This window comes from Oryx dammah, unplaced genomic scaffold, assembly GCF_014754425.2.
Source record: "Oryx dammah isolate SB20612 unplaced genomic scaffold, SCBI_Odam_1.1 HiC_scaffold_29, whole genome shotgun sequence".
Lineage (NCBI taxonomy): Eukaryota > Metazoa > Chordata > Mammalia > Artiodactyla > Bovidae > Oryx > Oryx dammah.
Window position 1 is genome coordinate 63,061,339 of NW_024070213.1, and position 144,179 is coordinate 63,205,517.

A 144,179-nucleotide genomic window follows, 5' to 3' on the forward strand; every position below is an offset into this window, starting at 1 on the left:
TTCCTTCCCCTTGACATGGATTTTACATGGTCAGCTATTCCTCCCTTTTGGAGGGGTGGGGTGGCTTGGCCTCCAAAACCACCGTCTTTGTCTCTTTTCCTCCTGCTTAACTATTAGTTTCTTCTTAATTGGCATATATGGATTCTTCTTATCTCTCAGATTGCATTATTGGAGAAATCCAGAGCTCAGCCTTGGACCTCCTCTCTGTCTATGCTTACTCCTTAGGTGAACTGATTTGGTCCAACACCTTTAAATGCTATCTTTATGCTAATGACTTCTGAATTTGTAAATTCGTCCAAGACTCATTTTCAACTACCAACCTGACATTTCCACTTAGTCCCTCAGAGTTCATGGATCTACACAAGCCCCAGCTAATAATCTCTAACCTGATCTTCCCACAGTCTTCCCCATCTGAGAAAAGAAAACTCCATCCCTCAGTTGTTTTGACCGAAGTCCTTATGGTCACCTTTGTTTCCCCCTTTTCCTCTCACATGTCACATCCAACCCATCAGCAATTCTGTTGACTCCAAATTCACAGTATATAAACAATATTATCCTTACTCCCTTCACACTACAACTTTAGCCCAAAGGACTATCACATCTTGTCTGGATTAATAAAACGGTCACATCATTAGTCTCTTTACTTCCAACATGCCCTCTTTAGGCAATTATCAACACAGCCATGAGAGCAATCTGTTAACATAGAGGTCTTTCCTCTGATCAAAGCTCTCTGAGGTCTTTGCCTGCTCCACTGAGAAAAGACCAGAGTCCTTGATGGCCCTGCGAGCTGAGCCATGTGTTACCTCTCCAGCACCATCTCCTACTCTTTTCTCCCTTCCCCTCTATCCCTACTCGTCGCCCCAGTCAAAGTCTCCTACCTCAACACCTTTGTACTTTCAGTCTTTCTACTGAGTGGTCTGCTCTGACCCAAGATATCAGCATGGTTGGATCCCTCACTTTTTAAGACAACCCAAATGATAGTGAATTTTCTTTGGCCACCCAATATAAGGGCTTCCCAGGTGGTGCTAGTGGTAAAGAAACTGTCTGCCAATGCAGGGAAGGTAAGATATGAGGATTAGATCCCTGGATTGGGAAGATCCCCTGGAGGAGGCTATGGCAATCCACTCAAATATTCTTGCCTGGAAAATACCATGGACAGAGGAGCCTTGCTGGCTACAGTCTATCAGTTCAGTTCAGTTCAGTTCAGTTCAGTCAGTCGGTCATGTCCGACTCTTTGCCACCCCATGAATTGCAGCATGCCAGACCTCCCTGTCCATCACCAACTCCTGGAGTTCACTCAGATTCATGTCCATTGAGTCAGTGATGCCATCCAGCCATCTCATCCTCTGTCATCCCCTTCTCCTCCTGCCCCCAATCCTTCCCAGTATCAAAGTCTTTTCCAATGAGTCAACTCTTCGCATGAAGTGGCCAAAGTACTGGAGTTTCAGCTTTAGCATCATTCCTTCCAAAGAAATCCCAGGGTTGATCTCCTTCAGAATGGACTGGTTGGATCTCCTTGCAGTCCAAGGGACTCTCAAGAGTCTTCTCCAACACCACAGTTCAAAAGCATTAATTCTTTGGCGCTCAGCCTTCTTCACAGTCCAACTCTCACATCCATACATGAGTACTGGAAAAACCATAGCCTTGGGTTGCAAAAAGTTGGACATGACCGAAATAACTTCTCATGCTCACCCCATGACAAATATTAGCCCCCATCCCTGATTCTGCTAAATACATTTGCTTCATTTTTCTTTTTAGTATTTTTACTATGTAACATACTGTATATTTAACTTATTTTGCTTATTGTCTGTCCTTCACATTAAGTTCAATGAGGGCAGTGACTTTCATTTATTTTGTTTCTCCTCAGATTCCCTGTAAGTAGAATAATGCTTGACATACAAAAAGTAGTCAATACATGTTTGTTAAATAAATGAATGAATATAGGCAATTAATGTATTTTAGGTCTCCTCTTTCTCCTTTATTTTTCTTTCATCTTTTTGAAAACTCTTCCCAGGCCTCATCGCTAATTCCACTTCATTGATTTGTTCCCTATAATTTTGGCTGTCTTATCTACTTACTCTACTAGTTTTCTTGGTCTAATCACCTCTCAGGGCTGAGACTAACTCATGTGATAATGATTTACACTTCTAAATTAGGAGCATTTTTCAGATTGATCATATTCTTTGCAGCCAAAGATGGAGAAGCTCTATACAGTCAGCACAAACAAGACCAGGAGCTGACTGTGGCTCAGATCATGAACTCCTTATTGCCAAATTCAGACTTACATGGAAGAAAGTAGGGAAAATCATTAACCATTCAGGTATGACCTAAATCAAAACCCTTATGATTATACAGTGGAAGTGACAAATAGATTCAAAGGATTGGATCTGGTAGACAGAGTGCCTGAAGAACTATGGATGGAGGTTCATGACATGGTACAGGAGACAGGAATCAAGATGATCCCCAAGAAAAAGAAATGCAAAAAAGCAAAATGGTTTTCTGAGGAGGCCTTACAAATAGCTGAAAAAGGAAGAGAAGTGAAAAGCAAAGGAGAAAATGAAAGATATACCCATTTGAATGCAGAGTCTAAAGAATAGCAAGGAGAAGTAAGGAAGTCTTCCTCAGTGATCAGGGCAAAGAAATAGAGGAAAAGAACAGAATGGGAAAGACTAGAGATCTCTTCAAGAAAATCAGAGATACCAAGGGAAAATTTCATGCAAAGATGGGCACAATAAAGGACAGAAATGGTATGGCCTTAACAAGCAGAAGATATTAAGAAGAGGTGGCAAGAATACACAGAAGAATTACACAAAAAAGATCTTCATGGCTCAGATAACCACGATGGTATGACCACTCACCTAGAGCCAGACATCCTGGAATGTGAAGTCAAGTGGGCCTTAGGAAGCATCGCTATGAACAAAGCTAGGGGAGGTGATGGAATTCCAATTGAGCTATTTCAAATCCTAACAGATGATGCCTTGAAAGAGCTGCACTCAATATGCCAGAAAGTTTGGAAAACTTAGCAGTGGCTACAGGAGTAGAAAATGTGTTTTCATCCCAATCCCAAAGAAAGGCAATGCCAAAGAATGCTCAAACTTCTGCACAATTGCACTCATCTCACATGCTAGTAAAGTAATGCTCAAAATTCTCCAAGCCAGGCTTCAGCAATACGTGAACCGTGAACTCCCTGATGTTCAAGCTGGTTTAGCAAAGGCAGAGGAAGCAGAGATCAAATTGCCAACATCGGCTGGATCATGAAAAAGCAAGAGAGTTCCAGAAAGACATCTACTTCTGTTTTGTTGACCATGCCAAAGCCTTTGACTGTATGGATCACAACAAACTGGAGAATTCTGAAAGAGATGGGAATACCAGACCATCTGACCTGCCTCTTGAGAAACCTATATGCAGGTCAGGAAGCAACAGTTAGAACTGGACATGGAACAATAGACTGTTTCCAAATTGGGAAAGAAGTACGTCAAGACTGTATATTGTCACCCTGCTTATTTAACGTCTATGCAAAGTACATAATGAGAAACGCTGGGTGAGATGAAGCACAAGCTGGAATCAAGATTGCTGGGAGAAATATCAATAACGTCAGATATGCAGATGACACCACTCTTATGGAAGAAAGCAAAGAGAAACTAAAAAGCTTCTTGATGAAAGTGAAAGAGGAGAGTGAAAAAATTGGCTCAAAACTCAACATTCAGAAAACTAATATCATGGCATCTGGTCCCATCACTTCATGTGAAATAGATGGGGAAACAGTGGAAACACTGACAGACTATTTCTGGGGGCGCCAAAATCACTGCAGATGGTGACTGCAGCCATGAAATTAAAAGATGCTTGCTCCTTGGAAAAAACGTTATGATCAACCTAGACAGTATATTAAAAACCAGAGACATTACTTTGCCAACAAAGGTCCTTGTAGTCAAAGCTATAGTTTTTCCAGCAGTCATGTATGGATGTGAGAGTTGGACTATAAAGAGAGCTAAGCACCAAAGAATTGATGCTTTTGAACTGTGGTGTTTGAGGAGACTCTTGAGAGTCCCTTGGATTGCAAGGAGATCCAACCAGTCCATCCTAAAGGAAATCAGTCTGAATATTCATTGGAAGGACTGATGCTGAAGCTGAAACTCCAATAGTTTGGCCACTTGATGTGAAGAACTGACTCATTGGAAAAGCCCCTGATACGGGGAAAGATTGAGGGCAGGAGGAGAAGGGGACGACAGAGGATAAGATGGTTGGATGGCATCACTGGATCAATGGACATGAGTTTGAGTAAACTCTGGGAGTTGGTGATGTACTGGGAAGCCAAGCAGGCTGCAGTCCATGGGGTCGCAAAGAGTTGAACATGACTGAGCAACTGAACCAAAGTGAACTGAACTTCACTCTCCTGAGCTATATGCTTTTTTGAACAGCCTCCTGAAATTTTCACTTGTTTTTCTGGTTAAGTTCCACCAAATAGTGTAAAATAAAACTCATTACCTTCTCTCTCCAAACCTACTACAGTCTATATCTTGGTTAACCGTGCTTTGCTGTTGTGTTCAGTTGCTTAGTTGTGTCTGCCTCTTTGTGAACCCATGAACTGCAGCACACCAGGCTTCCCTGTCCTTCACTATCTCCCAAGGTTTGCTCAATTCATATCCACTGAGTTGGTGATGCTATCTATCTCATCCTCTGCTTTTGCCTTCAAATGGACAAGATACACCAAGCAAATAAAAAATGTAATTGGTGTAGACTAGACAGATTGACATTAGGTCCTCCAATCAGGTTAAGCCCTGAGTAGCAATTTTTTTTCCTTAAAAAAAAAAAAAACACTTTAAATTTTATACTGGAGTATATCCAATTGACATTGTTGTGATAGTTTTAGGTGGACAGCAAGGGACTCATCCACACATACAAATTTCCTTTTAAACAGGAGCCTTTCTTTTTTATCTTGAATCTCCGAGACACTTAGGCCATGCAGTACAATGTTCCGTGAAGAGTGACGAGGAGAGAGTAAGACGCTCAACATCACTTATTATTAGAGAAATGCAAATCAAAAATAGAGTGAGGTGTCACCTTGCACTGGTTATAATGGCTATCATCACAAAATCTACACACAATAAATTCTGGAGCGGGTGTGGAGAAAAGGGAACCCTCTTGCACTGTTGGCGGGTATGTCTACTGGTACAGCTACTATGGAAAACAATATGGAGATTTCTTAAAAAAAAAACTAGGAATAAAACTACCATATAGCCCAGCACTGATTTTTAAGGAGTGGGTCAAGAGAGAAGATTCAGTGAAAGAGACCAAGAAAAACTGATCAGCAAAACACATGTAGAACTAGAAGAATGTAGTGATTCAGAAAGGAAGAAGCATACAACGGTGTATTGGTCTCGTCAATAAGGGCTGTAAAGAAGTTATCAAATTTGGAAATTAGGGTATTGGTGATCTCTTTCGGTGATCTCGCCAAAGGCAAATTCAACTAAAGATAAGCAAATTCCTATCTCCCAAGTCAAACAGGAATTCTGATTTTGAGAAGTTTGAGGGAAAATAGGAGAGAGGACTACCTAGAGGTGAGGTTAAGAAAGATGAATATTGTTTTATAATAGGACTCATGTAACTATAGGTTGAGAATGAAGAGATCAAGATGGAGGGGTGGCAACTTCTCTTTTCAGTGACATCTCATTAGCCCCCCACATAAATCACATTCTCTTTAACAGGAAGCCTCTCACGAAGAGAGGCAAAAAGCAAAGGAGAAAAGGAAAGATATAAGCATCTGAATGCAGAGTTCCAAAGAATAGCAAGAAGAGATAAGAAAGCCTTCCTCAGTGGTCAATGCAAAGAAATAGAGGAAAAGAACAGAATGGGAAAGACTAGAGATCTCTTCAAGAAAATTAGAGATACCAAGGGAACATTTCATGCAAAGATGGGCTCGATAAAGGACAGAAATGGTATGGACCTAACAGAAGCAGAAGATATTAAGAAGAGGTGGCAAGAATACACAGAAGAACTGTACAAAAAAGATCTTCATGACCCAGATAATCATGATGATGTGATCACTAATCTAGAGCCAGACATCTTGGAAAGTGAAGTCAAGAGGGCCTTAGAAAGCATCACTATGAACAAAGCTAGTGGAGGTGATGGAATTCCAGTTCAGCTATTTCAAATCCTGAAAGATGATGCTGTGAAAGTGCTGCATTCAATATGCCAGCAAATTTGGAAAACTCAGCAGTGGCCACAGGACTGGAAAAGGTCAGTTTTCATTCCAATCCCAGAGAAAGGCAATGCCAAAGAATGCTCAAACTACTGCACAATTGCACTCATCTCACATGCTAGTAAAGTAATGCTCAAAATTCTCCAAGCCAGGCTTCAGCAATACGTGAACCGTGAACTCCCTGATGTTCAAGCTGGTTTTAGAAAAGGCAGAGGAACCAGAGATCAAATTGCCAACATCTGCTGGATCATGGAAAAAGCAAGAGAGTTCCAGAAAAACATCTATTTCTGCTTTATTGACTATGCCAAAGCCTTTGACTGTGTGGATCACAATCAACTGTGGACAATTCTGAAAGAGATGGGAATACCAGATCACCTGACCTGCCTCTTGAGAAATCTGTATGCAGGTCAGGAAGCAACAGTTAGAACTGGACATGGAACAAGAGACTGGTTCCAAATAGGAAAAGGAGTACGTCAAGGCTGTATATTGTCACCCTGCTTATTAAACTTCTATGCAGAGTACATCATGAGAAACACTGGGCTGGAGGAAGCACAAGGTGGAATCAAGATTGCCGGGAGAAATATCAATCACCTCAGATATGCAGATGACACCACCCTTATGGCAGAAAGTGAAGAGGAGCTAAAAAGCCTCTTGATGAAAGTGAAAGAGGAGAGCGAAAAAGTTGGCTTAAAGCTCAACATTCAGAAAACGAAGATCATGGCATCTGGTCCCGTCACTTCAGGGGAAATAGATGGGGAAACAGTGGAAACAGTGTCAGACTTTATTTTTTGGGGCTCCAAAATCACTGCAGATGGTGATTGCAGCCATGAAATTAAAAGATGCTTACTCCTTGTAAGAAAAGTTATGACCAACCTAGATAGCATATTCAAAAGCAGAGACATTACTTTGCCGACTAATGTCCGTCTAGTCAAGGCTATGGTTTTTCCAGTGGTCATGTATGGATGTGAGAGTTGGACTGTGAAGAAGGCTGAGCGCCAAAGAATTGATGCTTTTGAACTGTGATGTTGGAGAAGACTCTTGAGAGTCCCTTGGACTGCAAGGAGATCCAACCAGTCCATTCTGAAGGAGATCAACCCTGGGATTTCTTTGGAAGGAATGATGCTAAAGCTGAAACTCCAATACTTTGGCCACCTCATGCGAAGAGTTGACTCATTGGAAAAGACTCTGATGCTGGGAGGCATTGGGGGCAGGAGGAGAAAGGGATGACTGTGGATGAGATGGCTGGATGGCATCACTGACTCGATGGACATGAGTCTGAGTGAACTCCGGGAGATGGTGATGAACAGGGAGGCCTGGCGTGCTGCGATTCATGGGGTCACAAAGAGTCGGACACGACTGAGCTACTGAACTGAACTGAACTCACTGGTCCCTGAATAACCTTATACCTTCACCTCTTTTGATATTGGTTAGTTTCCAGAGCCTTGAATTTCCTCCCCTCTTTTGCCAGTTCTAATCTACTCCATTTATTCTTGCCTGGAAAATTCCATGTTCAGAGGAGCATAGTGGGCTAAAGTCCACAGGATTCCAGGGATCTGGACATGACTGAACACACACACACACCTAGCCCTCTTGACTCAGCTCAAATATGCCCTCCTCTGGTAAACGTCTGCCCTCTCATAGGTGGAAAAACCCTGCTTCTATTGTATCCATTACCATTAAGTTGGTAAAAAGGGTCCACTTTTCTATAGCAATGTAAGATATTGTTTATAGATGGGATAGGAAACATCCTATCTATTATTTTTATGTGTCATTTCTAGATATGCTTCAAGCCATGGATTTCCCACCTTATAATGAGTCATATTTTCCTGCTTCTTTGTATGCCTGGTAAGATTTTATTGTATATCAAATAGCATTAATTTGACCATGTTCAGTGCTGGATATATTTCTGAATTCCTGTAAATATTCTTGATCTTTGTTTTAAAAGACACAAAAGTTCCTTGGAAATAGGTTGATCCTTTCAAGGCTTGCTCTTGAAGCATTTTTAGGTTGAACAAGGACAGTCTTCAGCCTAGGGTTAATTGTGTCCCACTCCTGATGCAATGTCCTTAGTACTCAACCTGCTGCCCATTGAACCATATTTTCCACTCTGGCCAGTGGGAACAACTACTGCCCCTGTGGGAGCTTCACTAACTGTTCCTTCTAATCCTTTCAGATGGTTCTTCTTTCCCTGGCCATAGATAGTTGTCTCACATACAGATTCTCACTGGTATTCAACCACATACTCAAGGCGGACCTGCCGCAGATCTCTGGGACTCCCTATCTGTGCAGTTCTCTCTTTTGTCGTGCCCTAGTGGCCCTGGCCTTCTCAGACTCCCAGCTTGGCCTCCTTGACTCAAGATAGCTTTTTCCTCTTCCCTGTGCTACAACCTAACACAAGGGGTTCACCTGGTATCAAGGGCTCATCTCATTTGTTTCCCTTTTCTTGGGTATCACTGCCCTGTGATGCCTGATGTATAAAATCTGAAAACAATTGTTTCAACTATTGTTTCAATAATTACATTTTAATGAGGAAAATCAGTGGAGGTCTAGGAGTTATTTGTTTTCAGATAATAAAAAATGTCAATTATAAAGTTGTAAAGTTATAAATATTTAAGCTATAAAATTCAAATATTATGGAGAAAATTCTAACTTTTGATCACAAGGAGATTTTGCAGATTAATGGTTTTTCTTTTTCTACACTGCTTTATTACAATCAGAGTCGAGTTTCTTAGATATTCAGTTCATTTCAGTTCAGTTCAGTTCAGTCTCTCAGTCATGTCTTACTCTTTGTGATCCCATGAATCGCAGCACGCCAGGCCTCCCTGTCCATCACCATCTCCCGGAGTTCACTCAGACTCACATCCATCGAGTCAGTGATGCCATCCAGCCATCTCATCCTCTGTCATCCCCTTCTCCTCCTGCCCCCAATCCCTCCCAGCATCAGAGTCTTTTCCAAAGAGTCAACTCTTCGCATGAGGTGGCCAAAGTACTGGAGTTTCAGCTCCAGCATCATTCCTTCCAAAGAAATCCCAGGGTTGATCTCCTTCAGAATGGACTGGTTGGATCTCCTTGCAGTGCAAGGGACTCTCAAGAGTCTTCTGCAACACCACAGTTCAAAAGCATCAATTCTTCGGCGCTCAGCCTTCTTCACAGTCCAACTCTCACATCCATACATGACCAATGGAAAAACCATAGCCTTGAGTAGACAGACCTTTGTTACTAGCATCCATGAAATACATGTGAATTATAAGGCTACTTAAAGGAACTATGCTGTGTGGGCAACAGCACTTTTAATTTTTATTGTTTTTTGGGTAGTGATCAGTTGTGTCATAAGAAAGGCAAATCATAAACTTGTTTAGTTGCTAAGTGGCGTCAGACTCTGCAACATCCACTAATAAACTGATTATATTAGTATGTTTATTATATTAATATCTTGCTCTAATACTTTGGTCACCTGATGTGAAGATCTGACTCACTGGAAAAGACCCTGATGCTAGGAACGCTTGAAGGCAAAAGGAGAAGAGGGTGACAGAGGATGAGATGGTTGGATGGCATCACTGACTCAATGGACGTGAGTTTGAGCAAATTCCAGGAGATAATGAAGGACAGGGAAGCCTGATGTACTGCAGTCCATGGGATCGCAAAGAGTAGCACATGACTTAGTGACTGAACAACAACATCATCTTTTATTGTGAAAACACAGCTGTTCAGTAGACCTTTAGTAGACTGAATGTAAATTGATTTTCCTGCTGAGTGACAGACCAAAATACCTGGTGATTTTTCTGAAAAATATCCACTGATCTTTCATTTCTTCCTAGAAAATGTCCTATTGACAGACAAGTTAGCTGTTCTTAGTATTTCCCATACAATGACATCACAGCTGGCTCTGTAATTAACAGCTTCCCTGTGGTTTTTCTCAGGATGGTTCATAGAACGTCCTAAGGGAATAAGTTGCTATGCTTGGGATAAAAGAAAATGCTTGGTTTGGGAAAGGAGCTGGATTCTGCCAGATAAGAGAAAAAACATTTCAAGGTGGTAACTTTGCTGTCTGTCTAGGAGCTTCTTGGGAGAAGAGTTTGTTTTAATGATGTTACATACAGCTCAAGCATCTAACACAGAGCCTAGTGTAGTAGCCACTTAAAATTGCTGAACCAAAGATAAAATATGCACAAGGACAACTGATAATTGTCTAAATTGTATTGTTACCAAATTCCAAATCTGAGCTGTACAGATGTCAAAATAAAGCCACAGAGGGGCATGGGGGCTAGTCACAGGTACGTACTGTACAAAAATTGGGGGTGGGGAGGAGTCATGGTCTGAAAGGTGGGCTAGGATCAATGTGTAAAAGGTCTTATATATTGTGACTAGGATTGAAAGTTTAGCCATCAGAGGTTTATAAACAGGAAAATGACACTTTCAGATCTATTTTAGAAAAATACTTCTGATAGTGCAACAATGACTTGGCTGAGAGAGAGAGACAAGGGACAAGAGGACACTGCTGCAAGAGACAGGTAAGGGTCTGAACTTGGCTGTGGCAATGGGATAAGAGGGAAGATATAAACAGCCTTGAGAAAATTCAGGTGCGAGACAACAGGAGTGATGACTGATGATTAAACAAGAAAAAAAAGAGTATGGGATCTGCAGTTCTGGGATGCAGGTGGAAAAACCCGGTAATCAGCTTGTTCTGTGCCGTGCTGAGAGACTGCATGTAACGTGCTGCAGTAGCTCAGTTAGGATTAAACACAGTCAGTGCCTGTGCCAGCTGTCCTGCTAACCCACAGCATTCAGTAGCATTTAACACATTGAATTTTAAGAATGTATTTATGAATCTGCTTCCTGTCCCCCTGGCAATTAGGACGAGGATCATTTTTATCGTTTTACGTTACCTGTGCAAAATATACAGCTAAATATGTTTTAAAAAAGTTTTACAGTTAATACTGCACTGTTACCAAATTTCAACTCTTTTGAATTGTAGTTAGGTCCAAATAAAGCTATATGCAGGGGTCAGGAGGAATAAATTAGGAATTTGGGATTAACATATACACACTACTATAGATAACCAACAAGGAACTATGATATAGCACAGGGAACTATACTCAATATTTTGTAATAATGGGAAAAGAATATATGGGAAAATAATATGAAATAAACATGTATATGTATTAATAAATCACTTGCTACACACTTGAAATTAACACAACGTTGTAAATTAACTATGCTGCTGCTAAGTCGCTTCAGTCGTGTCCAGCTCTGTGCGACCCCATAGCTGGCCTCCCACCAGGCTCCCCCGTCCCTGGGATTCTCCAGGCAAGAACACTGGAGTGGGTTGTCATTTCCTTCTCCAATAAAAAATTAACTATACTTCAATTAAAAACATTTTTTAAGAAGATGGAACTGTACATGATACAGTAGAAAATATGGATACATAAATCTATTATATGTTGTTTTACTCTGTACTATTATTTATAGAAAAATACAGATAGAAGATATAATGAATGGGAGAAAAGCCATATACAGAGATACTATAAAACAACCACCAAATCAATGACAATACTCTCATGAAAGCAGTAGGTGTTATATTCAAACATGCTTTAAGAGAAAAGCTAAACTTACTTTTTAAAAGCCAGAATCAACCATGAAGCCCAATAAAGACAAGAGAAAAATCATTGGAGACAAAATCCAGTAATGAAATTGTGTACATTTGTGCCTTGCTTAGACTCATGCCTTGAAACGTCATCTCAAAATTCTTTAATTAAAAAAATAATTCTAATAAAAAGCTACATATGAATATCAGTTGTAATTTCTGTGTTCACAGGTATCCATTATTGCATGGAAAGGTATGAAATTCAGGATATAGAATTCAGATCCTAGATACTAAATAGAACAGAAATGGGAAACAGAATTTGCAATTTTTGCAATAGTAAGAATGTATTTGATAAGATGGATACATTTCAAATGGAAAAGGCGACGGCACCCCACTCCAGTACTCTTGCCTGGAAAATCCCATGGACCGAGGAGCCTGGTAGGCTGCATTCCATGGGGTCGTGAAGAGTCAGACACGACTGAGCGACTTCCTTTTCACTTTCACTTTCATGCATTGGAGAAGGAAATGGCAACCCACTCCAGTGTTCTTGCCTGGAGAATCCCAGGGCCAGGGGAGCCTGGTGGGCTGCCGTCTCTGGGGTCACACACAGTCGGACACGACTGAAGAGACAGCAGGGCAGGGATACATTTCAAACAATTTAAAACATTCAAAAAAACTAAGCTCATGGCATCTGGCTCCATCACTTCATGGCAAGGGGAAGGGAAAAAAGTGGAAACAGTGAGATTTCATTTTCTTGGGCTCCCCAAATCACTGCGGACAGTGACTGCAGCCATGAAACTAAGACGCTTGCTCCTTGGAAGGAAAGCTATGACAAACTTGGTGGTGGTTTAGTCGCTAAGTCAAGTCCAACTCTTGTGAGCCCATGGACTGTAGCCCGCCAGGCTCCTCTTTCCATAGCATTTTCCAGGCAAGATACTAGGAGTGGGTTGTCATTTTCTTCTCCAGGGGATCTTCCTGACCCAGGGATTGAAACCAGGTCTCCTGCATTGCAGGCAAATTCTTTACAGACTAAGCTACCAGGGAAAGTCTAGTGACAAACTTAGACGGTGTTATTAAGAAGCAGAGACATCACTTGGCTGCTGTGTTTTTCCAGTAATCATGTATGGATGTGAGTTGGACCATAAAGAAGGCTGAGCACCGAAGAATTGATTCTTTTTTTTTTTTTTAACTCATTCATGATTATTGTTTTTTTTTAATTTTTTAAATTTATTTTTTATTTTACAATTCTGTATTGGTTTTGCCATACATTGACATGAATCCACCACGGGTGTACATGCATTCCCAAACATGAACCCCCCTCCCACCCCCCTCCCCACAACATCTCTCTGGGTCATCCCCGTGTACCAGCCCCAAGCGTGCCATATTAATTGTGGTGCTGGAGAAGACTCTTCTGAGTCCCTTGCACTGCAAGATCAAACCAGTCCAACCTAAAGGAAATTAACCCTGACTATCCATTGGAAAGACAGATGCTGAAGCTGAAGCTCCAACACTTTGACCACCTTATGTGAAAAGACGACTCATTGGAAAAGACCCTGATGCTGGGAAAAACTGAAGGCAAAGGAGAAGGGGGTGGCAGAGGATGATGGTTAGATAGCATCACCGACTCAATGGACATGAATTTGAGCAAACTGTGGGAGATACGGTAGGACAGGGAAGCCTGGGATGCTTCACCCACTGCATATTCCAAGAGCAGGAAACAGAGCAGGCATTTTGCAATGACATTTTGTTCTCATTCTCTTTGAAAAATACCAGGATAATTCATCTATTATTGTATTGTAATGTTGGTTATAAACTACTTCCTATCACATTAAATCAAAAGGAGTAGAACCCCTCAAGTGTGTACAAATACCAAGTCACTCTTTTTTTCTATCAAGTTTTTCAAAGGGTACCTACCATTGGCTTTATTCTGAGAAGTAACTTTTGGTTTCTTTCTGTAGGAAAACTGTGACAATAGATGGTGATGCTCCACAGTTTAGTATTTATAAAATGTTGCCTACTACAATTAAGGAATATATACAGAGTGAAGTAAGCCAGAAAGAAAAACACCAATACAGTATACTAACACATATATATGGAATTTAGAAAGATGGTAACCGTAACCCTGTATGCGAGACAGCAAAAGAGACACAGATGTACAGAACAGTCTTTTGGAGTCTGTGGGAGAGGGCGAGGGTAGGATGGTTTGGGAGAATGGCATTGAAACATGTATAATATCATATATGAAACGAATCGCCAGTCCAGGTTCGATGCAGGATACAGGATGCTTGGGGCTGGTGCACTGAAATGACTCAGAGGGATGGTAAGGGGAGGGAGGAGGGAGGGGGTTCAGGATGGGGAACACGTGTATACCTGTGGCAGATTCATATTCATGTATGGTAAAACCAATACAATATTGTAAAGTAATTAACCTCCAATTAAAATAAATATATTTTTTAAAAAAGGAATATATATCCCTCAATATCTTAAAAAAACAGGTAAGATTATACCCCGTTAACTGTCCTTTCATTTTGTGTCAAAGGTGGAATTGAAGTAAAATATACTAAAGTTGTGAGAGTATCTATAAAGATGTGTTATAAAAGAATTAGTCTTATATTAGAAAGCAGGGAAAGATTAATCTGAAAATTTTAAGCATTCTCTTTCATAAATAAGTGATTTGATATTTACATACATCCTCTAATGAAGTCTGTGTTTTCTTAGGATATCTTAATACCTACTAGATTCACTTTGTTAACTCAATCTGGAGTCTCAAAATTTTATATATATATATATATTTGCAAATGTCAAAGAGAAATTAAGCTTCTACTGTTTCTCCAGACCACTAAAATTATATGTAATCCCTAAGTCAGCAGCATGCAAGAAGAGTTAAAAAAAAAATTATGTGAATGGAGAGTGAATCTAATTGTTGAATTTCAAGTGTGAATGAGTTAACCTTTGTATTTAAGTCCAGAAAAATTAAATCCTTTAAAAGAAGTTCATAATCCTTGAGGAGACCCCTTATCACTGCTTGGATTACATCTGGTAATAATGAAGACAAATTAACAAGATTTTGAAAATTTGGCCATATGATAAAGCCAAAGCATACGAAATCACTTTTCTGCCCTTAGTCGCTGGTTGTCCCAGGAAGGATCAACTTCCTGTCTTGGACTCTGGTGTCTAAATTAAAGGAGGGAAGATATTATTGCAGTCTGGGTTCCAGGCTTCCGGCTCACAAAAACACACAAAACTCACTAAAGAGAGAAACTTCACCCCCAACATATCCTGTGAGATGAATCTGCTTTTCTAATACGTGTTTTTAAATTTAGTTCAAAGAACTGACAATGAGAAAGTCACACCTTCAACGGGTTAGTAGAGTTTAAAGTTTAAAGTTTAAAGTACTATATTAACTTCTTCAATGCCAATCTTAAGATTTGCTAAGGGGAAAAACAGTTTGATCTAAACTATTAAACTTAATGCTTGTTTCAATTCCTTCAAACTACATTATTTCATTTTGGAAATGTGTAATTTTCTGTATGTGTATGTATGTATACCAGTCACATAACAACATTTTCACCTAAACACTGCTTAAAATAAGTACTTAAAATAATTGTTCACGTTTAAGTAACAGATTCTATAGTGAGTTTTTAACAAGTACAGCCATGATGACCAAATTAGAAAAGTACTGTAATTCTTAAACAGTGTTGCCGGATAGCTGAAGAGTGCCTTTTCTGTAAGAACTGCTTATCCAGCGGAAAATCAATAAGAACAGGAAAGAATTCCACCAGCATCCCATTACAACCTGGAACAGACGATGAAACCCCACATCTGCTACAGACATTTTCACTATAGAAATGGGCAATAAACCACTGTCTTATTATAATTAAAGGGACGGGGTATGTGAAACTATCTGGAAATGCACAAAGCATTAGACCACATAAAGTATTATGATAATTAAGGAAACATGGCTTGAACAGTGATTTAAGCAACGGTGGTTGTACTATATAACACTGGACTGCAACAACACATCTTTTTGTTTGTAGAGTTAAGAAATAAATGAATGTACCTCAAACCTTTGTAGCTCCCTCATTCTACAATGGGCTTTCACATACACTAATTTGAGTCTATATTACAACAACCCTGTGAGGTATACAGAATGATCATTTGCTCATATTTTAATGTGCTGAATGTAATTTCCACCAATGTGAGACATGATAATATGAACTAATTATGCCTAAAATGTGCTGAAAACAATGAAGATTGTTATTGGATAGATGGGGTTTGGGATCAAAATGAGACACTTTATTAAGAAGAACGTGCAAAATAAAATGGAGTGACCTCTATTCAAAAAACATACAAGACAGTTATTGTTTAAAATGCTTTAGTACTCATTTTTGATAAAAAGGAATCTGGCATTATAAAAATACATAAAATAGTCATGGATTTATACCATTAATTTACATTAAGATATTTTCTGCATAAAGCAAAGTTATAAAATAGTAAAGGTATTCCTATATGAAAGATACTCCCAGTATAAAATTTTTATGTCTTTTTGTAATTTTTGTCTATCTGTATAAATAAGACATTTTATCCTTTTAAAATTCATAGTTCCATTTAAAAACATAGGCTTCTCTCTCTCTTTTAAATAAAAGTCCACTTGAGGTAGTATGTTAGAACTTGTCCTTAGTCTCATTAGTTTATGTGTCCAAGTCATAAGACTGAAAATTTGAAGTCCTGTGGCTTTCTAAGGTCTGTTTATAGGTACGTGTGTGATTTTCTTGCTGAAAATCTGTCCTTTCTTTCCCATCTTCCTCTGACTCATAGTCCAAGTTCGGAGAAGAACGAGCTTTCAAGTGAAAGGCTCTTGGCTGACAATCCGATGACTGCCCAGAGCTTGAAAAGGCATCCAGGTGAGGTCTCCTCAGAGGCTTTCCAAATGTTCCTGAAAAAAAGAAACCCCTTGAGCATAGGGGGCCTTTTGGAGCAATCAACAGCATGCATTTCAAATGAAGGGGCATCTTTCCCCGTAAATACGGGGAGAACTTTCAAGTCCATGATATGGGGTTCAGGTAGATGACTATTCTTATGCTACGGAGAGAGACCTTATAGAGTGGGGCTAAAGGCACGTGCACCCCTCTGACACACACATCCACTGAATACAAGCAGCCCTTCTTCTCTGCTTTCAGGACCTACAGTAATATTATCAGCAGCAAGTTCCCTGACAGAAGTTCTTCCAAATCCTGTATTCACTAAAAGCCCACCATTCTCCACAAAGTGCATTTGGATAGTCATGTACAAGTAAACTGTGCCTCGGTATAGAAAGCTTCTCTCAAAATAACCCATATGTCTTGCCCTTTCTTCCTCAGTAGCAAATAATAATTCTATTGACTCAAATTCTCTCCTAGGCCCTATAAAAATTATTATTCATTTTTTTAAAAAGGGATATAAATAATCATACCATGAGAAAACATGACATTTCTTAAAGTTGGGTAAAATACTTAAAGATTCTATTTTTTTAGAAGTTGTGGTTCATTTTTCCATATTTCCATGCAGCAGAAAGATGATCTCAGTTCTTCCACTCAATCGTCCTCATGCACTAGACTAGAAACTTCAGAAATGAATCTCGGTGTCAGCCAGTGTCCACGGCCACCCCTGTGGGCTTTAGGATTCCAACAGCCTCCTCTGTAGGAGGCAGCCCAGCCTGGCTGACGAGAGGCTGTTGCCAGGTAGGACGCCGTCTGCACTCTGACTGTGGGTTTAGTTATAAGCCAGCAGACATCCCAAACCGCAGTCATGCCGTGCACACAACTCCACCCCAGAGGCTGCTGTAGCCCAAAACCACGTTTTCCACATGACTGACAAACTGCGATCCTCAGTCACTTCCAGAACTCTTGTCTTCAAGACGATGCCACACACAGAGTTGCCCAGAAAGTTCCTAAGGCTTAGTGTTGGATTAAATACCTAATCAAGTAAAATCCCCATGTCTGCCTCTGCTTTTAGAAACAAGGATACTAATTAATAGGATGTCACAACAGCACAAAAAAGATACATATACACACCAGAAACTATTCTTCACCAGTCTGGTGTTCAAAACTCTCATGGCTCTCCCCCATGCAACTTGCAATGTGGGTCTGGAGTCAAGGTACCTAATAATTTAATAAACTTACCCATGAAAGAATTACTCAAAGTAACTGATGCTGGCTCTGGACTTGGACTAAAATCTGCAGAAGACTTGTTCAGACATAAGTTGTTCATTCCGGGTCCGTCGTGTTGAGAATAAGAAGAGCTGAGTAACTTCTTTGCATGAGAAGGCCATCCTGTATCATTGACGCTCTGCTCGCAGGATTCCTCTGAAGGATGAGGACATGGGTAGCACTCCTTCTTCTTTATGTAACTGGGCTCGTAGTGGTCCATTAAAGCTGATCTCAGGTCAGGACCACAACCTTTTAAAAATGGGGACAATATCAGGAGACAGAATTAATGCTTCTAGGGGTCTCTCCAGGAAACAGAATTCAGAAATGAAAACCACATACCTGTATGACAGACTTCAAATGGATCTGAGCCATACATGCTCCCCTTCAAATACACAGGGCCTGAGGGTCCCAAAAAGGGACAAAGGAACGGGTCTGTGGCAGCTTCCACATCGGCTTCACTGCTGTTGTCAACGTGGCATGTCCCTTTAAAACACATGTCTTAATCACTGAACCATAAGTTCAATTACCATTCAGCCATCTCTTCACTTTTGACAGTTTCCATATTTATAGATGAAAAGTTCAGACAGAATATTATATAAAGGAAATATTGCAGAAATTTACAGAAAGGTTTTTTCAGAATTTAATGATGCCTATAGATTAGTGATTAAATAAGTTTATGGTATCTTACTAAAAGAGAAGTTGATGAACCATTGAACTGGATATGTCAGCCTTACTGCTGACCCCACCCCCTGGTTTCCAAGAGAAACTGATCTGTGCATGGACACTGTGGCTGAAGCAGCGATGGTTTGAACCACACGATGCTACCAGCACTGCCTGCCTCCTCCAGAAAGTCACTGATGACCAGATGAGGTACTGGCACTTAACCAATGACCTCTTAATGCCCAGCTCAAAGATGAAGTTGGCCAAAAAGAAAAAAAACAAACAGAAACCCATCATGAGTTATCTGTGCTAAGCAATCCAGAAATGATATTCTGGTTAGCAGCGGACCTAGCAGCTGAAGGACAAGAGACATCAGGAAGGTGAGAGGTGCCACAATGGACCATGTGCCTGGGCAGCCGGAACTGGGCAGTCCTTGTGGGGGCTGGTCTCAGCGAGAAGCAAATGTGTAGAATGTGATTCGTTACCACTGGCGATCTCTAGGGCTAGTCTGAGAGAGGCCTGATCTTCAGCCCCAGCACCCAGCAGATATGGCACTATTAGGCTCCAGTTCTGTCCCTTTACTTCTTAAAACGCCTTTTCAGTAAACCTGGCTCTATTCAAGTGAGCCTGGGCTTCTGCTCTTTGCAAGCAAATGAGTCTAATCAGAACAACTGCTTTTATGCTCAAATCTTCTCTCCTATCTCTATGCTCTCTATCACTGCCTTGTCAAGCTCTTTGCAATTATTTGCTGAATTTTTTGTCTCACTGCTGACTAAACAGTAAAACTGGAAACGTTCTTCCCTCCAAACTATGGAGTCCACCACAGAGTATATACTCAATCAACATTTGTGAGAAAAGATGGTAAAATGTCAATAGCTTCTACTTACTAAGCACTTAATATGTGCCAAGCCCCATATACTATCATTTTCTCTAATGTTCACAACAACCTAATAGGGAAGAATTATAATTGCCCAAGCATACACAGGGAGTGTCAGAAGTGGGTCTTGAACCAAGCTGATGCTCTTATATTATGCAGCCTCCATTATAATTCTTTATACAGTTCTTAAAGTGAGAGTCAGAATTATAAGTCTCCAACAGAATGATTTTAAATCATTTGACTCTTGAGACCATGCATGAAACCAGTCAGTGTCACTGAAGTAAGAAGAACATTCAGGGCCAAAGGACATTTACGACAGAAAGGAAATACTACATCGTGCGGAGAATTAAATCTTACCTAAGCTACGTGTCTTATTGCTAGAAACAAAGATTTTTCTAGTATTTAAGAGATAGGCTTAGAACTATTTAATATCAGCTTTGCTAGTGATTTTGGGCCAGGTCCTAAATATATGAGTGTATCAATTCCCTGTGGAAATTAACATCGTAATTTGAACTTTCTAAAGGGTTATTTCAAAATGCCAATAGCCCACGTTCCGTTTTAAACACGTACCATTACTATCGTGCTGTGGTAAGAAAAATCCGCCTCCCGAAGAAGTGACGAACTGGTGGTGGCTTCCGTTTTCTGAGGAGACGTACCCGTCCTGTCTGTCCGCTAATGTCCCCTGAGATGACAAATAACTCGGGATATCAGCTGGCAAGTTGGTCTCATCTGTAATCAACAACAGTGTTCTATGAACCAAGAATGGTCACAACTGCCACACAGCCTTCCCTGATGAATGGCATATACCCTTTTGTTTTGTTTTCTGTTTAAATCTAATCAATCTACCCTTGCAAAACCATCCTGATGGACAGCACACCAGGGTTCTGCTGCTCTGGGGCACCTCAGCTGATTTTCTGCTTTGTGGCCTGTGGGATACTCCTCTCAAATTTCTTTACTTCTATTTTTATTTTTTTAAATTTTTGTCTGCACTGGGTTTTCGCTGCAGTGCACAGGCTCTTCGGCACATTGCCCAAGCTTCCCTAGTTGTGGCACATGGGCTTAGTGGCCCTGTGCTATGTGGGGATCTCAGTTCCTCGACCAGGAATCGAACCTGAGTCCCCTGCATTGGAAGATGGATTCTTAACCTCTGGACCACCAGGGAAGTCCCACTCCTCTCAACTTTCAAAGACAACAAATGCTTACAAAGATAAAGATAATTTTCATGAGACAGTATTTCAGATACCATCTAAGCTTGATTTCTGCCATATTCCTGAGTTTGTATTATTCACTGATACAGGAGTTTGCCTATACAATCAAAGCCCCTTTCTCCTAGATGGCTGCATACACACATATGCACACATGCTCACAAGGGACAAGACAATGGCCAAGTGTAAGCCTCATGACTGAAGGCTGTTTCTGGCCCTCCACCACCATCTGAGGCTGTGTGCTACCTGAAGCTCTGCATGGTCTTTCACAGCCAACATGCCGTTCTGATGAGGTTCTGACAAAAAGCACTCATCTTTAACCATCCGCTTTAATCTGGGCTGGGGCGTTATTTTTAGCTAACCATAGTTGCCCAGCTTGAAACAAATGAGTCACTCTTGTGACATGGCCTCAGATTGCGACAGACACACTCAGAAGTGAATCTCGGCAGGACCACAAGCACACACACGACTCCTGCGCCCCATGCCAGGCTTTCGTGGACACACCTGTGTTGGTGATGCTGCAGTCTTCGTTCCTCCGCCGTGTGTGGTAGATGATGACCACCCACACGAGTGATGTGCCCACCACGCAGCAAACCACCGCGATGATCACAATGCCCACGGTGGCCCAGCCGTCGTCGTCCAGGGACGAGGCCGTCATCTGAGGGGAGTCGCAGGTTGGGGTGGGGATCACGCTGAGGCGCACGTGGCCTCTCTCGGTGCCCAGGGTGTTAGACATTTCACACGTGTACTTCCCGGCATCGCTGATGTCAGAGTCCACAATGATTAGTAGCTGGTTGCCTGCTGCGAAAAAGTGTCTTTCGGTGACCACCAAGGGGCTGTCATCCTTGGTCCAGTTCAGTCTGGGGGGAGGGCTCCCCCCTGCAATGCACTGCAGGACGGCCGTTTCCCCCTTGGTTACAGTTCGATCTAACAGGGGCCGCAAGAACGACGGTGTCTCTGAAACGACAAGTTATGCTTTTAATCTCTGACACGAAGTTAGGGTTTACACAGCATAAGACCTTGTGCTTCGATTTATTCAAAGGGGAGCTGAAACTGGATTCTCCCACAGCTTCACGCCCATGCCTCTTTAAAACCTTGAACATGGATATGACATCTGGGCTTTCATTTCATCACTTGGCTGTCATCTCCTTATAACACCATTTAAGGATAATATTTACTGTTTTTCTCAGTCTCCCTCATTCTTGGCAAGGTTGGAGAATGATGGAAGTCGGGCAAAGCAAAACATTTTAGACATATTTTAGAAATAGAAAATGCATAAAAATAATATTAAGCACAAGGGTGTGTTGATGGATGAAAAAAATCAGAATGTTTAAATTTTTAAAGAGAAACTTCCTAGTGCTAGATGTCCCCATCTGTATTAAAATTCTGAAAATAATTTACTTTTATTATTTGGTGATCATAAGGTTACCCTGATTTACTCTTTCAAAGATATACATATAGGATTAACATGCTCACATTTTTAGAAGGCATCTGTTTAGGTAAATGATCCTGATGCTGGGAAAGATTGAGAGCATGAAGAGATGGGGAAGACAGAAGATGAGACGGTTGGATGGCATCATCAACTCAATGGACATGAGTTTGAGCAAACTCCAGGAGATGGGGAAGGACAAGGAAGACTGACATGCTGCAGCCCATGGGTTGCAAAGAGCTGGACACAACTAAGTGACTGAATAACAACAAAGTAAATGATAAAGGGTGAACTCATTTCCAGAGTGGTATGGGAGGCTGAGAAAAAGAAGTCCCTCTGAATTTATTCAGATACTTATTTTTTTATATTCTTTATACTGTTAAGACTTTAAGTACAGATTGTATAATGGAAAGAGTAGAGAAAGTTAATTCTAGCAAAGAGAGCATCAAAGCATTACTCTTCCCCCTCATCTTAAGAGAGGGGGCAGATTCATCTCACTGCCCACAGGTCTGAAGGTGTGATGTATTCCCCGATCTGAAAGCTTCTGAGAAGCCACTGTCGTTTCCAGGAAAGGGCACTGTCCTACAGATCAGCCCTCACCCTCTCGAGTTCTGACACTTCTTAGGGCCTTTGGGTGAGCTGGTATCCTAAAGACTAACATGTATCACAGAATCTGAAAGCATCCACTCACCAAGGACAGTTAGAGTTGCATTTGCAGAAATGCTGCCGGCACTGTTTTGAGCGGTGCAGCTGTACACCCCGATGTCCTCTATCTTCACATCCACAATGAAGAACACATCATCCTCAGGCATCACGTGCATGCGTCTCTCCCTCGCAGCCGGGAAGTCCGTGCCCCCGTCTTTCTGCCAGGCTATCTGCGGGGCTGGGTGTCCCAGAGCAGCGCACTCCAAGCGTGCCATGGCCCCGGCACGGATGGTGAGGTCCATGGGGGTTTTGGTGAATGAAGGAAGCACTGAAATAAGAAACACAACATGGGGGCATTAGCATTCTGGAGTTAGGAGGTTAATTTTCATCCCCCCCACGCCCCTGCTTTTTTGGGATACTTACAAATGTCCCTGACATAGTAAGGCAGGGGTTGTTTCCAACTGCAAGAGTTGGAGTGATCAAAAAGCTCCTCAAGGTTACACAGGTATGGAAATGACGGAGTCAGGATGAAACAGGTCACCTGAGCTTCACACTGATGGTCTTTCTGCTATTTTCCAGTCACTTTTTAGTTTCCTTAATAATTATCTATGAGACCTTAGGCAAATCAGTTCATCTGTTTGTACCCTGGCCATTCTTTTTTTTTTAAAGTTCCTTCTGGCTCTAACATTCTATGACTTTAGACATGCTTTTTGCCCTACAATTTTCTGTTCTATGTGTCAGGCCTCAGCAGTTATTTGTGGAATGAACACATTAATGAGCCATATCTTCTACCATGGACAATAAAAACAATGAAATGATAAACTGCAAAACTGTCTACTTGCCACACAAAGCACAGGATGAGACACTTGCATCAGCAGCAGCTAATGCTTATTGTATCTACTGAGCACTTACTCTATTCCAGGCATTCTGCTGAGTCCTTTACACAAATTATTTTATTTCACAGTAAAGGTAGGTATTATTATTCCTACTTGAAAGATGTAGAAATGGAGATACAGAGAGGTTAAGCAACTTCCTGAGAGTCCCACAGCTGATAGCAGGAGAGGCAGGACTCAAACCGAGATCTCTAAACTAAAGGTGGTGTGCTTTCTGTTGATGGGAATATAAACCAGTGCAGCCACTACAGAAAACAGCATGGAGGTTTCTTAAAAAACTAAAAAAAACACAGTGACCTTATGACCCAGAAATTCCACTCCTGGGCACATGTCTAGAAAAGATGAAAATTCAAATTCTAAAAGATACATGTACTCCAATGTTCACAGCAGCACTATTTACAATAACAAAGACACAGAAACAAGCCAAGTATCCTTTAGCAGATGATTTAAGAAGATGTGGTATATACATACAATGGAATATGAGTTATAAAAAAGAATGAAATAATGTCATTTGCAGCAATATGGGTGGGGACCTAGAGAGTCTCACACTAGTGAAGTAAGTCAGACAGACAAAGACTATATCACATATATCTGGAATCTAAACAAATAATACAAATTAATCTATGTATATAAAACAGACTCACAAACACAGATAACAAACTTATGGTTACCAAAGGGGAAAGGGGCTGAGAGAATGGGATTAACAGATACCAACAGCATAAAACAGACAAGCATCTAGGATTTCCCATAAAACACAGGGAACAATATTCAATATCGTGTAGTAACCTCTAATGGAAAATAATTTGAAAAAATATACATATAACTGAATCACTTTACTGCATACCTGAAACTAACACAATGCTATAAATTAACTATATCTGAATTTTTTAAAAAAGTGATATCCTTTAACTGTTCTTCATGGTCTTCCTCATCAGACCAAGCACACCACGAACTCTCAAAGAACAAAAGGTGTCTGGTTTACTGGGTTACCCACCGTGCTAAGCATGGGGTCTTCAATACAATAACAGCTAGCTCAGGTACACATAACCAAGAATATCAATAATGTGGAGTGAGAGGCAGGGAAAGGCAGGGTTTAGGTGGAGAACTCTGAGGGCAGAGAACAGGGCTGGCAATAAGAGAAAGAGAAGAAACCAGGTACTTTCATAAAAACATATCTTTAAATGCAAGAGGAAAGGTCAGGTCACATACTATTTACTGTGAGCTTGGCTTTGACAGAGTAGGATGAACCGAAGTGATTGGAGATGACACACTGGTATTTCCCTTCACTGGTAAATTCCACGTTACGGAGTCGAAGAATGGTGGTGTACTCCATCACCTCGCCACCTTGGGCCCGGAGGTGTGCATAATTTTCCATTTCAGCATCGTGCAGTAGTTCATTGTCTTTTTTCCAAGCGAAAGTCATTGGGGAATCACTGCTGCTGGCAGCCGAGCAGATAAAACTCAAATTGGAACCTTTTATTGCTGACTGCGTTTCTGGCTGAACCGTGATCTGGGGTTTAGGAAAATCATCTGTTCAAAATGGAGAGGAGGAAACAAAACAGCTTTAAAGCTTGAGAGTCCAAATGCTACTCAGATTGGAACACCAAGAAACTCAAAACAAACAGTGGCTTAGGTTTTACATTTTGTGTATGTTTCACAGATGGACTACCAGTCCCAGTGTTGAAACAACAGACTGGGAGAGAGTGTATAAAGTCAGTCATTCATTCCAAATAGAGCCTGAGACCTATTTACACATCACTAACTGGGAGGAGACTGATATTTTGGAATACAGTTTACTCCAGACCTGTGCTTTTTTTTTTCTTGCAGAAATACAAGAAGAAATTGGTTAAGACACGTTCAGGCTCCTGGATCACCTTTAAGTGCTACTATCAGGAACTGCATTTTTCCCCATGGTCTCCACAAATAAGAAGCAGAAAAATAAGAAATCTAATGTCAATAATGATAATCAGTATCACTAAAGACAGCAATAAACATTCCATTTACCAAAACTAGAACTCTTATTGTTAGTCACTCAGTAGTGTCCAACTCTTTGAGACCCCATGGACTGTAACCCGTCAGGCTCCTCTGTTCATAGAATTCTCCAGGAAAGAATACTGAAGTGGGCAGCCAGTCCTTTCTCCAGGGGATCTTCCTGAGCCAGGGATTGAACCTGGGTCTCCTGCATTGCTGGCAAATTCTTTACCATCTGAGCCACCAGGAAACCCAAAGAGCAATCATTTTTAGGTAGGGCAGGAGAAAACAAACCTGCAGTGAAAGACAAAGCATCCCTCAAGGTCTCTATGGGACCCTGGTTCCAGCCTGGAGTTTAGGGTGGACAGTCTACCAGGCTGCTGCGCTGCACTGTCAGAGCTACATTATAATTACAGATAAGCAGCTCTGTCATTCCAAACAGTTATATTCAGTTCTGTTACTTTTTGGAAAAGTTACCTTTCTGAACTTCAATTTCTCAGAGATGGTCTATACCCAGAAGGAAGCATCTTAAATCAACCAAAATATATTATTTGGGTGCACTGAAAAAATGATGCATGTATGCGTGCATGTGTGTGTGTGTGTGTGTGTGTGAAAAAATGCATGCGTGTGTGCGTGCATGCGTGTCTGTGTGTGTGTGAGTGAACAGGGTATGGAGGACCCTTTGACAACTCCAATGCAGCTAATTTCCAATGGCACACCTGCATGTTGTAACCAGGATGGTTTCTTTTTCTGTAGGACTATTCTAGAATTCTCATCTGGTAAATCAAGGTTCAGATTCACAGTGGAGGGAGTGAAAAATCCATGGATGTGACACAGACAGACACACACCTACACCTATGTATTTCTCAAAGTAATAGAGAGTTGTATCTTAAGACTAGAGAACTGAGAAATAAAGACCACGGAAAAGAAATAGCTCAGGCCTTACAAATGAATGCCAAACGCTTATTTAGATCCAAAAGCTACATCAGATATTTTATTTGTACAAACTGTTGGCACCACTTAATACAGCAATGTAAAAAAATATATATGTTTTTCTTGTACTTAACTAAACAATTGTAGGCAAAGTAGTTTTAAATAAAATTTAAAGGCAAAAGTAGAATTGGGCTCTGTAATATCTTAACACACATACTAAAATTCAAGTGAATTTTGATTTCATGTTCTATATGCAAATTTAGTTTCACACAGGTCTCCATGACATCAGATAGTAAACAGCAGAGTAATGCAGTAGACCAGCTGGGAGAAATATCAATTGCCAGGAGAAATGTCAATTGCTGGGAAAAATACCAATAACCTCAGATACGCAGATGAGACCACCCTTATGACAGAAAGCAAAGAAGAACTAAAGAGCCTCTTGATGAAAGTGAAAGAGGGGAATGAAAAAGCTGGCTTAAAACTCAACATTCAGAAAACTAAGATCATGGCATCCGGTCCCATCACTTCATGGCAAATAGATGGAAAAACAACAGAAAAAGTGTCAGACTTCATTTAGGGGGGCTCTAAAATCACTGCAGATGGTGACTGCAGACATGTAATTAAAAGATGCTTCCTCCTTAGAAGAAAAGTGATGACCAACCTAGACAGCATATTAAAAAGCAGAGACATTACTTTACCAACAAAGGTCTGTCTAGTCATAGCTATGGTTTTTCCAGCAGTCATGTATGGATGGGAGAGTTGGACTATAAAGAACCAGAGTGCTGAAGAATTGATGCTTTTGAACTGTGGTGTTGGAGAAGACTCTTGAGGGTCCCTTGGACTGCAAGGAGATCCAACCAGTCCATCCTAAAGGAAATCAGTCCTGAATATTCATTAGAAGGACTGATGCTGAAGCTGAAACTCCAATACTTTGGCCAACTGATGTGAAGAACTGACTCACTGGAAAAGACCCTGATGCTGGGAAAGACTGAAGGCAGGAGAACGGGACAACAGAGAATGAGATGGTTAGATGGCATCACTGACTCAATGGACGTGAGTCTGAGCAAGCTCTGGGAGTTGGTGATGGACAGGGAAGCCTGGCATGCTGCAGTCCATGGGGTCACAGAGAGTCAGACATGACTGAGTGACTGAACTGAACTGAATGCAGTACACAGAGGACTTCACCAGAGAGATGGAAACCTGGGCGTCTGAGTTAGATCTGCTAACTAGCTCTCTGAATTTGGGTAAGCAGACATCTATGCCGAGAGGCTTAGATGTATAATAAACAATGGCCCTTAAATTTATTTACAATAAACTCAAACTTTCTGTTACTTGTAATGTTTTACTCACCAACAGTAAAATATTAGATAGCAACACTGACTCAATGGACATGAGTCTGAGCAATCTCTGGGAGACAGGTGAGGACAGAGGAGCCTGATATACTACAGTCCATGGGGTTGCAAAGAGTTGGACTCGACTTAGTGACTGAACAATGACAATAAAATTTTTAGTAGTCTATCAATCACTAGCTAATAATTGTCTCTTTCTAGTCCCTGTAAACAGCATCTGCAAAAGATTCAAGTCAGTCTCTTCACTGAACTCAAGAGAACCTCTCAACAACCCCTGGATCTGGGGAGGACATACAGCAGTATTCCCATTTCACAGATTAGAAGACCGAGTTTTAGGACTTGCAATTAAATAGCAGGGCTGCTACTATCCTCCAATTCTCTCAAGATAACGTCACTCTCTTTCCACTAGACCACCCTGATGCCAACACAAAGAGGAAGAAATTATAGAAAAAAAAATGTTTTCATCAGTAAAAACTGCAATCATCAGCAAACTACAGATCCATTCTCATCTACCTCAGCAGAAATAAGAGCTTCATGTAGGGTATATAAATTTATGCAAATCCATTCTTTGGACAAATGGGAGGAAAAAAAAGAAAAATGAATAAAAGGCAAAGACCACAGTTCCACTCACCACACACAAAGCCATCTGGACTAACAGCAAAAATACTTCTTCCCTTCAACAGCTGAGGATGGGCACAACTGGCATTTACGAAGCTCTGAAAGTTGTTTTCCGCCACCCACTGTGGGAGCCATTTCAGTTGGCAATCGCACAAAAGGCTTGATGTATTTAAGTGCCTGAGGAGAGTAATTACATTCAATCTGTTTTGTATGAAATGCAGATTTCTACAAGTAAACTAAATTCAAGTAAATATTAACAAAGCATTGAATGGAGAAACCAAATACACACATCCCATGGAATAAATATTCTATAGTGCATCTTAAAATGCAAGATGGTGAACTAGCACCATTTTGTTGTTGTTGTTCTTATTGATGGGAGAGACAGAAGTACAGCAACGCTGAAAATATCTCAGTACTGAAAACTGGTTACGATGATGAGGCATTGCGCTATACTGGGTCTCACAAATTTAAACCATATATCTAAGAAAAAGAAACTCCTCTTTGCAACAAATGGAACAAAAACCCCACTCCTCCTGCTTTCTGGTAATAAAAGTTAAGTAATATGATGAACGTGCCACACACTTTCTACAGATGCATAATCCAGGATGCCCCATCCCTTGACAGTTGGCCCCTCAATGCTTTAAGTGAAACTCTTGGAAAGAAAAGAAATGCTTACAGTTGTTGAAGCTTCTTCATTTGTGAAAAAGCATTGCCTTGTAATGACATGATTGCGTTGTCACTCAGGTCTCTGAAAAAACCACCAAATCAAATACATTAGAGGAAATTACAGTCACTGTGTGCCTGCAGGCACAGGTTGGGCCCATGATGCCTACCCCCAACTCACCCCCAAAATATTCTATGTGCTGAAATGCACAGATAGGGTGATCCGAGAACTCATCAGGAGGCTTGTGTTCAAGAACAAGGATATCTGATTCAGAGGCAGATTCTGTTACGGTGAGAGAGATTTTATATCACCACACACAGATTTTTTGACTCTTAAGGGCCTAACCCGTTCTGCCGTGTTATTTTCTTGTATTTCTCATTATTCAAATTAGTAAACTTTAGAAACTTAAATACACATTTAAAATTCCTTATAATTATGCTTTTAAAAAACCATCACGTATAGAACATCTTCTGTGAAATGCAACCATGTTAAGTGATTTTTGTTTACACATTATTATATTTTACTCCTCACTGTAATACAAAAAAGAAGATGGTATAACCACCTTGGCTCAGCATGAATGGGGCAGATAAGATTTGAACTCAATTATTTTCAATTTCAAAACCGATGTTCTTAGTCATTAGCCTCTCCTGATACATACAACTTACTAATGGGGAGACAGGTAGGTGTTCAGACAGGAGGACTAAAACAAACCAACCAACAACCAGCCACTTCAGGCAGGATGTTCATAAAATGAGAGAATATTCTGGGCTGATTTTTTTTTTTTTCCACTGGTGCTAACAAGCAGTCTGAATTAAAGTCCTCCCCGCCTGTACTACTGTTTTCCTTTAGAGGGTTCAGAGTGGACAAAGGGGATTCTGAATGAGATGAGGGGCAAGAGAAGACAGAATTAAGGTCCCAAACGTGGGCAAAGACAGACGCTGGGAGAGTTAGGAAGATTTAGGAAACTAAAGGAAACGTCAATGCTCCACGGATCCACTAATTCCATTTTCCCAGAAGTGGAAGGCTCAGATGACAAACCCTTTTGGCTAGTTTCCCTTTGAAAATAACTTATTTCAGGAAGCCTGACAATACTGGCCCACCCTCTGCACAGTCACCCCACTGTAACCCGGACTGCGGCACTGCAACCATGGCTGGCCGTCCAGAGCTCTCTGCAACCCAGGGCTCAGCGGGAAGATGACAAGAGAGTGGTGCAGATAATCACTATGCACACAGCACCAGTGACGGTACAAACCAACTGTGCATTTTAAATGATTAACTTCTACTGTCCAACTTTACTATATTCATTAATTAGCTCTAGTAATTTTCTGGTAGAGTCTTTAGTGTTTTCTATGTAGAGGATCATGTCATCTGCAAACAGTGAGAGTTTTACTTCTTCTTTTCCAATTTGGATTCCTTTTATTTCTTTTTCTGCTCTGATTGCTGTGGCTAAAACTTCCAGAACTATGTTGAATAGTAGTGGTGAAAGTGGGCACCCTTGTCTTGTTCCTGACTTTAGGGGAAATGCTTTCAATTTTTCACCATTGAGGATAATGTTTGCTGTGGGTTTGTCATATATAGCTTTTATTATGTTGAGGTATGTTCCTTCTATTCCTGCTTTCTGGAGAGTTTTTATCATAAATGGATGTTGAATTTTGTCAAAGGCCTTCTCTGCATCTATTGAGATAATCATATGGTTTTTATTTTTCAATTTGTTAATGTGGTGAATTACATTGATTGATTTGCGGATGTTGAAGAATCCTTGCATCCCTGGGATAAAGCCCACTTGGTCATGGTGTATGATCTTTTTAATGTGTTGTTGGATTCTGATTGCTAGAATTTTGTTGAGGATTTTTGCATCTATGTTCATCAGTGATATTGGCCTGTAGTTTTCCTTTTTTGTAGTATCTTTGTCAGGTTTTGGTATTAGGGTGATGGTGGCCTCATAGAATGAGTTTGGAAGTTTCCCTTCCTCTGCAATTTTCTGGAAGAGTTTGAGTAGGATAGGTGTTAACTCTTCTCGAAATTTTTGGTAGAATTCAGCTGTGAAGCCGTCTGGACCTGGGCTTTTGTTTGCTGGAAGATTTCTGATTACAGTTTCAATTTCCGTGCTTGTGATGGGTCTGTTAAGATTGTCTATTTCTTCCTGGTTTAGTTTTGGAAAATTGTATTTTTCTAAGAATTTGTCCATTTCTTCCAGGTTGTCCATTTTATTGGCATATAATTGCTGATAGTAGTCTCTTATGATCCTTTGTATTTCTGTGTTGTCTGTTGTGATCTCTCCATTTTCATTTCTAATTTTATTGATTTGATTTTTCTCTCTTTGCTTCTTGATGAGTCTGGCTAATGGTCTGTCAATTTTATTTATCCTTTCAAAGAACCAGCTTTTGGCTTTGTTGATTTTTGCTATGGTCTCTTTTGTTTCTTTTGCATTTATTTCTGCCCTAATTTTTAAGATTTCTTTCCTTCTGCTAACTCTGGGGTTCTCTAATTCTTCCTTTTCTAGTTGCTTTAGGTGTAGAGTTAGGTTATTTATTTGACTTTTTTCTTGTTTCTTGAGGTATGCCTGTATTGCTATGAACTTTCCTCTTAGCACTGCTTTTATAGTGTCCCACAGGTTTTGGGTTGTTGTGTTTTCATTTTCATTAGTTTCTATGCATATTTTGATTTCTTTTTTGATTTCTTCTGTGATTTGTTGGTTATTCAGAAGCGTGTTGTTCAGCCTCCATATGTTGGAATTTTTAATAGGTTTCCTCCTGTAATTGAGATCTAATCTTAGTGCATTATGGTCAGAAAAGATGCTTGGAATGATTTCGATTTTTTTGAATTTATCAAGGTTATATTTATGGCCCAGGATGTGATCTATCCTGGAGAAGGTTCCATGAGCACTTGAGAAAAAGGTGAAATTCATTGTTTTGGGGTGAAATGTCCTATAGATATCAATTAGGTCTAACTGGTCTAATGTATCATTTAAAGTTTGCGTTTCTTTGTTAATTTTCTGTTTAGTTGATCTGTCCATATGTGTGAGTGGGGTATTAAAGTCTCCCACTATTATTGTGTTGTTGTTAATTTCCCCTTTCATACTTGTTAGCATTTGTCCTACATATTGCGGTGCTCCTATATTGGGTGCATATATATTTATAATTGTTATATCTTCTTCTTGGATTGATCCTTTGATCATTATGTAGTGGCCTTCCTTGTCTCTTTTCACAGCCTTTGTTTTAAAGTCTATTTTATCGGATATGAGTATTGCCACTCCTGCTTTCTTTTGGTCTCTATTTGCATGGAATATCTTTTTCCAACCCTTCACTTTCAGTCTGTATGTGTCCCTTGTTTTGAGGTGGGTCTCTTGTAAGCAGCATATAGAGGGTTCTTGTTTTTGTATCCAATCAGCCAGTCTTTGCCTTTTGGTTGGGGCATTCAATCCATTTACGTTTAAGGTGATTATTGATAAGTATGATCCTGTTGCCATTTGTTTTATTATTTTGGGTTCGGGTTTATACTCCCTTTTTGTGTTTCCTGTCTAGAGAATATCCTTTAGAATTTGTTGGAGAGCTGGTTTGGTGGTGCTGAATTGTCTCAGCTTTTGCTTGTCTGTAAAGCTTTTGATTTCTCCTTCATATTTGAATGAGATCCTTGCTGGGTATAGTAATCTGGGCTGTAGGTTATTTTCTTTCATCACTTTAAGTATGTCTTGCCATTCCCTCCTGGCCTGAAGAGTTTCTATTGAGAGATCAGCTGTTATCCTTATGGGAATCCCCTTGTGTGTTATTTGTTGTTTTTCCCTTGCTGCTTTTAATAGTTGTTCTTTGTGTTTGATCTTTGTTAATTTGATTAATATGTGTCTTGGGGTGTTTCGCCTTGGGTTTATCCTATTTGGGACTCTCTGGGTTTCTTGGACTTGGGTGATTATTTCCTTCCCCATTTTAGGGAAGTTTTCAACTATTATCTCCTCAAGGATTTTCTCATGGTCTTTCTTTTTGTCTTCTTCTTCTGGGACTCCTATAATTCGAATGTTGGAGCGTTTCATATTGTCCTGGAGGTCTCTGAGATTGTCCTCATTTCTTTTAATTTGTTTTTCTTTTTTCCTCTCTGATTCATTTATTTCTACCATTCTGTCTTCTATTTCACTAATCCTATCTTCTGCCTCCGTTATTCTATTATTTGTTGCCTCCAGAGTGTTTCTGATCTCATTTATTGCATTATTCATTGTATATTGACTCTTTTTTATTTCTTCTAGGTCCTTGTTGAACCTTTCTTGCATCTTCTCAATCCTTGTCTCTAGGGTATTTATCTGTGTTTCCATTTTGACTTCAAGATTTTGGATCATTTTCACTATCAATATTCGGAATTCTTTCTCAGGTAGATTCCCTATCTCTTCCTCTTTTGTCTGGTTTGGTGGGCATTTCTCCTGCTCCTTTACCTGTTGGGTATTCCTCTGTCTCTTCATCTTGGTTATATTGCTGCGTTTGGAATGGCCTTTTTATATTCTGGTAATTTAAATCAACACACAGAAATCCCTTGCATTCGTATACACTAATAATGAGAAAGTAGAAGAAGAAATTAAGAAAACAATTCCATTCACCATTGCAACAAAAAGAATAAAATACTTAGGAATATATCTACCTAAAGAAACTAAAGACCTATATACAGAAAACTTTAAAACACTGATGAAAGAAATCAAAGAGGACACTAATAGATGGAGAAATATACCATGCTCATGGATCGGAAGAATCAATATAGTGAAAATGAGTATATTACCCAAAGCAATCTACAAATTCAATGCAATCCCTATCAAGATACCGGCGATATTTTTCACAGAACTAGAACAAATAATTTCAAGATTTGTATGGAAATACAAAAAACCACGAATAGCCAAAGCAATCTTGAGAAAGAAGGATGGAACTGGAGGAATCAATTTGCCTGACTTCAGGCTCTACTACAAAGCCACAGTCATCAAGACAGTATGGTATTGGCACAAAGACAGACATATAGATCAATGGAACAAAATAGAAAGCCCAGAGATAAATCCACATACATATGGACACCTTATCTTTGACAAAGGAGGCAAGAATATACAATGGAGTAAAGACAATCTCTTTAACAAGTGGTGCTGGGAAAACTGGTCAACCACTTGTAAAAGAATGAAGCTAGATCACTTTCTAACACCACACACAAAGATAAACTCAAAATGGATTAAAGATCTAAATGTAAGACCAGAAACTATAAAACTCTTAGAGGAGAACATAGGCAAAACACTCTCTGACATAAACCACAGCAGGATCCTCTATGATCCACCTCCCAGAATTCTGGAAATAAAAGCAAAAATAAACAAATGGGATCTAATTAAAATTAAAAGCTTCTGCACAACAAAGGAAAACATAAGCAAAGTGAAAAGACAGCCTTCCGAATGGGAGAAAATAATAGCAAATGAAGCAACTGACAAACAACTAATCTCAAAAATATACAAGCAACTCCTGCAGCTCAATTCCAGAAAAATAAACGACCCAATAAAAAAATGGGCCAAAGAACTAAATAGACATTTCTCCAAAGAAGACATACGGATGGCTAACAAACACATGAAAAGATGCTCAACATCACTCATTATAAGAGAAATGCAAATCAAAACCACAATGAGGTACCACTTCACACCAGTCAGAATGTCTGCGATCCAAAAATCTGCAAGCAATAAATGCTGGAGAGGGTGTGGAGAGAAGGGAACCCTCCTACACTGTTGGTGGGAGTGCAAACTAGTACAGCCACTATGGAGAACAGTGTGGAGATTCCTTAAAAAATTGCAAATAGAAATGCCTTATGACCCAGCAATCCCACTGTTGGGCATACACACAGAGGAAACCAGAATTGAAAGAAACACATGTACCCCAATGTTCATCGCAGCACTGTTTATAATAGCTAGGACATGGAAACAACCTAGATGTCCATCAGTAGATGAATGGATAAGAAAGCTGTGGTACATATACACAATGGAGTATTACTCAGCCATTAAAAAGAATACATTTGAATCAGTTCTGATGAGATGGATGAAACTGGAGCCGATTATACAGAGTGAGGTGAGCCAGAAAGAAAAACACCAATACAGTATACTAACACATATATATGGAATTTAGGAAGATGGCAATGATGACCCTGTATGCAGGACAGCAAAAGAGACACAGATGTGTATAGCGGACTTTTGGACTCAGAGGGAGAGGGAGAGGGTGTGATGATTTGGGAGAATGGCATTGAAACATGTATAATAACATGTAAGAATCGAAATACCAGTCTATGTCTGATGCAGGATATGACACGCTTGGGGCTGACGCGCGGGGATGACCCAGAGAGATGTTGTGGGGAGGGGGGTGGGAGGGGGGTTCATGTTTGGGAACGCATGTACACCTGTGGTGGATTCATGTCAATCTATGCCAAAACCAATACAGAATTGTAAAGTAAAAATTAAAAATAAATAAATAAATTAAAAAAATAAATAAATAAATAAAAGATAAGATAGAGACCTTATAAAAAAAAAAAAAAAAAAAAACTTCTACTGTCCAGGTTAATAGATAATAAAACCTTCGGCTATAAACATTAATAAAAGTCAGGCTGGACATACTGTAAACTGCTTCAGACTCCCACTGTACATATCAATATGTACATTCACCCACAGTTATCAGAAGCTGGGTGGCTCTGTGCTCCTACAGGTGTTGACTCCCACTGAGGCTGGCTAGCTTCTGCTCTTCGTACCTGAAAACATCCGAGTCCCTAACTGTCATTTCAGAAATGTGTGCCTCCAGCTCCCGGGCAGGCAGAGGTTGTGAAGGAGACAGCTGCTGCGATGGGAGAGGCTGCCCTGGTTTGAGCCCTGCTCCTGCCAGCTGCTAACTTAGAGGTCAGTAGCAAAAGAGAATGAGAATAAAAGGAGGAAAAACAGGCTGCATGCTTTTTATAATTAAACAGCAACAACAAACAAAAGTTCTCCAAGTAGTGTTACAACTCTCCAGTCACACTCAGGAACTGGGGTTGGGGGGTGGGAATCGTCTTTATTGATCTTGCAAGTCACCCTCTTAACTGTTCAATTTAAGCAAGGAACTCTTAGAACCTCCATGTCTTAACTTAAAAATTGAGATAACAATAGCTATTAAATAGTTTTCTCATGAGGACTGAGAAATATAAATAAATACCTGACATAATGCTTGATGTGCAGTGGGTACATAAGAAATAGTAGTTTAAAAAAAAATTAAATATGCCACTGCTTGAGAAACATAACTAAAGAAAACCCCAAAATGATGGAAAGAAATACCCTTAAATGCAAAAGAAACATGTATCTGTGCATTTACACTTTCATACAGGTATAGACAGACAAGAAGGTAGGTAGATAGACAAAGGATGGATAGATGTGTACATTTTATATGAGCGGATATCAACAAAATTACATTCTAGTTTGTGTTATCTTCCATGACAAATAAGGGGATAACCATTGCAGACTGTCTTTAAGAAAACTAACTCCTGCTACTCACAGATGTTCTAATGCATCCAAACCAGTGAAGGCTTTTTTGGTAATGGATCGAATCCGGTTTCCCTGGAGTATTCTTTAAAAAAAAAAAAAAAGTTATAATAGAACCGTTAGTAAAAAGCCATTTTGGAGTGCAATGCTCATGAAAAGAACTGCTTTTTAAACTATTTGTGAATATTTTATTTTCTTCAATTAAACAATACATCCTTAAAAAACATATCCATGACACTGATTTCAGTTCAGCATGGTTGCAAAGCATTTGACAGAGAACCCAGCAAAAACAGGTATTCAAAAGTTACGCTGATGGGTAAAGTAAAGCAGTGATTTTTTTCAAAGAGGCAGAAACCTATTCCAAGTAAAATGCCTCAGAACACTCATTAATAAAGCAGGTAACAGTGGAGACTGTCTCCTTACCCACCCACTCCATGGATACCTTTATCACTCACAGAAGTTTAGAACTAAATGGATGTCAATTTGAAAGCTACTCATTTAAAACACAGTATTTGCCCATCTGCAAGGCCATTTTGTGGCCAAATAGAAACATGTTTTTATCCTGTACTGCTTGGAATCCACTGATAAATAACCCACCAATGGTCACTGGGCACTGGATCACTTCATTTAAACATTCCTGTGACATTTCAAATGCTGAACTTAGTAAGTGCACTAACCTTTACACAACAGTAATCCCAAGAGTCTAAGTTCTCAAGACAATTGAAAATTCTTATCTGGATATTAAAATCAGCTGCAATAACCCAGTTGCAGAGTAAAAGCACTATAACCAAGGAAGAAAACCTAATTAATACACTTCCTGTATAACAGTAGTCATTTGGGGAAATGACAAAAGGTAGCAACCAGATTAAGCACCTTTTTTCACAGCTCTTTAAAGATGTCAACTTGCATGTGGAACTGAGTTTGATTAGGATAAAATGTTTAGGGAACACCCTGGTGGTCCAGTGGGTGGACTCAGGGCTTCAAACGCTGTGACCCCGAGTTTAATGCCTGGTTGGAGAACTAAGATCCCTCAGCCATGCAGCATGGCCAAAAACAAAAAAACAAAACATTTGGGTCAAAGAGTGACACAAATTATGAAGCAAATCATACTCACAGGCGCCTCAGTTTGTCAAGCCCAGAGAAAGCACCATTCATGTCCTCAATGGTCCAGGAAATTTCATTATTCTTTAGATCTCTAGTTAAAAAGGAAAGATACTGAAACTGGTACCAGATATGTAACAAAAGATACAGGCCTTTTTTTTTTTTTTAATCAAAGTGGCCCAGATGACATTGGTTTTTTACTTGTATAATTAACTAATTAATTTACAGTTGCACTGGGTAGGTCTTCACTGCTGTGTCCTGGCTTTCTCTGGGGTGTGTGGGCTTCAGCAGTTGGGGTCCTTGGGCTCTACAGTATGGGCTCAGTTGTTGTGGCTCATGGGCTTAGGTGCTCTGCGGCATGTGAAATCCGCCTGGATAAGGGACCAAACCAGTGTCTCCTGCATTGCCAAGTGGCTTCTAACCCACTGTGCCACCAAGGAAGCGCTCCCTATTGGAGACATGCTTAGAAAGCTAAGATCATGTAATTTCTAATAAATCCCTCATAACTCCCCACATCATCTCTGCCCCTTTCAAAACAATAGAAAACTCTTTCTCTCTTCAACATACTTCTTACCTCCTCCCTCAACAACATTTTACACTTTTGCCCCAAATTAGGATAGTTGACTCTGGTCCTATGAACTCCTCTATCAAGATGACTAAATTCTGAACGACTTGAATAGCATGAAAAATACGGTGAACTTTAAAACCACCGTTCCAACCACACAAGCAGCAGGTTGCCAAAGTATACAACATACTTTTCAATTATGTAATGCTTCAAATAGTGTACAGAGCAAAAGTTTCTGACAGTGCAAAAATCCAGAGCCCATTGCACAACATTCAAATGAATATTGGAGAGCTTTTTCAAAAGTCAATTAATCCCACTCTCTCTTCCTTCTCTTGGGACAGAGGTCAAGTCTGGATAGAACTGGTCTCACAAACAGGCATCTTCCTTTGCTGCCCTTTATATATCTTTTGTGCTCTGGGTAATTTTTAATCTGCATTTTTACAAAGAAAAAATTAGTGGATTTAAAATTGTTTGCCTCTTGAGCAGTTACCAACTTCCTGGAGATCCTGAGAAGGCTAACTGTAATCACCTCCCCAATCTGATCACTGTTCCTTCTAATCCCTCTAAGAAGCACATATGGATGAAATGGACTGATTTTAATCAAACTGATCTGGGAAAGATTAAGACACTTCTTCTGAGGCTGTACACATTTCCTTCACAACAAAGGAAATCTGCTTGGAGAAAAGTAGGTATGCTTAGGAACCAATTAGCTTCATGCACAGAGAGCAAAATGTGTAACTTCCAAAATGTGTAACTTACAATGTCTTCAAGCTGGAAAGCCCCCGGAAGGCACAATCAGCAATGTAGCTGACTCTGTTATTCCCAATGTGCAATGTATTTAGCAAGCTTAGGCCCAGGAAGCTTGAATCATCCAACCTCGATAAGTGATTGTACGTTAGGTCCCTGTAAAGAGAAAACAAACAACAACAAAAAATCAACAACAGCTTTTATTTTCCAATTCAAAGCAGTGATTTGTAGGGAAAAAAAAACCAAACAGGTAATATATAGTACCACAATAATCCTTATTTTATAACTCCTCCTTCTTAATAATACTCAGGTAAACATTATTTCTAATCCTAGTAATTAAAATCTTTTTATTTGAAAATCACCACCATCGCTTTAGCCCCTGTGCCACAGACCTGAAACAGCAGTTGCTGAAGTTGAAGCTAGCTTCAACTTCTCAGAAAAAAACTATGCCTAGGTTGCATGTGAACAAAAAAAGAAAAAAAGCTGTCACCTTGGAAACTGTTATGAAAATTTCACAGATCAGTGGTAAGAAGCTCATGCTCTGGCATGATGCCTGCTCTTAAACCTGAGGAGAATAGCAGGCTACTCACAGCTCACTGAGTTTCTGGCAGAACTCCCAAGCATCAGGGCTGATCCTGTTGATGGCATTCTGACTGAGATGAAGTTCCTGCAGCATCAGCAAGCCGTAAAGCCAGCCTTTGGTAATCTCTGTTAGGTTGTTATGGTCCAGCTGCCTACATTGACAGTAAGAGTCAAAAGCAAGATCCTAAGTTTATTATCGAGACTCTTCAAAGGGGACACGATTACAACCTATTACATATGCCTATTGAGGTATGTAGCTTTTGTTATACAGAGATATCACCAGAAAATACTATGCTTTTACATTCCCAGTCACAACATCTGAAACAAAACTAAATATTAAATTATAAGATTATCAATGATGAGGCTGTAACAGGATTTCAAAGAAAAGCTGCTGAATGCTTTCTGAGCATTTCAGGATCACACTGCCTGAGCAGGAACTGACCACCCACACTTACAAGATCTCCATGTTGCTCAGCCCCCAGAAAGCTCCATCCATAAGTCTTGTCACTCCATTTCTTTGCATTTTCAGAGACTTCAGAGCACCAAGCCCTTGGAAAGTGAGCCCATCTACGTTTTTAATCTTGTTTCGGTTGAGTTCACTGCATTGGATGTTAAACAGTTAGCTTATATGACAAATTCTGGAGGTAGTAATAAAATGTGACGTTACAACAATACAGTTAAACTAACCTGCATTAAATTACAGAAGATATTTTAAATTTCTAAACATTTTTATTGAGAAGAATTTTGATTGATTAGCAGTGAACAAATTCCCTTCCGACACATGGGATGCATTTTCAGAACAGTAAAACATAGACACCAGACTGCACTTAAGTTTCTAAACTGTTGTCCATTCACTACAGAACTAAACATATTAATATTGGTTTTTAAAGTTATCTAGAATGGGAGTACCGCATATCATGTTAAAACACGAGGTCTATTCAGGAGCAGGACCGTCAAGCTTATCCTGTTCAACTGCTTACAAAAGTTGATTTCCCTCTGACACGATTTGCCCTGTGTTTAATGCTTTCTCTTTGAGGCAGTCATTCTTAATCTTGTTGGCACCCTGAAATTATCTGGGGAGTTTTAAAAAATTATTGAAGCCTGGATCCTACTCCCAGAGGTTCTAATGTAATTGGTGTAGGGTGTGGCCTGGGCACTGGGATTTTTTAAAGCTCCCCAAGTGTCTGTAATGTGCAGCCAAGGCTGAAAACCACTATATTGGAGGAGCCTGTTCAGAGGGCTCCACCGTTATTAATGAGACAGTTCTTTACAGCTCCTTAGCTACCAGGGCCCCTGCAGTCAGTTGTTGGTATTACCCTCGCCCTCTGCAGCTCCGTGGAGTCTCACATCTTCACTGCCATCATGATGTCTTTGTACGGAGGTTGTTCAATGACTACACTCTCCACTCTCCACTCAGGAACACCCAACCCGCCTTCTCAGGCAGAAGACTGCACTGGGTGATTTCTAAGGCTTTTTCTGATTCAGATTCTACACCTCCAGCTCTCGGAAGAAAGGCAGCTACATCCTTGCTTCTAAACTCCTTCTGCTACGTGGTGGCATTTAGCGGGGAGGTGCCAAGGGTTTAGAGGAGGTCAGGACACCATATCTAAGAGACCATTTTACTTACAGGTGTTGCAGTTGGGGCAGTTTAAACATCTTGGGTGGAAGAGCTGAGATTCGGTTCCTGTTCAGCTTCAACACCAGGAGTGTGCTAGCCAAATTGTCAAAATACCCGGGTTCCATGGATGTTACTCGGTTGCTGTTGATATACCTGTTGAAAGTCTGAAGCTGAGTTTCTCTTTGGGAAGTTAAAGTGCATGCGTTCTCTGTATAGAAACACTTGTTCAGAGGGCTGAGCCATTATCTGTTACAATGGACATTAAAATAATTAACTCTTTAGGTTGCTGAAGGCAAATATCAACTATGATTCACATATTTCCAGGGAAAGACTGATTAAAACATTTGAAGATTACAAACATCTGTTAGAGATGCTTATCTAATTTTTGTGAAATTCATTTATTAATAAAACACACCAGTGGCTTACTTTCAATTAATTTTTTAAAGAAGAACTTGGTTCCGCTATAGTAGTCAAAGGAGATCTCATTTTTTTGCAATCCAAAAGTGGAAGAAGTAAATGAGGACAGTGGTTAAAAAAAAAGTCTCTATCTGGTCTCTATCATAAAAGTTTTTTCTTTTTTAATATAGCACAATATTTTCATCACAGGTGAAAATTTTGTTAAAAACAGCTTGACTTACAGATACTTGAGTTGTAGAGGTGGAAGTGCAGTTTTAAGTTCTGAAATATTATTGCCACTCAGGTCCAAAGTTTCAAGGGACTGAAATTGTCTCAGATGTTCAGGTAATATTTCCACAATTTTGTTTCCAGCTCTGGATTTAAAGAATGGCACAGATAACAGGATGAATGGTACAACAATCTGAAAGGTGAAAAATACTATTTCTAACTTGTTCTTCACAAATATGGAAAACTGACTGCTCTAAAGAGCACTTTGAAAACAGCAACTCTTTAGTCACTTCAATGTTTCGCTAAATAATAGATCATAAAGTTAGAAATATGAAAAACATTCCTATATAAATCTGGGCATGTTTAACAGCTATGGTTATCTAAATGCAATGCATTTAAACTGATTTTTTTCTTTCTGTTATTTTGTTAATGGTCTTTCTTCCTTATTGTTTTATGAAATGAGATGTGAAATGACTAGCACGAAGTTGTCATTCTGGACACTGGTCTGTTAGTTCCCTATTAATCCATCTCTACTTTTTTTCTTGAAAAATATACATACTATAGGTACAAATGAACTTAAAACACTCATTAGATTGGGCTTTTTAAAAGCCATCAGGGACAAATCTCTTTTTCTTTAAAAAACAGCAAGTTTCAAAGCATTGCTGTATTCTTCAAAACCAATGGATATACTCCAAGGTTTTGAATATTACAAAAGTATTAGTTAAGAGCACGCCAGTCTAAACAAACCCTGGGAACAAGGAGATTTTAAAAAAGCTTGACACTGTCTTAAACACCAGATCATGGTGTCCAATATGGAAGCCACACAGCTACTATAGCTCTTTACATTTAAATTAAATGTTAAAGTTCAGTTCCTGAGTCACAGTAGCCACATGTCAGGTCCTGAATAGCCACATTTGCCTGGTATCGGTCAAATGGATCACTACACATACAGAACATCCCCACTATCGTGCAAAGTTCTTCTGAGGATCACTACACTAGACCACAAATGAAAAAAACAAACATAAACAAGACAGAGGCCAAGTTCAAAGCTATTAAAAGGTCATCAATACAACAGTTTTCAAGGGGGAGATTCAACATCAAATGACAATCTTGCTAGAAAACAGGAACCAAATTGATGTGCAAAAACCACCTTAACTGTCGTATCAGACCAGGCAGCTTGGGCTTCTTCGATTATTTACCAGGCAAGAGAAAATAAAATGTCAAGGGAGAGAGGCTTGGATGATGGCAGAGTGTACCTAAAAAGAAGGGTCTTTTCTTCACAGCCCAAGGACAATGAAACCATCTGAAGGCTCTAAGTGGAACTTCATATGTCATATAAGTCACATGCTGGCATTTCCAGGCATTCAGTTCAGTTCAGTTGCACAGTCACGTTCGACTCTTTGCAACCCCATGGACTGCAGCATGACAGGCCTCCCTGTCCATCACCAACTCCTGGAGTTTACTCAAATTCATGTCCATTAAGTCGGTGATGCCATCCAACCATCTTATCCTCTGTTGTCCCCTTCTCCTTCTGCCTTCAATCTTTCCCAGCATCAGTGTCTTTTCAAATAAGTCAGTTCTTTGCATCAGGTAGCCAAAGTATTGGAGTTTCAGCTTCAGCATCAGTCCTTCCAATGAATATTCAGGACTGATTTCCTTTAGGATTGACTGGTTGAATCTCCTAGTAGTCCAACGGACTCTCAAGAGTCTTCTCCAACACCACAGTTCAAAAGCATCAATTCTTCAGTGCTCAAGCTCTCTTTATAGTCCAACTCTCACATCCATACATGACTACTGGAAAAACCACAGACTGGACTAGATGGACCTTTGTTGGCAAAGTAATGTCTCTGGTTTTTAATATGCTGTCTGGATTGGTCACAGCTTTTTTTCCAAGGAGCAGGCATCTTTTAATTTCAGGTTGTAGTCACCATCTGCAGTGATTTTGAAGCCCCCGAAAATAAAGTTTCTCACTGTTTCCATTGTTTTCCCATCTATCTGCCATGAAGTGATGGGACTGGATGCCATGATCTTAGTTTTCTGAATGTTGAGTTTTAAGCCAGCTTTTTCACTCTCCTCTTTCACTTTCATCAAGAAGCTCTTTGGTTCCTCTTTGCTTTCTGCCATAAGGGTGGTGTCATCTGCGTATCTCTAGACAGTCTTAGGTAAGCCTCACTTAAGAGGAAAACTCAGAAATGAGATTGTATGTGTATCTCTGTTACTAATAGCCACATTCGTAGAGTGCTTTGGTTTCATTAATATATTTCTGACCAGAGGATTCTTGCAAATTCTAATGCCCGTGGCCAGAGATTTGTTAATATTGAAACACTGCGTTCAATAATGTTCAGGTAACAAAAGATGCATTAAAACGTTAGTTCTTTTGCATTATTATGACTCATGTGCCTCTCACTACAGGAGCACCTCTTGTGTATTTCCACAAAATCCTCTGCTGCATCTGACACAGCACTTTGTATGCTGTTGGTCTCTTCTGCCATACTGTGAGCTCCTTTGAAACTGTGTCTCTACCCCTCAGTTTTGGAATGTGCATGGGTGCGTGCTAAGTCGCTTCAGTCCTGTCCGACTCTTTGAGACCCTATGGACTGCAGCCCACCAGGCTCCTCTGTCCATGGGATTGTCCATGCAAGAAAACTGCAGTGGGTTGCCATGCCCTCCTCTTTAGGGGATCTTCCCAACCCATAGATCGAACCTGTGTCTCTTACATCTTCTGTGTTGGCTGACAGGATGGGAAGCCCATTTTAGAATACATAAGGAATCTAGTAACACTGCTGCTGCTGCTGCTAAGTCCCTTCAGTCGTGTCCGACTCTGTGCGACCCAATGGAGGACAGCCCACCAGGCTCCCCCGGCCCTGGGATTCTCCAGGCAAGAACACTGGAGTGGGTTGCCATTTCCTTCTCCAATGCATGAAAATGAAAAGGGAAAGTGAAGTCACTCAGTCGTGTCCGACTCTTCGTGACCCCATGGACTGCAGCCTACCAGGCTCCTCTGTCCATGGGATTTTCCAGGCAAGAGTACTGGAGTGGGGTGCCACTGCCTTCTCTGAGGACATATTGAAAGTCAAGACCTATGCTAGACATTTTTCATATATTATGCCATTTAATCATAACAACATCTCTCTGGTGTTTAAATGAGGAAAGTATAGCTTTTAACCTATGAAGTCTAAGCTCTCCCACCTTGGAGAGTAACTCCCAATTGGTCCCGTAGCACTCCCTGAAGGCTGTTTCATTGAATACAAACATATTTTGGTATGAAAGTGCTTACATGAAGATGCACCTCCAGAAGGGCCTGCAACTTCTCACACTTGCAAAAATGCTGAACTACTGATTCCAAACTCCTCTGGGGGTGCACACCAGCTCACTGAGCCATCATCATGCCAACACTGTATACCCAGTCATTCAGTTATGTCAGACTCTTTGTGACTCCATGGACTATAGCCTGCCAGCCTCCTCTGTCCCTAGGATTCTCCAGGCAAGAATACTAGAGTGGGCTGCCATTTCCTTCTCCAATGCCAACACTAAGGAGGCCCTAAAAATGGGGTTTCACCCCAGGTGGATTAAGAGGAACTCAGAAATTTGCATGTGTTTGGCACCCAACAGAGTGGAAGGCCAGCTTCCCAAATACCTGCAAATGCCAGGTGCTGCTTTTCCCAGTAAGGGGAGAAAACAGGCCATACATTTTAAATCTATTCCAATAACAAAGAACTAACAAAACTCTCAAAACATTGTTGAAAAACCTCCATGTGTTACGTCTAAGGACTGTCAGGGAATTGTCTTTTTTAAAGCAAGTCATCTGAAAATCTAATGCCATTTTTAAAATAATCCTACATAAGGCAACAAACATGGGTGATTTATATCCTAATAGCTGAACTCTGTGAAAATAGTAAGGTTCAGCAAAAGGCGGGGGGATTAGCTGTCCCATGTATAAGTTACAATTATCAAGCTCCTGAGATTCCCATAAAGTCTTAACAGACTTTGTTTAGAGTTAAGTCAGCCACGACCTCTGATTCTGACCATTTCCCGCATCTGGATTCATCATCATGTAAACCCCTTGATCTAGCTGTGAGGTACAGGGTAAGGCAAGTGAGACAATTAGTCAGTTTCTACGTCCCGGAGATGGATTCAGTCCAACAAACAAGCCACAGGGCCACAGGGTCAGGGTGTGTGGGTTTAAAAAACCACATTTCGGGGGACAAAAATGTTCTCTTAAATGCATTTAGCCCAACTGTTTGCATTACCAGGATGCCCCTCCACCAAACAGCATAGTAACCCTGAAGCACCCCCTCTCATCTCCTTTCCTCCCTGTCTGGTATGTAGGCACTGCCTCCTATCCAACTCTGCATCTGGTTTTGGTCCCCAGGTTGTTTGGGGGTAGCTAGCAGAGCTACGCTTCTATTTAACCAGAAGAAATAGCCACAGGTTAGCAATAAATGGAGCAAACCAGTAACTGGTGGGAGGGAGAGGGAGACCCACAGGTGTCTATCACATTGCTCAAAGAAGGCTACAAGTTAGATAACAGGCCACACAATCTTTGGTTTGTGTATTCGTTTGTTTATAAGGTAATTATGAACAAGGTATTAAAACTGCCAATTACTTGAGTGACGAATAAAATTTTCCTTGCAGTTAAAGTGTGCTCCGGCCAAAGCCGGCAATTTCCTGAGCTGCACACCTCCTAAATTGCAGTGTGAAAGTGCTCAGTTATAAATGGAGCCTGTACAGTGCGTCTTTGTCAGCGCTATGTCCCAGTACAAAAATCCCTCACAACTGCCAGGATAATGGGCCCTGTATCACAAGATTTTAACTCTGTTCTAATGGAACTGAATTAAATCCAAATACCAGTTTCATATTAGCTCTCAGATTAACTGGCAAATAATCACCTGATATGTACCAGTTTAAAACAAACAAACTTGTTCTCTACCAAACAAGAAGGGTTTTTTTAAAAAGACAACTACATTAAAAAAATGAGTTAAAAAATTTTTTTAATCACTTAAAACCCTCAAAATAAATATATTTATTTATAACAGAGTGAGGTCACAAATAACCATTTCTAGGAGACAAAGATTCAATTCAAGTTTTAATTTTTCTCCAAATATGGATAAATGCCAAAATTGATGAACACGTTAAAAGCACTGCAGCTAAACAATATTTTTGGCAGAAGATGTGCAATCTTTTAACAAATAACAAAACTGTGTATCTTTTTCCATTACTTAAGTTAATGTGGAAATGCCATCCTTCCATTGTTCAAAAACCTGTGCTCTTAGCAATGGAAGGCATCTCAGCCTTGTGCAAATCCTTCTTAAGGACCACGAATATTTTGGTTATTTATGCTTGTTGATAGTACAAGGCGTTCCTTGGTCACATCATTGCTGAGGTCAAGTATAATCAGTCCCTTGTGGACAAATACAGACTTGGGGGCTGGGTCAGCTGGAATGCAGATGGTGGCCTTAGGCTGCTGAGGCCACGGGAAAAACAGGAGGCCCAGGTATTTCAGCTTTGGCTTCTCAGGTCCAACAATAATGGTCTCACTCTGTCGCCAAATTCGTTTTTCAGCCTACTTTGCCAAATACCTTTAAGCAGAACCAAACCCAACTTACCACTTTTATATGGTGGTATTTGCTCTGAGTGTGCTGATGGCCTGGCAGGGAACAAGATGGGTGTCATCCCTGACCTCACAGCACTGAAATTCTAGTTGGGGGAACAGGCAGGCAAGAGCAAGCAGCCACCACAGGGACACGTGAGGACAAAAGGACAGACTCCTACAAAGTGGTGGGAGGGGTGTGGCCACCAGCAAACTTCCCCTGACAAAGGGGAGGCTAGTGTTCTGAACAGAAGCAAGGGACCTAGAGACTGTCAGCAGAGTGAAGTAGTCAGAAAGAGAAACATAAACAGCATATATTAATGCATGTAGGTGGGCAAAAACAGAGTCACAGACACAGAGAACATGGATACCAAAGGGGAAGGGGAGGTGGAACAAACTGGGAGACTGGGTCGACATATTTCCAGTACTATGTATAAAACAGATGACTAACAGTAATCTACTGTGTAGTGCAGGGAACCCTACTCAGTGCTCTGTGGTGACCTCAATGGGAAGGAAATCCAAATGGGAGGGACTGTATGTATACGTGCAGCTGATCCACTTTGCTGTACGGTAGAAACCAACTCAACACTGCATACTCCAATAAAAATTAATTTAAAATAAAATATAAACAAAAAGCAATATTAAAAAAGAAAGTGACAGCAAGGCAAAGCTTTTTCCCCCTTAACGAAATGGAAGAAAGCCTTGATGGTGGGAGGTCCTGAGTGGAGACGGGAGAAACAGGAAGCACAAGAGTGAGGAGCTGGGAGGAGATGAGAGTAGGTCAAGCGGGACCCTGTAAACCGTGTTAGTCATTTGGCCTTTATCTCAAGATCGCTCATGTAGAGGAGGGAGGACAGAGGATTTCATATGGCTGACAACATCAGACGGACGTTGGAAAGGCTACTCTGGCAGCAGTGGGGAGAAAGACAGGGTTGGGGACAGGCAGGAGGAGGTGCAGAGGAGGGATGGTGGGGAACAGCCACGGTCTGCCTGGACACCCAGTTTGTGGGGGATAGCCCCATTCTTCCTCTGGTTTGCAGGGCCCAGGCTGTGCTTTCTCCTCCCCTGACATATGGGTTCAGGTTTCAAGCTCTGCAGCCTCTGGACACTGGGACCCAGTTCCCCTCCATGTGACTCGCTGCCCGTGTGTTGTCTTGTGTATACGAGAGTCCTCAGGGGGTCCCCTTCGAAAGCAGACTAGGGCCCCCTCTTGCTCAGATGTGAGATGCCACTGACCAGAACAGTCCAGTTCTGGCATTTCCATGTCTGCAATCCCTAGGAACATGGCAAAATGCGTAATTCTCATGTGTGAGAAATGTGTCCGTTTGTTCTCATACTCTGAACCCTGCAAAGAATGTAAAGGTGTGAAAAGCATTAGTCACTCAGTTGAGTCAGACTCTTTTGAGACTCTATGGATTGTAGCCCACCAGGCTCCTCTGTCCATGGGATTTTCCAGGCAAGAATACTGGAGGGGGTTACCATTTCCTTCTCCAGGGGATCTTCCCAACCCAGGGATTGAACCTGTGTCTCCCATGTTGGCAGGCGGATTCTTTAGCACTGAGCCACCTGGGAAGCCCTCAGGCAGTCTTACGTGGATATAAACTGTGTTAGTTTATTTCCAAAGTTGGAGAGGAGAGTCCCAGAGTGGAAGACTCTTTGTGAGGAACCAGAATATCAAGTTTTATCACACTGGAATTCCTGAAACCAATTAAACTGTAGCTTCTTGGTGAAGAAGAGATATCTGTCAATGGTCTCAACTGTCTCCTGCCTGTTGGACAACATAAAGGCAGCTGAATGTTCTGCAGTTTGTTGTGTAAAGTCATGCAAGCTTGGTTGTTTAGAGAAGGTATGCACATGTGGCATTTTCCTTTTAGAGAGGGTATGTGCAGTGAAATTTAATCTGAAACCTTTTTTTTTTTTTTAACATGCTGCAATGCCCTCTTTTCTTAGAATACATTACTTTGACCACATCCATGGTTATTGCAGCCAACAAATTGCTGAGTCCATGGTCATTCCATACAACCAGGGAGCAAGCACATTAGCTCTACGAACTGGGACAATCGGCCAGGCCCCAAGGAAATGCTGACTGCTATATGTAACTTGTAAGTCACCAGTTTAACACCATTTATAAAGGTATTACAAGTTGTAAAAGAAAACATTACATTTGCAAATACATTAAAGGTCATTTGTATTTCCAAAAATAACCTCTCTTTTCTCCCCATCCTCACCAAAAAAAAAAAAAAACTTCCTTGAAAACTACCTTGGCTGGAATAACTAACCCCATAATATTAGGCTTCTTTTAGCAAAGAGACTTGGCAAGCAAAGAACCTCTCCCGTGCAGATAAAAATAAACTGTCTCTGCTCATCTTTTTTCTAAAAAGATAATTAAGAAGTTTCATTAAAAGAACACATGTTTAGACTGGTCCACTGGGTCCTGTAGCATCAAAGGATAAAGCCAATTGAGGAAGCTTCTGCAAGGAGACAGACTCCTGATGAATCATTAGTGATCTGTAAGGAGCATAGAATCCATTCTTTCAGCTAAAAGCCAGTTCAACAGAAAAATATAATTTATCTTTGGGATCAAGAACACGATAAAGATGTCCACAAAGTTTTAATACAGAGATCTTCCAATAATCAGGGCCCGGGTGGCCCCAACAGTAAAGAATCTGCCTGCAGTGCAGGAGATCTGGGTTCAGTCCCTGGGTTGGGAAGATCCCCTGGAAGAGGAAATGGCAACCTACTCCAGTATTCTTGCTTGGAGAATTTCATGGACAGAGGAGCCTGGCAGGCTGTAGTTCATGGGGTCACAAGAGTTGGACAAGACTAAGCAACTAACACTTTCACTTTCACAAGCATGAAAAAAGAATATAGGTAGAAAACGCCCTTGTGCCACACACAAAACAATCCTTTTTTTGATCCCCCAAATATACATTCTATTCAGTCCTTTCATGTAAACAAAGTTTAAGGACAGGTCCTAGAAGACACCAGGATCCTAAAGAAGATACTTACTGAACAATTGTTTGAATTTGAAATAACTGAATTATATATGATAAAAATTAACTCTAATAAATTAAAATTTTTTCCCCTACCTCTCTTTTGAGGCAGGGACTTCCACAGTCATTTTCACAGGTCAGACCACTGCTGTGACTAATCTGTGAGTTTAAGTCTTCCCACAAGCTTGTGGTTTACTTGTGATAGAAGAAAATCTCTGATTCATCTTTGGTTCTCAAAACTCAGAATTAAATAAATGGGTTCAAGACCATGAAGTGACCAAATAAATCTTGATCAGTCTTAAAACTCTAGATCAAGCTTTAGACTGGCCAGTAAGAACGGCCAGTAAGGATGTACCTAAACTGTGGTTCAAGATGCATATGTACATCAGAAAGCAGTATCACCACTACTGCTTCCAGCCAGAAAAAGTAAACATACACTGGGGTTCCACACGTCAGTCAACCTGCCAAAAGTAAAGTCTCTTTGAAGCAGCAGTTCATAGCACAGTTCCCCAGCAAGGAGATTTTGATCCTGTTCCCACTTGAGTGTCTTGATCTACCATACTGTGTGAACTGATTTTCTCACTGTCAGTGGGAGGAAATGGAAGGAAAAGTCCTCTTCCAGCTCTAAGGAGATGTGGATTGGGATGACAAATTCTGCAAATGACCAGATTCGCTACAGAGGCTTCACACAACCATCCTATAAAACCGTAGCCTCTTACAGAACCTGGTCTCACTTTGTCAGGGGACTTCTTTCCTGTGGGAGTCCCACTGCCTGGTTGCCCAGTCTTTCTTGGTTTATTCTCATTTTCCTGGAGTATATCCTTCACCAGCTTTCTAAAAAGTCAAGTGTAGAGACATTTTCTTTTTTCATACTTGGTAATGTCTTTACTGACAGCTGCGTGTGGACAGAGTTGAGACGAGGAATCCTGTTCCTTAGGATTCTGCAGACTGTTTTACTCTGTCATAGCACTCAAGGATGTTAAGTCTGGGGAGCAGAAGAAATGCTGCTTCCCAACAGCAGTGTTTCTTAAACTGCAGCAGCATCAGATCTGGGGCGGAGGCCTGCTGAGGCACTGACTGTTAAGCCCCACACTCAGTGTTTGTGTGTTAGTAGGTCTGAGGGTGACCTGAGAATCTGCATTTCCACCAAGTTCCCAGGTGACACTGATGCTGTGAGGTTCACACTGGGAGGACCACTGCTCACATCCTGACAGGTGACCTGCTTTGCATTTTAATTTTCCTCCTCTCAGAGCTTCTCCTTAATCGTGATATTCTAAAATTGCACAGTAAGATTCCCTCCCTATATGTCATTTTTAAAATTTCATTTGTGGGGACTCAGTATGGTCTCTCAAGTTAGAAATGTGTGTTCTTTGGCTCTGGGAAACTTTTTTGCCTCTTTGGTAATTTCCTCTTTTCTATTTCCACAGATGTCTCTTTGTGAATTCTAATTATATAGATTTCCTAGTTGATCCTCTAAGTTTCCTATTTTTTCCCTCTCCTGTTTTCTATCTTTTTGTCTTTTGGTTCTTCTTTTAGAGAGGTTTTCAACCTTCTTTCAACATTTCTATTATCTTTTTAAAGTGTCTATTTTACTTACTTAAAAAAAAATAATTCCCATTTCCTCCTCAGTTTCAGTCTGTTATTGCATTTAAGAGTCCCGCTCTTCTTTTCTGAAATATTTATTATTATTTACCACACTTTTCTTGTTTAGTGGATATAACATGTTCTCTCTTCTTTCTAGGGATACAGGTTGTTTCAAAGTTCCCATCTCCCTCCATTGTCCCTGGTTCCCTTTTCCCATGTATTTCAGACCCTGACTCTATTTATAGGAATTCTATCAATGATTACTATGTATAAAGTAGATAACTAATGAGAACCTACTGCATACCTCAGGGAACTCTACCCAATGTTCTGTGATGACCTAAATGGGAAGGAAATCCGAAAGGGAGGGGATATATGTATACATATAGCTGATTCACTGCACTGCGTCATAGAAACTAATACCACATTGTAAAGCAACTATACTCCAATAAAAATTAATAATAATAAAAAAGCCAGTGATCACTGGCTATCTGCTCATATTTAGTGAAAAGCAGCCCCCAAAAGCTGGCTGAGCAGGGTGTTTCACAATGGATCCACACACATCTGTCTGATGGCTCAAGCCCTCCAGCCTCAAGGCTGGTGAAATAAGCCTGATGGCTAGTCTATAGGAAGGTGAACAGAAACATAACCTGAGAGGACTGTCACCCTCATATCCAGACTGGACTTAACTTCCCTGATTGCAGAAGATGCTATCCTCAAGCCTCACCCCTAGCCCCAGCTGGGCCTGTGCCCCATATCCCCAAGAAGTTTTTTCAAATCTCTGGAAAGCAAACGTCCAGTTTTCTGCCTCCGGTAAAGGAAGGGCGGTCACTTGGCTTTAAGTCCTGGAGGGGGTCTGGAGGCCCATTTCACCAATCCCCCATTTCCAGTCCTATCCTGCACCCCTTTCTTGATCGGCTTTAAAGTCCTGAAGCACTCAGAGAAGCATTTTTGCAGCAAGAAAAGTGTTTATTTTGGGGTCCACTCTCACTAAGCCATTTGCAATTCGTGCTCTTGCTTGAAAAATTGTTGTGGCATCTTTTGTTTGGACTGTCTCCCCTCCTGTTTGTCTTTATTCCTGTCTGTGTGCACTTTAGTCCTTTATTTTCATTTTAAGGGGGTTCTTGATTAGAGCAGAGTGAAGCAAAAGTGCTCAGTCCACTAGGCCTTATAGGATGTCTTCAATAGGCATCTGACCAGTGAATAAAACCAGCTTTTCTCTAAAAATCAAAATAAAACCTTCCTTCATAAAAGTTACTGTAATTTTTTTAGCAAAACATCATTCAACTTAGATATTCTAACAAAAATATTAGCCTATGTAAATTTTACCTTAAGATGATACTATGAACCAGAAAACATGGCATCATTATTCTGAATGTCAAATTAATAAAGAGCTATCATACAGAGGATTCATCCTGTATGAACACATCAGGCTAAATGAAAGTCATTTTATTTTTTCTGATACGGTCCACAGACCAATGGACTAAGAACATCACAGAATGTTTTGGTTTAATAAAGTACTTAACTTGTCCTTGTAAGCAAGAGAAAGTACACGTGGTGGTGATGATCCTATAGGCAAGTGACTTCACACGCTGAGTCTTTAGCCACAGACTGGCACGGACCTTTGGGGAAGACGCTAAGTGGCTGCTGCTAAGTCTGCTGTCCATGTGTGCATGAATACAGATAGAGATGTCAATAATCAAGTCTCATGATCTCAAGCCTCTCAACAGACTAAAATGATAGTCTAGAAGAAACTAGAGAAATAAGCTGGGGAAAGGCAGTGTTTCGAATTTTTAATCAAACATTTATAAAGGCCTACTTGGAGGCAGTTCTTAGGACAACGACAATAAACTTGGGGATCCTGGCTGACCCCAACTCAATATGCGCCAACAATACATCACAGTCCTTAAAAAGCTAATTTAATCTTACACTTCATTAACATCCCATGTTCTGGTCAAGAGACACAGTCCACCATATTCTGCATTAGACCACACCTCCGTTATTTTGCTCAGCACTGGGTTTTAGCATCATACTAGAGGATGAGTGTGAGGGGAAGACTTCCAGAGTCTATATCTGCACTATCCAGCACAATAGCCACAGGCCACGTGTGGCTCTTTAAATAAAATTTAAAATTCCATTCCTCAGTCACACCAGCCACATTTCACGTGCAATCTCCACGTGTGCAGCAGCGCAGGGACACATGCAGGCCACACATGGTGGACCACACATGCTTCCATTATCACAGAAAGTGCTCCTGCGCTGCACTGGTCTAGACCCCATGTCATCTAGAAAATGGGAACTGGAACTTGCGCTGGAAGAGAAAGCTTTAAGCAGCCCTGATAAGTTAAGACTTGTAAGTGCTTGAATGCAGAAAGTAGACTGGAGTTGTTCTCCCCAGTGCACAGAACTAGGAGAAGAGGAAGAAGCTGGGGAGAGAAAGAGCCCAGCTTAACAAATAAAGATTCCCAACAATTAAAACTGTTCCAAATGGAACGGCTCCTCATGCAGGACTGAGCTTTTGTCCCTGAAAGTGCTGAAGAGGAGGCTGGACACTCTCTCTTCCAGATATCTCTCCACAGGGAGAAATGTCTCTTCTAATTCAAAGTTACAAAGATTGCATGCAAACACTCAAGACTAACAAGACACGGTTCTGACCGATTATATAATCTAGCAAAGCATTTCCCTCACATTTTTACTGATATTTACATATGGATGGTGACGAAGTGAAAGCAAGATAGAGAGGAGGAGGAGAATAAAAGAAAAGAGGGATTTATATGGTGAACTGACGAATGTCCTGATTCTGTAAACATGCATTTGACTTTAAAGAGTACTGCCCTCTCTCCCAGGTCAATACCTTGTGCAGGACGTCACGGCCATGGGTGATGAAATACAAAAGCATCTCACTTTTTCTAAAAAAGTTATGCTCATTTTTGTTCTAACTCTTTATGTTCATTTTGCTATAAAACCACTTAAAATTGCTTACCCACAGTAAACCTGACAGTCCAAGAATGTACACCAGGCTTATCCTGTGCTAGATGGTACTTGCCGCGAATATTGCCTTCCTATTTCACGCTGCCTTCAATCTCACTCTAGAGACTACTCTATCAGCTAAAGGTTTCTGGAGAGGGAAGGAGAAGCAAGGCAGTTACTTGGAAGTGCTAGAAAGGAGGTGCTCATATTTATAACTGTCCCTTTTTTCATGTTTTAAATTTAGTACTTAAGCAACTTGCAGACAGAGAGAGAGAAAGGGAGGTGCTGGTTAGAGCCCTGTGGCATTGTTCTGGTCTCTCTAACCAACAATGAGAGCCTGAACCTCTTGACCATGGAAGACAGCACAGACTGTGAAAGAAGGAAGAGAAGGAGGAAAAGTAATGAGGCCGGGATAGAGACACATGTTCAGTCTTGCCTCCCCAAACGTGCAAAGCAACCGGCTGTAACTTTACTGTTTTGTCTGTCTTGGCAGCAAAAGCCTCATTCAGCAGAGAGAGGTCTCTGGCAGGAGTTGCATTTGATACTTCAAAGCAGCCAACAAAAGGCTAATGTAAAATTGAGGGAAAAGATGAGAAAATGGTATAGGTTCAGGATAAACACTGGTAATACAGGAGCTCTTGCAGCAAGCTATACTGGAAAATCAAGTGTGAGGGCTAGGGGGTCAATTTTATGGGCTCCTAAACCACCACTGAAGAAACGTGCCCAATGGGCCACCAAGTCAAATCTAAGAATGCTGTCACTTTGGAAATAAGTTCTGTTAATAAAAACAATTTTAAGTGTGTGCAGAGAGATAAGAACAAAACGTTAACTGACTAGTTTCCTTTGCAATTAACTATATGTTAATTTGAACTGGGAAACTAATTCAGTCATTCATTCAACAAACATGGACTGTTGACCATATGCCAGGCGCTGAGTTCCATAGCAAGGTAACAATGGGGATGAAGAAAGACACAATCGCAGCTTTTGTAAGGTTTCACTCTGATGGGGGAAATGGATATGAAAGAATCACAAATATACAACAGAAAAAAAAAGACTGAATATATAACAAGGTAGACACTATAAATAGAGCAGATGTAACAAGGTGGAAGGAAGACTTAGCAAAAGCTGGGGGAGGGTGAACATTCCAGGTAAAGGGATTTGAGGCAGGAACAAGCTGGCACATTCCTAGAAGTGAGGAATGATTCTAGAGAAGGCTCAACGGGAAAAGAAGACTCAGGTCACGCAGAGCATTGCTTATCTTGAAAAGGATTTTTGCTCATGACCTAAGAGCAATGAGAAATTCCTAAAGGGTTTAAAGAGCCAAGACATGATCACATATTTATGTTTCAAACACAGCCACTGTAAATCAAAATTCAAAAACCTAGCAAACGTGTATTCTGGGGATCAGTTTATGACTAAAAGTGAGGATAAACTTAAGAGTATTACACATATGGCTCTGTGTACAGTAAGCTCTTTTGTGTGCAAAATAACAAACATTTTAAAATCTAATAAAAGATTACAACTTATCATATTAAGATGCTTATGTGTTTGTTTTGTAAGACTTGGGCTTAGGGAGCTCACTGCCATGAAACACAATAATGTCTGGTTTGTTTGCACTGGTGAAGGTGGTGGTCCTCAAACGCAATATCCTTCACATGAAGACACTAGTCCTTTTTATTCTCATATGGAGAGCACACATTTGGGGATGAATTTTTCAGTTAAGGTGCAAATTCCTTAGGCTTATCTACACCCACGTGTGGGTAAAGATAGGATACAGTTTGTGTCTACTTTATCAGAAGCCTGATTCCCCAGAAATTTAAGTTCTAATTTTGGCTGAAGCTTCTCCACAATTTCCCTTAATTTATATGAGAAACTGATGACCTCGTTTCAAATACTAACTTATACAGACTTTGATTAAACAAACAAACAAACAAAATTGTTTTTACCTTTGAGCTTTTACCTCATGGTTATAAAATTACTTAGCTACACCATCACTTGAAACCATATAAAAATGCTTGTCTTTCCCACAAGCAGCTTTGTTTCTGAGCTGTGGGCTATTAAAATATCAATATACTGTAAAAGTTATAAACTGAATGTGATGAATCATTTAAATAAACTCTGTGCCAAGAAACCAGGCAATAGTCTCTTAAGCCTCCCAAACTGATTTTTCATTAATCTGAGTTTGGGAATGTAACGAGAAATGCATGCTCATGGACAGAATTTGCACTTGATACAGTTCTGGACCCAATACACAGATAACGTCACACTGCGTTATTTGACTTCTAGTCATTAGTTCAGCTCTACTCCTTTTAGCATGCTGAAGTCAAGGCTCACATGATTCCCACTCCATGTCAATTTCCTTTTGTGGAAAACTAGAAGTGTGGCCCTTGCACACAGCAGGGCTCAGGGGACAGACGGCCCTAAAGGTGGATGGGTAACAGGCATTTGGCAAATCATAACTGCTAATTATCAAAGCTGCGTTACTGAGTTGACTATGGCCCTTGACTCTGAATATGAACACCGATTAATGACTACTTGAAAAAGTAGAGAAGCAGAACCTGTGCTAAATTGAACTGTAGTTATGTTATTCCCCTGCTTTAAAAAAAAGTCAACTACTCCCCAAACCTGTAAAACTTGAGCCGATCCCTGTCAAAGTACCCAATCTCCTTTCAGGTCTAGACCTCACTCACCCTTTCACTCTACACACTGAAAGGACAGCCTTCCTCTGCTTCTATCATCCAGGGCATCTCCTCCTTGGAGATGTCTTTATTCTTTACTGTGCCTGCCCATTACATTTATTCAAAGCCCCTGGACAGCAGAGGCCAAGTGTTTCTTTGTTCTCCAGCATTAAGAACATAGAGCTTCCTCAGAAGCTCAGAGGTAAAGAATTCACCTGCTAATGCAGGAGACACAGGTTTTATCCCTGGGTCAGGAAGATCCCCTAGAGAAGGAAATGGCAACCCACTCCAGTATTCTTGCCTAGAAAATCCCATGGACAGAGGATCCTGGTAGGCTAGAGTCCATGGGGTCACAAAGAGTCAGACACGACTGACTCGTTAAACAACGCAGCACACTGGAGTGCTCTGAATCCATCTTACAGTTATGTAAACCTTCAGGCTGGGAATATTGTTCATTTATTAATTGTAGTTGAGGGTGGTCTTGGTTTAGCCATTAAGTTGTGTCCAACTCTTGTGACACCATGGACTATAGCCTGCCAGGCTTCTCTGTCCAAGGGATTTCCCAGGCAAGAATACTAGAGTGGTTGCCATTTCCTCCTCCAGGGGATCTTCCCAACCCAGGGTCAGACCAGATCTACTGCACTGCAGGAAAATTCTTTCCCAACTGAGCCACCAGGGAGGCCCTTATTTGAGTGCTGATTTTTTTTTAAACTATCTGAAGAGAGCAAAAGTTTTTCTTAACCCCTCATCCCAAATGCCAAGCTCTCTCTCCCTCCCTCATTTATTGCCTGCAGGATAATGTTTCTAAATTCTTCTTTCCTCCTGTGACCCTCCTGTTTTAGACTCCAGGCGCACGGGCCCCCTCCCCACCCCCCAGCGCACTCTGACTATGTCAGCAGCAGCTGCGGCCGCTCACGCTGTCCTGAGTCCTTTCATGTACAAGCTGACACTTGATGCTTCACCGGAACCACACGAGGTGGACTGGCAGACATCTACACTGCTCCTCCCGATAAACAAAGCAGAGTTCATTAACTCTTCAGGTCAGGTGGGTCATTAGCATGAGTCAAAGGAAACCTGGGGGCCCCATTCCTCGCTCAGATCTCTACTTCTGCACAAGAGATCTCTTTCCCACTAATCAGAACCTCTTATGTGGCAGAGAATGGATTAGGCTGCTGAGGGAACAGACATGAGTCCTACCCTGGAGTGAGACGGGTGACAAATGCCAAGGGAGAACCACACAGACTGCACTGGTGGGAGTTTCATATCTGAAGAAAGAAAGGTCATCACCATTCTCCAAAGTCTATAAGAACAACTGCTCATACCACAGGAATTGCTGACTCCCTATTACCCTGGATTATTGTCTGCAGCATATAAACCTGACCAGACCTCTGAGGGAAGGTGGGACTCTCATACCTTCTTGCATCCCAAAGCATCTCCCATGGAGGAGGACATGTGATGAAATGGTACCACATCTCAGGCAGCATCAGGTTCTAAAGCCCGTGGCGGGGTGGAGGGGGTGAGTGTATGTAGCAGGGGAGGGAATCATCTATGATTGATATACCCCTGAACCCTTATCCAAGTGATCCAATCCAATCCACAAACACCATATGCTCATGCATGCGTGTGCCAACTCGCTTTGGTCACGTCCAACTCTTTGTGACCTTATGGACTGTAGCCTATCAGGCTCCCCTGTACATTTTATTTATCCAAGAATACTGGATTCTCCAGGAAAGAATACTGGAGTAGGTTGCCACGGCCTTCTCCAGGGGCTCTTCCTGACCCAGATACTGAACCTGTGTCTCTTACATCTACTGCACTGGCAAGCAGGTCCTAGCATCACCACCATGTGCTCAGTTGTGTTCAACTCTTTATGACCCCAAGGACTGTAGCCTGCAAGGCTCCTCTGTCCATGGAATTTTCCAGGCAAGAATATTGGAATGGGCTGCCATTTCCTACTTCAGGGGATCATCCCAACCCAGGGTTCAAACTCCCTTCTCCTGTGTCTCCTACACTGCAGGTGGATTCTTTATCACTGAGCCACCGGGGAAGCCCTTGAACCCTTGAAACACTAGCACAGGTATTTTTCTGCAGACATGCATCCTGTCTCTCTCAATAACTCTTGTAGGGCCAGTTTTCCCTTTGGTGTTTGGATAGATCAATTTTCTGTTTTGTGGTTTTGTATTCTGAATTTTTACTTCAAGACCTGATGAAATAGTTCATTCACATGCATTTCAGGCCCAATGGGCTAGAAAACATCTCTTTCTGAAGACCAAAGTCATCCTCCGTGGGCTGAGACAGACAAACTGAGAAAGACAGAAAAGGAGCTTTTATCTACTGCACACTTTCATTTCACACACACTCCAGGACATGTGATCACCACTTAAGATTGGTGAGTTGAATCCTTTGGCTACTTAAATTCTCTTGTGTTTTTCTTTCCTTTAATCATTATTATTGTGGTTGTTATCATTTATTTTATTCATTGCCAAGCATGCATAACTGAACACCAGTAAGATACAGGTACTCTTTATCTCCACTGTAAATTTTTAGCCTTTGCTGGACTAAGCCTCTAGGAGATTTGTTTGAATAATACTAAGTATAGGTGCTGTTCCATAAATACTCCCTAATTCAATTCATTTATTAATTAAACACTGATTGTATGCCATGGGGGATTCCCAGGTGGCACTAGCAGTAAAGAACCTGCCTGACTATGCAGAAAACATAAGAGAGGCAGATTTGATCCCTAGGTTGGGAAGATCCTCTGGAGGAGGACATGGCAACCCACTCCAGGGTTCTTGCCTGGAGAATCCCCATGGACAGGAGCCTGGCAGGCTCCAGTCCATAGGGTCGCAAAGAGTCGGACACGGCTGAAGCGACTGAGCACGCATTTGTGCATGTATGTATGTACGTATGTATGTATGCCATAAAACCTGCATTAAGTGCTAGGGAAAATAAAAGTCAACCCCAGAGGCGTCATGATAGAGGAGGAAAGTAAGACAAAATCATTTTATGGCCATGTCACAGGTGAATATACAAGGCAAGAAGGGACTGGAACAGGACAGGGGAGGCTTAAGGACAGGAACCCTTCCTCCCCTCACATACCAGTCAGGACACTTCTCATGACTCCCTCACCTGCAGGCTCTGAACCAAGTGTTACCTTCCCAGTGAGCCGTTCCCTTCAATCCCATTTAAAACTGTAAACCCCCCTCCTCGTCTACCACACACACTCCTTTACATCCTCTCTCCCAGGCACTTAGCATCTTCTGACCACATCTTCCACTTATTTTATTTCCTTTCTCTTTCCCTGAGAAGGTCAGCCCCAAGATGGCACAAATTCTAATTTGTTCAGTGTTGAACCTCCGTCTTCGAACAGCACCGAGCACAGAACAAGTCTTGGAAATCTTCAGAAATCAGCCTTCCCAACCACCCTAAAGGGCAGCTGACCTAGCTCTCTATCCCTCTGCCCTTTCTTTTTTTTCACAGCTGTTATCAAAGAACTGAAGTTATCTTTTAAAGTTTGTTTACTAATTTTCTCTCATCTCTCCACTTGGATGGAAGCTTTAAGATAAGAGGAAGTTTTTTTTGCTTTGTTCATTATTGTGTCCCCACACACTAAACAGAAGCTGGCACCGTTTGTCTCTTCCATAAATTCTGGCTGAATGAATGACGTCATCCCCATGCCTGTGGCTCATTTCCACTGAGCACTCAGTCCATGGCAGGCAGGTTTCACTGTATTCTCTCCCCCAGTCTTCACAACAATGCAATGAGGTGGGCACTATTATTTTCCTCATTTTACAGAGTAGGAAGTGCAGACTGTACCCTGCCCAAGGTTTCAAACCGGCAAAGAGAAGAGCTGGCAATTAACTGCAAGCCATTCAACTTGAGTTTTGCTTCCAATCACTGTTCTGCTGAACTGATGGCAGTTGCACTGCAGGAGAACGATGCCACCATCGCTCCGGGGCAGCTGTAGTGGCTGCTTCATCATTTGGCTCCTTTAAGCCCCTCTCCTGGCCACTGCCATTCTCCACACTAGAGTCTGAGTGATATTTCCAATGGCAAAACTGATCATCTCACTCTTCTTTAAATCTCTTCAATGGCAGTCCATCATTCATAGATCACACATGTTGAGGTCCCACTGGCAAAGTGATCAATATTTATGATAACCTCCCTAGAAGGATGATACTGTCATCTCTGGAAAAATGACAGGTTATGAAGAAAAGGATGGACTTCAGAGAAATGATCCACTTTTGAGATGATAATGAGAAAAGGCTTGTTTGGTCATGATAAGCTGACTATCAGTAATTCAGAAATATTTATGTAATAGCAGAGTCTCAGCAAGGTAGATGTCTTAAATGGATCTACTTGGGCCTCACCAAAAAGCATTAATCTACATACATCTTTGACATTCCTTGACTTAAATCTTTTCAGGTCTTAAGATACCAGACAAAGCATCTACATTTTGGGCAGTATCATATAAACCATCAATCAAGATAAGACCCAACTAGCACTACTGAATGACCAATAAGGCCTCTGGTTCAACAGTAATGCTACATAACTTACAGATTCAAATCTGCCCTAACTCGGGCCACACGTTTCAAAAATGTCCAATGTGCAACTTCCCTGCCTCAACTTCCAGTGCAAGGGGCACGGGTTTGATCTCTGATAGGCAAACTAATAAGATCTCCCATGTCTGCTCCCCCCAGAAAGAGAAAAACAACAAAAATGTCCAATGCTTGGACAGCTTATGCCACATGACAAGAAGCCAGAAGAACTATTACATCTGATAAAATCACCTTGCTTATGCCAGGTCAACAGTTTTAGTACAGAACATGCTCATTCCAAAAATTTATTCCATTTCTTCCCTTAAAATATACCATCCTGCCATGTGTGGCTAGGAAAGGAGGGAAAGTAAACACAAACCACATTTTGCTCCTAGCATGTCAGACTTTTGAACTAGTGCTTTGTGGGATTCAGAGCAAAGCAAGCCTATTCAGGTCTCTCACATCCTGAAAGTTCCCTAATATGGTCAGAGATGAGCTTTGCTAGCGGGGAAGCTCAATGCTCATCCACCCATCATCCCAAGAAGCTGGCATTTTACCAGGCTTCCTTGACATTACCAGAACTAGTCCCTGGCTGAAATCATCTCTGGCCAAGGGGAGACAGTTGACCCAATATTAGCTGCTGGCTCTTGCGGTTGAGAGAAGACGAGGGTCTTACCAGGCACAGTCTTCCCCATGTCCAACCTCCTGAGCTAGGAGGAGCCCCCACTACACAGAGCAGCAAGTGTATGGGCACTGACATTAAACCTCAGGCTCAGGCTTCCTTGGTGCTCCAGCAGTTAAAAATCTGCCTGCCAATGCAGGAGACATGGGTTCAATTCCTGGTCAGTGAAGATCCCACGTGCATAGGGCAACTAAGGCCACGTGCCACAACTAATGAAGTCTGAACACTCTAGAGCTCGAAGTCACCACAAGGAGAAGCCTGAGCACCACAACGAGAGAGTAGTCCGTGCTCCCTGCAATTAGACAAAGCCCATGTGCAGCATCAGAGACCGAGTGAAGCCAAAAAATAAATAAATAAAAAATTTAAAAATCTTATGCTCAAGACTACAAATGAGTTTTTTCACACATCTTCAAATTATTTAACTTGTACAAATTACCCAGAAAAATGTCTTCCCTCACAAAATGTTTTTTTAAAAATCTTGACAGAAGTCAAACAGTTTGGGGACCTACTGAAAAGATATAGGATTTAATGGTGGTGCCATAGCAAATTTCTAATCTGAGCCACATTATCAGTTTAACAATTTTCTTTTTTTTTTTTTTTTGAAATTTCAGAAACGTATTTAAGTACTGACTTTCAGCTCTGGTTATTTTTCGAGTGCATCTATATAAACTACAACAGTCTACCCTACACCAGACAGAAATTAACAGTGCTTTAGAAACAATGACTGTGTATTACAAAATCCCAAAAAAAAAAAAAAAAAAAGCCTACAGAAGAAAACAAAACATTTATAGAGGAGAACAGCCAGGAAAGTAAATTTTTCAAGACACTTCATAAGTATAAAAACAATTTTTACTATGCACATTGAATTAGCAGGCCCATGAGGTAAATTACTCTTTACAGAGTCTATGTAATCTAGGTAATAAACAGGATCTACCATTTTATTGGAGGAACAAAGCAATCCCTGGTTAAATGCACTACGGCAAATTAAGGGAAAAGAAAGTGAGATTATTCAAATTCAGGAAAGATTACTCAGCATTCACTAAGGTGAAGGTAAACAAAAACAAGGAGAAGAGCTCAAATATTGAAGGTTTCTAATTTTCCAGATGTCATTTCAGTTTTCTAATTACAAAATTATAGCTTTAAAATGTAAAACCACTGGGTTATTTACTTCTGATAGAACTTTCTAATTTCCTTACAAGTTCTTTCGCTTTCAACTCTATACCATGCCCAAATGAATACTGTTTTTTCCTCAACCCACCCAGATTCTAAAACCCCACTGCAGACCCTCTCAACCATGAAGCATGCAACGACCCTCAAGACCCTTTCAACATGCTGACAGGATCTGCCAATACACAGGGCAAGGACAGCAGGGCGATGAAGTGTCATTCCCTGGGATTTAAATAGGCCCCCTTGGTCAAATGAGAACAGCGAAAGATATTAAAGATACCAAAAGCAGTGCTCCATTCAGACTCCAACATTTTAAGCAACTGGGAAAGACAAAACAGGTATGAACACTAGCATAAAAATCTTTCTTTAAATTCAGTGTTTATTTGTCAAATACCAACTTTTTTTTTTTATTCCTTTCTGTTTCTGATCTTTGGAAAAACCACATCAGTATCAAATGTCACTCAGTTCTTATTCAAACAGAGGAAAGCAGACACAGCGGCTGCACCCGTGACTTAGCTGACCTGGGCTCTCAGTAAAAACAAACCTCTATAAATCACCAGATGTAAGCAATTGGGTAGTGATCACTTTAATTAATTGAACAGCTTTCCTGAAATTTACTGTATAATTTCAACCCTCCCAACACCTTTCCCAGATGCAACTAACAATGGTGGTTTTTTCCCCTTAAGTTGTTTAAAGGAGGAAAACATTTTTAACTTCAGTGGCTTAAATGTATTTTTAAATTAATCAAGATGGATGTGGTAAACTACTTCATTTCGGAAATCAAACCATGCTCCTTCGAAATGACTTTAAAGGCTGAAAGTCAAAATTATTCTAAAACATCTCCAATGTGTAAGTATAAACACATCATGACCTAATAATACAGAAAAATGTAACACAATTTTAATCTTATTTGAAAACTCAGATATGCAAAAGGACATGCAATGATATTTCTAATTTAATCACCTATTGAACTTTGACTGTATGAAGTGGATAGTTTGATGTTTCTCAACTTGATTTCCACTGCAGGTGCCACACTTAAAAGAGGATTCCCCAATACTTTCTTTTCAACTCCATTTCTCCTCCCCAAACAGCTTATTCTCCACGGAACTATATAATGCTGGATCTATAGATCCCATGCCAACCATTGAGTGATACCAGAGTTTAAGTCCTAGACTACCATAATCAAATACACGTCTCTGTCGTGTGAAGGTGGCTTCTCTGAATCTTGGTCACAGCAGCAAAGGATGGCAATGTATAAAGCATCCTTGCTACAATGATACTCAAAATTTAGGAGTGAGAGACAAAGAGAGAGGGGCTAGGAAACAAGTTAACCAGTTTAAAGGAAGCATATTGTGCTTGTAAGATCTGTAGTTTAGCCCATATGAAACTGCTCCCCACGGTCCATGCAAACATACATGTGAAATCCTTCTAGCATCCACTTACAAGGAGAGAAGTGTAATATTTGCTGCAACTGGTCCTAAATTTGGAATGGTCTCCAATTCATTGTTGTTCAGTTTCCTATAAATGCCAAAGAGAGAGAGAGAGAGAGAGAGAAGCTGATTACACAATCTGTATTCCATAAAGGTGAAAATGTTATAAATTCATTTAAAGATCCCTCTCCCAAGTTAAAGGTTTTAAATATTGGGTTGGCCAAAAAGTTCACTCCAGTTTTTTCATAAGATGGTATGGAAAAACCTGAATGAACTTTTTGGTCAACCCAATTATTATTGTAACCCAAATGCTCTTTACAATCAAATACTGTGATGGGTAATATATTTGATTCAAACCTCAAACAGGAAAGAGCTGAACTCACACTTCTCGAAGGCTGTGAAGGTGGCTCAAGGAATTTGCCTTGATGAAAGACAATCTGTTGTGACTTAAGTCCCTGTGGGGCGGGGGGAAGAAAAACAAAAATAAAATTGTAAGTAGTTTCCAAAAATCACTAACAGTGCTTAATGATGTGCAGGACAGAGTGAATTTATGAACTCTCTCTCTCTCAACACCAGCTACAACATGAGAAATAATTGGTCTATCCTGTGCATCAACTAGAGGGCAAAATCCAAAATACAAACTCTGAGGACCAAATTGGTTTAGGAGGCTGGTAGATTCAAATGCTCCAAGCCCGCAAATGTTTTAGGAGATGGTTTTTGGCCCAGGGTGAACAGATCTTTGTGAACTGGTTGTTTTGCCTCACCCTCCCCACCCCCTGCCATCTCCTCACTTCCAACTTGATATGATGAAGTCATAGCTTAGGAAAAGTGGCTAATTAGGCAGGTTGCTGAAACTAAAATATCTAAAGAAACCTTTTTATTATCATAAAACTAAGTATCAAAGTCCTTATTACAGTCAAAGAAAGTAAAAACTGCTTTTCATACATATGTTTCCCTGGATTAAGGAACCCAATTATTTCAAGTATTGGGGTGTGAGTGTGTGTTGAGAGGGTAGGAAACAACCCAACTTCTGTATGTGCGTGTATTGCGAGGGGAAAAACAATCCAACCTTTGCTTTCCTGAATTTCCCCAAATCTCAATATAATGTGTAATTTAAAGCATATCAAACCACCTAACACAGTTAAGCAGACTGTTCAGAACCTGTGATCAGGTTTCTTTTCAATCATTAAAATAAAACTGCTTCTAACTCAGAGATTCCTTATAACTTAGTAACATTTCTACAGGACATCAGTATTTAAAAGAACTCCTACACGTTCAGTGTTCTAGGACAGGCCATCAGCTCAGCATTGAAGAGTCAAAGTGTGAAACGAAATCTGGCAAAATACTTGGTAATACTGACTATGTGCCTTCAAACTGGTCTAAAGAAAATGACAGGGCTGAACATCTACTGAAGACCAGCCTGACAAACACGATGGGCGAAAGCTCTCCCACTGAAAAATGTGTATCCAATCCTACCAGATTAATTTCTTCAGTGTCTAAAAGTGAAGATTTTTAAATAACCCAAGTTAGAGATAACCAAACTTGATTGGAGAAGAGCAGGAGCCGTGTGCTATATACGTTAAGTATGCCACTCCCCCTGCCTGTCCCTTGCCAAAGAAAAAAAAGTGCAGAGAAATCACATTCAGAGAAGCCCAGTGTTACTCTGTGTACATCCATTAACTAACAATTAGAAATCAGAGATCCTTTTTCAGTCTTTGCATTTTTTGTTTTGAGAATAAACCTGGATCTCTCTATTTCACCTAAAAGGAAAAAAAAAAGTAATTTTTTTTTTTTTTTTTTGCAAAGGTTTTATTTGAAACATGTTTGCCCAAAGACCTACCAGACAGTAACAGACATGAGTAGATTTGTTCTGGTAGAGTTATAACATGAAAAAAAAAAAAAAAAAAAACAAAACCTGGCACAGTCTTTAAACTATAAAAGTCCTGCAATTACAAGCACTGCCGTGCATGCTCCCCACGCTGGAGCCAGACACTTTCCCTCACAGCCCAGCTCGAGTCCATCTGGAGTTCATCAAGGAAACCGTGAGTCCAACGACTCACATTCGGATTCAGACAAAAACCTGTGTGCTTTTAGCACCACAGACAGTCACAGATTTCCCACAGGCTTTAAAAAAAACAACCAAGAAAAAAAGGCCTTCACCTGGGAGTTAGCCTGAATCAACAGAAAGGCTCATTTGGACTCACTTAACTAAAGAACGTTGCACTCAGCCTATTGGGCTGCATCCCATTGTTCAGAGGAAAGGGGGCACCCATCTGGCATTTCCAGCTCACACAGGTGATTTCCTTTCTAATGAGAAAAAAACAAAAATTCCACTCTTTCATTTTTCTCAGGGCCACGCTGTGAGAAAAATAAAAGTTAAAAAAAGATGGAGTGCTTCAACTTTTTTCCTCCTCCTCACCAGTAGTGGGATGAAATGTCCAACAAAAGACCTTTAAAATGAGAAACTGTCTTCAGAGAACAGGGCACATGCTGGGGACCCCTCATTTCTGATCCATAAGCAGGAGCAGGCAGCCTGAAACAGTTCAGTTACTGCAACACACTTCCATTCCTGAGTTTTGCGTAGTATTAAAACCACAGTATATGTGGGAGAGAAAAAGAAGTGACTGAAGTGACTCTTATTACTAAATACTTGAAGCCTTGAAACTTTTAATGCACTTAAATTTAGGTTTCATACAGTTTATGTTTCAGAAATGATCCAAGGATGTCACATTTTTTTAAATCTTCCCTTGTATTATTTTTTATGGCTAGATCACTAAAAATACCACTAAAAACAGATTCAACTTATACAATGTCAATGTTTTCTGAAATCCCATTACAGTCAGTAAGGCAGGCAGATTCTTTGTTTTTAGAGTTCCAGTAATGAACATCCTCCCCAGGAAACCTTTTCTAAAGAAACTTTTTGTAATGAAGTTAATAAATGGGAAAGGTGGTGAGGCAGAGAGGTGTTAACTATTTACCCAAAACTCAGCTGCCCAAACACTTGAAAACCAAACTCTACACAGGAGAGAGAAGTCTCTCTTCCTGCATATTAGCAAGCGGATAAATATATATGAAAATAATTCATTTACAACATTTGGTCCCAGCTCTCATTTTCTTCCTTTTAGCATTTGGAAATCTGACTTCCAAGTCAAATTTTAAAATGCAAATCCGGCACAGCTTCTTAATCAATCCCACTGGGGCCTGTAGAGCTGCTAATTCAGCAGAAATCTGGAAAGCTGAAAAACAAAAAGCCAGGGCTGTAGCTGTTTTAAGACACTGATCCAAAGTGACTCATAAATCAGCCTGCTATGTTCAAGTTTTCGTCTGGAAAATACAGAAAAACAGCTGTGAAAACCAGAAGGACTATTACCCCCCAACCCCAGCCCCAGTTCTGGTTCGGACCAGAGGATTTATAACAGGCAGACACTAAAGAAGTCACACCAGCAGAAAGTACCTTCCAGACTTTTTTTTTTTTTTTTTGGCCTGAGCTCAGCTAACCCAAACCTTTCTGTTGTGATAAGACAAATAATTCTGAAATTCCAGTGAGGTTTTAAAACTACTTGAAGCTCTTACTGACAACTGGGCAACTTTTCCCTCCCTTGCCTAAGTAAACATATTCTAACTAGCCCTCCTCTTTGGGTTCAGAACTCCTTGCAAGCACACAGTCTAGATGTAAACTCAAGTCTGCCTTTAAAGGCAGTTGTAAGGGATGCTTCAAATAGTGATCGTTTTAAGAGCCACTTTCATTAAAGTATTAGAAGTTCCTTTTTTTTTTTTTTTAAGAGAACTGTGATATTATTATTTTACAGCTCAAACAATTCAACTTTTCACCCATGGGATTCTTATGGCCCTAAATCACAACTGAATAAAGTGGAAAAAATACATACACACATGTATATTAAAGAGACTAAATTTTTAACTTGCCAATTGAACAAATGAAACAAAAGCTATGCACCAAACTTTTTCTGAAGAATGATCTCATGAAATATTCCTAAGGCAAACTTTTACTTTCTTAATTACCTGAGGAAAAGGAAGTTAAGATGTGGGGAAGAACAACATGCATTTTGTTACATATTTCTAAACTCAGGGCCAGTCTACCGAAAAGCTTTTCTAATTAAGTAAAATTTAAGCAGCAGCTATCTTATGCCTCCTGTTCCAAACACCAAATAACAGAGAAGTTAAAGCTTAATTCTATGCATTTTTCTGCTCATTTCAAAGGTGGAGAGAGGAGACCTCTAGAGCTTTAGGCACAAACAAAAGAAACATTTACAATAAAGAACCTGGACCACATGGTTTGCTGACAACTACAAAGTTGGTTAAAAGTCACACATGTACAAGAATGACAGAGCTGTCCAGTGAGTGATCAGGGTGGGGCTTCTGACAACAGACCTAGCACTTATTTGCACAAGTGGAACTTATTTTCACATACATTTAAGGAATGTGGACTTGTATTGAGACAATTTACTGCTGGCGGAAATGTAATTAAAGATTGTGCTAACCAAATAAACTGTAATTTGTTTTTAGTGTGCCACCAAATTATCTGGAAAACAAAATCCTAATTAGGTCAACTACTTTTAAGACAATGTTTAAATAGGTATCAAACCCCTTTTGTTTAACTCAACTTGTAATCAAGAGCACTACATTTTCTTTTAAGACATCCAATTTTTAAAAAAGACATTCACACAAAAATATATTGCACACCGGCATGATCCGACAGGCCACTTAACTCGGGAAACGACTGAAAGTTAGAGCACGTGAATGATCTGAGCCCTTCTAAACACACCCCAGGAAGCACTATGTTCATTCTTCCTCAACCCTCTATTATTTATAAGTGTTCACCTCCAGTCATTCAAATGTTCAGTTCCACATGTTGTCAATAGAGCCATTCACATCTCATGAATAAGGCAGCATGACCTCCACAAGAGGCAATTGAACAGAATTAGCCACAACTAATTGAAAGTCTCCCTGTTTTAGGTTAAAGTCCTTATCTCCTTCTTCAATTGTAATAAAAACTACTAAACAAGACATCCCACGATAAGAGATTACATATCAATCTAAAACTCTCAACTTTTTAAAAAATTAAGGCACATCAACACAAAGCATATGCTTTCCCATAGTTGACAATTCTATATTCCACAAAAAAAAGACTTTGGTGAGCATAGAGATTTAAAAACACAGTTTTTTAAACAACCGGGACAAACTTTCTACCACTACTATTTGGAATGTTAGGATAGTTGGTAAGTTTCAAAAGTTTCAGATCTCCACTACTACTCTGTTAGGCCCAAATCTGAATGTTAACAGTGGACTGCACTTTTGCTTTTTTTCAACAGGACAGCTACTTAAAAAGAAAGAAAGAAATACAAGTTTTGATTGTTAACATTTTGCACCAGTCCTCCAATTTTAACAAAACGAGGGCTCGGAGAGAACAAGGAGACGACATTTGGAAAAAAAAAATTAGCCTTTCCAACTAAACGACATTTTCTTCCTTGTTCTTTTACGCAGTTGGCAGTGATTTCAGGTTTTTCAGACTTCATACCTAGCATCCAAAAACTTGCATAACAGCACCCAGCGCTCTCTCCTAAACCGCCTGGTCGCGCTGAGAAGCCACAGAAATCACGCCTTCGGTTCTGAAAAAACTCTAGCTCCTTCCCTTCCATATCTACTGCTCAGTCTTGCCAACTTCTTACCGGAATGGGGATGTACTACAGTTTGGTCGAAGAGGGGAATTTATGGAACTTACTGACGCGAAATTAAGCGAGGGTAAAGAACAACAAAATGATGTCTACCAGTGCTCGGTTAAGGGGCATAACTGTTGAAAGGGCTTCCCAAACGAAAGAGCGCGCTCGATTACTAGTGTTGGGAACGCAAAAGGTGACTTGAACCTGTTAGAAACTATAGTTAGCCGCGGGATCATACTCGTAAAGTGAGAACAGAGAAACCAGGGCGCGGAAGGGTGTCAGCTCTCCCGCCCCGGACTGGCAAGGCGCGCATCTGAGCCCCCTAGGCGAGCTCCGCGCAGGACGCAGATTCTGCCCCCGGGAGTTGTCAGTGGCTCCATCCCGTGGCCCAAGGGCGGCCGGGTGGGGCAGGCCAGGGCCCACCTGCGCGGTTCGCCAAGCGCCGGGAGATGGAGAGGGACTGAGGCCCGGTCAGCTCCTTTTCCATCCCCGCGGGGCGCCGCTCGAGGCCTGGGCCAAGAGGAGTTGCCCCGGAAAAAGCCGCTGCGCGCCTAGCATCCTGGCCCCTAGCCTGCAGTCCCGAAACTCAAGCGGTTCCCCCTCCGCCCGTTGGAAGAATACTTACAGCCTAGCGATCCAGGACGGAAGCGGCTCGGGAAGGTACGCCAGCCGCTGGCGACTGCAGTCCAGGAGGTCCCCGAGGCAGCGACACGGAGCCGGACACTGGTGCTCAGCGCCGACCCCAGAAGGCGGCCCCAGGGCCTCGAGGCCGCCGCCCTCGGCCGGGCCCGCGTGCCCCAGCACCTCGCACAGCAGCAGCCCCAGCGCCGCCGCGAGCGCGCGGAGCCTTGGCGCGCCCATAGTGGTCCCGCAGCTTCTCGCTCGGCCCGGGTCTCCGCAGGCGGTGGGCACTCGGGGTCCGGCACCAACTCCAGCCGGGAGTGGACGCCGGCGCTCGGGGCCGCGTGCGCGCGCCCCCCTCTCGCGCTCGCAGGTAAGCCCCTTTTTTCTCAGGCCAGACGGCAGAGCTCTTTGGTGCCCCGGGGCAGCGACAGGGAAACCGAAAACAGCGGCCAGCTGTGGCAGAGTTGCAGTGGGAGCAGCGTCCGCGCACCGAAGCCTTTCTTGCCCGCAAAAGAAACTTTTTCGCCTCCTCCTTTCCGCGGAGCGCCAAGTCTTCGGGCGCCGGAGCCGAGGGGCGGTGCTGCCCAGACCCGCGCGCGCCCATTGGCTGTAGCCCTCGCGGCCACGTGACAATAACAAGGTTCCCGCCCCCGGCCGGAGCGCGGGAGAAAGTGGAGCTGAGATTGTAGGAAATTCGGAGTTATATTTTCCAGCCTCTCGGGCTACAAGTCTCCACTACGTCCTGGGAAACATATATCAAATGGAGCTGAAGAGAAAAAAGGAGTGAGCAAACAAGTGAGCACATTTTAGGCCAGCTTTCGGAGTAGGAGGTATTTCGGGGCACTTCACGGGAGCAAAGTTAAGTTCTATTATTAGGAGACCTTGCATTCCAAATTTTAAAAAGAAGTATAAATTATCTTACTATTCACACAGGAAACAATGGTTTAAATAAAAGTACTGTTTTGTTTTTTTTTATCTTAAACACTGGTTGGGTTTTTCCCCATATGTCAGCTCCAATAGTAAAACGAATTATACAATGTAAAAGTCATGGTATTAGAAACGGTATACTGAGTTACATACAAATAGCCAGCCTTAGTGCATTGGATAGAGCTGGGCGGAAAGTGTGGGAAATGACCTTCTCGTCTACCGCAGTGGCAATCATAGAGTGCATACAATAAGTAAAAAAATAAATAAAAGTAGTCACCATAATGTTTTAAAGCCAAAGGAAAACAAGGGACCTTGGAGGAAAAATTAATATATGCACCATGGTTCACCTGTGCCTTGAGTGATGACAAATTATAATTGAGAATGCTCCCAGGCTAGAAGTAGTACTTGCCTGTTCTCTCTGCTGGGGGACAATTCAGGCCTACAGGACTTACATTGAGGTCTGTACTTTGACTTACCCTTGCAGGTGACTGCGGCCACAGGAAATGATGGAGACCTCAGAGACCAAATGGGAATGCCCTCCTCCTCTGGGTGAGGAGATACACCCATGGGAAGTAACTAACTTCTTTGTAGCAAAAACTGAAAACACACTTTAAACTTTCAGGAATTCCCTGGCAGTCCAGTGGTTATGACACCATGGGCTTCCACTGCAGGGGGCACAGGTTTGATCCCAAGTCAGGGAACTAAATCCTGCCAGCTGTGTGGCCATGGTCAAAAAATAATAAAGTACCACCAAATCAGCAGTGAGTTCACCATGTGGACTTCCCTGGCAATGCAGCGGTTGACTCCACATTTTCAATGCAGGGAGGCAGGCGTCGGACTGATCCCTCGTCAGGGAAATAATACCCCACCTGCTGTTTGATACAATCAAAAGCTAAAGAATGAAAAAAAACCCCAAAACTGTTCACCTCCACACACTGTTTCTTGAGTGTCATCTACCAAAGCATCCCTTGGGGCTGCTTAAACTGCTCATTACTGAGGAGTGGAAGCTGCTGGGAGAGGTGAGTTTAACTGCAACTCACACTCATTGATTTCCACTGTAGCCAATTACCTGAATGAACACTCAGATTCATGAGGGTGGGGAAAGATTCAACTCAGAAGTTGAAAGCCACCAGTTTAGATGTGACATCCCATTCTCTTCTTTCCAGCTACCATTGACATCCACCCCACCACTTTTTTTTTTATGAGTTCAATTAGAAAATATTTATAATGAAGGCACTTCAGTTTTGAGTGATTATTTTGCCTACTTGGGAGTGGTCAAGGCTGATATAGATTTTCTGGCTCAGTCGCTCTTGTCTATTTTATATATGGAAAATCAGGCTTAGTGAATTAAATTGGAGTTTTTAAAAAGAAGAAAGATGCCATTATACACATGCCATTAGGTGTAGGCATGGTTCCACCAGTATGGTGGCTTGCTCATTGATGTGTCATGCCTGTGACAGATAGCTACCTCTTGGGGGTGGGTTGGCTTGTTTTCCTTCTGCATTCTCTACTCTCCTTATATTATTTCATCTTCTTTTGTGGAATTCCATTTACATCCACATGCTGATATTTATCACATCCATATTTGTAGCCCAGATCTTTCTCCTAAACTCCAGACCCATATATTCAACCACTCATAAGGTGTCTCAAATTGGATATTCAAATATAACAACATTTCTAGAATTGAATTTCACCACCCTTGAAGCTTATTCCTTTTCCTCCTGAATTTACTATCTCAAGGAGAGATATCTGTCTCCATTCAGATGACTACTGCCCTTTACATTTCCTCATTCTCACCACCACCCCTGCAATGAATCAATTAGCAAGTCCTAATGAAACTAGCAGCTAAATACATCTCCTATCTCCATAGACATTATGCAAACTCAGCCCCTCATCAGCTCTTGCTTGGTTGACTGCCACAGACTCTTTCCATCTGGCATTCCAGTCCTTTCTCCACAGTGCAGTTGAGTGATATCACAAAAGCTTAAATCTGCTCCTGTAATTCCACTTCCTGGTTCCTTTCTCGGGCTCCCATTGTCCTCGAAGTAAAGTTTAAATTCCCTAGAGTGACTTATGGAGTATTTGTGTGTGCTTGGTCTCTGCTTGCCTCTTTAAATCATTAAATTTGCTCATCTCTCTTTTACTCTAGGACCTACTTGCAGTTCTCTTCCTGTGCTGTGCTCTTTGCCTCTGGCCTTCCTTCACATACTGGTCCCTCTGTCCAGATCACTCTCTGCCCCTGTTCTGTCTGATTGGTTGGCCCTTCAGCATCCTTCTTTTGGAGATACTTTCCGTGAGTCCTGTTTTGGCTATCCCTCTAATGCATTCCCAGAACATCCAGTATTCACTGGACTGTAACTGGCCATTTCTACTCTAGTACTTCCTAACTAATGCTTAGAACCATTTCCACAGAACCATGCTTCCTGTATATCCTTTAAGGGTTTACCAAGTATGTGCTGTTGATTAAGTTACTTAAATTGTTAGTACCTCAGTTTCTTCATCTGTAAGTTGGGAATACAATAAACACTCTCTTATTACGTGATTTCCCTTCATCAGTTTACTGCATTAGCTGTCATTCTCTGCCCTCTAAGATTTATGGACTAATGCCCAAGACAAGCGGAAATCCAGTGGCTACCAGCCCCTCCCCAGTACTCTATTTGCATGTTTTCTCCTACTCATTGTAATTCCAGACTTGTTCATATCTGTAATTACTCAATTAAATTAAATATTGCATCAACCACATACAAGTGCAACCAGAAAGTAACTTCATTTCCGTGATAATGAACTTGAAGCTTGGGAAAGATTCTTTACAGATAATAACTAATACCCAGTGCTATCAGATTAGATTTGCATGAGACAATTGTAAAAACTGGGGAGAAATTAGAAATCTAGACTTCTTCACACAGATTGCTTTGCAAGCATCTTTAAGTTCTTGTTCCACTTTACATTTTAAATTGGGAATCAATTAGCAGGGGGTGTTTTATGGGTGTGATTTGTACTTATTCAGAACTTCACGTGGTTTTTGAGAAAGTGGACTATGATGATATGGAAAGGATGTGTTTCACATTAAATATGGCTAATCTCCATTTCAATGGGCTTCCCAGGTGGCTCAGGGGTAAAGAATCTGCCTGCAATGTAGGAGACCTGGATTTGATGGTAGGGTCAGGAAGGTTCCCTAGAGAAGGAAATGGCAACCTGCTCCAGTATTCCCACCTGGGAAATCCCATGGACAGAGGAACCACAGAGGAATCCCACAGAACAGAGTCCATGGGATCACAAAAGAGTCAGATACAACTTAGCGACCAAGCAGTAACTCCATCCCAGTATATCCTGAGCCATGCAGTCAATAGAAAGAGGAACTAGTCCTATGTGGGAGAAGGCAATGGCACCCCACTCCAGCACTCTTGCCTGGAAAATCCCATGGATGGAGGAGCCTGGTAGGCTGCAGTCCGGGGGGTCGCTGAGAGTCGGGCACGACTGAGCGACTTCACTTTCGCTTTTCACTTTCATGCATTGGAGAAGGAAATGGCAACCCACTCCCGTGTTCTTGCCTGGAGAATCCCAGGGACGGGGAGCCTGGTGGGCTGCCGTCTGTGAGGTCACACAGAGTCGGACAGGACTGAAGCAACTCAGCAGCAGCAGCAGCAGCAGCAGTCCTATGTGGGAACTTTAAAACAATGTAATGTTTTCACCAACTTCCCAAACCCTTCACAAAGTACAAGGCAGAACCTCCATGGCTTGTCTCCCTGAGCAGGTGAGAACAGATTGTTTTTGAGGTCTCTCACAGCCCTGTGTAGCTTCCTTTAGTATTGATATCTGAACAATAGGAATGAAGGCACAGCGCCAAGAAAAATGGTCTGTATTGGAGGGAAAAAAGAAACATACAATTTTGTATAATTTCCCAAAATTTATCAGTGAATAACAACGATCCCCAAAACACCCTTTATGTGTCACTGAATTCTCTGACCCTCTCATGGTGTTGTTATTCTGTGTATACACACACACACACACACACACACACACACACACACAGAGTATTGTAGTATCAAATGGCAATTCACACACACAGACACACACAGACACACACACAGACACAGACACAGAGTATTGTAGTATCAAATGGCAATTCTCAGCTCCTGTGTCTAATCTTTCATAAATAAGGATTTAGTGTGAGGTGATCAGATTCATTTTGAATGTAGGTCTTTTAACATTTGGATTAAAACGCTCAAGTGTTGAATTTCTCTACTCCTTAGAGGTTTATACTGGTTAACTGGGCAGTTGAAAATTGACTCTCCATTGGAAATGACCTAAATCACACCAGACAATTTCTCATTTATAACTTTGTCCTGGAGAATGGCAAGGCCCATCCATTTTCAAAACAGCCTCCTACCGTCCATTCTGTGGTTAGTACAACTCAGCCCCAGTGCTCTTTTCAGTTTTCCTGTTGTTTTTTTCTCTCCCTCTGGCAAGTGTGAGACTTTCTTATCTTGAGTGCTGGCAAGGGCAATGACTCACCGATAAAAAGTAATAGAGGTGCTAAGCTGTCAGTTTTAACATCCAAGGACAAGAATGAAAGCTAAACACTCAGTACTTGCTTTATCATTACAATGAATAACACAGTTTGTGTAAGTGTGAACTGTGAAAAGGGAAAAGAGATAAGGCAGAGGAGGAAGAAAAGCACAAAAATCCCCAGATAATGATGCCAAGAAGCAAATGTTGCTGTACTCTGTAACCTAAACCATATCTTTTCCCATTCATTAAGGCATTTTAGAAGAAATAGATAACCCCCTTTTCTCACAAAAAATTCCATGCTTCGCTTAAAGAGCAGGAGAATAAAATCTTACTTTGCATAACCCCTCCAAGGAACATGTCTGAACTCTAGAAAATATTTAGAAAAATGAAGATAGCCACCCATCTGTTTCTCTCACTTGGCCAACTGTATGATGTTGCTTGAATTGAAAACAAACAGTGTTATCTGCATGTTCACTCAACTATAAATTAAACATATGCTAGCTTTTATTTTACTTATTTCTCAAGTCACCCTCTAGGAATAATATATGCTCTGAGGAAAACTCCTGTGGTGGATGAAGCTGGGGTTCCCTGGAAATCACCTCAGTGGATGCTAGATCTACTGGGAGCTGGGAGCCCTGGAATGGGGGTGGGGGATGGCTGAAGGCTCAGGGCAGCTGTGACCCTCAGATTTTCTTCAATGGTGAGTGTCCTTCCCCAGCTCAGACCTTTCTGCTCTTTAAGTTTCTCCACTCATTTAAGGACCTCAGGATATTTTCTCTTCTTCCAAACATGTTTCATGTTTTTCTCTAGCTGATAGCAATAAGACTCCCCTGAGAATCTCAACACATAGGTAATAACCCACCCTGTCAGAAGTGCAGAAATCCAAATGCTTGGGAATTTGTTACCGAGGACACAAGGTGGTCCGCAGTCTGACACTGAGGTCAGAAACCCTGTAATCTTGGTTGACTGAACAACTCTATACTTCATTTTCTTTACCTGTAAAACAGGGTAAAGAAAGATACGTGCTACACTATAAAGTCCCTGATAGATTCTAGTTCCTATTACTTAACTCTCAAATTGCTGTTTTCTTTTCATTATTCAGGGAGATAAAGTGAGTTAACCACAGAAACATTCTCCTGCTGGGATTATTGACTGATGGGATGTTGAAATTAAATAAACCCTTGAGTATTTGTCCTAAAGTAACAGGAAAAGAATGAATGCTAAGATGGGGGGGGGGAAGCATTTTATAACTTTTATATCAGCCCTTTAATCTGTGTGATAAAACAGCATCCTATACAGAGCCTGGGATTTCTTAACAGGAATTTTATGCCATCTCAAAGTTACTAACTCAATTTGTTATGATTTATGCCATGAGGTCAAAAAGAATGATTAGGCATATTTGCTAAAAATATTTCCTTCTCCCAGGAACTTTTCTGCAGAGTATTTTTCTCCCACTTCTTAGATGAACAATTGGCCTACATACTCTTCTAAGAATTAATTTGCATTTCCAAAACAGGAGAGGGCTCATAAATGAGATTCTTATTGCTTTTATTTATTGTTTCATTCTCTTACATGTTGGATATTTATGCAGCCTGATTATCAAATTGTTAAGGTCACTTTGTCATGAATAATCTCACAATCAGGTCCCTTGCATTGAAAATTTTGCTTCTGTTCCTAAATCTCAGGATCACTATCAAATGACAGAATTCACAATATCATTCTGCCTAAGTATTTTCAGATAGAGAATGAGAAAGATTTTTGGCTAGATGGGGTTTGTTTCAACATGACATGTACTCCTGTTACACTGAAGGCAGGACGAATACTTTCCTACTAAAATCTCAAGTTTTTAGCCCAAAGCTTTACACGTTTCTATTATGTTTAAACACACATACAAAAAGATTTCCAGGGAAATACTGACATAGAGCATGAAGAAGCTTTCAAGGGCACCTTGCTTATCTGCTTGCCCTGGGCACAACTATGTCTGCAGCAGGCAGCCTCCTCCACTCCCACAGCAGTGATTTCAGACTTGAACAACTTTTTCAGTCTGAGCATTCCTCTTTAGAGCCCAGTTAAATGAATTCCTCCTGCTCTTTTGCTGCCATTTGAGCTTTTCTGCTTCTAGGAAAAACAGAAATGATTGCCAGAAGTATTCCTTAGCTTTTTTTCTCTGCAGGTTAAATAATTGTAGTTTTTTTAAATTTAATTTTTATACAATTTTATATTGGAATGTTGTTGATTGACAATGTTGTATTAGTTTCAGGTGTACAGCAAAGTGATTCAATTATACATATACTTGAATCTATTATTTTTAAAATTATTCTCCCATTTGGGTTATTATAGAATATTCAGCAGAGTTCCCTGTGTTATATAGTAAGTCCTTGTTATCTATTTTAAATATAGCAGTGGGTATATGTCAACCCAAACACCCAGTCCTTCCCTGTCCCCTGCTTCTCCCCTGTTAACCATAAATTCATTCTCTAAGTCTGTGAGTCTGATTCTGTTTTGTAAATAAGTTCATTTGTATCACTTTTGGTAGTTTATGCATGTAGGTGATATCATATGATGTTTGTTTTTCTCTATCTTACTTCACTTAGTATGATAATGTCCAGGTCCATCCGTGTTGTGCAAATGGCATTATTTCATTCTTTTTAATGGCTGAGTAATGTTCCATTGTATATACATACCACATCTTCTTTATCCATTCATCTGTTGGTGGACATTTAGGTTGCTTCCATGTCTTGGATACTGTAATCAACATTGCAGTTTTCTCTGGATATATGCTCAGAGGTAGGATTGCTGGATCATATGGTAGCTCTATTTTTTTTTTAAAGGACCTTCCATACTCTTCTCCATGGTGGCAGTACCAATTTACATTCCCACCAACAAGGAGGGTTCACTTTTCTCCACATGCTCTCCAGGGCTTCTGGTGATAGCCATTCTGACCAGTGTGAGGTGATACCTCATTGTAGTTTTGATTTGGATCTTTGGAAGGAATGATGCTAAAGCTGAAACTCCAATACTTTGGCCACCTCATGCGAAGAGTTGACTCATTGGGAAAGACTCTGATGCTGGGAGAGATTGGAGGCAGGAGGAAAAGGGGATGACAGAGGATGAGTTGGCTGGATGGCACCACCAACTCGATGGACGTGAGACTGAGTGAACTTCGGGAGTTGGTGATGGACAGGGAGGCCTGGCGTGCTGCGATTCATGGGGTTGCAGAGAGTCGGACACAACTGAGCAACTGAACTGAACTGAATAATTAGTGATGTTGAGCATCTTTTCATGTATGTCTTGGCCACCTATATGTCTTCTTTGGAGAAATGTCTAGTTAGGTCTTCTAATTTCAGTTTTTCTTAATTCTTTCTCCCAAGTACTACTCATCCTCTCGTACCCTCATGAGGATCAGAAATGCCCTTTTTCTGTTTATTTGCCTTGTATGGTGGAGTGGAAGTAAGAGGTGCTTGCATTTCCACAGATGAAGATGTTCAGTATTTGTCAAGCTCTCACCATTCTTCAGTTCAGTTCAGTTCAGTCTCATCTCATCCTCGGTCGTCCCCTTCTCCTCCTGCCCCCAATCTCTCCCAGCATCAGAGTCTTTTCCAATGAGTCAACTCTTTGCATGAGGTGGCCAAAGTACTGGAGTTTCAGCTTCAGCATCATTCCCTCCAAAGAAATCCCAGGGCTGATCTGCTTCAGAATGGACTGGTTGGATCTCGTTGCAGTCCAAGGGACTCTCAAGAGTCTTCTCCAGCACCACAGTTAAAAAGCATCAATTCTTCAGCGCTCAGCCTTCTTCACAGTCCAACTCTCACATCCATACATGACCACTGGAAAAACCATAGCCTTGACTAGACAGACCTTTGTTGGCAAAGTAATATCTCTGCTTTTCAATATGCTATCTAGGTTGGTCATAACTTTCCTTCCAAGAAGTAAGAGGCTTTTAATTTCATGGCTGCAGTCACCATCTGCAGTGATTTTGGAGCCCCCCAAAATAAAGTCTGACACTGTTCCCACTGTTTCCCCATCTATTTGCCATGAAGTGATGGGACCAGATTCCATCATCTTCGTTTTCTGAATGTTGAGTTTTAAGCCAATTTTTTAGTTTCTCTTCACTTTTTACCATTCTTACTATTGTCTAGATATTTAATATGTATTAACTCAGTTATTTCCTACAACTATCATGTAAGGCATCATCTCTGTGTTAGCAGATAAGGAAATTGAGGTATAGAGATGGAATTTGCCTGTGGTAGAGGGGGATTTGAACCCAGTCAATCTGACTTCACAGTGCACTCTCTTAACCACCGGGCACACTGCTTTTCAGGGCTTCCCACGTGGCCCAATGGTAAAGAATCTGCCTGCCAGTGCGGAAGATGCAGGTTCAGTCCCTGGGTTGGGAAAATCCCCTGGAGAAGGAAATGACAACCCACTCCAATATTCTTGCCTGGAGAATTCCACAGACAGAGGAGCTTGGCAGGCTACAATCCATGGGGTTGCAAAGAGTCGGACACTGCTGAGCACACACACACAGTGTTTTTCATTGGTATCAGAAGAAGCCAGGGTCTTAGTGCTCAAGACAAGCAGGGAAACCTGCCTAGTAACTCTTGAAGTTGATCAATTGCAGTCACTCCCTCTCCTTTCCTTCATTCCTTCTTCCTTCCTTTCTTCATTGATCCAAGTTTGGGATGTATAAATCAGTCTTTATACAGATGTGTGAATTAGTCACTTAAGGTTCTGATTTGTAAAGATTGATATTCCTGCCTGGTTGTCAGTGTGATGCTTGAGATCTCACTGTTAGAGATTAACTGTATGTATACAGGCATGACTGTTTCCCTAAAGTTCTCTTCTGTAATGTTGATACATCTCCACTTCCAGGTATATTGCATAAAGTGGTTTTGGCATTTAGGGTCGGTCTTCTCTAAAACTATATATGGCTTGTGGGTGACCATGTGTGGTTAGTAGTCAGAAGAGGAAAAAAGATGGATAAAGGGAAACAGGTTTTCTTTACAATTGTGTCTAGTGCTGTACAAATTAGGGGAACCAGGAATGCAATACATGTGAACCAAGAAAGCCAGAGAAATAAAATGTTGATACTAGAGATTACGGTTTAATTGTTGAGATACAATTGTTCTGCTACATGTGGTAGCAGAATTCTCTTTAGTTTTTGGTTTATTCAGTTCAGTTCAGTTCAGTCACTCAGTCATGTCCAACTCTTTGAGAGCCCATGAATCACAGCACTCCAGAGCTCCCTGTCCATCACAAACTCCTGGAGTTCACTCAGACTCACATCCATCAAGTCAGTGATGCCATCCAGCCATCTCATCCTCGGTCGTCCCCTTCTCCTCCTGCCCCCAATTCCTCCCAGCATCAGAGTCTTTTCCAATGAGTCAACTCTTCGCATGAGGTGGCCAAAGTACTGGAGTTTCAGCTTCAGCATCATTCCTTCCGTAGAAATCCCAGGGCTGATCTCCTTCAGAATGGACTGGTTGGATCTCCTTGCAGTTCAAGGGACTCTCAAGAGTCTTCTCCAACACCACAGTTCAAAAGCATCAATTCTTCGGCACTCAGCTTGCTTCACAGTCCAACTCTCACATCCATACATGACCACTGGAAAAACCATAGCCTTGACTAGATGGACCTTTGTTGGCAAAGTAATATTTCTGCTTTTCAATGTGCTATCTAGGTTGGTCATAACTTTTCTTCCAAGGAGTAAGTGTCTTTTAATTTCATGGCTGCAATCACCATCTGCAGTGATTTTGGAGTCCAAAAAAATAAAGTCTGACACTGTTTCCACTGTTTCCCCATCTATTTGCCATGAAGTGATGGGACCAGATGCCATGATCTTCGTTTTCTGAATGTTGAGCTTTAAGCCAACTTTTTCACTCTCCTCTTTCACTTTCATCTCTTCTAACAACTCTTGTATAGGATAAGGAGAAAAATTTTTTAAGTGTCTTAAATTGGCTAGTTTTGAATTCTAGTTTTCCAGACAGCCTTTTGAAAAAAGGCTACCCTTTAAAATCCATTGCTCCAGGATAACTCAGTCTTCCTTTCTTTAAGGTACTCAGCACAAGCCCTTTCACTGCTGACTGAGTTAGCGAGTTTCTCACAGTGAAAGGCCCAATTCAAGTTATAAAGCAGTAACTTTTACTATCTTAATTTATACTTATTAAGCCATCTATCACCATGACAAATGATTTTATTATAAATAATACAGTAGCATGAAAATGAACTTACTGACATTCTGATAAAAATCTAAATTTTCTAATATTGTAAGAGAAAATGCTAGAGATACAAGATACCCAGTGTTAAAAGTTGTGAATTAATTTTTTTAATGATTTAAGGGGTCCCATGCATGATTTTATGAGACTGTACACAAAAATAATTTATTTAGAAGTATGTTGGTGTTTTTCAAATATTTCTTAACTATGTTATTAAAACTAAAGTTTATCTGAGTAGTTTATCCTAGAACATTAAATTATTTAGTGTAGTGGTAACATTTTTAAAAGCCAAGATATATCTTACCAAGAGTATTTTGGACAAAACTTTTATTTCATCTAATAAAAGTACACATAGGAAGTTAATGGAAACATAATAAATGAGATTAATTACTAATGGGTCTGTTTCAAAAGGATTCTATAGCATTAGAAGTTGATGACCATTTTCATTGAAGTTTGTGATTATTCATGGAAAGTCCTATGCATGTGAAGGGAACAATAAAATGTAGTGTATCTTTTTCCTTGTTACTTTGGATCTTTTCCTATAGTGTCAGTGAGAGTACGTGCTAAATGTCTCAAGGTGAAGGTAGAATTCTCCATCTTGTTAGTTATTATACTTGACTTATTGTGATCCAAAATGAAAATGTTAGGAACACAATTATGCATAAAGTGAACATACTGATTGCAGTCACAAAAGCTCCTCCTAAAAGTTTTTCCCTAGGCAAAAAAAATAATAATAATAATTAAAAAAAATCAGTTTTTATACAATCACTCAAATGTAGCATGCTTGACTCCATTAAAAAATGAATGAAATATCCTAATATAATCTATGTTTAGGAACTCACATGTGTTTTATATGTGTAGGTCTGAAGTTAAGGGCATTCAGCTTCTTGAAATTCTGGTATTTAAATGAATAAAAGGAGGTTTGGGTCATAGAATCTTTAAAATATCTTCTTTTATTTTCATTAGTTCTAAAACTTTATATTGAATGTGATTCATCTGTCTACCATACAGAAGGTATAGGATTCAATGAAACAATTAATAGATACTAGTGTTTTTTTCCAAGAGTGATCAGTGTAACTCTAGCATCAGATACAGGGGAGGCTTATTAACATAAGGACTGTTTGGACCTTTCCCAACTTATTGGGCTTCCCTGGTGGCTCAGATGGTAAAGAATCCACCTGCAGTGCAGGAAACCTGGGTTCAATCGGTGGGTTGGGAAGATCCCCTGGAGAAGGGAACAACTACCCACTCTAGTATTCTTGCCTGGAGAACTCCATGGACAGAGGAGCCTGGTAGGCTACATCTACACCATGGGGTCACAGAGAGTCAGACAGGACTGAGTGACTTTCACTTTCAACTTATTTAATCAGAAGTTCTACAGATGGGTTCTGTTCTCTCTTCCCACTCTCCTCTGTCAAATGTAGATGAATTTTTTTTTTTTTAATCAGAGGATAATTTCTTTACAATATTGTGTTGGTTTCTGCCATACATCAATATGAATCAGCCATAAACATACATATGTTCCCTCCTTCTTGAACCTCCCTCCCACCGTATCCCAACCCTCCAGGTAGTCATGGAGCACGAGGTTTGAGCTCTCTGCATCATACAGCAAATTCCCACCAAGTATCTTAAGGAGTACAGACAACATGATTCTATTCTGAGTGATCAAATTTGCCTTGGACAAATATGAAAATTTGGGAAAAAAGAGGTATACTTTCCCATATGTTACATGGATAAGGAGAATACATTCTGTAGTGCCAAGCAATAGATATTTAGATGATAGAGAATAATAAAGAATATGCTGCTATACAAATTTGTATGATTAGCCAGGACTGGAATACCAGACATCTCAACAGGCCATGCTATTCAGTGACTATGCTAGTGACAAATCTAGAAGTACTTAAATGAAAGTTATGGAAAATCCAGAGATGAGGAAATTTCTGAGTGTATTTCTATCACAAAACTTGTCAGAGGATGTGTGATTGTGTGTTTGGGTGTGTTGGCTTCTTCCCCATGGTGGGAGCCCCTTGAGTCTCTGAGGCCCTAGACAGAGTGACGGTGATCCCGGAACACGCATCTTAGCTGGTAGCACAACCCGCCCCCCAGCCGCTGACTCCTCCTAGACTCTTTCTCTGACAGCTTGCAACCTACGTCGCGCATCAGGAAGTCCTGTCAGCTGTGTTTTCAGGATGCGTGTGCTTCTCACTAGTCTCAGTGCCTCACTTGCCTATTCCAGCCATCACCCTCTCTCACCTGGATTCATGGAAGAGCTTGCTGCTCATCTCTGGTGCCACTCTTGTGTGCCTATAATGAGTTCTCCACAAAGCAGCTCAAATCTTCATTTTAAAAACATAAGCAAAGTTCCTCTCCTCTCTTGCTCAAAATCCTCTCATGGTTTTTCTCACACTTGGAATGAAATCCAGAGTTTTCTCTGTGGTCCATGAGGTGCCACAGAATCTGCTTTCTTCTCCAACCTCCTCTCCCACCACTCTGCTGACCTTGTACCACTCTCCCTCTGGCAACACCATTCTTGCTTCCTTCCCTTCCTTTCATTTCTGGAACACACCAAGGTTATTCTCACCCGAGGATGGTTTCAGCTGCTGTTCACTGGACCTGGAACGTGCTTTCCTGATTACCCACTGGCTTGTTCTCCCCTCATTAAGGTCTCCACTCCAATTTTCCCTCCCAGAGAAACTTTTCTTACCATAGCTTCAAAATAGCTTCCCTCCCCTCTCCGCCCTCAGCTAACTCTAGTCTTTACCAGACCTATTTTTCTTCTTTGAAATGACATAGTATATATGTGTATGTATATATATATATATATATATATATACATATATATGCACATTATATATATATACATACATACACACACACATATATATAGATATATATACTATTAGAAACTTTGTGTTTCTGGTTGCAAATATTTCTCTTGAGCAGAATGTGTTCCCTGCAGTTGAGTGCTCTTCCCCTCTGTCTCCTTGATCTTATTCTCCCATCGGAACACATTTCTTTTCTCCTGTTTAGATGAAAGAAATCAAAGGAAAAGGGTAGTTCCTATTAGCTAAAAAGCAATTTGGAACTTATTTTATCCTGTAAAATAATCTGAAAATTAATGTTGCCCAATGGCAGGATATAGAGTGGTATTTAGTTTATCATGAAACAAGTCAATATCAGAGATAAGATAACAGAGACTTAATAATGGGCATTTTTCATTTAAATCTCTTCTTATTCTATGTCATTGAGAACCCAAATATCCTATAAAAATCCACTTGGTGTTCTTCCTGGCACAATTTCAGATTTCTCATCAAGATTCTCATAGGATACTGGTTTAGGTTTTAGAATCTAAAAGCCTCACTGTCACATTTCTAAACAGAAAGTCTTTATGGACAAAAAAATCTTTAGAACAAGAGTAATTGAAAAGCAGAGGAATCTTGGGTGGTACAGTGATCTTATGAAAGGTGTCTTTCTGATAATACTCTAAGAATTATCTTGAAGTTATTATCTGCCATCACAGGGAGAGAAGTATGGCCTTTGCAAGTCTTATCCAAAATATTTGGAAAGTGACATTAACGGTGAATGCAAATTAAATTTTAAAATGATGTTATAATTCTCCCATGTCCTTAGAATCAATTTGAGGTTAAGTTCACACTGGTAGACAACTGCTTCCCACATGTGAAGTACGGTTAAATTATACCAGTGATGTCATTGACGTGGAAAAAAAGTGCTGTGATTTTTAGTGATGGATATTTCACCACAGCTGTGAGCAATGTGTTCCATAAAGACTGGTATAATTCTCCCAGGAGCCATGTTAAAACCTTACTCTTGCAACTCTTTGGCAACATAATAATGATTAAAAATGAATGTGAAAGTCATTTACCCACAAGGTCAGTATTTTATGTATTTCCTAGTTAATAAGTAAGAAAAAAGGTTCCGATACTATTATACACGTGATATATTAGGCTAAAGTCCAGCATATGCTTTATTATTACTCAAGTGTGCAAATTAAAATAAGAAGGTGATCAAATACAGTAAGAGTGACTTTCTGGTTTGAAGTAAAAGTATAAGCACATGATGCCTTTGAACTTTAAATATTTGAAGAAAAATAGCCTGGGTCAAAGGTAGAACTAGATTTTTTATTTTTATTTTATTTTTTTTTCTTTAAAAGCTTTAAGACTGCCTGCTCTTATTTTGGTTGGATTAAAGCAGATCTTTAGCATTACTGTAACCTGGGTCAGAGCCAGCCTGGGGGGGATGGCTGTGTGCCCAGCAGACCCACTCTGTGGGAACTGCCCTGGTGGCCCTCTTCACAGGTGTCCTCCACAGAGCACAGTTCTCTCCTTGTGGGGTCTAGTGATTCACCATTGAATTTTCATTGAAGAAAGAGTTTCTCAAAATGGGAAAAGGAAAGCAACACCCAGCAACTAAAATGAGCAGCTGTATTTAGCACAGAGAATGTGAAGTCATTCTTTATATCTGTTGTCCTTCATCTGTATGCCCACGTCAGACGTGGTGTGACTTTGAAGAGAAGCAAGCCTTTGCTCAAGACAACTATCTGTCTGGGTCCTACTTGGCCACATTTTCAGAAGGACTATTTATTTGAGTCATTGTAGAAATAAAGACTCCTAGGTTGGAGTTGTCTGGGGAGCAATGGTTATCCAGGATGATTGAAGGCTCAAGAGTCAGTGTGGATAATGGTTTTGCCATCTGTGTTCTGAGTGCATGTATTCTTGAGTTTGGAGAATGCACAAATCATTTCTGAATGATTTAGCACACTGAATCTAACCAAGTGCCTAGCACCTAGAACATTTATATTCTCAAAAAGGATGTATGTGTGTGTATTAAAATGAATACAAGGGCAATGAAGAAACTTATTAAGTGGGAAAGTGAAAATGATGCTGGGTATCAAGTCTGAAAAGTAGTATGTGGCTATTCTCAGAGAACTACACAGAACTCTGAGCTGGAAGAGCGAGGCTGTTGAGCACAGGAAAGATCAGTGTGGGTGGTGAGGTCTAAGATGTGAAGTTTACAAACTAAGTATATCGGATGCTTTCTAGAAGGTCTTCATAGTGTGGAAACAAGGGTGGCCTGACAGTTTATAGACACCATGCATGACAGCACAGATTCCCCAGTGGGTACATTTTTCCTGTGGTAAGTCCCACCCAGGAACCCCTACCTCCCTGCACAGGGCACTCTTGCCTTGGGACACCCCCTCCTTCTGTTTCCCCACCAGAGAGTACATAAATCTTCAGAGCACCATGGATTGGCCTCCAGGCCTGGAAGATGTAAAATGGTTTCCAAAGACACTTAATTTGCAATCAGTAAGCAGCTCAGACATCCAGCTACTTTGGCTTAATTAAGAAAAAAAAGATCTTTGACAGCTGCAAGTGGAAAGTTCTTGGGATGGGACAGTCTTTACCAGCCCCAGATTTGGCAACCTTCAAAAAAAAAAAAATACTGCCAGTTCTTAACTTTAAAACTAAGGATATATTTATGTGACATTTAAACAACTGGTTGATTCAGTGAAACTATCTCTCCAGTTTATTTGGATGACATGTAGATGAACAGAACTTTGATTAATTCATCTTCTAATCACTTGTCAAGATGTTGCAAAAATAGGCTGATTTCTGTTTCACACAGCTGAGATTTATGATATCATTAAAGAGCTAAGGTTCAGTGACTTTAAACTGTGCTTGAATTATGACTTAAAACAGTCTAATACTAATAATGGTAGGACATGAAGATTTGCTTTTACACTTAGTGTGACTTTTTTGGCTTTTATTTTAGTGACATGTTTATCAAGGATAAGTATGTGCTGAGTGCCCAAATATACTTTAACCATCCTTTTCTCTTATGCTTAGAAAACTACAACAGCCTCTTTATTTTGCATTTTATGAGGCTAACCTCTTTCTTCCAATCTATCCTATCCTGTTAAGGAAATCTCCTTAAATATTGTTTAATAGTAAAATTTTCCTCCTCAAAAAACTTCAACACTATGTGTGTGTGTGTGTACAAATCTCATTGTAGTCAATATAAGTGAACATATGAAAAATAATAAAAGTATGGACAGATATACTTGAAAGTAATGAATATGGAATGTTTGGTTGCATTTTAAAATTCGTGTTCCTTATCTGTGTTTTCTTTTTTTCTGCAGTGAGTATATTGTGCCTATGCAAATTTTTAAAAATTCTCTGTCATATTTTTAAAGTTTTAATAATACCCATTTCCTTAATTAAAAAAAGAAATAGGAAAAGTAGAAAAAGTGGAAAGTATATAAGAAAAATAAAGAAAAATCCAAATACATTAGTAATCATGATCAATACAAGTAAATTAAGCACCCCCAAAACAAATGTCAGATTGAATTTTAAAACAGAAAAAAAAATTAGCTATTTTCTATTCACAGGATATAAAATGTTTGTATAAAGACAAAGTCTGAGAACATAAAGTGTTTATCAATTCAGTGGTAAACAAAGTTGATATTGTTATTTTATTATAATAAAAAGTAAACTGGAAGTTAAGAGGCATTGCTAGGGTTGAAGACTTTAAGTCATCCTTAAGATATAACAGTTTTGTTTTTAAATGCACCCAATAATGCAGTCTGAAATTGTATTAATATTAGGAGATCTTATAATAGATTTCTCAGTGCTCAGGGCTCAGTGCTCAGTTGTGTCCCAGTCTTTGTGACCTGCCAGACTCCTTTGTCCTTGGAATTTTCCAGAACGGAATACTGGGATGGGTTGCCATTTCCTCCTCTAGGGGATCTTTCTGACCCAGGGATGGCACCTGTGTTTCCTGAGTCTCCTGCACTGGCAGGCAGATTCTTTACTACTGCGGCACCTGGGAAGCCCTTATACATTTCTCAGTAATTGACAGATCAAGCAAAATATAGAAGATCTGAACTGAACAATCAATAACTTTTATACTATTTAACAGTATAAGAGAACATTATACTCTATAACTGAATTTTTTTAAGCACTCAAGAGCATTATGAAAACTGACTACATTCTAAAGGGTAAGGATATCCTCAACAAGTGTCAAAAGATTAATATCATATAGCTTATATTTCTTAAACACAATCCAGTGATGTTAGAAATTGATAACAAGTTTGAATCTAAGTTTCAAGCTCTTAAAACATGTAAGACACTTAAAAACACATTTTCAAAGAACTAATAGATTTAAAAATCTCATAATTAAAATTATAAGTATTTAGAAATAAGTGACAACAAATATATTTATGACAAAAGTTTTGTTAGAAACTAAAGTAAATTTTGAAGTGAGTTTTATCTCCTTGAATACTTTCATCAGAAGTAGGTTCAAAATTAGTGAGCTAGATTGTCTATCCAATAATACAAAGTTGGTTTAATAGTAGAAATTAATTAATGTAATTCACTATATTAACAGATTAAAGGAGAAAAAGTTTTTAATTACATTACTAAAAACAGTACAGAATTTAGCATTCATTCACGATAAAAGGTCTTAGCAAGCTTGGAATAAAATTGAACTTTCCAACAACACAAGAGAAGACTCTACACATGGACATCACCAGATGGTCAACACCAAAATCAGATTGATTATATTCTTTGCAGCCGAAGTTGGAGAAGCTCTATACAGTCAACAAAAACAAGACCAGGAGCTGACTATGGCTCAGATCATGAACTCCTTATTGCCAAATTCAGACTTAAATTGAAGAAAGTAGGGAAAACCACTAGACCATTCAGGTATGACCTAAATCAAATCCCTTATGATTATACAGTGGAAGTGAGAAATAGATTTAAGGGACTATATGTGATAGACAGAGTGCCTGATGAACTAAGGACGGAGGTTCATAACATTGTACAGGAGACAGAGATCAAGACCATCCCCATGGAAATGAAATGTAAAAAGGCAAAATGGCTGTCTGGGGAGGCCTTACAAATAGCTGTGAAAAGAAGAGAAGCAAAAAGCAAAAGGAGAAAAGGAAAGATATAAGCATCTGAATACAGAGTTCCAAAGAATAGCAAGGAGAGATAAGAAAGCTTTCTTCAGCGATCAGTGCAAAGAAATAGAGGAAAACAACAGAATGGGAAAGACGAGAGATCTCTTCAAGAAAATTAGAGATACCAAGGGAACATTTCATGCAAAGATGGGCACAATAAAGGACAGAAATGGTAGGGACCTAACAGAAGCAGACGATATTAAGAAGAAGTGGCAAGAATATACAGAAGAACTGTACAAAAAATATCTTCAAGACCCAGATAATCATGATGGTGTGATCACTCATCTAGAGCCAGACAACCTGGAATGTGAAGTCAAGAGGGCCTTAGAAAGCATCACTATGAACAAAGCTAGTGGAGGTGATGGAATTCCAGTTCAGCTATTTCAAATCCTGAAAGGTGATGCTGTGAAAGTGCTGCACTCAATATGCCAGCAAATTTGGAAAACTCAGCAGTGGCCACAGGAATGGAAAAGGTCAGTTTTCATTCCAATCCCAAAGAAGGGCAATGCCTGCCAAAGAATGCTCAAAATACCACACAATTGCACTCATCTCACACACTAGTAAAGTAATGCTCAAAATTCTCCAAGCCAGTCTTCAGCAATACGTGAACCTTGAACTTCCAGATGTTCAAGCTGGTTTTAAAACCAATACAGTATTGTAAAGTAAAATAAAGTAAATAAATAAATAAATAAATATTTAAAAAAAAAGAAAAGGCAGAGGAACCAGAGATTAAGCTGCCAACATCCACTGGATCATGGAAAAAGCAAGAGAATACCACAAAAACATCTATTTCTTCTTTATTGACTATGCCAAAGCCTTTGACTGTGTGGATCACAATCAACTGTGGAAAATTCTGAAAGAGATGGGAATACCAGACCACCTGACCTGCCTCTTGAGAAAACTATATGCAAGTCAGGAAGCACCAGTTAGAACTGGACATGGAACAACAGACTGGTTCCAAATAGGAAAAGGAGTATGTCAAGGCTGTATATTGTCACCCTGCTTATTAAACTTCTATGCAGAGTACATCATGAGAAATGCTGGGCTGGAAGAAGCACAAGCTGGAATCAAGATTGCCGGGAGAAATATCAATAACCTCAGATATGCAGATGACACCACCCTTATGGCAGAAAGTGAAGAGGAGCTAAAAAGCCTCTTGATGAAAGTGAAAGAGGAGAGCGAAAAAGTTGGCTTAAAGCTCAACATTCAGAAAACGAAGATCATGGCATCTGGTCCCATCACTTCATGGGAAATAGACAGGGAAACAGTGGAAACAGTGTGACTTTATTTTTGGGGGCTCCAAAATCACTGCAGATGGTGACTGCAACCATGAAATTAAAAGCCTCTTACTCCTTGGAAGGAAAGTTATGGCCAACCTAGATAGCATATTAAAAAGCAGAGATATTACTTTGCCAACAAAGGTCCATCTAGTCAAGGCTATGGTTTTTCCAGTGGTCATGTATGGATGTGAGAGTTGGACTGTGAAGAAAGCTGAGCACTGAAGAATTGATGCTTTTGAACTGTGGTGTTGGAGAAGACTCTTGAGAGTCCCTTGGACTGCAAGGAGGTCCAACCAGTCCATCCTAAAGGAGATCAGTCCTGGGTGTTCAATGGAAGGGCTGATGCTGAAGCTGAAAGTCCAATACTTTGGACACCTCATGTAAAAAGTGGCCTTTTCCTCATTGGAAAAGACTCTGATGCTGGGAGGGATTGGGGGCAGGAGGAGAAGGGGACGACAGAGGATGAGATGGCTGGATGGCATCACCGACCAATGGACATGAATTTGAGTGAACTCTGGGAGTTGGTGATGGACAGGGAGGACTGATGTGCTGGGATTCATGGGGTCACAATGAGTAGGACATGACTGAGTGACTGAACTGAACTGAACTGAACCTGAAAAAGGTCATACATAGAAATGTACAGTAAATGTCATACTCAATGTGAAATGTAAGAAGTGTTTTTTTTTTAGTAACCCAGAACAAGCCCAAGATGCCCAATATAATTGCCTATAACCAGTATTAAAGGAGTGAATTTTCAAGTTTGTTTAATATAAAAATAAACACACAATTCTATATCCATGTACCTGTAACAATCATGAAATGTAATTAAAATAAAATAGAAAAATACTTTTTTTTTCTAGTAGCTCCCAAATCAGCAGTAATAACTAATCTCTACCATCAAAAACTTGTCAAAATATGCATACATTTTATGGAGAAAATTATAAGATTTTGTTGTAAGATATTAAATAATACCTAAAAAGAAAAAAAATGGCAATCCATTCCAGTATTCTTGCCTGGAGAATCCCATGGACAGAGAGGAGCCTGGCAGGCTACAGTCCGTGGGGTTGCAGAGTCAGACACAAAGAAAGTAACTTATCAAAGGCTTCCTAGGTGGTGCTAGTGGTAAAGAACCTCCTGCCAATGCAGGAGACATTAGGAGACACAAGTTAGACCCCTGAGTCGGGAAGATCCCCTGGAGGAGGGCATGGCAACCCACACCAGTATTCTTGCCTAGAGAATCCCTTGGACAGAGGAGTCTGGAGAGCTTCGGTTCACAGGGTAGCAGAGAGTCGGATGCAACTGAAGCAACTCAGCATGTATGCAAGCAGAAGCAAACATACTGTGTTCTCGGGTCCTATATTGGGCTTCCCAGGTGGTTCAGTGGTAAAGAATCCACCTGCCAATGCAGAAGACACAGAGGATGTCAGTCAGAAATATCCCCTGGTGCAGGGAATGGCAACCACTCCAGTATTCCTGCCTGGAAAATTCTATGGACAGAGTAGCCTGGCAAGTCACAGAGTCGGTTATGACTGAGTAACTAAATGCCTAGCAATAGGTCCCATATTGTAAAAAAGTGAATTGTCTCAGATTGTATCTAAAAATTCAAGGTAAACTTCCTTTTTTATGGACTTGAATAAACTAATTCTGAAATATATATGGAAGATCTGAGATGATCAGTGTGGTGTTACTTGTTCAAACAGATGTTGACACAGTGTGTATTTTCATGCTGCTGCTACTGCTAAGTTGCTTCAGTCGTGTCCAACTCTGTGCGACCCCAGAGACAGCAGCCCCCCAGGCTCCCCCGTCCCTGGGATTCTCCAGGCAAGAACACTGAGGTGGGTTGCCATTTCCTTCTCCAATGCATGAAAGTGAAAAGTGAAAGTGAAGTCACTCAGTCATGTCCGACTCCTAGCGGCCCCATTGACTGCTCATAGAAAAAGACAATTAGGCCAGTTGGAACAAGGAAAGAAACTGGACAAATCCTTGTCTATTTGAAATTCAAGTTTTAGAAGAACAGGCATTGTAAATTAATGGGAAAAGAAAGAACAATGTAATAAATGATGCCGGGAAAAGTGATAATCTCTGTGGAAAAAATAAAATTGGAGCCCTATCTCATACACAAAAAATAATTCCAGGTGGATTAAATGAAATGCAGTATTTAAACAACTACTTTGAGAAGACAATGTAAGAGTATCTTTATATTCTGATGTTTGAATATGGAAGCATCTCTTAAGATATTTAATATCAATTTAAATTAAGTACTTCCGTCTAGCAAAAGATAATCTTAAATAAAAAGGGTAAAAGATAAGTTGAGGACTGGGACAAAATGTTTCCAACATTATGTCACTAAATATTATTATTAACTAGTATGTATAAGGGCTTTGCTGGTGTCTGAGTGGTAAAGAATCCACCTGCTAATGCATAAGACTCAGGTTCAATCCCTGGGTTGGGAAGATCCCCTGGAGAAGGAAATGGCAACCCACTCCAGTATTCTTGTCTGGGAAATCCCATGGACAGAGGAGCCTAGAGAGCTACAGTCCATGGGGTCGCAAAAGAGTCGACACGACTTAGCAACTAAACAACAGCAGCAAGTATGTATATAGAACTCTTATGGCTCAAAAATGGCAGAGGGAAAACACAACAAAAGTGCTTAGAAAGTTGGCAAAAGGCATGAATAACGTTTCACGGAAGAGGAAACAAGAAAAACTCATAAGCATATGAAAAGATGATAAACATCATTAGTAATTACGTTCAATTTAATATATGTACGTGTTAAACCACAGTGAGATATTTCATATGCGTCAAATTGGCAAAGATTTTAAAAGTCAGAAAATACCAAATATTTACAGGGGTATAGAATGGTGGTTAGCAAACTTTTTCTGTAAAGGGTGGGTAGTAAATATTTCAGACTGCACAGGCCAGGAGGTCTCTTGTAAGAACTCAACTCTGCCATTGTTTCACAAAAGCAGTTGCAGACAGTATGTAACCAGTTGGTAGCTGTGTTCCAGTCAAGCTTTATTTACCAAAAAAAAAAGAAAGAAAAGTAGCAGCCTTGATTTGTCCCATGAGCCATAGATTTCACATCCTTGATGCACAGGAAAGATAAAACGCATGGGGCTGTACATTTTTGTTAACCTTTTGGAATTATCTATCAGAGAAACCCATGCCCAGTCCACACCCACATATGGTACTGTGGAGGTACTCCAGCACGTGTACACCAGAGGCCTCTGCGAAAATTTTCATAACAGGATATTCACGATAAGAAAATGTTAAGAGTCCTCTCAGAAGTGTATCACCAATAACATGGAGACACATTTTTAAATTGATTTGAAGAAATATGACAGAATATGGATGAACAGAAGGCAGAAAAGGCAGAAACAGATGCTGAAGAAAACACCGTGCTGAAGAAAAGGATCAGGTCACTGAGGAATGAAAGAGGCAACACACACACACACGTATCTTTTTTTTTTCTTCTTTTAGAATGTCATTCTAGGTGGCAAAAGTAAATTGAGTAGCCATAGAATGATCAATACAAAATCCAGGACTGTTTCCTTCTTGAGGGAGGGACAATGTAATAATCTAGGAAGGTCATACAAGGGCTTTTAAGTTACTGGTGCTTTTCTTTTCTTCAATCCAGCTGGTACATTCTTTAGACTATCTCTCATTTTATTATTTAAATACTAAATATGCTTTCTAATAAAATATTATTATTTTATTATGTTAGACTATAAAGAAAGCTGAGCACCAAAGAATTGATGCTTTTGAACTGTAGTGTTGGAGAAGACTCTTAAGAGTCCCTTGGACTGCAAGGAGATCCAACCAGTCCATCCTAAAGGAAATCAGTCCTGAATATTCATTGGAAGAACTGATGCTGAAGCTGAAACTCCAATACTTTGGCCACATGATATGAAGAACTGACTCACTGGAAAAGATCCTGATGCTGGGAAAGATTGAAGACAGGAGGAGAAGGGGATGACAGAGGATGAGATGGTTGGATGACATCACTGACTTGATGGACATGAGTTTGAGTAAACTCCAGGATAGGTGATAGACAGGGAGGGAAGCCTGGTGTGCTACAGTCCATGGGGTTGCAAAGAGTTGGACAAGACTGAGCAACTGAGCTGAACTGAATGAAATATCAATTCAGCTACAGAGTATGATCAGGAACCAATATAGAATTGTAAGGTAAAATAAAAAATAAATAAATAAATAAAAATAAAATTTAAAAAAAAGGAAAAAAAATTTAAAAAAATTTTATTTTATGTTGAAGTTACGAATAACTGTGAAGAGAGGCAAAAAACAAAGGAGAAAAGGAAAGATATAAGCATCTGAATGCAGAGTTCCAAAGAACAGCAAGAAGAGATAAGAAAGCTTTCTTCAGCAAACAATGCAAAGAAATAGAAGAAAAGAACAGAATGGGAAAGACTAGAGATCTCTTCAAGAAAATTAGAGATACCAAGGGAACATTTCATGCAAAGATGGGCTTGATAAAGGACAGAAATGGTATGGGCCTAACAGAAGAAGAAGATATTAAGAGGTGGCAAGAATATACACAAGAACTGTACAAAAAAGAGCTTCACGACCAAGATAATCATGATGGTGTGATCACTCATCTAGAGCCAGACATCCTGGAATGTGAAGTCAAGTGGGCCATAGGAAGCATCACTACGAACAAAGCTAGTGGAGGTGATGGAATTCAAGTTGAGCTATTTCAAATCCTAAAAGATGATGCTGTGAAAGTGCTGCACTCAATATGCCAGCAAATTTGGAAAACTCAGCAGTGGCCACAGGACTGGAAAAGGTCAGTTTTCATTCCAATCCCAAAGAAAGGCAATGCCAAAGAATGCTCAAATTACCACACAATTGCACTCATCTCACATGCTAGTAAAGTAATGCTCAAAATTCTCCAAGCCAGGCTACAGCAATATGTGAACCGAGAACTTCCAGATGTTCAAGCTGGTTTTAGAAAAGGCAGAGGAACCAGAGATCAAATTGGCAACATCTGCTGGATCATGGAAAAAGCAAGAGAGTTCCAGAAAAACATCGATTTCTGCTTGATTGACTATGCCAAAGCCTTTGACTGTGTGGATCACAATCAACTGTGGAAAATTCTGAAAGAGATGGGAATACCAGACCACCTGACCTGCCTCTTGAGAAATCTGTATGCAGGTCAGGAAGCAACAGTTAGAACTGGACATGGAACAACAGACTGGTTCCAAATAGGAAAAGGAGTATGTCAAGGCTGTGTATTGTCACCCTGCTTATTTAACTTATATGCAGAGTGCATCCTGAGAAACGCTGGACTGGAAGAAGCACAAGCTGGAATCAAGATTGCTAGGAGAAATATCAATAACCTCAAATATGCAGATAACACCACCCTTATGGCAGAAAGTGAAGAGGAACTAAAAAGTCTCTTAATGAAAGTGAAAGTGGAGAGTGAAAAAGTTGGCTTAAAGCTCAACATTCAGAAAACGAAGATCATGGCATCTGGTCCCATCACTTCATGGGAAATAGATGGGGAAACAGTGGAAACAGTGTGACTTTATTTTGGGGGGCTCCAAAATCACTGCAGATAGTGATTGCAGCCATGAAATTAAAAGACGCTTACTCCTTGGAAGAAAAGTTATGACCAACCTAGATAGCATATTCAAAAGCAGAGACATTACTTTGCCAACAAAGGTCCATCTAATCAAGGCTATGGTTTTTCCTGTGGTCATGTATGGATGTGAAAGTTGGACTGTGAAGAAGGCTGAGCAAGGAAGAATTGATGTTTTTTAACTGTGGTGTGGTTCATGGGGTCGCAAAGAGTCGGACACGACTGAGTGACTGAACTGAACTGAACATTTGTTTATCCCTGGAGTAGGACATGGTAACCCACTCCAATATTCTTGACAGAGGAGCCTGGCAGGCTATAGTCCATGGGGTCACAAAGAGTTGGACAGGACTCAGTCACTAAGCACAACACAGCACAACATTGGTTTATAATGTAAGTTTCACGTGTACAACATTGTATTTCTACTTCTATACCCCCTACAGTGTGCTCACCTCCCCCAGATTTAGTTTCCATCCCTCACCATACAGTTCATCCTTTTTACCCATTTCACCCTCCCCTCTGTACCTTTCTCTCTGGTAATCACTACCCTGTTCTTTGTATCTACATGTTTGTTTTTATTTGGTTTGTTCATTGACATTTTTTTTCCACATATGAGTGAAAGCATACAGTATTTGCCTTTCTCCATCTGACTTATTTCTTTTAGCCTAATAACCTCAAGTTCCATCCGTGTCATCAGAAGTGGCAGGATTTCATTTTGTCATGGCTAAGTAGTATTCCACTGTGTATGTCTTCCACCTCTTCTTTATTCAGTCATCCAGTGATAGGCACTGAGGTTGTTTACATATCTTGCTGTTATGTATAATGCCTAAATGAACATGGGGATACATATAACTTTTTGCATTAGCATTTTTGTATTCTTTGGATAAATACCCAGAAGTGGGATTGCTGGATAATATGATAGTTCTGTTCTTAATTTTTTGAGGAATCTCTGTACTATTTTCTATAGTAGCTACACTAATTTATATTCCCACCAACAGTGTATCAGTTCAGTTCAGTTCAGTCGCTCAGTCGTGTCTGACTCTGCGACTCCTTGAATCGCAGCATGCCAGGCCTCCCTGTCCATCACCATCTCCTGAAGTTCACTCAGACTCACGTCCATCGAGCTGGTGATGCCATCCAGCCATCTCATCCTTGGTCGTCCCCTTCTCCTCCTGCCCCCAATCCCTCCCAGCATTGGAGTCTTTTCCAATGAGTCAACTCTTCTCATGAGGTGGCCAAAGTACTGGAGTTTCAGCTTCAGCATCATTCCTACCAAAGAAATCCCAGGGCTGATCTCCTTCAGAATGGACTGGTTGGATCTCCTTGCAGTCCAAGGGACTCTCAAGAGTCTTCTCCAACACCACAGTTCAAAAGCATCAATTCTTTCATGCTCAGCCTTCTTCACAGTCCAACTCTCACATCCATACGTGACCACAGGAAAAACCATAGCCTTGACTAGACGGACCTTAGTCAGCAAAGTAATGTCTCTACTTTTGAATATACTGTCTATGTTGGTCATAACTTTTCTTCCAAGGACTAAGCGTCTTTTAATTTCATGGCTGCAATCATCATCTGCAATGATTTTGGAGCCCCCCAAAATAAAGTCACACTGTTTCCACGGTTTCCCCGTCTATTTCCCATGAAGTGATGGGACCAGATGCCATGATCTTCGTTTTCTGAATGTTGTAGGGTTCCCTTTTCTCCACATCCTAATTAACACTTATTGTTTCTTTCATTTTTGATAATAGCCATTCTAACAGGTGTAAATGATATCTCACTGTGTTTTGGTTTGCATTTCCCTAATAATTAGTGATGCTGACATCTTTTCACGTGTCTATTGGCAATCTACTCTTGTCTTCCTTGGAAAAATGCCTCTTAAGCTCCTCTCACCATTTTCAAATCAGACTTTGTTTTTCTGTTGAGTCATATCAACGTAACTAATGTTTTAGAACAATTACCCTGATAGAGATATTCAGGACTAACCAGAGGTGCATAAAGACATACTCAGTTTAGTTCAGTTCAGTTCAGTCACTCAGTCATGTCTGACTCTTTGTAACCCCTTGGACTGCAGCACACCAGGCCTTCCTGGCCATCATCAACTCTCAGAGCTTATTCAAACTCATGTCCATTGAGTCGGTGATGCCATCCAACCATCTCATCCTCTGTGGCCCCTTTCTCCTCCTGCCTTCAATCTTTCCCATCATCAAGGTCTTTTCAGATAAGTCAGTTCTTCGCATCAGGTGGCCAAAGTATTGGAGTTTCAGCTTCAGCTTCAGTCCTTCCAAAGAATATTGAGGTCTGGTTTCCTTTAGGATGGACTGGTTGGATCTTCTTGCAGTCCAAGGGACTCTCAAGAATCTTCTCCAACACCAAAGTTCAAAAGCATCAATTCTTCAGCACTCAGCTTTGTTTATAGTCCAACTTTCACATCCATACATGACTATTGGAAAAACCATAGCTTTGACTAGATGGACCTTTTTTGGCAAAGTAATGTCTCTCCTTTTTAATATGCTATCTAGGTTGGCCATAACTTTTCTTCCAAGGAGCAAGTGTCTTTTAATTTCATGGCTGCAGTCACCATCTGCAGTGATTTTGGAGCCCCCAAAATAAAGTCTGTCACTGTTTCCACTGTTTCCCCATCTATTTCCCATGAAGTGATGGGACCAGATGCCATGATCTTCATTTTCTGAATGTTGAGTTTTAAGCCAACTTTTTCACTGTCCTCAAGACATATTAGGCAGACTAATTAAGAGATTATTAGAGTACTCCATGTATAAGGAGGCTTGGTCATGTAATTCGAGAGTGAAAAGTAAATTCAGTCTAGATAAGAATTCACTTTGCAGTGCAAGGGGTGCTGGTTCGGTCCTTGGTCTGGGATGATTCCACATGCCCTGAGGCAGCTAAGCCTCTGTGCCACAACTACTGAATCCCATGTGCCTAGAGCTTGTGCTCTGCAATAAGAGAAGCTACTGTAATGAGAAGCCTGCACACTGAAACTGGAGAGTAGCCTCCACTTGCCACAACTAGAGAAAGCCTACATGCTGCAATGAAGACTCAGCACAGCCAAAAATAAATACATAATTAAAAAAAAAAGGTTTTTGAGATACAGATATAGAGGTGGGAAGCTTGGAAAGTATGGATAAGCCTAGCAAACTTTTGTTGTTGATGATGTTGTTTGCATCTTTTATAGTATATTTTCTGAATGCTTGTTGATGCTTAAGAAATGAGGAAAAAACCTATGAAAGAACTTTTGAGTGCTCTAACAAGTAATTTTGCCCCCAGAAGAGCCTAAATGAAATGTTTACTGGCAAAACAGGAAAAGCAAAACAAAGCTTCATTTAAAAAATTCCAAAGGGAAGTTGGACAGCATTTATTTTGACACAAAATGATGAAAGAATAGGTCATAGTAATATTATTTGATGAATAATAACTGAACATTTAGCACCATATATATAGTAGCTACTTTTAGCATGAAAAGGTAGGAAAAAAATGTGATCAACTCACCATGGTGGTTAATTGTGTGTGTTCAAACCCTGAATGATCTCTGGCAGTGTATTTCATGTTTTTAAAAGTATGTAAAATGAGTGTAATGATACTATTTCATATAGTTTTTGTGGGACTTAATGTGCTTACTGCTTTTTAATGTGCTTACTGGTGGCTCAGACGTTAAACAATCTGCCTGCAATGCAGGAGACCCAGGTTCAATACCTGGATTGGGAAGATCCCTCGGAAAATGGAATGGCTACCCACTCCAGTATTGTTGCCTGAAGAATTCCATGGACAGAGGAGCCTGGTGGGCTACTACAGTCCACAGGGTAACAAAGAGTCAGACATGACTGAGCAACTAACACTTTCTTTTCATTTTTAACTTTATCACATGGCACACGATAAGAGTTCCAAAGAATAGCAAGGAGAGATGAGAAAGCCTTCCTCAGTGATCAATGCAAAGAAATAGAGGAAAACAATAGAATGGGAAAGACTAGGTATCTCTTCAAGAAAATTAGAGATACAAGGGAACATTTCATGCAAAGATGGGCACAATAAAGGATAGAAATGGTATGGACCTAACAAAAGGAGAAGTTATTAAGAAGAGGTGGCCAGAATACACAGAAGAACTATACGGAAAAGATCTTCAGACCCAGATAATCAATGGTGTGATCACTCACCTAGAGCCAGACATCCTGGAATGCGAAATCAAGCATCACTATGATAAAAGCTGGTGGAGGTAATGGAATTCCAGTTCAGCTATTTCAAATCCTAAAAGATGATGCTGTGAAAGTGCTGCACTCAATATGCCAACAAATTTGGAAAACTCAGCAGTGGCCACCGGACTGGAAAAGGTCAGTTTTCATTCAAAACCCAAACAAAAGCAATGCCAAAGAATGCTCAAACTACTGCACAATTGCACTCATCTCACATGCTAGCAAAGTAATGCTCAAAATTCTCCAAGCCAGGCTTCAACAGTACATGAACTGTGAACTTCCAGATGTTCAATCTGGATTTAGAAAGGGCAGAGGAAACAGAGATCAAATTGCCAACCTTTGTTATATCATAGAGAAAGCAAGAGAATTTCAGAAATAAACATCTACTTCTGGTTTATTGACTATGCCAAAGCCTTTGACTGTGTGGATCACAATAAAGTGTGGAAAATTCTTAGAGTGATGGGAATACCAGACCACCTGACCTACCTCTTGAGAAATCTGTATGCAGTTCAGGAAGCACCAGGTAGAACTGGACGTGGAACAACAGACTGGGAAGGAGTACATCAAGTATTGAAGGAGTACTCTTTTCCCAAATCGGAAAGGAGTACATCAAGGAGTACGTCAAGTATTGTCACCCTGCTTATTTAACTTATATGCAGAGTATATCATGGGAAATGCTGGGCTAGATTAAGCACAAGCTGGAATCAAGATTGTGGGGAGAAATATCAATAACCTCAGATATGCAGATGATACCACCCTTATGGCAGAAAGTGAAGAACTAAGGAGCCTCTTGATGAAAGCGAAAGAGGAGAGTGAAAAAGTTGACTTAAAACTCAACATTCAGAAAACTTAAATCATGGCATCTGGTCCCATCACTTCATGGCAAATAGATGGGGAAACAGTGGAAACAGTGACAGACTTTATTTTTGGGGGGTCCAAAATCACTGCAGATGGTTTGCAAACATGAAATTAATAGACGGTTGCTCCTTGGAAGAAAAGGTATGACCAACCTAGACAGCATATTAAAAAGCAGAGACATTACTTTGCCAAAAAAAGGTCCATCTAGTCAAAGCTATGGTTTTTCCAGTAGTCATGTATGGATATGAGAATTGGATTATAAAGAAAGCTGAGCACCGAACAATTGATGCTTTTGAACTGTGGTGTTGGAGTAGACTTTGAGAGTCCCTTGGACTGCAAGGAGATCCAACTAGTCCATCCTAAAGGAAATCAGTCCTGAATATTCATTGGAAGAACTGATGCTGAAGCTGAAACTCCAATACTTTGGCCACCTGGTGTGAAGAACTGACTCATTTGAAAAGACCCTGTTGTTGGGAAAGATTGAAGGCAGGAGGAGAAGGGGACGACAGAGGATGAGATGGTTGGATGGCATCACCAACTCAGTGGACAGGAGTTTGAGTAAACTCCAGGAGTTGGTGATGGGCAGGGAGGCCTGGAGTTCAGCAGTCCACGGGGTCGCAAAGCATCAGACACAACTGAGTGACTGAACTGAACTGAACTGAACTGAACATGATAAAAGCTTGGTAAATGACAAACAACAAAAGTACAATGATATAAAACATATTAGGAAAACTGTGCCTTTTAAAGAAATAGCTGGTAAGATAATTTTCCTAACATTATGCTAACCTGTTTATAATAATGTTTTTACAAGTGGAACCATTTGTTGCTTTGCCCTTGTTGCTCTTTTCCTCCAGCACTGAAAAATTGCTGCATGATATAGAGGATTTGTTTTAGCTCATGTTAAATACTTTGATACCTTTACTTTTCTCTCAGTTCCTTTGGAAAGGGCAAATCCATTGATAAGAGTAGTTATGATTTCACAAAACGTATCTCATACTTCTGTGCTTTGGAGTGAATCCTTTAAGAAAAAATGTTGAACATACGCAGCTCACTCCTAGCCATCTGCAAGAGATAAATGGGTAAAACCTGGGCTTACATGGGGAACTTCTTTGGTGTCTAGTGGCTAAGCCTCTGTGCTCCCAAAGCAGGGCACCTGGGTTCTATGCCTGCTCAGGGAACTATTAACAGTCCCCACAAGTTGCATTTAAGAGTTCACATCTTGAAGCTGAAGATCTCATATGCTTCAACAAAGACCCAGCGCAGCCAAATGTTGATAAATGAATGAATATTTTTTAAAAATTGCAGACAAATCCTATTTTTTAAATAGCTTGGCTTACATGCACTGAAATTCTGAATTCTGAGCTTCTCTTTCCTGTGGGAAGTTCAGTTATAATAAGTAGAGTGGGTGAAAGTAAGGAAAGTGAGAGCCCTTGCCTAAGAAGGGTGACTGTCTCTGTAGTGAATGATTTACATCAACTGCCTCTACAACTGAAATTGCACTGATAATAGTTGACATTTCCTGGTTTATTTTTTTATTGGGTTACATTCAACCTTTAATAAATGGCTCAAAACGTTTTTTCCCTCATATAATATGAAGAACAATAAAGTCATATCTTAGCTACATGAATGGGGATCACTTGAGGATTTTAAATATGTGTTGCCTTGGGAGAAAAATATACAACCTTAAAGGTGAAATGTGAAATATTGCCTTTAAATTATTAACTATATTTTATAGAGATACTATTTCAATTTTACTTGGCTTTTGAATTTGATTGTTTAATGCTTGGGGCTATATACAGCTACTGTAAGAAATTAACTTCAGAAACAGTTTGAAAGAAAATAAAGAGAAAGAAAATGAAAAGTTGGCTTTTTATAAATGAAACCCTGAAAACTCTTTCTAGTAAATTTTCTTAAACTGATCGAGTGGGTGGTCTGTTAATTGTTATATTTGTAATGTTTCAATAAGAAGTTACTAATCAGCAAAGTAATATGTATATAGTGCCTAATTTCAAATGGTTTTGGTATATTTTACATAAAAGTTAGATTTTCCAGATATAGCTAGTCTTTGTGATTTGGAGAGCTGGGCTGGGGAAGTAGGTTGGTCACTTCTAACTATAATTTGTTTTTATTCACTTGCTCTTCTTATGTAAGTTTTCACACACCAATTTAAGTAAATGATGAAAAAGGAAAAGATCAGATAAATAGACAGGAAACATCAGAGGTATTCTTGACCAGAAACTCATTCATTAGAAAATGTAGTAATAGTATTTCACAACTTTCTTTACAACTAGTAGAAAGAAAGCACTGTTTACATAGGTTAAAAGCATGGATGCATTCAATCATACCAATCAAAAACACTTTTCAGTCTGGTAAAATCCAAAGTAACTTCTTGTAACGTCTTAAAATAATAAATGATCTGAATGGATGTTTTACTTTTCGAAAGTTGTGTAGAGAGGAGCCAATCTCAATGTTAGTTTTGTAGGCTATGCTTCATCATCACAGTGAATCAAATGGTTACAGTGCCTACAGCTCTCTCTGATGGGTGTTGAGAGGTATGATAAGCCATGAATGGAATTGGAATCTTTGTTTGCTCAGGCTGTTGGATGTCTCAATGATGAAGGATGAAGGAATATGACCGGCAGGAAAACTCAAGTGTGTGTTATTAAATAAAGTGAAAAACAAGGGCTAGACTCAGGCTTATTAACTCCACAGCAACAAGAACACATATGGTAGAGTGTAAATTTTCCTCTATAAGATTGGGAAATGATTATAATGGCCAGTACTTTTCAGTACTTGTGATAGACAAGACACTTGACTAAGAACTTCACATATCTTATGCCATCCGTTGATTCTTGATCCTCCTGACAATATTGTGTAGTAATTACTGTTGTTATCACCATGTTATGAAGAGGAAGCTGAGGCCAAGGAAAGCAAAATAAATTGGATTGAAGTCACATGCTAAGTAAATAAGTGAATTAGGTTTAGAACTTAGGTCTCTGACTTCAGAGCCTGTTTTTTAAACCCCTTATTGTGGTTCGGGTTAGTGAAAGTGAAAGTCACTCAGTCGTGTCCAACTATTTGTGACCCTATGGACTGTATAGTTCATGGAATTCTCCAGACCAGAATACTGGAGTGGGTAACCTTTCGCTTCTCCAGGGGGTCTTCCCAACCCAAGGGTCGAACCCAGGTCTCCCACATTGTAGGTGGATTCCTTGCCAGCTGAGCCATAAGGGAAGTCCATGGTTTGGGATAAGGGGAGACTAAATGACTCCCGGTATGAGACCAGGACTAAGTGTTCACTCAGTACTAACATTCTTGATCAGTTTGATTTGATTATCTACTAATAATACTATACCCTTTGGGTGACTGGTGGTAAATATGAAAGGTCTGATAAGAAATACTGCCTGTTATCTGTCATAAAAATGTCTACAAATGATAAATGCTAGAGAAGGTATGAAGAAAAGGGAGCCCTTGTACGCTGCTGGTGAGGATGTATATTGATGCAGTCACTATGGAAAACAGTATGGGGTTCCTTAAAATAACTAAAACTAGAACTATTTGTGTTGGCCAACAAGTTCATTCTAGTTTTTCCATAATATGTAATGGAAAAACCCAGATGAAGTTTCTGGTCAACCCATTATCATATGATCTAGCAATCTTACTTCTGGGTATATATCTGGAAAAGAAGAAAGCTCCAATTAAAAAAGCATATGCACCCTGATGTTCATAGCAGCACTATTTACAATAGTCAAGACATGGAAACAACCCAAGTGCCCATTAACAGATGATTGGTTTAAGAATATGTGATATACATCAGTGTGCAAGCGTACATCACTATGCGCACACACACATACACACACAATGGAATATTGTGTGTGCTAAGTCACGTTAATCATGTCTGACCCTTTGTGATCCTGTGGACTGCAGCCCTCCAGTCTCCTCTATCCATGGGATTCTCCAGGCAAGAATCCTAAAGTGGGTTGCCATGCCCTCCTCCAGGGGATCTTTCCAACCCAGGGATTGAACCTGCCTCTCTTATGTCTCCTTCATTGGCAGACAGGTTCTTTATCACTAGCACCACCTGGGAAGCCCCAGTGGAATATTACTCAGCCATAAGAAGAATGAACCATTGCTGTTTGAAGCAACATGGATGGACCTAGAGATTATCATCCCAAGTTAAGTAAGTCAAAGTAGGACACATTATATGATACCACTTACACGTGGAATCCAAAACCAATACAAATGAATCTGTGTGCATAACAGACTCATAGACATAAAAAACTAAATTATGGTTACCAAATGGGAAAGGGAGGGAGGAATAAATTAGGAGTATGGGATTAACAGATGCAAACTACACATCAAATACATAAGCAACAAAGATTTATCATATAATAAGTACATGTGTGCTCAGTGATGTCTGACTGTATGTGGCCCCATGGACTGTAAACTCCCGGGCTCCTCTGTCCATGGGATTTTTCAGGCAGGAATACTGGAGTGGGTGACCATTTCCTTCTCCAGGGGATCTTCCCAATCCAGTGGTTGAACCCACACCTCCTACCTCTCCTTCATTGGCAGGAGGATTCTTTACCACTGAACCACCTGGAAAACCCCCTTATGTATAATACAGAGAACTATATTCAGTATCTTGTAATAATGTATAATGAAAAATAATCTGATTCAGGCAACTGAATCACTTGGCTGTACACCTGAAACTTACATAACATTGTAAATCAATTATACTTCCAATAAAAAACAAGACATCATTGAAATGAATGCAAAAAAAAAAATTTTGCCTGTTGTAATTTAGATAAGCTGAAGAAATCATTCTTTGAAAGCTCCACCTGTTTTTTAGACATTTCCTTATGAATATCTGTCAAATTTCCAAGTGAATATTGAGGTTCAGCAAGGGTATCACTATAAAGATGTCTCTACAGAGTTTGTTTTAGGGAAGTTGTGAAATAAATGTGGGAAAGTTCACTAGATTAATTATTGCAGCCATTTTTTTAAAGATGATAATTTAAAGTCTATATAGCAACCCAAAGAAAAATGAAAATGCTAATTGGCCTAATATAGAGTATAAATTGTATGTACCTTATAATTATGGCTGTATTATAAACTACCCAGAAATACACTAAATGCTAACAGATGAGTCCATCAAGTTGGTGGGATTTTTCTCTAATTATGAGTTGTAGATAATGTAAATTGTTGTCATAATAGAAAATAATGAATACATAGAAAACCAGAACAGAAAAATAAGAGCGTATTTGAAAGAGACATTCAAGTCTTGTGATCCATGGGGTTTCTTGACTGGTGGCTGATGATGAAGAAGGAGGAACTGAAGATCATGATTTCTAGTTTTTCTGAAGAGTGAAATGCATTCCTCAATGTAAAGAAAAGGAGCAGGCTGAGAGGAATATAACTGAGTTCAGTTTAGGCATTATAGAGTGCTGCAGTTACCCCGAGTACTGATGCAGGAGGAGGAGGACATTTTGGAGGAGGAAAATTTGCTGTTTTTGTACATTTATTATATGCTGACTATCCACCAGACAAATAGTAACTATATACTGGTGTTTGAACAGAGATGGAAAAAGTGAAGTGATAGTGAGAGTTGCTCAGTCATGTCCAACTCTTTGCGACCCCATGGACTAGATTCTCTAGGCCAGAATATTGGAGTGGGTAGCCTTTTGCTTCTCCAGGGGATCTTCCCAACCCAGGGGTTGAACCCAGGTCTCCCACCTTGCAGGTAGATTCTTTACCAGCTGAGCCACAAGGGAAGCCTAAAAATACTGGACTGGGTAGCCTATCCCTTTTCCAGGGGCTCTTCCCGACACAGGAATTGAACTGGGGTCTCCTGCATTGCAAGTGGATTCTTTACCAACTGAGCTACCAGGGAAGCCCTGAACAGAGATTAGAAGTAGCGATTATGATAGGGGGGCCACCAATGAATGCATAATGACTACAATTCTGAAAGTGTCTAAAATTGTCCAGAAAATGACCCCAGAGAGGAACAGAGCCAAGGACAGAACCTTGAGAGATGAAGATGAGAGGAATGGAGCAGCTGAGACTGGGGGCATGGAGTCCGTTTTAGAGGCTAGCACTGTTGTACATATCTTCTGTGAGTTAGTGAAGGCATTGGGAATGGACTCAGATGCTGAAAGTGAAAAGTATTTAAATATAAATCTGACTTAGAGAAGTGATGAAGAGAGAAAATGAGGATAACTTCCAGGTAACTCCTGGTCTGAGTGACCAAATGAATGGTGGTGCCACCAGCTGGTTACTTGAATGAAGAGGATTAGTAGATTTAGCAAAAATTCATCGATGTAGGTTTTGAGTCCCGAATGTCTATAGTACATCTGAGGAGAAACAGCCAGTCAGCAGGTAGGTCTGATTGGAGCTCATGGATGAGTTCAGGGACAGCGATAAAGATCAGTGTGGAGATGGTGGTGAAAACCCTGGCTATGGGTACAATATCCTAGAAAGAATAGGTTAGACAACACCTAACGTTGCAGGATCAGCACAAGGAGTGAGATGGGGCCACTGATTTGGCTGTGGGAGCATCACTGGTACTTTGGTCAGGGCATAGGATCAAGAGTGCTGTTGCTGTGTTTTGAGTAATGAATGTGCAGGACAGAGTTACAACAGCAAAGACAGACCGTTCTCTTAAAATGTTGGTAGTACAAGGTACTGAGTCTTTATACTGGGAAAAAGATGCACAGCATGTTTTTAGAATGTAGAAAATGAGCCAGAGGGACTTCCCTGATGGTCCAGTGGTTAAGATTTCACCTTCCAATGCAGGGAATGTAGTTCAGTCCCTGGTTAGAGAACTAAGATTCCACATGCCTCTAGACCAAAAGAAAAACAACTGTAGAGGACAGAAGTAATTTTGTAACAAACTTAATAAAGACTTAAATAAAGGTCCACATTAAAAAAAAATATTGAAAGTGAGCCAGACAGGAAAGAATGGTTGAAAACACTTCAATATAGAGACAATGGATAAAGTAGGTCCTAGAGAAGGTCTCAGGGGGTCAAGTTGGAGTGAAGTTGCCATGGAATGGATGGGAATACCTACTGCCTTGAGAACCCCCTGTGAAGTCCTTTGCAAACCACCTTAAAGCAGTAATTTTCACCCTCTCCCAGTCTGTGCCAACCTAAATCTATATTACAACTGGACTGGCAATCTTCAGGTGAGTAAATCCTGACCACTCCTCAACCTTGTGCTAGCTACCAGAGTTACCCAAGTAAGAGCAGTTCCATTACTAATCAACTCCTGAAATGTGGATCCTCTGCCCTTTTGACTTTGAAATCACCATTTATTTCCTCTCCATCCTTTGGCAATGGAGACTCTTTGAAATGCCATTAGATCCCAACATGAACATTCCATGGAACTTATGGTGGTGGTGGTTTAGTTGCTCAGTCGTGTCTGACTCTTTTGAGGCCGCATGGACTGTAGCCTGCTAGGCTCCTTTGTCCATGGGATTCTCCAGGCAAGAATACTGGAGTGGGTAGCTTATCCCTTCTCCAGGGGATCTTCTAGACCCAAGGATTGAACCTGGGTCTCCTGCATTGCAAGCAGATTCTTTACCAACTGAGCTTATATGTTAAGTCAGATAACCCCAAGATGTCCACTAAATTCAGAAAACTCACCTCGCTGTTTTTTGTTTTGATTCATGAGGCAGCAAATGAGGAAACAATTAAGCATGTATTACATATTTTGCATATGTTGCATCAAACCATCATTTCCAGAATGAAGAGAAAATCTAAAATCTGAAGGAATGAAGTAACTTGTTCAATAACTTGTGGTGACAGAGCATGAGCTATAACTGAGGCTTCCTCCCTTGAATTCTGGGGCTAAATCCTGCAGCATACATTTCGAACTTTTTGTTACAAAACATATGGGCTTCCCTGATGCTTCATCAGGTAAAGAATCTGCCTGCAGTGCGGGAGACTCGGGTTTAATCCCTGGGTGGGAAGATCCCCTGGAGGAGGGCATGGCAACCTACTGCAGTTTCCTTGCCTGGAAAATCCCCTGGACAGAGGAACCTGGGGAGCTACGGCCTATAGGGTCGCGAAGAGTCGGACACGACTGAAGTGACTTAGCACGCACGCACATGTTATTAAACATGCGGTTGCTTTTTCCTTCTTTCACTTCTTTTTCTTTAACAGTATATCTGTGCTTTATTGCATTTGCCCTCAAGCAGTAGGCTCATCCTCTTATTCTGCAGTTGAGCAATCCGGATCTGTTTGAAAGCTTTGCTACCTGTATATGTGACAGAATCAGGTTGCCAAATAAATAAAATATTGTTTTCTTTGGTCTCAACTGTGGTCTTATAAATCAGCTGTAATTGGTTTATTTTGTAATTATCCTCTTTGTCAAGAGAATTGGTTTGAGGGACTTCAGCTTTCATATTTGCATGTTACAATGTACCATGTCTTGAGTAGTACATGAGTAAAATAAAAAAATAAAAATAGAAACAAACAAACCTGTTATAGAATTGATATGTTATTTGCCCCTGCATTTGGTTGGTTGTAGTTTTATAGATTTAAATATAAAACATATGAAAAATTTCTTTTGAAATTGAGCTTTTGAGCTTTTCTGAGAAAAGGCGGTTCTGCGTGTGTCAGTTGAATTAAACATGACATGGGATTCCCAGGGTGGAAATCTGAGCTCTTCAGAAAGCTTTGGGTGGTTGGACTGAAGGGACAAATAAATCAGAGATTTAGAAAGCTTATAGGTCTTATCAAATCTTATTTACACTCTTGAGGGGGACAGCATGTAAAACAAATTAAGATGTGTCATTATTGGTATCTAAATTCCATGGTAGCTTTTTAGCTCTTTTCTGTGGCAGTGATCCTACTTATTTAGTTTGGGTTAATGCCATTTTATTTCAGAATTGGAAGTTCTTTTCTCTTCCATGGATTTTTGTCTTTAATTCGAATGATATTTTTTGACAGTAGAGCCAGAGTACCACCAAACAAAACAAACCAGTCCCCATTGGTGACTATGTTATATTTAAGGGTATTCCTTCAAAGACAAGACATAAATACAGTGCATCAATTAGGAGTGGGCTGGTCTCACTTTAACAATTATGTGGGCAGAAAGAGGCTTAAATTATAGCTTGGCAGTTGGGGAAACCCTTCTTATTCTAAGAAACTACAGTCAGTAACTTGAAAATAACACTAGTGTGCTAGAAGTTCAGAGTGTGACATGTGTTCCTTATTTGCAGTGGGAATCACTAGAATACATATACTTTGGTATTTCAAGGTTTGAAAATTGTCATAGTGATATTTTTTTCATACCTAACATCAGGTGATTTCATTTTTAAAAAAATTTTAAAAGCCTTGCATGCATCTCTTCCAAAATTTATGAAAAACTGAAAAATATAAATAGAAACAGCCTCTTATTAAACCTACAGTGTAGATAGAGATAACCACTATAAAAATTTGGGTTTTCCTTTCTCCCAGATTAAAAAAAATATTAATAATAATAAATAATGATAATATTAAAAGTAAAAATAATTATAACAATAAGGAAGAGGAACTAAAGAGCCTCTTGATGAAAGTGAAAGAGGAGAGTGAAAAAGTTGGCATAAAGCTCAACATTCAGAAAACTAACATCATGGCATCTGGTCCCATCACTTCATGGCAAATAGATGGGGAAACAGTGGAAACAGTGTCAGACTTTATTTTGGGGGCTCCAAAATCACTGCAGATGGTGATTGGAGCCATGAAATTAAAAGATGCTTACTCCTTAGAAGAAAGTTATGACCAACCTAGATAGCATATTGAAAAGCAAGACATTACTTTGCCAACAAAGGTCCATCTAGTCAAGGCTATGGTTTTTCCTGTGGTCATGTATGGATGTGAGAGTTGGACTGTGAAGAAAGCTGAGCGTGGAAGAATTGATGCTTTTGAACTGTGGTGTGGGAGAAGACTCTTGAGAGTCCCTTGGACTTCAAGGAGATCCAAACAGTCCATTCTAAAGGAGATCAGCCCTGGGATTTCTTTGGAAGGAATGATGCTAAAGCTGAAACTGCAGTACTTTGGCCACCTCATGTGAAGAGTTGACTCACTAGAAAAGACTCTGATGCTGGGAGGGGTTGGGGGCAGGAGGAAAAGGAGACGACAGAGGATGAGATGGCTGGATGGCATCACCAACTCAATGGACATTGAGTTTGAGTGAACTCCAGGAGTTGGTAATGGACAGGGAGGCCTGGCGTGCTTCAGTTCATGGGGTCGCAAAGAGTCGGCCACGACTGAGAGACTGAACTAAGCTGAACTGAACATTTATTGAGGATTGGGCAACAGTAAATTTATAGTTTATTTATTGAGTCTATTAAATAAGGAAATTTGTATAAAGGACCTGTGTGTGTGTGTGCGCGTGTGCTCAGATGCTCAGTCATGTCAGGCTCTGTGATCCTCTGGACTGTAGTCCATCAGGCTCCTCTGTCCATGGGATTTCTCAGGCAAGAATACTGGAGTGGAGTGCCATTCCTTTCTCCAGGGGATCTTCCACTCTGCGTGCTCTTAGGCAAGCTTCTTAACCTCTCTGTATTTCAGTCCCCTGTAATCTGAAGACTAATCTACCCACCCCATAATATCTTTGTGAGGATCAAATGAAGAAAATTAAAACACATAGAATGTATTAAAGCCATAGTCTACATAGAATAAAGTGGTGGGGTGTTTGAATACAAATTCAAACAGTTTAAGCCCAGAGTCTGAATATTTAGCTATCACTCTCTGCTGCTTCACATACATGCTCATTTATATTTAATTTAGGTCATTCTTTAGAAACAAATGTAACATTTTCCTTTTTCCACAGCCTTATTACCATAAGGATTTCCCGTGTTAATTCCATGTTAATTATAATTTAGTCACAAGACATCATTTTATGCCTATATCTTATTGTATGTAATTACTTCCTTCACTGAGCCATTTAGATTGTTTGCAGATTTTTGATATTATAAATATTGCTATGATGAAGTTATTTTTCCATAGGTCTTAGCATTTCTGACCCATTTCTTGGATAGATTTCTAGAAGTAGCACTGTTGCTAGGAAGACCTTTTAAGGTCACACTTTTCTAAATTATAATGAGTACAAGTCAATTAAAAAAACCCCACATCTACAAATAAACTCCAAATCTTCTTTAAAAGTTAATTAATGGGAGTGTCTAAGTTTTAGAAGCTTTTATGATGTGATGAGAGAAGGCAAGGGGCTAAGCAGTGGGGAAACCATTCTCTAACTCAAGCCTGACCTTTGCTCATTAATAAGCCATGGCCTTATCCTTGTATGCAACCCCTGGAGCTAATCCACTTGCAGATTGCCCATTGATTCTGAATAAGCTGTGTTTTTAGAACAGCTAAATAGGGGGCCACAGCAAGAAGAGAAATTAGGCCAAAGATTGCAAAGCATGTACAGAGGCTTAATGTTGTTTTTAATCATCATTCTTTGTAAGACAAATATAAAATCAAATCAAATTCTGTTCTAAAATAGCATTCAGCACGAATATGGGAATTTCAAGATACATTGTGAAATAAGGCAGGGTGAGTTCTCTGCAAACATCTTTATTCTCAAAGCAGAAGGCAGTACCAGAGAAGTGAGTAGATCTTTAGTGTTGGTCCTGTGACTCAGTAGCTGAATTGTGGTAGCTTCTTTTGGTCACCCACCTGCTCTCTGCTATTTTCTTGTTCAGTACTTCACTTCTATCTTTAATCCTGCCCTAGTCGATTTTATCTCCAAACCTCAATCTTATTTATTCACCATGCTGCTCTTGTCTTGCCCCTGACAGATTATCTTAATTTTTTTTTCAGTCTTGCTATTTATCTATCCTTCCCTGGACTCCAAAAGAAAACTGTGTGCTTGCCTTTATCTATGTTTTATACAGACATGTGCATGGGGCTTCCCGGGTGGCTTAGTGGTAAAGAATCTGCCTGCCAGTGCAGGAGACGCAGGTTCCATCTCTGGGTTGGGAAGATCCCCTGGAGAAGGAAATGGCAACTCACTCCAATATCCTTGCCTGAAAAATTCCATGGACAGAGGAACCTGGCGGGCTATAGTCCATAGAGGCACACAGAGTCGGACACAATGGAGCTATGTACACTTGTGTGTGTATATATATACACACACACACATGAACACATACACATATTTGGGTATATTTAACTATATTTTGTCTTCATTAACCAATAGGCTTGACCCTAGGTGAAAATGTAAATTATTATTCAAGTCCTTTTTTAATTCTTTGTCTTTGCTCAGTGTTTTGTGACTTTCCTGTGTCCCAGGCAGGTATAACCACTGGCCCAAATTTGTCATGACTATTTTCTGAAAAATGACAGCTGAGTAATTGAATGAGCAGACTCAAGCTAAACAAAAAGGCATGTTCCTGGCTCTAGTAAAGGGACAAATGAAAGCAAGAGGATTAAATACAAAGTGATTACAATTTTGTTCAGTCGCTCAGTAGTGTTTGACTCTTTGAGACCCCATGGACTCTAGCACACCAGGCTTCCCTGTTCACCATCTCCAGGAGCTTTCTCAGACTCATGCCCATGGAGTCGGTAATGCCATCTAACCATCTCATCCTCGGTCATCCCCTTCTCTTCCCGCCTTCCATCTTTCCCAGCATCAGGGACATTTCCAATGAGTCAGTTCTTTGCATCAGGTGGCCAAAGTATTGGAGTTTCAGCTTCAGCATCAGTCCTTCCAATGAATATTCAGGATTGATTTCCTTTAGGATTGACTGGTTTGATCTCCTTGCAGTCCAAGGGACTCTCAAGAGTCTTCTCCAACACCACAGTTTGAAAGCATCAGTTCTTCGATGCTCAGCCTTCTTTATGGTCCAACTCTCACATCCATACATGACTACTGGAAAAACCAGTGATTACAGTGAGAACACATAAATATGTAATTGCATTTAGAGCTAGCTGGGAGATTATGTTCTTGTAGTAATACCTAGCCTTAAATAACACACAAATGCTCCTTTTCCAATGCTCCCTCAGGGAAGGTAGAACTATGTATAATGTTACCTTTTATAAAGAATCTGTTGGTTCTTTATTCAGAAGCTTAGGTTTAAATTCTTGACTTTTCAAGGAACACTGTATAAAGAACTCCCCCTCGGTGAGCCTCTAATACTAAAGAGCAGTGGCTCCCAAATTTGGCTGCATATTTGAATCATCTGGGGAGATTTATAAATATGCAATTGGGGCTGGGAATTTATGTTTTCCAAAAGTTCTCCAAGTAATTTTGTTGCTCAGGAAGATTTGAGGACTCCTGTTAAAGAAATTGCTTGAATATTAGCTAAGTTGACTTTTGTGCCTTTAGAAGGTATTCAGTAGGTGGATAGCAGTTACTGAGCATGAAAGCTGTGCCAATCCTCACGACCTTTTATAGCTGAGGAAGTTTGTCTAGGTTTGTGAGTGGCAGAGTTTGAGCTCAAAACAAGACTCTGAGTGCTTATTCTTATGGAACCTTTCAACAAAGGTTGATTAAGGCACAGAAAACAATAAGGAACAGGCTCAAGTTAAAAATTTACTCTTTCATTCTTATATCTTAATCAGTTTCTTCATCATAAAATGGAAATGATATCTTTGTAGGATATTTTTTACTTGAATTTGTTCTAAAATGGTTTTACTCTTAGAGAAGTTTTGCGAATCTAGCACAGAGGCTTTCTATACACCCTTCACCCAGCTTCCTATAATGTCAACATCTTATGTAATGTAATATCTAGCATAAACATTTTATAGAACCATGGTATATTTATCAAAACTAAGAAATTAACATTTTGGTTTCCCCAGTTTTTCCATTAATAAATTATTTGGTTCCAGTGTTCAGTCTACTGTATTACACTGTATTTAGTCATCATTTCTCTGCCAATGTAATAGATTCTTGGCTTTCCTTGTCTTTCATGACTTTGACACTTTTAAAAACCAGTGACCAGGTATTTTTAGAATGTCCTTCATTTTGGATTTATTCGATTTTTTTTTTCAATGATTAGACCAATGTTATGAATTTGGGTTAAGTATACCACCAACCACCATAGCACAGAAGTGACACAGCCCTTCTCATGGCATTGCAATAGGGCTTTTATAAGATTTTTGATAGTGGACTCCGTGTGTTCCCTCCCAGTGGAAGCATTTAAGCAAGAGCTAGATAACTATTGGCAATGCTAAAGAAATCCCTGTATTAGACAACTCTAAAAGTCAAAAACTAATAAGTGAACAAAAGAAAAGCCACACATACAAGACAAATATAAGATCTGGTTAGAGCTCAAAGAATAGAAAGTATCAGCTTTTCGAATACTGACCTCCATCCTGTTTTCCTACATGGTGGCTGAATTCAGAATGTGACATCTTCATTACACTGGGGACTTTTCCCAACATTGCAGCCCCAAAGAGGCATCTGTGAGTGTTTGCTCTGGGTAATTGAAGCCACTGGGTTGCTCTTGTGGTTTTCCTCTGTGTTACTGAAAATTAAATTGATGTGTAGTTAATTAGAAAGCAATCTAATTTGAAAGAAAGCAGTGACCTGACTCTTAACTATAACTCTGTGGCTTGGATATATTAAATAACCTTTTTTTGCCTTAATTTCTCTAACTGTGAGTTGTAATTATTACTGACATATATTGACTTATTTTGAACTTAGAACATATCTCCAGGAATATAATACCTAACCTTTCAACCTTGGGATGAAACATGATTAACCTAGAAGAGTTAATTTTGTATTTCACATATGTCTTATAAAGGTACTTCATTACAGTATATAATTTTAAAAAAGAAGACATCAAGCAAACTAGAAAAGTGGAGGAACAACTGTAATGTTGCAAATGCTGTCTTGGAACTCTGAATGCATAACTTGGAAAGACTAGGGTGCCTGGAAATGGCCTTGGAAATGAGAATGCCTGGTTTAGTGCCAAGGCGGCAGCTACCTACCACATGTATGACCCCCAACAAATCATTTAACCTCACCATTTGGCTTCTGTTCTGTTAGAGAATAAGACACAATTTTTAAGACTAGTTTCTAATTTCTGTAGTTCTTTGATTTTTGAGAGGAGAGTCATCCTTCATGTCTTATAAAACCATTGATTCTGTATGCTAATATACTGTTTGTAAATATGTTGTGCTGCTATTCATTTGAAAATTCAGGAAATGCTTGGTTCTACATTTTTCCAGCTTGGCAAAAAACAAAAAACTTGTAAATGTCTCACAGTATTTAATCATTTCTTTGAAAAATTGATACATTTTTGTTTCTGTATTTCATAACTATTTAAAACCACTGCTTCAATCTCAATGGAGAGAATAGTTTCATTATGAGATCTGAATATTTGAAATAGAAAATTACCTCATAAATGAATACATATATGATCTAATGAATAAAGTGTCTATCTGCCCAAGATGTTCCAAGTTATTTTACTGGCACGAAAATTGTAAAGTGTTTGGAAAAACAGTTTCATTGTGATAAGTGTAATCAACACATTTCCTGTACTCTAGTTGCAGACCTGTTCATAAACAACGTTAAAAGAAAAATAGAGTGACATAATGTCTGGGAAAGAATTTTCTAATAGAAACAGACTCAAGTCCAGGGGTTGTGGTTTTGCAAGTACACAATTCCTTCTGGGAGGCCCTCTTGACAGATTTGCCCTCATCTGAAAAGGAGTGTCACTGAGCTTGACACAGAGGTGGTTCCCACCAGTGTGGTCTGGCTCATTCTGTTATCCTTGCTGACCGAAGAGGGAGGAGCAAATAACCCAAACTCCAAACCAGCTCCTTTCTTCTAGAATTTTTGCCAATTCTAACTAACCCTTTAAGGTCCAAGGTGAGATAACTTTTGAGGGTCTTCCATGACACCTTCAGTGAATTATGCTGAGAGGCAAATGGGACTTTGTGATGGGTCTGATGTGTCTTGAATAAGCACACATGTCACTTCACAATTAGATCCTAGCCTGGGACCAATCCCAAGTTGAAAGTTCATTTCAACTTGGGAATCAAGCTCTTTATTAATGATTTTCCAGAATGGTTTTGATGGCTTATAATGAACCATGTTCAAATAAACTTGTGGATTGCTTTGGTAAATACTTCCAAAGTCAGAATATTTATAATCAACATAGAAAATAGCAAAATCAAACACTTTTTAACTATGTCTCTAAAGTGTTTCAGCACACTAACAGTATGGATACTATACTTTATACTCAGCTGTGTGGTAAATGTTTAATAATTGGCCCTCTGGAGAAAGGCTGTGATTTTTTATAGTGTTTGCCCATGTCCATGGTGTCAGTATTCCCACCATGGCCAATTGCAAGCTCCCCAAGATTCCTGTGTGTGGAGCTAGGGAGAGAGGTGCACAGTCAGAGGTGCACAGCTCCCTCAGGAGCTGAGATGAGCAAACTCTAGCCCAGCTCTGATTGTACCCAGGACATGAATGAAGAGGAAGACCGGGTGGCAAACTCAGGCCATAAACATGCAGGAAAATGCCTACTCCCAAGTGCAGTCAGGCAAACCCAGCAATTTCACAGACATACCCGTCTACTTCAGAACGTTAACAATAACATTCTGTACAAAAGTGATTAGGATTGAGATGTTATTCCTTTTTGCTAAGGCTTTTTACTACTGTTTTTAAAATTGGACCCTTACAGATTGTGAAATTTTGTTCCAAAATTTTGATTCAGTTGACATATGGAAGGGCTCTCTCTGCCTGGAATTGGAGAGTGGTTTTGGACAGCTGGGGCTTCCCAGGTGGCACTAGTGGTAAAGAACCCCCCTGCCAGTGAAGAAGGTGCAAGAGACGCGGGTTTTTACCTGGCTCGGGAAGATCGCCTCGGGTGGACACAGCAACCCTCTTCGGTATTCTTGCCTGGAGAGTCCCATGGCTCGAGAAGCCTGGCAGGCTACAGTCCATAGGGTCGCCAAGAGTTGGACACGACTGAAGCAACAGCATGCATGCACACTTGGACAGTTTGGTAAGGCCACACAGGAGAGACCACATGGGAAGCGTGAGTGTCCTGTTTTCCATGCCTGAAGACAGTTACGCAGATCTTAACGTATTCAGTTTCTTATAACTTTGAACAGAAGAAATTTGAGAGCTAGAACTTTGCTCCTATGGTCTGTGCAGTGTGACCTGGGTATATTTTGTGGTAATCTTTAGTCAAATCCTTTTTCTTGGATTAATTCTTATTCTGTTCTTTTTTTATTTGAGTATAATTGCTTTACAATGTTGTCTTCATTTCTGCTATGCAACAATGTGAATCAGCTATATATGTACATATATTCCCTCCCTCTTGCACCTCCCTCCTACTGCCCCTTTGCATCCCATCCTTCTAGGACATCACAGAGCACCAGGCTGTGCTATACAGCAGCTTCCCACTAGCTATCTAGTTTACACGTGCTGGTATATACATGTCACTGCTACTCTCACTTCATTCCACCCTCCCTTTCTCCCCACGCTGCCCTGTGTACACATCTGTTCTCTATGTCTGTGTCTCTATTCTTGCCCTGCAAAAACATACAAATCCTTTTTCTTATTCTTGGGTCCTAATTACGTCTTATTTCTATATGCATAAGAACCACTGAAACTTTTCTTCTAGCATTTGACAGGAAATAGACTCTAAAGATAAACTTGATGGATGGTGACTTAATAGTCTTATTTATGAACATAGTCATTGAAGTGTTTTATGATGTTTCCTATAATCAAAACACATATAAGCTTCTTACCTCTTTTGAATGCTGCGATTTCTTAAATGTCTGCTTAAAATACCCCTTTCTCAGGCTAAGGACTTCCCTCCCCGCACCCCCCCCGCCCCCGCCCCCGCCCCCCCCCCCCCCCCCCCCGCCCCCCCCCCCTCCGTCCCCTGAGTGGGAATGATCATTTAAATGTCAGCTTCACAAATCTTTTGAACACTTTCTCCTTTTCTCCTGTCTCCTTCCCACTTTTTGTCTCTCTCTCCTTTCTATCCTCCCTCTCTCCTCCCCCCATAACCCTCTCCTTAACCTCTTTTTGGAATGAGGAGAGTCAATCCAGAAAATGAATTACAATTGAAATACAAATACAGGAAATTCCAGGCTTAAGCTTCATATGGCAGAGTGAACTTGGCCATCCATGTGTTGCATTTTATATTTTTCTCATGTACTACATTAGGATAAGGTAACCAGATGTCCTGCATTAGGGAAGACAGTGTCTTAGGTTTCAGCTTTTTTTTTTTCCCCTCTTGACAATGTTTCTGCTCAAGAATTCTACAGGCCATTTTTGCTGAGTTTCTTATTTTGATTCCAGAAAGCAATTCCTGGCCAAAAGCATCTTTTGGAGTTCTTGAAAGGGGGCATTTGGTCTAAGGTGAGCTCCTACAGGGCTCCAGAGCAGCCGAGAACAGAACAGTTCAACAATAGGATCTGTCCCTCTGATGACCAAATGCCCGCTTCTTATCTTGTGGCAGAGAATACAGCCCTTGTAGCAGTGGGCCAGGAATTTGTTCTCTAGAGGAGGGAAGTAAAGATTCTTTGCTTGAATGGCTTAGGGCAGATAGCAATGGTAGGCCAAAGAAGGAGAAGGCTACACACAGGAGGAGGAAACTACCTAAAGGAGGAGTAAAGGAGGGGCTTTCCAGGTGGCTCCAGGGTAAAGAATCCCCCTGCAACGCAGGAGCCACAGGAGACACGAATTTGATCCCTGGATTGGGAAGATCCTCTGCAGGAGGAAATGGTAACCCACTCCAGTATTCTTGCCTGGAGAATCCCATGGACAGAGGAGCCTGGAGGGCTACCGTCTATAGGATCGCAGAGTCAGACACAACTGAGTGAGTGACTGAGCATGGACTCACTGGGTGAAGGAAGGAGGAAAAGCAAGAGGCATTTCTGACTGACCCCTGATTCTCAGAAACCCCTCCCCCATTAGCCAATCTTCCTATTATTCATCCTTCCCCTTTAATAAAACTGACTGTTTTTTTCTGCACTGTTTAAATTTGCTGATCAATAGAGCAGTTATTTCTTTAATTTCCACAAAGAATTTCCTAACAGAAGCAGAAGATATTAAGAAGAGATGGCAATAATACGCAGAAGAACTATACAAAAAAGATCTTCATGACCCAGATAATCACGATGGTGTGATCACTCACCTAGAGCCAGACATCCTGGAATGTGAAGTCAAGTGGGCCTTAGGAAGCATCACTATGAATAAAGCTAGTGGAGGTGATGGATTTCCAGTAGAGCTATTTCAAATCCTAAAAGATGATGCTGTGAAAGTGCCACACTCAATATGCCAGCAAATTTGGAAAACTCAGCAGTGGCCACAGGACTGGAAAAGGTCAGTTTTCATTCCAATCCCAAAGAAAGGCAATGCCAAAGAATGCTCAAACTACTGCACAATTGCACTCATCTCACACGCTAGTAAAGTAATGCTCAAAATTCTTCAAGCCAGGCTTCAGCAATATGTGAACCGTGAACTTCTAGGTGTTCAAGCTGGTTTTAGAAAAGGCAGAGGAACCAGAGATCAAATTGCCAACATCCACTGGATCATGGAAAAAGCAAGAGAGTTCCAGAAAAACATCTATTTCTGCTTTATTGACTATGCCAAAGCCTTTGACTGTGTGGAGCACAACAAACTGTGGAAAATTCTTAAAGAGATGGGAATACCAGACCACCTGACCTGCCTCTTGAGAAATCTTTATGCAGGGCAAGAAGCAACAGTTAGGACTGGACATGGAACAACAGACTGTTTCCTAACTGGGAGAGGAGTGCGTCAAGGCAATATTGTCACCCTGTTTATTTAACTTATATGCAGAGTACATCATGAGAAACGCTGGGCTGAATGAAGCACAAGTTGGAATCAAGATTGCCAGGAGAAATATCAATAACCTCAAATATGCAGATGACACCACTCTTAGGGCAGAAAGTGAAAAAGAACTAAAGAGCCTCTTGGTGTAAGTGAAAGAAGAGAGTGAAAAAGTTGACTTAAAGCTCAACATTCAGAAAATGAAGATCATGGCATCTGGTCCCATCACTTCATGGGAAATAGATGGGGAAACAATGGAAACAGTGACAGACTTTATTTTGGGGGGCTCTAAAATCACTGCGGATGGTGACTGCAGCCATGAAATTAAAAGATGCTTACTCCTTGGAAGGAAAGTTCTGACCAGACTAGACAGCATATTTAAAAAGCAGAGACATTACTTTGCCAACAAAGGTCTGTGTAGTCAAGGCTATGGTTTTTCCAGTAGTCAGGTATGGAGGTGAGAGTTGGACTATAAAGAAAGCTGAGCACCAAAAAATTGACACTTTGGAACTGTGGTGTTGGAGGAGACTCTTGAGAGTCCCTTGGACTGCAAGGAGGTCCAACCAGTCCATCCTAAAGGAGATGAGTCCTGGTTGTTCACTGGAAGGACTAGTGTTGAAGCTGAAACTCCAATCATTTGGCTACCTGATGCAAAGAACTGACTCATCTGAAAAGACCCTGATGCTGGGAAAGATTGAGAGCAGGAGGAGAAAGGGACAACAGAGGATGAGATGGTTGGATGGCATCACCAATTCAATGGACATGAGTTTGGGTAAACTCTGGGACTTGCTGATGGACAGGGAGGCCTGGTGTGCTGTGGTCCAAGGGATTGCAAAGAGTTGGACACGACTGTGCAACTGAACTGAACTGAGAGCAGTTATTTCTTTAATTTCCACAAAGAAGTGGAAAACCTATCCACTTGACTTGACTATGTTCTTTGATGATGCTCATTGGCTGACTTTACACATCCCTCTTAAGATGGATTTCTTCACCAAAACTATGGCTAGCATGGCAGTGAGCATACATCCTACACTATGCTAGCAATCTCTGTATTTGAAATCACACCTAAACACATGTTCAATTCAGTTCAGTCATTCATCCATGTCTGATTCTTTGTGACCCCATGGGCTGCAGCACACCAGCACCAGGCTTCCCTATCCATCACCAACTCCAGGAGCTTACTCAAACTCATGTCCATTGAGTTGGTGATGCCATCTGACCATCTCATCCTCTGTCATTCCCTTCTCCTCCCACCTTCAATCTTTCCCAGCATCAGGGTCTTTTCCAATGAGTTATTTCTTCACATCAGGTGGCCAAAGTATTGGAGTTTCAGCTTCAGCATCAGTCCTTCCAACGAATATTTAGGACTGATTTCCTTTAGGATGGACTATTTGGACCTCCTTTCAGTCCAAAGGACTCTCAAGAGTCTTCTCCAACACCCCAGTTCAAAAGCATCAATTCTTCGTGAGTTGACAAAACTGCCATGAGGTACCACATTAGACTAGTCGGAAAGACCATCATTAAAACGTCTATACATAACAAATGCTAGAGAGGATATGGAGAAAAGGGAACCCTCCTACGCTGTTAGTGGGAACGGAACTTGGTGCAGCCACTATGGAAAACAGTATGACGGTTCTGCAGAAAACTAAAAATAGAATTGCCGTATGATCCAGCAATCCCACTCCTGGGCATATACCCAGACAAAACTATAATTCAAGAAGATAAGTGCACCACTGTGTTCATAGCAACAGTATTCACAGTAGTCAAAACATGGAAGCAAACTAAATGTCCATCAACAGATGATTGGATAAAGAAGATTTAGTACATATATATACAGTGAAATACTACTCAACCATACAAAAGGAAAAAATAGTGACATTTGCAACAACATGGATGCAATTAGAGATTATCATACTGAGTGCAGTGAGTCAGAAAGAGAAAGACAAATACCGTATGCTATCAGTTACAAGTGAAATCTAAAATATGGTACATATTAACCTGTCTTCAAAACAGAAACAGACTCACAGACACAGGGAGCAGATTTGTGGTTGCCAAAGGGGAAGGGGGGAAAGGAAAAGCGATGGACAGGGAATTGGGGGTTGGTGGATGCACAGTATTACATTTAGAATGGATAAACAAGGAGGTCCTCCTGTGCAGCACAGGGAACTATATCCAATCTCCTGGGGTAAACAATAGTGGAAAAGAATATAAAAAATAATGCATGTAAGTATAAAACTGAGTCACTTTGCTTTACAACACAGATCGGTACAACATTGTAAATCAGCTACACTTCAACAAAAACGTATACATGTATATGGTGATTTTATGCTAGTGAGGGAACTCGAGATTCACATTTGTGCATCACACAGTCGGGTAAATACAGTAGAGTCAAAGCCTATATTGTAATCCTGGAATATGCGAGGTTTCCATGAGCTAACTCACTCTTGTATTTCTAGATTGACCTCCTGTCATTACCTGCCATTCCTCAACATTTTCTCCTAACAGTATAGTTTGATCATCAACTGTAAGGACGTGGCTTCCTGTTTTTCTGTTTCTGCAGATTTTCCTTTTTGCTAGAATGTACTATGCTCAGTGTCCCTAATTTTTTTCACATCTGCTTGAAATATATGTACCTTTTCATAATGAGGAAGATAAAGTATGATTTCTACTAAAACTAGATAAGAGTATGCTGAGTATTATTTAGTACAAAGGCAAAAAAAAGGAGGTAGAAAATTTTTGAAAAGGAGTGGTAATGGGGTGTGTGTGTGCTAAGTCTCTTCAGTCATATCTGTCTCTTTGAAGCTTATGAATTATAGCCTGCCAGGCTCCTCTGTCTGTAGGATTCTCCAGGCAAGAATACTGGAGTGGGTTGCCATGCCCTCCTCCAGGGGATCTTCCTGACCCAGGGATTGAACCTGAGTCTCTTCCGATTCCTTCATTGGTTCTTTACCACTGATGTCACCTAGGAAGTCTCCAGTAATGGGTATTAGTAGTAAATAGCCTGCTAGGTATCAATCAGATTATCAGGTATTAAAATGGAAATTAAATGAATACAGGTAAATCAGTTAATTAAAGTGAATTTTACAAAGGCTTAGCAAAGTAGAGGTAAATAAACAAAGAGACAATGATCATGGATAAGAAGACTAAATCATAAAAAAAAATTGTGAATTCTCCCCAAATTAGTATCTAAATACTATTGATATTATAATTTCAATATTATTTTTCATGCAGATTAACAAACTAAATCTTATATAAAAGACAATATATCTCAGAATAGGCATTTTTTAAAGGAGAAAACAAGAGAGGCACTTGCCTTATCTATACCAAAACATATAAAAAGAGTTAATTGTAATTAAAACAGTGTGGAGTTAGACAAATGAATTAGTGGGATTTCAAACCCTAAAATGATGATGCTGTTAAAGTGTTGTGCTCAGTATGCCATAAAATTGGAAAACTCAGCAGTGGCCACAGGACTGGAAAAGGTGTTTTCATCCCAATCCCAAAGAAAGACAATTGCCAAAGGATGCTCAGACTACCACACATTTGAATTCATCTCACATGCTAGTAAAGTAATGCTCTCAATTCTCCAAGCCAGGCTTCTACAGTACCTGAACCGTGAACTTCCAGATGTTCAAGCTGGATTTAGAAAAGGCAGAGGAACCAGAACAAATTGCCAACATCCATTGGATCATCGAAAAAGCAAGAGTTCCAGGAAAACATTTACTTCTGCATTATCGACTGTGCCAAAGCCTTTGACTGTGTGGAGCACAACAAACTATGGAAAATTCTTAAAGAGATCAAAATACCAGACCACCTGACCTGCCTCTTGAGAAATCTGTATGCAGGTCAGGAAGCAACAGTTAGAACTGGACATGGAAAAACAACAGACTGGTTCCAAATCAGGAAAGGAGTGTGTCAAGGCAATATTGTTACCCTGCTTATTTAACTTATATGCAGAGTCCTTCATGAGAAATGCTGGGCTAGATGAAGCACAAGCTGGAATCAAGATTGCCGGGAGAAATATCAATAACCTCAGATATGCAGATGACACCACCCTTATGGCAGAAAGCAAGGAAGAACTAAAGAGCCTCTTGGTGTAAGTGAAAGAGGAGAGTGAAAAAGTTGGGTTAAAGCTCAACATTCAGAAAACTAAAAGCATCCCATTACTTCATGGCAAATAAATGGGGAAACAATTGAAACAGTGACAGACTTTATTTTGGGGGGTTCTGAAATCACTGCAGATGGTGACTGCAGCCATGAAATTAAAAGACATTGCTCCTTGGAAGAAAAGTTATGACCAACCTAGACAGCGTATTAAAAAGCAGAGACATTACTTTGCCAACAAAGGTCCATCTAGTCAAAGCTATGGTTTTTCCAGTAGTCATGTATGGATGTGAATGTTGGACTATAAAGTAAGCTAAGTGCTGAAGAATTGATGCTTTTGAACTCTGGTGTTGTTGGAGATTCTTGAGAGTACCCTGGATGGCAAGGAGATCCAACCAGTCCATCCTCAAAGAAATCAGTCCTGAATATTTATTGGAAGGTCTGATGCTGATGCCAACACTCCAGTACTTTGGCCACCTGATGCGAAGAATGGACTCGTTGGAAAAGACACTGATGCTGGGGAAGAATAAAAGTGAGAGGAGAAGAGGACGATAGAGGATGAGATGGTTGGATGACATCACTGACTCCATGGACGTGAGTTTGAATAAACGGGAGTTGGTGATGGACAGGGAGGACTGGTGTGCTGCAGTCCGTGGGGTCACAAAGAGCCGGACACGACTGCGCTACTGAACTGAACTGAACTTAAAGTTTAAAAAAACAAATGAACATCTAGAAAATTAGCACATATAACAAAATATTGCTATCTATATTTGTCCATTTTTTTAAAGTCTTTACTGAGTTTGTTACAATATTGCTTTTGTTTTATGTTTTGGATTTTTGGCCATTAGGGCATGGGGGATCTTAGTTCTCCAACGAGAGACTGAACCAGCATCCCTGTGTTAGAAGGCAAAGTGTTTACCACTGAACTTCTAGGGAAAACTCTATATTTTACATTTTAAAAACTCCTTAATTTAAATAAGAGAAAAAGTGCCAGGTATATAAACAGTCCATGTATAGAAAAAGCAGTACAGATAGGTTACTCTATGTAAAGACAAATGTTTTACTTTATTAATAATCAAGAGAAATGCAAAAGTTAAGTGCTACTTTTTAACCACCAATTGGGCAAGCTTTAAATATTTGCCAAGTGCATATTTGGACCAGTGTGTGGGAAATAAACACATCCAGCACAGCTGAGAGCCACGTAGATTCATCTATTACTATTTAAAATGCTCATAAGCTTTGAGCTACCAGTATGCTTCTCAATTGACATCAGAGAAATGAGCACAAGGAAGCCTCTGCAGGGACTTCTCTGGTGGTCCAGTGGCTAAGATGGCACTCCCAACGCCAGGGGCATGAGTTCGATCCCTGGTCAGGGAACTAGCTCCCACGTGCCATAACTAAGATCCTGTTTGCTGCTACCAAGATCCTGCATGCTGCAACTAAAATGACCCCGTGTCCCAAAACTTAAGACTTGGAAGAGCCAAAAAAAAAAAAGTTTTAAAAAAGAAGCCTCTGCAAAATTATTCACTGAACCATTTGAACGATTGAGAAACGGCTTTGGTTTTATCAGCAGGGGAGTGTCTAAACAGAAAGCAATTGTAGAGTAATGTAGACATGCAATTACAGCTATGATATAGTCAATGAAAAGAGTACATTTAGGAATAAATAATCTATAGTATTTGTTGAAAATGAATGTATATTCTCTATGATTTTATATTTGTATGCAAATGTATAGAAAAAAAATTTGGAAGGATTCACACCAAACTGGTAACAGTGGCTGTTTTAGGGTACGTACCATGGATTGGAAAGGTATATGGTCAAGAGGGATTTCGGCTTCATCAGATGTTAGCAGAACCCTGATTTTTGTAGCAGAAAATGTTACGACCTCTCTTATTTATCAGTGGTCCCACTGTTTAATTTGGGGAGTGCTCAATGCACCTGTGAGAGAGATGCATCATGCTGTATTCACTGGAATATTTAGTATTTGATACACAAAATAGGAGGGTCTTCCCAGGTGGCTCAGTGGTTAGGAATCCGCCTGCAATACAGGAGACTCCGGTTCTATCCCTGGGTCTGGAAGATCGCCTGGTGGAGAACGTGGCGACCCGCTCCAGTGTTCTTGCCTGGAGAACCCCACGGACAGAGGAGCCTAGCAAGCTACAGTCCATAGGGTCGCAGAGTTGGACACAACTGAAGTGACAGCTCGCATGCACACAAAATAGTATCATGTGATATGTGTATGTTCATATATGTATGTTCATTATAAATTATATCAGGACCAGATTATATATGATGTTAAAGATGCTTAATTATGATAGTCTCAAATAATTTAAGTTTTAAGAATGGGCTGATCACAGACAAGGGTCCCACAAGGTCCAGAGTAAACTGATATACATGAGGTGAGAATAGCCCCTTCCTTATCTCTTTTGTTGAGTTTTACAACTGACTTGCTGAAGGTTAAAAACTTGGAAATGAAAAAGTTTTTCTGTGCCTTGATTTATCATAAACATCAGTGATTCCTCATCTTTATGTTGACAGTTCAGCTCAGTTCAGTCTCTCAGTCGTGTCTTTTGTGACCCCATGGACTGCAGCACACCAGGTTTCCCTGTATATCACCAACTCCCAAAGTTTACTCAAACTCTTGTCCATTGAGTTGGTGATGCCATCCAGCCAGCTCATCCTCTGTTGTCCCCTTCTTCTCCCACCTTCGATCTTTCCCAGCATCAGGGTCTTTTCCAATGAGTCAGTTCTTTGCATCAGGTGGCCAGAGTATTGGAGTTTCAGCTTCAACATCTCCTTTAGGATGGACTGGTTGGATCTCCTTGCAGTCCAAGGGACTCTCAAGAGTCTTCTCCAACACCACAGTTCAAAAGCATCAGTTCTTTGGTGCTCAGCTTTCCTTATAGTCCAACTCTCACATCCATACATGATGACTGGAAAAACCATGGCCTTGACTACACAGACCTTTGTTGGCAAAGTAATGTCTCTGCTTTCTAATATGCTGTCTAGGTTGGTCATAACTTTTCTTCCAAGGAGCATGTTGACAGTAGCTTGTTTCTATTGTATTTTTCTTTCTCCTATAATTTTGTCTCACTTTGCTTGGGCTTTAATATATAGCACTTAGGAGTGGATCAGAGAAGGCAATGGCACCCCACTCCAACACTCTTGCCTGGAAAATCCCATGGACGGAGGAGCCTGGTGGGCCGCAGTCCATGGGGTCGCTAAGAGACAGACACGACTGAGCGACTTCACTTTCACTTTTCACTTTGATGCATTGGAGAAGGAAATGGCAACCCACTCCAGTGTTCTTGCCTGGAGAACCTCAGGGACGGGGAAGCCTCGTGGGCTGCCGTCTATGGGGTCGAACAGAGTCAGACATGACTGAAGCCACTTAGCAGCAGCAGCAGTAGGAGTGGATGGTATATAGAAAGAACATGAACTTTGGTATTAGGGAGACTGAACTTCAAAGCCTAGCTCTGCCACTTAGTAGTTTATGTGTGTGATCTTGGGAAAATGTCTTAACCTCTTCATTTCATAATGACCTATATTGAGAGGACTTTATGATAATTAGAGAAAATTCATTGCATGCAACTCATGTATCACAAACACACATATATGTAACCTAGATATATATGTAAACACATGTGTATCTTAAGTGTTATGAGACCTGAAATCTAAAGCTTATACATGAATGTGCTTATGAATTCATTTTCAAAATAAAACACTTGATGTAATAGCAATTTTTTCCCTTTCTAAAAACAAAGAATTCCTTTTTTAAATCTTAAAATCCCCAGCTTCCTTTTAAAATTTTTGAGCCAGATCAAGGGCTTGGAAATCAAATAAATGACAAGAAAACACAATGCACAAGTGACAAGAAAACACTCTGGAGGAGCCTCAACCACCTTTGCATCCAAATGTTTGCAATTTTTCAGCCTTGCTTCATCTGTAAGTGATTCCGTTTCAGAGACCAGGAAGAGAGAAGTTAAAGGTCAAGGGAACCCAGTTCACTAAGGTAGTTTGTAACAATCAGTAGAACACAGAAAGCTGAGTGAAGTCGATGATCTTCCTGTCCTGGCTACATGCACCATATGGAAATCAAAAGGTGCTGGGAGGGTGTAGGGAAGAAGCCAAAGAAAAATAAATTCAGTCTGAAATTGTAATGAGGAAGAGGAAAATGTAAGGCTGACAAATACCAATAATAATTTGCATCTGCCCCCAACTCAATGTTTTGAAACTTCCAACTATTTAAGCAAGGGTGTTTTTATGCCAGTCTTCTAATGCTCTTTATTTATTTATTTTTTTAAAGACCTCATTGATGTGAACATTTACCCATCAGGGATAATTTGTGGCAATCCTGGCAGCTTCATTTGCCTGAGTAACCCCACATCAAGGTTATGTTACTGTGCTGAGTTTATGAGACCACACTAGAAGGGGAAGGCTGTGGTGGGCTGTGTGCATGAAAATGGCAAAGTCCCAGCAGTCGCAATCGTTCAGTCATGTCCGACTCTTTGCAGCCCCATGGACTGCACCATGCCAGGCTTCCCTGTCCTTCACTATCTCCCGAAGTTTGCTCAAACTCACATCCACTGAGTCAGTGATGCCATCCAACCATCTCATTCTCTGTTGCCCTCTTCTCCTGCCCTCAGTCTTTCCCAGCATCAGAGTCTTTTCCAGTGAACTGGTTCTTCTCATCAGGTGGCCAAAGGATTTAAGCTGCTATTTCAGCATCAGTCCTTCCAATGGCTATTCAAAGTTGATTTCCTTTAGGATTGACTGGTTTGATCTTACAGTCCAAGGGACTCTCAAGAGTTTTCTTCAGCACTACAGTTCGAAAGCATCAAGTCTTTGATGCTCAGCCTCCTTTATGGTCCAGCTCTCACGTTTTTACATGATTACTGGAAAAACCATAGCTTTGACTGTATGGACCTTTGTCAGCAAAGTGATGTCTCTGGTTTTTAATATGCTGTCTAGATTTGTCATAGCTTTTCTTCTAAGCAGCAAGTGTCCTTTAATTTCATGGCTGCAGTCACCATCTGCAGTGATTTTGGAGCCCAAGGGAATAAAGTCTGTCACTGTTTCCATTACACACACACAGACACATACAGACAGATATACTTATGTGAAATATAGTATATTGTATATATTAGATGTAAACATGAAATAAAATAATCTTTAAAGTATTGTTAAATTTACAGGGCAAATATTCCTTTTCCAAAATATACTTTCCATAACACAGAAATGAGACATAAGAGTCAAGAACAATATATTTCATTCATTCATTTAGTGATTTTTGAGTACATACTAGGAAAGCAACATGTTGTACTAGAGAAGTAACACTGAACAAGCAGGGACTTCACACAGCTGATATTTTAGCAGAGAAAGGTGGAAATAATAAGAATGATAATAATAGAAATAACAATATTAATAATAATAATGAATTATAACCAACATTTTAGAATTGTACCCAGGGTACCTAAATCCATCTAACAGGGCAAGGATAGAAGGCTTAGTTGAGAAAAAATTGTTAAACAATTTTTTTTTTTTTTTGCTTTGAAAACTTGTGAATAGCCAAAGAATATGACCAAATTTGTACTTTGTAAGAGCCTCCCGTGGAGAATGAATTGGATTTGGGGGTGGAGTCACACAGGATGAAGGTAGAACTTTTCCCAGTTCTTTGGGAGGAGTCTTCTAGAAGATCTGATCCTTTCAAACAGGTGAAAACACATTAGGGAACTGGGAAATCCATCCCAGGACTGGATGCACTTGTGTCAGCCTGCATGTGAGCGTGTGAAAAGCAGGATGGTCATCAGGCCTGGTTCATCCTGGGCCTGGGGAGAGACGTTGGTTCACTGCTAGGCAGGTTGATGGAGGAGGCCCTCCTCTCTGGGTGCCAAGTGGGCAAGGGCCCATGTTCCCCTTGTGTTCTCCTCCCTGCAGGCAAGGTACTTTCCCAACTTGCCCATGTTTTGACTCGTGATCAGTTTAGACCGTTATTCGGCAAACAGAACTCTTATTCCATAGGAGATATTGCTATTCTGTTGTCTTGGCTCGTGACTTCTAATTCTCTGAGCAGGTCTGCACTGTACTTTCACAGCTGTAGAAATTTTCCTTCCTAAAATCGACTTTCTAAATGAAGCCTCAAGAGTTATAAGATATGGACAAACTGCAATATAGCTCAGAAAATCTTGAGAGCTATTTAAAATCAAAATCAAAACAAAACCCCCTTTTTTTTATTGAGTCAGAAGCCTAGAAGTTAATAAGTAAAATAATCTCACTTGTTATTCTCACCCCACCCCTAATTTCAAATCCACATATATCTTGTAAATTTTGTATTATGTTGTCATTGAGCCTGATTAGACAACATGGGTTAACTGCAGATGAACTGCTGCAGGGCAGGTGGGTGATACGTCTTCTTGGGACCAAAGCATATTCATGACCAGACAGCTGTTGCATGACTTCATGCCTAATCCTCGACATGTGGATTGTGAAAAAAAAATAACATAGAGGGAGCAGAAGGCCGCTTCATCCCAGGAATATCTGAATCCTTCCAGCTAGAAGCTATCATTGAGTGAAATGAGTCACTGTTAGTCTTAAAATGGAACAGAATTTGAATATTCTGAAATTCAACTCTCAACGTTAAGCCAGACTTAGGACTCATCGTTGAGAGTGTACCAAGTGCTTGAAAGGTTCCTGCTTTGCTGTAGAGCGTTTGATGATCTCTAATACTCAGAATCACAAAAAATTACACTCTAAGTAGTCACAGATGTCCTTGGAGAGGATGGTTTCTCATGCATACTGATACAGTTACGTTTGACTGTTTCATTTTCCTTTTGGCATGATATATACCATAGTAATCAAAATCCAAGCTCTAATTTTACTTGCTGTGTTTCCACATTTATTTTGTTGATGACTGATACATGATTTATGAACATGTGCACTTCTGTCTACATGCATGTGCTAATATTTCCCTTCTTTAAAGTTTGAATGTTAATTTCTTTAGTAAAAGAGCTATTTTTAGCTGACTTGCGTTCCACATATTTAGGGTAAAGTTTATTCCCTTTGATAATCATTTGCAATTCCAGAAGTAAGTTATAAAGTTTTTATGGAATAACATTTGAAATTATGAGAGTTTTGAAAATTCAATCCTTGGTGAGAATCTTTATCTAATATAGACTGAATAATTTTATTAAAAGCAGACTTCTACTTGAATCTGGAAATCTGTCTTATCATCTTCATATCTTAATTGACTTATTATTCCATGAAAAGCTATCAGATTTCACTGTAACTTTTTGTCTTCAGTAGTCATAATTTGGGGCTTACCAGGTGACTCTAGCTTCCCAGGTAGCGCTGGTGGTAAAGAACCTGCATGCACATGCAGGGGACATAAGAGACACGGGTTCTATCTGTGGGTGGGGAAGGTCCCTTGCAGGAGGGCATGGGAACCCACTCCAGTGTTCTTGCCTAGAGAATCCCATGGACAGAGGAACCTGGTGGGCTACAGTCCATGGGGTCACAAAGAGTTGGACACGACTAAAATGACTTAGCACGCACACACACAATCATAATTTGGTGGTGTAGTAGTAAACATAGTATATCGATTTTTTGACATGATCCTGACAGTATTTTTAGACTGTGCAATAGATGCCTTTGGAAACGTAAGTGCATATCATTTTTAAAACACATAAAAGCATTTGTAAAATGTACTAGGGACACATTGAAAGCAATGCTACAGCAAATCCTTTTGCAAAGTAAAGAATATTCATACCATGAATACTGACCACCTTTTATATTTGTTTTATCTTTCTGGATTCTTCTACTTTAGAATGTTCCTAAACAGGGTTGTTTTTCTCTGTGAAAGGATTAGAGATAAAAGACTGTCCTCTCTCCGATCTAACTTCTTCAGTAGCAGCTTTTCCTCACTTCAACATCTGGTAAAGCAGCCTGCAGACAAGAAAGAATCTCCTGCAGGGAATGCAACTTTTGGCCTCCTTTGTAAAGAGGATTTGAAATAAAGCCAGGCCTGGTTATGAGCCACCCATCCATTTTAATATAGCCTTTGCCAGTTTCGCTTGGAGTAATCCTTACAATCATTCGTAAAAGAATTGCAATCTGCTGTGCTCTGTTTGTGGTTTCTGAGAGCCATTTCTCTGTCTTCTACACTCTTCCCTTACGACGATTTTCTCTGAGCCAGCCTGTCTAGCCCAGTCCTGCATATAAATAGATCCAAGTTCGGATTTCTTGAGCGCTAATGCCCTGCTATTGCTGGGTTATGTGAAACCCTTTCTTATGTTGAACACAAGAAGCCCATGATTATTGGTACCACAGATTCTCACATTCTTAATCAGTTCCACCTGGCCAATAAACAGTAAAGCCAGGACAGCTTCTCTTCTGTGTGGGTTTCCCACTTTATGGGTAATAAAACTGTCCTCAGTGTGATTTAGGAATCCCTTTGATGCCTGCTAGTTTACTGTACTGGTATTTCAGGAGTGTTGGCAGTCACTGGTGAGACTGCACTACTGGCATCTCAGAACTGTGGCAGTGAGCTCACTCAGCTAAATAGTGGGGGAAACACAGCTGGTAACATATTCTCTTTTACTGAGATCCATCAGAGAAAAATTTAGAAATGGTCTTGTTGAAACAAGCAAGGTCAAGGGTGGTTAGATTTCTTTCAAACATAGAGAAAGGAAATAAAGAAGAGGAGATGGGGAGAGAGAGTAGGGATGAAGAAAAGGGACAAAGAAGCTGGAATGTAATTTTATGATCCCCGTGAAAATTCCAATTTTTTTTTTTTGCAATGGTACTTTGTTAAAATCATGGCTGGAAATCAAACTCCTTGTCTGCAAGTTAAAGAAATAAAACTGGACTAATTATTAGCTTTTCTGTATTGAATTGGCTAGTAAGTAAAAGTGCTGTCTGCAAATTTCAGGAAAGAGAGGAGTATTAGGAACATTCTTTCTCAGTCCCTTTCCAGCTCCAAGTTTGAGGTCTTTTTATTTTCAGTGCATGGTTTTGGTAATATGTTGATGTTTCATGGGGGGTTGGTTTTGTTTATGTTTTTATTTTTTCCGACCAATTTGTTAGGATATTTGAAGTGGCAAAACTAAGTGGTGCAGGAGGTTAACGCCTATCAGATCAAAAGAGACAAGAAACTGGGGCGTCTGGAAACAGTGAATGCTTTGCAAACTTTCAGAGCTCTCACTGGTTGGCACTATTTATTTTGAACTATTTCTTTTAACCATGCTAACCATAAACTTAAAAATTGTAACTCATTTGGACTTTGAGATAGTTTTGTTACATAGTGCCCTTATTTGTATTAGCATTACATACCCTTGTCTTTAATTATTTGGGTCACTGCTTGAATGAAATAAATGTCATCAGCCTTATCATTACTGTCATCATCACGTTTTAAAGATAAGTAATATTAATTGGCTACCATTTAAAGAGTTTAGGAGAAAGTTCTGTAATATGTAAGAGAGAACTAGTGCCTAGTGCCCAAGAGTTACGTATCACATGCGTGATAATTATTGGCAACATCTGTGTATGCTTTTAAAGATTTTTTTGAAGTGGGCCTTTTTTAAAGTCTTTATTGAGTTTATTACAATATTTCTTCTGTTTCATATTTTGATTTTCTGACTGCCAAGGCATCTGGGATCTTATCTCCCCGACCAGGGATCGAACCTGTGCCCCCTGATTGGAAGACACAGTCTTAACCACTGGGCCACCAGGGAAGTCCCATCTGTATATAAAGATCCACAGTTTCTCCTAAAGTATCCTCCCCCCAAATTAGTTAACGTACCTTAATGAATATTTTTAAAATATTGCTATAGTTTTCTAAAGCTCTCACTGTAAAGATTTATTGATCTATATTGCAGATGGTGAAATAAGCAGGGACAGTGCAGTGTGTTAACAATGAGCAGGGTGTGTGTGTGTGTGTGTGTGTGTGTGTGTGTGTGAATGTGTTTAAGACTATTTAACAAGCATGTACTGAGCACCTATTATTCAGGTGTTGGGTACTGTAATAAAGTACCAGAACTATAAAAATAAATAAGACCTAGTCCCTATTCTTGAGAATTATATAGTACGATGGGGTGACAGATTTTCAAATAAATAATTTTAATTGAAAGTGGTAGTACTAAAATAAAGGCTGACTTTGCCTGAGGGAACTGAGGAAGCCTCTCCAAAGAAGTGCCTCTTGAACTGAGTTTTGAGTGACAAACTTGGGTTTGGGAAGAGCAGGACAGAGAAGAATATTTTGAAAGGAGAAGTCTGAAAAGGCATCAAGAAGTGAAGTACATGACCTGTCTGGAAAGAGCTGGAGTATGGAAGAAAGGGACTAGAATTAAGCATTGAAAGTTCTTTTCCCTGCTTAAGTTTTACTTATTAGTGCTCTGACAAAAACTTTATGAGGGAGCAGGTTGACACTTGTGAACAACATTCTACAAATGTAGATAATTGGAAATATTATAGAATAAGAGTGAAAAATACAGCCATTTGAAACCAAAATGATGGAGTTTCTAGCCAGTACTTCATGAACACATATCAAATTCTTTCAGGATTATTACAAGTGCTTTTCTTAGTTCTTCATGCATTCATTAATAATTCACATTTAATCTTTTAAAATGTATTTGAAACAATAAAGATTTTGATAGCTTTATATATTTGACCAAAGTTAACAAAGTAATTTCTTACACTTATATAAAGTCAACATTTCTAGTTGACTTTAGGGGAGAAAACAATTTCAGCATTGAAAAAATTGGATTTCAGTAAATCCTAAGTGTGAAGGGAAACAACTTTGTTTTATCTTGGGTTTTGTCTACTTGAGTTAATATGTATAATATTTTGTGTCATGTGTTTCCCATGGGAAAAGATTTACTCAAATAATAATAAGTTGTTACGTCATCCTAACTGAAACTTGATGCGCAAGAGATGCTCAGTTAACTTGCTCCTTGCAGCAAGCCCATCTCTTTCACACTTGGGGCAGCCAGAGAGTGACACGGCAAAATATCATTTGAAATATTTACATTTCTAAACTTAAAATAACATAGAGTAAGACTTTGGCTTAGGAAGTGATGTGGGAAACCACTGAGGAATACCTTACTGCACTATAACAAGTTTTTTCTTCCCCTGTGTAATTATAACTTCCTAAGAAAATTTAAATATTTTAGCCTGTATTATAGAAAATTGCTTATTAAAAAAACCAGGATATTATTTAACCTTTAAAAAGAAGGAAATCTTATATACTATGATACAGATGGACCTTGACGATGTTATACTACATGAAATAAGGTGGTCATGAACAACCAGTATTGCATGATTCCATCTATATGAGTCATCTAAAGCAGTCAAACTCATAAACAGAAAGTAGAATGCTGGTTGCTAGGCATCAGGGGGAAGCTGAAAATTGTTCAGTAGTATAGAACTACTATTCTATAGTAGTATAGAATTTCAGTTTGACAAGATGCAAAATTCTAAAGATGCTGTGAATATATTAATAGTTTACTGTACTGTATACTTAAAAATGGGGAAGATGGTAAATTTTACATCCATATGTTGTTTACTATGATTTAAAAAAACAACAAAGCAAACAAAGGTATTCATTCTACATGAAGATTCACATTAAAAACAATACATTTCATGATACATCTGTTTAAATCTTTGTAATGTAGTATGAACATATTTTTGAGACTGGGCACATACATGTTTAAATCAATTAAAATAACTGAAGATACAATGTGTAGGGTTGTATAGGATATGAAACTGTCTGCTTTAATTGATGTTTTCATTCTACAGGTGAGTTTTTTGCTACTTGTAGATGTTATTCTTCAATAAAGGTGTTGTTTAATGCATGTGAGCAGAAAACCATTTCCTTTCCCTGAAATCACACTTCATTGTTTCTTTATTTACTTCATACACAAGAAAGGCTCATCCTGCCTCCTTTGCCTTGCTGCCGATAATGTGAAAAATCCTTGAGTGAGGAACTATTAATATAACATACCAAATATTGTTATACCTAAATAGACTATTGCAGGGCACAAACAGAATCTTGTGTGCACCAGGACCCAGGAAAAAGGAGCAGTGACCCCACAAGAAACTGACCCAAACTTGCCCGGGAGTGTCCAGGAGTCTCCAACAGAGGTGTGGGGGCAGTGAGTATAGCAGTACATGCATGAGATCTTATCCTCATTACCTCCACAATAGTTTCAGTTCAGTTCAGTTCAGTCGCTCAGTCATGTCCGATTCTTTGCGACCCCATGAATCGCAGCACACCAGGCCTCCCTGTCCATCACCATCTCCCGGAGTTCACTCAAACTCACATCCATCGAGTCAGTGATGCCATCCAGCCATCTCATCCTCTGTCGTCCCCTTCTCCTCCTGCCCTCAATCCCTCCCAGCATCCGAGTCTTTTCCAAAGAGTCAACTCTTTGCATGAGGTGACCAAAGTACTGGAGTTTCAGCTTTAGCATCATTCTTTCCAAAGAACATCCAGGACTGATCTCCCTTAGAATGGACTGGTTGGATCTCGTTGCAGTCCAAGGGACTCTCAAGAGTCTTCTCCAACACCACAGTTCAAAAGCATCAATTCTTCAGCACTCAGCTTTCTTCACAGTCCAACTCTCACATCCATACATGACCACAGGAAAAACCATAGCCTTGACTAGATGGACCTTTGTTGGCAAAGTAATGTCTCTGCTTTTTAATATGCTGTCTAGGTTGGTCATAACTTTCCTTCCAAGGAGTAAGCGTCTTTTAATTTCATGGCTGCAATCACCATCTGCAGTGATTTTGGAGCCCAGAAAATTAAAGTCTGACACTGTTTCCACTATTTCCCCATCTATTTCCCATGAAGTGATGGGACCAGATGCCATGATCTTCGTTTTCTGAATGTTGAGCTTTAAGCCAACTTTTTCACTCTCTTCTTTCACTTTCATCAAGAGGCTTTTTAGCTCCTCTTCACTTTCTGCCATAAGGGTGGTGTCATCTGCATATTTGAGGTTATTGATATTTCTCCCAGCAATCTTGATTCCATCTTGTGCTTCCTCCAGCCCAGCGTTTCTCATGATGTACTCTGCTTAGAAGTTAAATAAGCAGAGTGACAATATACAGCCTTGACGTACTCCTTTTCCTATTTGGAACCAGTCTGTTGTTCCATGTCCAGTTCTAACTGTTGCTTCCTGACCTGCATATAGTTTTCTCAAGAGGCAAGTCAGGTGGTCTGGTATTCCCATCTCTTTCAGAATTTTCTACAGTTGATTGTGATCCACACAGTCAAAGGCTTAAGCATAATCAATAAAGCAGAAATCGATGTTTTTCTGGAACTCTCTTGCTTTTTCCATGATCCAGCAGTTGTTGGCAATTTGATCTCTAGTTCCTCTGCCTTTACTAAAACCAGCTTGAACATCTGGAAGTTCACAGTTCACGTATTGCTGAAGCCTGGCTTGGAGAATTTTAAGCATTACTATACTAGCATGTGAGATGAGTGCAATTGTGCAGTAGTTTGAGCATTCTTTGGCATTGCCTTTCTTTGGGATTGGAATGAAAACTGACCTTTTCCAGTCCTGTGGCCACTGCTGAGTTTTCCAAATTTGCTGGCATATTGAGTGCAGCACTTTCACAGCATCATCTTTTAGGATTTGAAATAGCTCTACTGGAATTCCATCACCTCCACTAGCTTTGTTTATAGTGATGCCTTCTAAGGCCCACTTGACTTCACATTCTAGGATGTCTGGCTCTAGGTGAGTGATCACACCATCAATATTATCTTGGTTGTGAAGATCTTTTTTGTGCAGTTCTTCTGTGTATTCTTGCCACCTCTTCTTAATATCTTCTTCTATTAGGTCTTACCGTTTCTGTCCTTTATTGTGCCCATCTTTGCATGAAATGTTCCCTTGGTACGTCTAATTTTCTTGAAGAGATCTCTAGTCTTTCCCATTCTGTTGTTTTCCTCTATTTCTTTGCATTGATCACAGAGGAAGGCTTTCTTATCTCTTCTTGCTATTCTTTGGAACTCTGCATTCAGATGCTTATATCTTTCCTTTTCTCCTTTGCTTTTCGCCTCTCTTCTTTTCACAGCTATTTGTAAGGCTTCCCCAGACAGCCATTTTGCTTTTTTGCATTTCTTTTCCATGGGGATGATCTTGATCCCTGTCTCCTGTACAATGTCATGAACCTCATTCCATAGTTCATCAGGCACTCTATCGATCAGATCTACTCCCTTAAATCTATTTCTCACTTCCACTGTATAATCATAAGGTATTTGATTTAGGGCATACCTGAATGGTCTAGTGGTTTTCCCTACTTTCTTCAATTTAAGTCTGAATTTGGCAATGAGGTGCTCATGATCTGAGCCACAGTCAGCTCCCGGTCTTGTTTTTGCTTCCTATATAGAGCTTCTCCATCTTTGGCTGCAAAGAATATAATCAGTCTGATTTCGGTGTGGACCACCTGGTGATGTCCATGTGTAGAGTCTTCTCTTGTGTTGTTGGAAGAGGGTCTTTGCTATGACCAGTGCATTCTCTTGGCAAAACTCTATTAGCCTTTGCTCTGCTTCATTCTGCATTCCAAGGCCAAATTTGCCTGTTACTCGAGGTGTTTCTTGACTTCCTACTTTTGCAGTTCCCTATAATGAAAAGGACTTCTTTTTTGGGTTGTTAGTTCTAAAAGTTCTTGTAGGTCTTCATAGAACCAAACCACCATAGTTTGGCCCCAGGTAAATAGCAGGGAGGGAACACAGTTTCACCCATCAATGGAAAATCAGATTAACGATTTACTGAGCATGGCCCTGCCCATCAGAACAAGACCCAGTTTCCCCCTCAGTCAGTCTCTCCCATCAGGAAGCGTCCATAAGCTTCTTATCCTTTGCCATTAGGGGCTTCCCTGGTGGCTCAGAGGTTAAAGTGTCTGCCTCCAATGTGGGAAACCCGGGTTCAATCCCTGGGTTGGGAAGATTCCCTGGAGAAGGAAATGGCAACCCACTCCAGTATTCTTGCCTGGAGAATCCCATGGACAGAGGAGCTTGGTAGGCTACAGTCCACGGGGTCACAAAGAGTCGGACACGACTGAGTGACTTCACTTTCACCTTCTCCATTAGAGGGCAGACAGACTGAAAACTATGGGTCTAAATATCAGCCCAATAAAGGATAGAAATGGTACCGAAGCAGAAGATATGAAGAAGAAGTGGCAAGAATACACAGAACAAATATACAAAAAAGATCTTCATGACCCAGATAATCACGATGGTGTGATCACTCACCTAGAGCCAGACATCCTGGAATGCGAAGTCAAGTGGGCCTTAGGAAGCATCACTACAAACAAAGCTAGTGGAGGTGATGGAATTCCAGTAGAGCTATTTCAAATCCTAAAAGATGATGCTGTGAAAGTGCTGCACTCAATATGCCAGCAAATTTGGAAAACTCAGCAGTGGCCACAGGACTGGAAAAGGTCAGTTTTCATTCCAATCCCAAAGAAAGGCAATGCCAAAGAATACTCAAACTACTGCACAATTGCACTCATCTCACATGCTAGTAAAGGAAATGCTCAAAATTCTTCAAGCCAGGCTTCATCAGTACATTAACCATGCTCTTCTAGATGTTCAAGCTGGTTTTAGGAAAGGCAAAGGAACCAGAGATCAAACTGCCAACATCTGCAGGATCATCAAAAAAGGAAGAGAGTTCCAGAAAAACATCTATTTCTGCTTTATTGACTCTGCCAAAGCCTTTGACTGTGTGGATCACCACAAACTGTGGAAAATTCTGAAAGAGATGGGAATACCAGACCACCTGACCTGCCTCTTGAGAAATCTGTATGCAGGTCAGGAAGCAACAGTTAGAACTGGACATGGAACAACAGACTGGTTCCAAATCGGGAAAGGAGTAGGCAAGGCTGTATATTGTCACTCTGCTTATTTAACTTATATGCAGAGTACCTCATGAGAAATGCTGGACTGGATGAGCACAAGTTGGAATCAAGATTGCCGGGAGAAATATCAATAACCTCAGATATGCAGATACCACCCTTATGGCAGAAAGTGAAGAAGAAATAAAGAGCCTCTTGATGAAAGTGAAAGAGGAGAGTGAAAAAGTTGGCTTAAAGCTCAACATTCAGAAAGTGAAGATCATGGCATCTGGTCCCATCACTTCATGGGAAATAGATGGGGAAACAGTGGAATAAGTGACAGACTTTATTGTTGGGGGCTCCCAAATCACTTCAGGTGTGACTGCAGCCATGAAATTAAAAGATGCTTGCTCCTTGGAACAAAAGTTATTACCAACCTAGACAGCTTATTAAAAAGCAGAGACATTACTTTGCCAACAAAGTCTGCCTAGTCAAGGCTATGATTTTTCAGTAGCCATGTATAATGTAAGAGTTGGACTGTAAAGAAAGCTGAGCACTGAAGACTTGATGCTTTGAACTGTGATTTTGCAGGAGACTTTGAGAGTCCCTTGGACTGCAAGGAGATCCAACTGATCCATTCTCAAGGAGATCAGTCCTGAATATTCATTGGAAGGACTGATGCTGAAGCTGAAACTCCAATATTTTGGCTACCTGATGTGAAGAACTGACTCATTGGAAAAGCCCCTGATGCTAGGAAAGATATAAGGCAGGAGGAAAAGTGGATGACAGAGGATGAGATGGTTGGAGGGCATCATGGACTCATTGAACATGATTTTGAATAAACTCCAGGAGTTAGTGATGGACATTAAGCCTGGCGCGCTGTGGTCCATGGGGTCACAAAGAGTTGGACATGACTGAGCTACTGATCTGAGCTGAACTGATACCTAATATAATGACCCTGGGAGTTTGAGAAGCTCTGGGACTGTTCTTGAGCAGTACTTCTTACTGAAGGATTTTAGTCAGAACCAGGAGGAACTGGGCGGACAGA

At 40.3% G+C, this 144,179-nt stretch overlaps 1 protein-coding gene across 1 annotated transcript; it reads right to left on the bottom strand.

Annotated features, from left to right (window-relative positions):
* Positions 1-15,150: 15,150 nt before the first annotated feature.
* LRIG3 (leucine rich repeats and immunoglobulin like domains 3) lies at positions 15,151-72,428 on the bottom strand. Its single transcript, XM_040233112.1, has 19 exons — positions 71,883-72,428; positions 65,963-66,034; positions 65,593-65,667; positions 41,965-42,096; positions 41,336-41,479; positions 40,164-40,307; positions 39,717-39,860; positions 39,139-39,282; positions 37,828-37,908; positions 36,727-36,798; positions 29,228-29,299; positions 28,565-28,728; positions 24,890-25,210; positions 22,834-23,115; positions 21,218-21,670; positions 20,079-20,237; positions 18,311-18,454; positions 17,945-18,220; positions 15,151-16,719 (listed from the first exon to the last, which is right to left on the bottom strand). Exons 1-19 carry the CDS (start codon positions 72,116-72,118, stop codon positions 16,475-16,477), a joined length of 3,360 nt encoding a protein of 1,119 aa, XP_040089046.1. The 5' UTR covers positions 72,119-72,428; the 3' UTR covers positions 15,151-16,474.
* Positions 72,429-144,179: the final 71,751 nt, after the last annotated feature.

Coding starts and splice junctions, on each gene's coding strand:
- LRIG3 (XM_040233112.1), bottom strand. CDS start 72,118: ATGGGCGCGCCAAGGCTCCGCGCGCTCGCGGCGGCGCTGGGGCTGCTG. Junction 40,308..41,335: donor CTGCCCCAACTGCAACACCT/GTAAGTAAAATG, acceptor CATCCAATGCAG/TGAACTCAACCGAAACAAGA. Junction 36,799..37,827: donor CTTGACAAACTGAGGCGCCT/GTGAGTATGATT, acceptor TTTTTTTTAAAG/AATACTCCAGGGAAACCGGA.